Raw genomic sequence first — 115,423 nt, forward strand, 5'->3', positions numbered from 1 at the left:
GCCAAAAGTGAAAGGCTTCTTGGCCTTAGCCATACGGCTAGCCACTAAGTATGACACTCTCAGTGTAGCCACGTTTGTTGATGCGGTGGCTTTCAAGACTTGCTTCTGTCCTTCTGTTTCACGTTTTCTTCGCTCAAAGAATTCAACAGGTTTGTCTTTAAGTGCAGAGTGCTTGGATTCGATGTGCCGAAGCAGTTTTGAGGGATTCGTTGTCTCGTTAGATAGCCTATCTCCACATTCTACGCACAGGGGGCTTGGAACATGTGAGTCACCTGTCGCAATAAAGCCATATTTTAGATAGGACTCATCATATTTTCTATTGAATGAGGCTTTCAGTTTTTTTGTAGTCTCGGACTCTGCTGTCTCTGCATTATCGACATCGTCATTGGGCCTTTTATCTCCCTTACTCCTTCTGAAGAAGCTCTCCGGCGACGTTTGTTTGTTTTTATTCATGTCAGCTAACATAGCTAGCTAGTACAAAGTTGGCGGGCAACACAACTCAGGCAGACCGTGATGAACTCGCATTATTAGTTCAAAATCTGTAAACTGTTGTGGGTGTGACAGAGATGTTAGAGTGGTGAGAAAAGGACCAACAGACTGCACCAAGTTCAATGTAATTACTGCACAAATAGCCTATAATTGTATATAATTATTATTTTATTTTACAAATAAAAAATGGTTAAAACATTTTTTAAATCCTTTCTGTGTGGCCCGGAAGCGAATTTGCTGCGGCCAAGTGGTTAGGAACCGCAGGTCTAAGGCACTGCATCTCAATGCAAGAGGTCGTTACTGCAGTCCCTGGTTCAAATCCAGGCTGCATCACATTCAGCCATGATTGGGAGTCCCATAGGGTGGTGTACAATTGGCCCAGTGTCGTCTGGGTTTTGCCGGGGTAGGCCGTCACTGTAATTAAGAATTTGTTCTTTACTGACTTGCCTAGTTAAATAAAGGTTAAATAAAAAATATAAACAATTACACTAAAATGGCATTATTATAATTTTCACCATTTCAGTATTATTCTAACCTCACAGTGTGGAAATCCATATAACACACAGGTAAATCACGCTTTTGACTGCACTGGGCCTTTTTGACTGCACATATGACATACATTTAGCCATTTTGGTGTAATAAAGCTGTAACTGTTGAATAACCTGCCTACAAACACATTGATACTGTACTGTAACTCCCAAACAACCCAAATAGCATGTTCTCTGCTGCTGTTACGGACAGGTGAAATGTTTGCTGTGGGAAAGTGCTTGTTTTGCATCTGTTAAATTCCCTATAATGCTTATAATCACATCGATTGATAAACTGATTGATAACTAGCCTACAATAATAAAATAATTGCATACACTATGTTGAACCTATGGTTCAATCTACTCCAGACAACACAGGCTTTAAATAAAGGCATGTAATGTAATTTAACTTAATCCTTATCCATGTTGGCAGTTATCCTATGTGATTAAGTGGAACAAGAAACTTAACTCAATCCCCAGGTGTGCCAGAAACAAGTTCAAGTTTAAGATCCCATTCACACTGAAATTTATTTTTTCAATTTACTTTACTTTTTAAAAGTATTTTGAGGAATCAAGAGAGGCAAGACATTCGTGAGACAAGCATGTGGATAGCTCGTCACATCCCTGTCTTAAAATACATGCAACTACCGATTTAAAATAGGTTTACGACCAAATGTTGCAGGTCATCCTACCTCCTTAGGCATGCGTACAATGCGGACTCCACCCTGTCGAGCTATTCCATCCACTCCTGTCAATGTGCGAATCCTTTTCGATTTTTCAATGCAGGTTAGCGTATTTCGTCATGAATCTTGTTCTGGAAGCTGCTCTGCAGAGTGGTCATTAGCTCTCAAAGCCACAAAGTCATAAAAGCCTTAACCTAATGCCGAACCCTAACCTTAAAATAAGAAAAAAAAGCTATTTTTTTCATGAATCTTTACAAACTACACCATTTTGACATTGCAGACGGCATATCTCGCTCAGTTCTGCCTCCAGGACAAGAATTAGCATCAACCTGCTTTTTGAACACCCCCACAGCTTTGATGTGGTGGTACGAACGAACTCATGTAACAGCCTAGTAATTTATTTTTTATTTTTGCAGAGTTTTAAACTCTCTTAGGCTATTAAGAATAGCCTAGTATAGAGTATTCCCTACTTATTTCCCAAGAAGGCAAGCTGTATTCATGTCATTTATTCTGTATAGGTTTGAGCATAGTGTGAGCTGAATCTTCTGTAATGCCGGCCCTTACAAAAAAAAGATTGCGTTTTGAAACTGCAGTAAAATTGCAGTAACTGCAGTCGACTGTGGTATTTTGGAGCAGTAATTTCAGAATATACTACACTCTAACTGCAGTTACAATGCCAAATTACTGCAGCAAAAAAAAAAAATTGGTGTTATTTTGGAAGCAGTATTTGCAGCATACTGCAGTTTATACTGCACTCTGACTGCAATCTTTTTTTTGTAAGGGAGCTGCCACTGGGGTAGCTACGGAGAATAAATGTGTGGGGGTTTTCTCACCAAATTTGTAAAGTTAAGAAATGAAGGTGGATATTACTTTTACATTCTTTTTGTGGTTTTTGTTTTTAGTCTTTAGTCTTTGTAAAGCTATACATATTATATACAGAAAAAATATCCCACAATTTCTCTCATTATCAAGTAGGCTAGGCCTCTGGTGTTATATTTAGAAAGAACTGGGCTATATAGCCAGTAGCCTAATTCTGCTAAATGTGTAAAAATAATAAATAAATAGAGTTGCCTGGAAATACTCTTATAACGTCAATCCACCTTGCTACAGTATGTGAAGTAGCTTTCTTTCTTTCAAGTGGATTGGCTACAACCCCATCGGATTACTCTGATTGGAGCGGTCTCTTGTCAACCAACGCATGAGCTCCAGCTCCATGCTCTACGATCACGTTTCCTTGAGACAAATAGGCATCGCTTTAGGATGCTGAACAAGGTACTGCTGTCGCATCAGGACCAGAAGTCTGAATGGGATGGGGACGATAAAAGAGGTAAGCTCAGCTTGCTTGTTTCTGCCGTCTGTTATATTGTTTTCGAGGCTTTTTAATCAGCTGTTTACTAGCCTATCCCGGGGATTTCACTCTCCCGTTTATTATGACATGTTAATGAGTTTACCATAACCTAATGTTTAGGGTACACGACTGCGTTCACAATCCCAACCACCTCACAGGCTACTGTTCAAATAGTTTTTATTCGGTCTCGAGGTATTTCGTTCATTGACTCATTAAATTCACCGTGTAGCTTTAGGATCCGCGTGTTCCTGTGTCCTACGATGGATGCGAGCCCATCAATAGGATTTCTGCGCAGCTGTGCAGCACTGGGCACATCTCTTATTATATTATGGGGGATATTTTGATAATGATAATGGACTAGCCTGCTTCAAAATGAACTGTCCATGGTAACAAAAAAAAAACAGCCTAACAATTTTTGGATGATTTTTATTGCCGCAAATGTCCCCTCATACTACACTCCGTTTGGCTAGTCTAGACTAGAAAGTTGGTATGAAGAAGCATTTAACTTTATTTAGCAATAGCCGAAATACTGAAATGAGCTTGAGTTGACAAAATCCACCATACTTACAGGAACACTTTAAGATGTTGGGACACATTTGAACATGGTAGTCGTGACCTTGACACACGGGCTTTCATTTTGTATTCCACGTATTTTTTTCCTTGATAGTAGCCTAACAAAGGTCTGTTGCCTCGGATGTTAAGGTCAAGATGTAGGAGGGGACTTTGGTACACTCATGCCTCCAGTGAAAAAGCATTACAAACATCATTATCTCGTTACAAAAATGGAATCTGATAGTCTTTCTGGTCCTGTCTGCCACATGGCATGTTTAATTGAAGTATTGTCTAGGTATTATTATCTGTCTATCTATGTGCTGTGTACAGGGCGGGCCCTGGCCTTTTGGGGATCCTAAGCAAGTTAATAACTCATTTCATGCATTTCTACAAGTTTTGCCATGTGGCGGAGATTTTTTTTTGCAGTTTTGAAGCTCATTTCCTGCAATTCTGGGCACATGCACAGCTGGCTAGACTATTTTATCAATCAAAACGTTTTTAGCTGACATGGGCTAATTGAGTGACTGTCATAAGGAGAGAAAAACTGCTGATGAACAACCATGTTTTTATTATTCTTTTTGGTTGGGGGCCACCTAGCAGTTGCTTATTTCTCTTTATTCTGACTGCTCAATAACTACTGGAGCTCTAGAACTCCTGCTTTACTCCTGGTTATACAGAGGCATTTTCATCTCATACCGTCATGTCTCTTATATCTCCCTCCCTATGTACAACATATACAAAGATAAAACGACTGAAAGAAAGGAATGCCTATGGCCCTCATTTTAGGTATTAAGTTATTGCAATGTTCGCCTATACACAGGTATTGGAGCAACTTCATGTAAAGTGTTACCATAATGTTAGAGACAGTTTGAAATTTACTATGGTGGGGGAGGTGGTCCAAAATAGAGAAGGGTTTGTATACCTTTTTTTTGTTTTGGGGAGGGTTTTGTGTTTTTTTATTGGGCACAGGGGAGGTTTTGTGTCTTTTTCCCCCGGTTTACATTTGCTCTTTTGCAGGTTGTACTATATAATTTATTCCATCCTAGCCAAATGTCCTCATATGCTTGCACGCACCTCCCCTATATCAAGTTGTTTTGGTACTTCCCTTTTGCACTATGCTTTTCTGTGTGCAAAATTTTACTATAACACAGGGTGTACACTGAGTGTACAAAACATTAAGGACAACCGGCTCTTTCCATAACATAGACTGACCAAGTGAATCCAAGTGAAAACGATGATACCTTATGAATGTCACGTGTTAAATCAACTTCAGTCAGTGTAGATGAAGGGGAGAAGACAGGTTAAATAAGGATTTTTATGCATTGAGACCATTTGAGACACGGATTGTGTATGTGTGCCATTCAGATGGTGAATGGGCAAGACAAAAGATTCAAGTGCCTTTGAATAGGGTATGATAGTAGAAGCCAGGCGCAATGATTTATGTCAAGAACTACAATGCTGCTGTGTTTTTCACGTTCAACAATTTCCTGTGTGTATCCAGAATGGTCCACCAACCAAAGGACATCCAGCGAACTTGACTGTGGGAAGCATTGGAGTCAACATAGTCCAGCATCCTTGTGGAACGGTTTCGACACCTTGTAGAGGCCATGCCCAGACAAATTGTGGCTGTTCTGAGGGCAAAAGGGGGGGTGCAACTCATTATTATTAATGTTTTGAACACTCAGTGTCTATGCAGTGTATATGTATATCAGTCTAGATGTATTATAGTCAACGTAAATCCGGGAGACTCAAATTAATATGATATGTTACATTTGGTATGGTTATAGAAGGCATATGTTTAATTGGCAATCATACAACACATACAAGCATTCAAACCTGCATACATTTTCAATATGAAGCCACAAGAACAAATAGGAATAGCTCATAGGCAGCGGAGAGGCCATATGCAACATTGTAATAACAGTGAAGATATGAGACACACAGCTCAAAAAGCTCCCCTATTGATCTTGTTTCGGGACAATACAATTATCCTAGACTAGCCTACAACACCACAATGCAATGAATAATTGCATTATTGTTTTCAAGTGAGTAAAAAATTCTATTCTAGGCGCAGTGAAAATGTCATTTGAATACCGGCGCATTTGAAGCCCTGTGAATTGAATGTTTAATTCCATTTGGATCAATTGTGGGTGTACTCTTGACAATTTATAAGGTCTAGAAAGGCACAGTACCAGGCCAGTCTGGCTGTATTTTTACTTCTGATACTGAGATGCGCCGTCTGTTGAAGATGCTCATTCTCCAAAGTCGTCCTATAATAATGTGACCACGTATGCTATGGGCAGGCCCAGTAAAGTTTAACGCTCTGCCTCCTTTCCAATCATCGCCCACCTAGAACCTAACGCTTCAATATATATATATATTATAATCTAAATATACTGAACAAAAATATAAATGCAACATGCAACAATTTCAAAGATTTGATTGATTCTGGTTCGTATAAAACAAAACCAGTACATTGAAATAAATGAATTAGGCCCTAATCTATGGATTTCAAATGACTGGGCAGGGGCTCCGTCAATCAGAATTAGTTTTTCCCCACAAAAGGGCTTTATTAGACAGAAATACTCCTCAGTTTCATCAGCTGTCCAGGTGGCTGTCCAGGTGGCTGTTGCAGACGATCCCACAGGTAAAAAGCCAAATGTGGAGGTCCTAGGCTGGCATGGTTACATGTGGTCTACGGTTGTGAGGCCGGTTGGACATACTGCCAAATTCTCTAAAGCGATGTTTGGCTTATTGTAGAGAATTGTCTGGCAACAGCTCTGGTCAACGTTCCTGCAGTCAGCGTGCCAATTCCATGCTCCCTCAAAACTTGTGACATCTGTGGCATTGTGTTGTGTGATAGAACTGCACATTTAGATTGGCCTGTTATTGTCCCCAGCACAAAGTGCACCTGTGTATTGATCATGCTGTTTAATCAGCTTCTTAATATGCCACACCTTTCAGGTGGATGTATTATCTTGGCAAAGGAGAAATGCTCACTAACAGGGATGTAAACAAATTTGTGCACAAAATATGACAGAAACAAGCATTTTGTATGTATGGAAAATTTCTGGGATCTTTAATTTCAGCTCATGAAACATGGGACCAACACTTTACATGTTGCATTTATATTTTTAGCAGTATATTTGTCATTTAACTTTTAAAATGTATTACCTTTTAATTGTAGCATAACCAAACCAGTCACAAAGACTTCTTCAAAAGTCTCGTCCGTCCAAAATCTAATTCCAGCATCCTAAAAATGGCTTTACATCCAACCTTTTTATGGGAGTAATGTACATGTTGTATAAAAAATGTCACAACATCATGGGAAAGCGTGCAGTTTGTTAGGCTAGATGACATAAGTTATGATGAACTTCACAGGGTGGTGAAAGTGCAAGGTGATGAGCTTGATGCTCCTTTTATAAATATTGAGGGTCTTATTCTGGTGACATGATGATTGATGCTTGGCTGCCATTTGACAAATCAAAATAATCTTGCACTTTTGTCCATAATAATCTCATCATGTAGGCTTTACCCACATTGTATCTGCGAGCTGCTGGCTGAGAGCACACGTGCCAATACCAGAGTGGGCACATTGGCTATACCTGCACAACATTTTTTGCACAAAATCATCAGTAGGTTTAGAGTTGAAAATGAGATGAAAACCCATTTAACTTGTATTTTCTATTCGGTACATGGGCATTTAACTGCAAAAGTCATTTTTATGTGCACTAGTCAATTTGTTGGAAATCAAACTCTGATGGGAAAATGGGCATATTGTTTTTATGCAGATTTTTTTTATAATCTGTCGCCAATTGGATGGAAGCCTAGCTATAGACACCCTAAAGACCCTAGCAAATGCACTAGTCCAGTGTCAGTTTGATTATGCCTGCACATCATGGTTCACCAGCAGGCCCAAATTGTACTTAAACTCCCCCCTCATACTCATCTGGAGGTCGAGCTTTTTAGGCTGCTACGCTGGCTATCTGTGGAAAAAAAGAGTAGTATTACTTCAACTTGTTCTGGTCCACAGAATGATCATGGACTCAGCCCCCAGGTACCTATTCAGCAATTTTTCATTTGTTAGAGATGTCCACCAGCGTAATAACAGAGCCAGAGACTCTCATATTCACTGTTTTAAATATTAAAGTCTATCTGGTAAGAACACATTTTTGTACACCGGCGCTGTTGAGTGGAATAAACTACCACAACAAACCATGATATTGAAGTGCCAAAGTCATATGCTTTGTTTATTAGTTGTGTGGTGGAACATTTGTTGATTATATTTTATATAATTATAAATATGGTACAAAATGGTGAAAATCTTATTTCCCCCTAGCTGATCATTGTCTGCAGCCGGCTCTGATCGTAGTGCAGGCCTAATGAAACAGGCAGGGAGAGTGGGCTCGTCCGTGGTGGTCGGCAAACCCTCATCCTTATGGCCCCTAGCCCTGCATGGCATCGACTGTGCTACAAAAGCGTGCTGAAGTGGCAGTCGATATCCACATTTTCGAACTGTCCCTTACATACTCTGTGGCTGTGTTCATCATGGCAATTTGGCAAAATTCTATTACGTTGCAGTTGAGTAATTTTTATAGTGTGTTTATTAAACAAATCGTGCCCAGATGAATCCCATATGGCCATGCATATGATTATGCGTTTAGTAGAGACGTGCGACGTTCAGCCTGCTGCACAGTCACAATGGAAGGTCTAGTCTAGAGCGCTCGGTTAAATTGTGTTTAGGAGCAACTCTCTCCATGGTTAAATGAGCAAGATATAGATTTCATTGTTGTAAAAGTAAGGTGAGTGTGCTTCATGTACTATCATGTTAAATCTAAATATTAATTTATTTGGTATCAATTCATTTGAAGGTGTCCTTGTTACAGTGTAAAACATGTGCAATTACACTAACAAGTATTGTAGTTAATTGTAATAACTCATAGTTACACTGTAATAACAACATGTAACTGGTGGTAATTGCAGCATGTAATTACACAGGTGTAACAACAAATGCTTGTTACAAACGGGAAGGTTTCCACTAAATTCCCCAAATTAGTGTTTATTTTCTTCTCAGCTGCATCCGATTCAGTATAACTGTCACAAGGTTGTAATCTCTTGTTGGCAGATGCGCTGGGCGTCTGAGATTACAAAGGTTGGAGGCTCAATAGGCTCTAATTACCTACCCGTGACTGCGCAATCTTCAAAATCTCCACTCAAAAAGAGTACCATCTGGGTTAACTTGGTTGAGTTTACAAAAACAGATCAGATATAGATAGGTCAACCTCACTGACTGACCATACGTGTGTCACCTCAGATTATATATAAAACAGTACTTACAGTACCAGCGTTTCTTTATTTTTTTCTATTTTCTACATTGTAGATTAACTATGAAATGATACATATGTTACATATGATACATATGATACATCATGTAGTAACCAAAAAAGTGTTAAACAAATCAAAATATATTTTATATTTGAGATTCTTCAAAGTAGCCACCCTTTGCTTGATGACAGATTTGCACACTCTTGGCATTCTCTCAATCAGCTTCACCTGGAATGCTTTTCCAACAGTCTTGAAGGAGTTCCCACATAAGGTGAGCACTTGTTGGCTGTTTTTCATTCACTCTGCGGTCCAACTCATCCCAAACCTTCTCAAATGGGTTGAGGTCTGGTGATTGTGCAGGCCAGGTCATCTGATTCATCACTTTCCATCTTGGTCAAATAGCCCTTTCACAGCATGGAGGTGTGTTGGGTCATTGTCCTGTTGAAAAACAAATGATAGTCCCACTAAGTACAAACCAGATGGGATGGTGTATCGCTGCAGAATGCTGTGGTGGCCATGCTGGTTCTGTGTGCCTTGAATTCTCTAAATCACATACAGTGTCACCAGCAAAGCACCCACACACCATCCCACCTCCTCCTCCATGCTTCACAGTGGGAACCACACATGCAGAGATCATCCGTTCACCTACTCTGTGTCTCAAAAACACATGCCGGTTGGAACCAAAAATCTCACATTTGGATTGATGAGACTAAAGGACAGATTTCCATCGGTCCATTGCTTGTGTTTCTTGGCCCTAGCAAGTCTCTTCTTATTATTGGTGTCCTTTAGTAGTGGATTCTTTGCAGCAATTTGACCATGAAGGCCTGATTTACACAGTCTCCTCTGAAAAGTTGATGTTGAGATGTGTCTGTTTCTTGAACTCTGTGAAGCATTTATTTGGGCTGCAATTTCTGAGACTGGTAACTCTAATGAACGTATCCTCTGCAGCAGAGGTAACTCTGGTTCTTCCTTTCCTGTGGCAGTCCTCATGAGAGCTAGTTTCATCATAGTGCTTGATGGTTTTTGCGACTGCACTTGAAGAAACTTTAAAAGTTCTTGAAATTTTCCGTATTAACTGACCTTCATGTCTTAAAGTAATGATGGACTGTTGTTTGTCTTTGCTTATTTTAGCTGTTCTTGTCATAATATGGACTTACCAAATAGGGCTATCTTCTGTATACCACCCCTACCTTGTCACAACACAACTGATTGGCTAAAACACATTAAGGAAAGAAATTCCACAAATGAACTTTTAAGAAGGCACACTTGTTAATTGAAATGCATTCCAGGCGTCTACCTCATGAAGCTGGTTAAGAGAATGCCAAGAGTGTTGAAAGCTGTCATCAAGAGAAAAGGGTGCTCTCGATTGTGCAGCTGTAGAACCTTATGAGGATCTGAGGACCCATGCCAATTCTTTTCAGTCTCCTGAGGTGGAATAGGTTTTGTCATTCCCTCTCCACGACTGTCTTGGTGTGCTTGGACCATGTTAGTTTTTTGTTGATGTGGACACCAAGGAACTTGAAGCTCCCAACCTGCTCCAATGCAGCCCCGTCGATGAGAATGGGGGCGTGCTCGGTCCTCTTTTTCCTGTAGTCCACAATCATCTCCTTTGTCTTGATCACGTTGTTGTCCTGGCATCACACGGCCAGGTCTCTGACCTCCCTATAGGCTGTCTCGTCATTGTCGGTGATCAGGCCTACCACTGTTGTGTCATCTGCAAACTTAATGATGGTGTTGGAGTCGTGCCTGGCTGTGCAGTCATGAGTGAACAGGGAGTACAGGAGGGGACTGAACACACATCCCTGAGGCACTATGGTGGTCTGCTTAAACCATGTTGGTATTACAGACTAGGACAGGGAGAGGTTGAAAATATCAGTGAAGTCACTTGCCAGTTGGTCAGCGCATGCTCGCTGTACATGTCCTGGTAATCTGTCTGGCCCCGCTGCCTTGTGAATGTTGACCTGTTTAAAGGTCTTACTCACATCGACTGCGGAGAGTGTGATCATGCAGTCTTCCGGAACAGTTGGTGCGCTCGTGCATGTTTCAGTGTTTTTTGCCACGAAGCGAGCATAGAAGTAGTTTAGCTCGTCTGGAAGGCTCGTGTCACTGGATAGCTATCGGCTGTGCATCCCTTTGTAGTCTGTAATGGTTTGCAAGCCCTGCCACACCTGACAAGCGTCAGAGCCGGTGTAGTACGATTCGATCTTAGTCCTGTATTGATGCTTTGCCTGTTTGATGGTTCGTCGGAGGGCATAGCAGGATTTCTTATACGCTTCCGAGTTAAGAGTCCCGCTCCGGGCCTCCCGGGTGGCGCAGTGGTTAAGGGTGCTGTACTGCAGTGCCAGCTGTGCCAGCTGTGCCACCAGAGACTCTGGGTTCGCGCCCAGGCTCTGTCGTAAGCGACCGGGAGGTCCAATTGTTCTAGTGTTGTCCGGGTTAGGGAGGGTTTGGCCGGTAGGGGTATCCTTGTCTCATCGCGCACCAGTGACTCCTGTGGCGGGCCGGGCGCAGTGCACGCTAACCAAGGTTGCCAGGGTTGCCATGTGTTTCCTCCGACACATTGGTGCGGCTGGCTTCCGGGTTGTATGCGCGCTGTGTTAAGAAGCAGTGTGGCTTGGTTGGGTTGTGTATCGGAGGATGCATTACTTTTAACCTTCGTCTCTCCCGAGCCCGTACGGGAGTTGTAGCGATGAGACAAGATAGTAGCTACTAAAAATTGGATACCACGAAATTGGGGAGATAAAGGGGTAAAAAAAAATATTAAAAAAAATAAATTTAAAAAAAGAGTCCCGCTCCTTGAAAGCGATAGCTCTAGCCTTTAGTTCAGAGCATATGTTGCCTTTAATCCATGGCTTCTGGTTGGGGTATGACGTACGGTCACTGTGGGGACGACGTCATCGTTGCACTTATTGATGAAGCCATTGACTGATGTGGTGTACTCCTCAATACCATTGGAGGAATCCCGGAACATATTCCAGTCTGTGCTAGCAAAACTGTCCTGTAGCTTAGCATCTGCTTCATCTGACCACTTTTGTATTGATCTAGTCACTGGTGCTTCCAGCTTTAATTTTTGCTTGTAAGCAGGAATCAGGAGGATAGAATTGTGGTCAGATTTGCCAAATGGAGGGTGAGGGAGAGCTTTGTATGCGTGTCTGTGTGTGGAGTAAAGGTGGTCCAGAGTTTTTTTCCCTCTGGTTGCACTTTTAACATGCTGATAGAAATTTGGTAAATGGATTTAAGTTTCCCTGCATTAAAGTCCCAGGCTTCTAGGAGCGCTGCACTCTGGATGAAAATGTTCTTGTTTGCTTATGGCGGAATACAGCTCGTTCAATGTTGTCTTAGTACCAGCCTCAGTCTGTGTTGGTATGTAAACAGCTACGAAAAATACAGATGAAAACTCTCTAGGTAGCGATAGTGTGGTCTACAAGCTTATCATAACATACTCTACCTCAGGCGAGCAATAGCTCAAGACTTCCTTCTATATCGTGCACCAGCTGTTATTTACAAAAATACATAGTCCGCCAATCCTTGTCTTACCAAACGCTGCTGTTCTATCCTGCCGGTATAGCGTATAACCAGCCAGCTGTATGTTGATAGTGTCGTCGTTCAGCCACAACAGCCCGCCCTCTGGCCCCTTTTTCCTCTGCCTCCTCTTCATGCAAATCACAGGGATCTGGGCCTGTTCCCGAGAAAGTAATATATCATTCTCGTCGGCCTCGTCAGACTCGTTAAAGAAAAAAAAAGGATTCTGTCAGTCCGTGGTGAGTAATCGTCTGATCGTCCTGATGTTCAGAAGTTATTTTTGGTTATAAGAGACGATAGCAGCAACGTTACAAACAAAAACAAACAAAAGACACAATCCGTTGAGGACGCGTAAAACGTCAGCCTTCTTCTCCGGTGCCATTGTTAATATGTGGTAGAGACAAAGCATGTATAACAATCTAACATAGACACTTTACATTACCCCTAGCCCAATATTGGAATCAAGGAGCCTAAATGTTACTCCTTAGTCCAAGGAACTTACATGTCCTGTTTAAAGGGCGAATTGGCCCTGGATGCCAAAACAGCCAAATACTCTATCTAAACGTGAATTGCTTCTCAATTGCGATACGGTTCTAGAAACATAAATCCCTTTACTTTCACATGACATAAAAATCATTTCCAAAATGCAAAATATACACTTACTGTAAACTGTTTTTAACCAGTTTTGACACAGTTGCAGCCAACAGTATTTTTCAGTGTCAACACGTTTGAGGCGTCTGTCTTCCGTTTACACACAGGTGTTCGGAGACGCTAGCTAATTAGTCTTCTGTCTGTTTTCCGTAAACAAGCACTGTAACACAGAATTATTAGGGCCTTGTGGAACACCTAACCCTATAAAGGTGTGTATCAATTTAACCTTTGGTTTTGGAAAATTATTTCTCGCCGATATGAAGGACAATGTCCCTATTCGACCAAAACCGTACCGCAAGCGATGCTTGTTAATGTTCAGACCAGGGTTCATGGCTGTAAACAAAACTCCTCCCTACAGAAGAGGCCTTTGTCAAATGGAACTGAGAGTCATGATCAAGGGCTACATTACCCCTAGTTATCATCATTATAATTTCTATAGCTTAGGCATATAGCTAGCTAGGCCTAGCTAGCTACCTAGCTAGTTTCTGTCTTATCTAGCTAGCTATAATAGTACTTGCTAGTGTTTAGCTACATGATAAAGGAACTTGTGTTACTCAAAGTGTGTTGACGCAAGTAGCTAGCTAACGTTAACATGCTGGGTGTTTCTCATGTATTACCCTTGAGTAATGGATACCCTAAGAACACGGTTCAGGGAAGATAAGACCATTGAGCCCAGCCTATGTTAGCTAGCTAGTTAGTGAATAGCGACCATAGCATATTTGCCAGCTTTAGCTAGCTAGCTAGTCAAGGTTAGAAAACTAGCATGCTAGCTAGCATGTTAGCTAATCCAAAAAAACTAAACAGATTGCATGGAAAGTCTATTTTGTAGATGGTAACTAGCTAGCTAGGCTAGATAGGCTCAACAAAAGTTAGCTAGCTAACCAACACTGGGCTCGTTAGCTACCAAACAGTAGCGAACTACCTATGCTAAATCCTCCAGCAGAATTCATGAATCAAAAAAAGGTTAACAAATTGCATGGAAAACTCTCTCCTTTGTTGACCTACAACACATTGTTTCTTTCGCAGCAATCTTTCATGTCTGGATTTTGCACACTGACCTTCTCGACCCCATTCGTTGCATACTGTTACCTGTACATGACATCAGTGTCAACCAGTGGAGGCTGGTGGGAGGAGCTATAGGAGGACAGCCTAATTGTATTGGCTGGAATGGAATAAATGTAATGGAGTCAAACATGTGGTTTCCACTTGTTTGATGTGTTTGATATCGTTCCATTAATTACATTTGTACCTCAAATTGGTGGTTTAAAAATGAATATTCATCATGATCTTAAATTTGAAAATTTAAAATTGCTTGAAACAGATCAATATCTTTGGTTTAGTACCAGTGTTTTTGTCATTTACGCCTGTCTATAGTCGGGGATGTCTCAGGCCTCACATGAATTTGCAGATTCATTTTTATCTGTCGTAAACATTTTCTCACAGACGTGTGAGTTGTTAAATCGCTACTACAGGTTCTCATCAATTGACTGGTATACTGTATGTAGTATACCCAAGTTCATTTAGGTTTGTCTGTTAGAAGAGCACCAACGGTACTTGTCGCCCCAGTTAATGTCCCAGTTTCATTGATTTCAATACAAATATCGATGTGAGTGATTCATTAGCGTCCTATTGATTACAGGAGAACAAGCCAATCAATTCCAGTCTAGAGTGACCCCCTGGTAGTATTGGTGGGTGAGCAGTTTATAAGGTACTAATTCAGCAAAATACAAATGATCTGAACAGAGATGTGATGTGTGCAAGTATTTTTTATGTCTTCAAAATGTCACTACTTATTTCAGCATATTAATTGGACATTTAAACCAGTGTTTTGACACTCTGCTATAAATAAAATCTATGATTTTATTCTAGATTCCTGTTGACGTCTGCAACAGAGGGGGGATGCGTATTTCAAAAGATACATTTTCTCCCTTTGGCTTTTCATCCCTGTCAGTCATGTGCTGTATGGTATGCCTTAACCTTGATGTGTAGTGTGTGGTGTCCAATTCCCTCCAGGGAATGGATTGGTTTGATATCTAACCAATTCTACTGTGCACCTCATCCATCTTCCTTAGAGCGCCACTGTAATAATCGTTGTCATTGCCATTTGCGCTCAATTGAATGGATTACATCATCCCTTTAGCCATGACATCAATACAAGTCAAAACTCTTTGCTCATTCTTGCCACACATGCACGGACAAAACCTGCACATCTGTGGGACATATAGACACAGGTGTGTGAACAAATCCTTGTGTGCACACACACACTATCGTATTCCCATTTCTACCTTATGGAGTTTACACCTGTTTTAATTACAGCTTTGAATCCAGTTCCTTGACATTGATGCATTGATTGCAACTTCAGTAATAGTGGTAGTTAATTGATTCCTCTGGTTGCGTTGACATACCGTGGCATTTACTGCACCAGCAGGCTAAGCAGGGTACCGCACAACCTTTAATATGAATGAATGTGACTTGTGAAATGAATTCCAAGGAATGATTTCCAATGTTGGGTCTGGTTGGGTTCACTACTCCTGCAGAATTTCTAGTGGAAAATAAAATGCCAAGGAAATCATTTTAGTTTGTCAATATGAAAATCTGCAGCCCTATGAATTCAAAAACACATTTAGAACCTTGGTTTATCAGATTCAATATAGAGGAAGTAGGTTTGAGCAGGGTAATACTGTTGGATATTTGTTTAATCCTCCCTTGCCTTTTCATGATGTTCTTTTTCCCCAAACCAAGGCTAGTATTTGATTAAAGATAGGACGGGGTATTTCTGCAGAGCTTTTGCTGAACTTTAGGAGTCGCCTTCCCCTGTTCCTTTTGGGTGGTACAGTATATATTTAAAGCCCGTTCCTGTAGAGGCACTGGAGCTATAGTTGGCGTTTCTCTGTGGGGATTTGCTTGCTCTCTAACACACTGGCATGGTCATTGTGGAGTGTGGTGTTCCACAGCTCTTGGTCAAGTGGATCACAGACTCATTGTTATTAAAATTCCAGTCTCCTTTTAGGCATCTCAGCATGTTTCAAACTGGTTTGCTATGCTTGGACGTGACACACATCATTTGTGTCTTTACTGAGTACTGTTTCATAAAACACATCTTCAGTTCTTTCATGTTTTTGGTATCCAGACATAATTACACATTTTGGCAAATGTTTCTTTATATTGTCGTTTTGATTGTATCATTCACTAAAGTTGATGGCACTCATTTTCCCGATATTGTTGGTTTGAAAGTAATCACTCACTAAATTTGACGCCACTCATTTTCCTGATATTGTCGGTTTGAGTGTATCATTAACTAAATTTTATGGCACTCGTTGTGAACAAACTCTATGAGCTTATGTTCACTATACTTATTATTAGCTCTGGTCTCAAATATTGATTCCATAGTTGGCCCCAAAACTCGATTAGGAAGTATGCATCTTCTGATAACATAATCTGCTTCGTTTTTATCTTGTACGCAAGATAGTATTTTGCGTTCTCAGTGGTTCATCTATTTCAATCTAGAATTTTATGGTGATTTCATTTAAAGTTTAATCCCAGTTAAGCCTTGTGTGTTACTCTGAATCACTGCACTGTTAAGTTCTTTCTATTTCAAAAATGTTATTTTAATATTTTTTACTTTGCACACACGTTTAAAAAAAATGAAAATGGTGAAGTGCAATTATTGAGAGAAGATGCCTTATCTAGAATACGGTTAGAATGCATTTTAAAAGTTGTGCTGTAGCATCCATCACAGTGCTTGGATCATGTTCAAATAATATAAACATTTACTAAGCCATCCAAGGACATGGGACTTTAAGATTAGTCTAGGAATTCTGATTTTCATTATGCAGAGTATGCAGGTTTACAATGTTGAAACGTTCCATGCCTGGCTACTTACAGGCAATTTACAAACAGAAAAAAAGCTAAAGAAATGTGCTTGAATTTGTAGGTTTAGTGTCCTGTCTTTACTTTCTTTACTTACTGTATGTATCTCTTTAGCTGCCCCAATATCTCGTCACGAGGAGAGTGCAATAAATGCTCAGAGAGCTGCGTAGGGCTTAATAGATAGAAAACAAACCTTGTGCCAACTTCTGTTCCATCTCTGACACCTCCCTGCTACAATATTGGGCAACGCAATTTATTGGGAGGTGTGGTGGCAAGAGTGGTCTTAAAATCAAAGCAATAACTCTCTGTGCACAGCAGAAACGGGCTCAGAATACATCCCAGCCTCTAAACAACATCTCAGGCCCTCCCTCAGCTGTTGCATCCTGGGTTTTGTGCTCATCATCCCTGCACAGGTCTCATTACTTCTCTGAAGGAAACACACACCCCCGCAGCAGGTGTTCCTCTCAGTGCATACTGATGAGCTGCTAACTGACTGAAGCGCTGCGCTTGTGTACTGCTACTCAAAAGGCAATAGGCAAAGATACGGCATTGATTGTGGCTCAGTTGGTGCTTGCAATGCCAGGGTTGTGGGTTCGATTCCCAAACGTGTATGCACTTACTACTGTAAATTGCTCTGGATAAGAGCATCTGCTAAAGTGTAAATTAACTTTATGTTACTTCCGTGGAAACGTTTGGCTGGTTGTTTACATCAGCACTCGAAGTCGGTAAACATAGCTTGGAGCAGACGCTATTTGTCATCCAAGTTTAGATGTATCGTTAATATGTAATAGGAAGCCACAACATGCAGAACATAATCATTGAAATGTGTGTCCTCTCTGATAAAAATGTTATATTATGTAGAGAGGCTTAAATCATTGATCGTTATTTACCTTGCTTTGTTTTCCATTGATTTGATTGATTCACTGCACATTAGAATAACTTGCAAACCGTTTATTTAGTAATCACATTTTCCACAGAATTATGTATGTTCTCTGTCTCCATTCAGTAATAAATATGCAAATGTTCATAAGGAATGGAGGAAATGCTGAATTTGAAGGAAAACGATATGGGAATGGAGCACTTGCAGAATATTGGTCTGCCTCTCTCCCTGTCCCAGCTGCCTGGTAGGAGAAGAGTGGGTCTGAGGGCTTTTGATGATTGACTTGATTTCCCTTGTGACCAGGGCATGTTTTTAGGGATTTCACAAAGCTTTCCCTTTTATGTAGTCATCTGAACCCGTGACCTTGAGATGACGGGAAGTCTAAAAGCAGCCATGAAAAGACAAAGGGACTTCAGGTGTTGTCATTGTAATACACTAATAAACAAAGCAATGCAACAAAACGGCATTATTTTCCGTAAGAAAAGCACAGCAAGTGAACAGTTGTTATAGCCCTGTTTTAGGGGGTTGATGAGAGAAACGCAGATGTTGTTGTTGAGGCTCTGTTCTTTCTGTTGGCATTTTAGACATACTGCTAGAGCCCTGTGTGTGGAATAAGGGGCTGTGAAAGACGGGATTTGCTTTTTTTGCAGCGCTCTGCACACGTACAAGTATTCATGTGAATCTCTGTCCGACACTCACTCTCTGGCTGTTTAGGATTAAGCTGAGGTTTGTGACTTTTCAACTCTTCTGCTTTTAAGAACCAGGCTCCTAAGTTACCACATATTATGAATCATTACATTTTTCCCTTTGAACCCCCCCCCCCCCTGCCTTTTAATATTAAAGTCCTTATACTCTATCAAGGATCTTAGTCATATACCAAAATATGCCGATATAATTTGCTAAAACATTGCTAAAAAGTAATGGTTTCTCGATTCAGTTGGTATTCCTGTGTAGAATATAGAAAAGGTGAGCTTCTAATCGGTCTGTTTGTATACACATCTGAACGGAGCAGCCACATCATTAAGGATGGAGCCCAGAATGGAAGTGGCGTGTCACTAGAGGATCCCAGTGGGAAAGATAGGGCTGAAATGGAAATTATCAAAGGGAAAACTGACAAAAATATATACAAATCGTGTCACACTTTATTTGGATAGTCCAGATAGATAGATGCTCTACAGATGGTCATACTATCAACAAGCTATCTGTTGCTAAGGTTCCGTTTAGGGTTAGGGTCAGAATGAGGGTAAGGGTTAGGGTTAAGTTTAGTGTTACGATATGGGTTAAGGTTAGGGTTAGAGCTAGGGTTAGGGTTAGTAGATAGTTAGTGGAAATGTCGCTGATAGTCTGTAGATGAGTCTGCAGAGCGTCTACAGGTGGACTATCCAAATAATGTGTTACCAAAAATTGCATTTTGCAGTCTGTGTTTGATTGTCTAGGTGTTGATGACAATTTGATGAACTTCAGGGATGTGTGTCATGAAAAGAAGAGGTGTGAAAATGTTATGGTTTATACCACACGGTTCTCACAATAACATATGTGTTGAATTAAGACGCTTGACACTAGCTTTTTTAATTACTTTTGAGAATTGTAGATAATTTATTCAGTCATTCGATATAAAATAATTGGTGCCGTTTTAAGGTCTGATATTGGAAAACAATCAGTGAATTACTATTTTTCTTTGAGTAACAGCTGAGTAGGCCTTATCTTATGTGCATCCTGTGTTTCCATTGTAGGAGCTTGGACGAGAGCAACTTCAGCTATCAACTATCTTCACAATTCTTTACCACACTTGAAAAGAATGATAACAGTATTTCAGCAATTCATTTAAAGGTCAATGGTTTAATTATGCAATCATGTCGCTTTAATCTATGACTGATTGGCCAGGCGATGATGATGATGATCATTTTAATTTTAATATGCTACTGGCCTTGCTTTTAAGAATTTGCTGTGTATGGATGTTATTGATATAGCAATGCATTGTGCCTTTAGACTTACTGAGAATTGTCTAGAGAGTCTAGAGAGGTTGTAATCCTCTCTAGACTCAACTTTCTCTCGCTGACAATCTGTCTCAGTCAGACGGGCAACTTCCCAGCCCTCAGTGTCTGAAAGCTGAATTTAAATCTCCTCCCAGTGCTCCCATATTCAAATGCCTCAAAAGTCAATTCACCCAAACCTTACTAAGTCCAGGCATCTCAAGAGAATAAATATGCTCACTGAAAATTCTATTTAAAATATTATACTGTCAATTTGTTTAGTTCCCCTGTAAAAAAAATGTTTAAAACATATATGTGCATTCTCTACAGTTTAAAGAGATCGAATAACATTAATTTGGTTTTTAAATAATTGTCTAGTGTTATGCCAGTACACTGATGGTAATGGTTTACCATCTTCACTTCACAGGAGGTCAATGTCGGATCGAAAGAACACAAGCATCTCTATTGATAGCATTCTTCCGCTTATCCTGGTTTATGTTTTGTTTAATCATTAGTACAAAATGATGTTTGAGGCAGCCGTATGGAAACAACACCTCTGAATGAACAAAACAACACAGTTCATGTTGATCTTCCATTGCATAACTGTGCACAGGACGAACCTATCACCGCAGGGGACTGGGTTGGCGTTTTCAAAGTCCAACTGTACCCACATCTAGAAGTATAGCATTTTGGGGGGCAGAGATAGATCTTGTTTAGTTCCATTTATTAATCACATAAGTTATTGCTCATAGTCAGACTGGTATCGAGGCTATTCAACATTTTCTTGAACCCTTTTCCCCAGAATAATTTAACTATTCAACCGAAGAACCATACATACCTTCAGAAAGTATTCACACACCTTGACTTTTTCCACATTTTTGTTGTGGATTCAATTTAGATTTTTTTTGTCATTGGCCTAAACACAATAGCCCATAATGTCAAAGTGGAATTATGTTTTTCGAAATTACCCAATTATGGCAAGCCTAACAACGTCGTCTTGCTCACTACGGCCCTGTCCCGAATGTCAACGGGTCAGACGACCTTTTCCGAGGCCAAAGTCAAGTAGGTGTCACATCTGTCTGGCGCCGTACTCCACCTTACCCAGGCACTGGTTGTGTGTGTGGGATGAGTTATGGTCACCTCTGTAGTTGCACAGAGGCACCTTTGACTTTCTGTGACAGTCATAAAAGAGGTTGACAGAACACCCCTTTTGAATGCTCCCCTCTCAAATAATGGACTTTTTGGAGTCGCCGTTGTGGAGGCCATGGAGAGCTTCAAGGAAAAAAGAAGAGACAGTTGTGAAAGTGTGGGCCTGATCCGTAGTGTCAGCCCGTCACCGGGCCCGCCGGCAGGCAACCACTGACATCACACATGTGATGATCTCCACTCCCAGTCCGGCGGCACCCGCCACCCCGGCTGTTAGAGAAATGGTGGCAGAGCCACTGCCCGTTTCCATACCTCACTCTGCTTCTAGGATAAGTGCTGGAGCTGGTCCTCTCATACACACAGACGCAGGGGTAGAGCGCGTTCGCCCCTCATTCACCATGACCACCTTCGGTGTCTGCGTTACCACACAAGGCCTTCCCACAAGTGCCCTCTTGCCATATGTTCTTTGGCCCCCGTTGCAACCATTCCGAGTATTGGCATAGGGCCCACACACACTGTGTTTCTCGCTATCAGAGCATTATTGGGAGTGGCGTTGAAGCTGTACTCTGCCCACCTGGTTAGACCGGACGCTTAGGCGGGGTTGCACCATTTCATTTTGTTACCCACCTCATGAAAATGGTGATGTCATCACCAGAGAAGGATAAAATATCTGAACAAGGAAACAACGGGCTCTACTCGTCCTATTTTCTCATGCAAAAGAAGAAGGACGATTCTGGATTTGCGGGCTTTAAACAAGTCCAGAGCCAAACGACCTTTCCGCATGCTCATGACCATGAGCTTTAGCGTCACAGGAGGTTTCTACGCTTTGCTTTCCAAGGAGTGGCCTACGAGTACACGAAGGTGCCTTTTGGGTATGCTGTAGCTCCTCTCACCTTTTCCTAATGTGCGATCGCCAGGGAGTTGGGATTCTGGCATACTTGGACAACCTGCTGTTTCTCTCCCCACCAGTAGAGCTGGCGATCGCACACACGACCAGACTGGAGACTCTTCTAATGCGTCTGGGCTTTGCAGTGAACTGGGAAAAGAGCGTACCTTGTAAGAGATTCACGGATTTCGGATCCCTGGAAGTCCGCTATCTTGTCGGCCCTCAACCAGTTTCATCCATTGAGCACAGTGTCAGTACACAATGTCATCTCCCTTCTAGGTCTTATGTCAATGGCCCACATTGTGGTCCCTCTGGAACTTTTGTGCATGTGCCAGGTACAGCAGTGGTTTGCGCAGCTACGGCTAGATCTTGTGCATCATCGCCGTCCTATGTTGGTGGTTCTCCGCTCTCTCAGACAAATCTAGATCACTGGGAAAACCCACACGTTCTGACGCACCACATTCCCATGTGCAGAGTGTCCTCGCTCATCCCAGTCTTCACAGACGTATCCTTGATGGGATAGAGTGGGACATGTCAAGCTCCGTCAGTGGGAGGTGTGTGGCAATTATAGCAATTAAACACTGGAGTGATAGATGTGCAGAAGATGAATGTGCAAGTAGAGATACTGGGGTGCAACGGAGAAAGATAAATAAATAAATACAGTATGGGGATGAGGTAGTTGGATGGGCTATTTACAGATGGCCTATAGTGAAACACTGTTTGAACCTCTGGCCCAGAACTCTTTGAAGAATGCTGTCTTTTTACTTGGCCTGACCCCACTGTTTCGCCATCAATGATGATCTGAGCAGGGCAGTGTTGCGTCCTAATCCGGCGTTCATGCCTAAGATTATTAAGAGCTCTTTGATTGGACAGGTGATCTGTGAGCTGCTCTGACAGCTGGTGCTTAAAGTTAGTGAGGGAGATATGAGTCTCCAGCTTCAGTGATTTTTGCAGTTCGTTCCAGTCATTTGCAGCAGATAACTGGTAGGATAATCAGCCAAAGGAGGAATTGGCTTTGGGGATGACCAGTGAAATATACCTGCTAGAGTGTGTGCTATGGGCGGATGCTCCTATGGTGACCAGTGAGCTGAGATAAGGCAGGGCTTTACCTAGCAAAGACTTGTAGATGACCTGGAGCCAGTGGGTTTGGCGACGAGTATGATGCGAGGGCCAGCCAACGAGAGCTTACAGGTTGCTGTGGTGAGTAGTATATGGGGCTTTGGTGACAAAACGGATGGCACTGTGATAGACTAATCAACAAATTGGATGCAGAGTGTTGGAGGCTATTTTGTAAACGACATCACCGAAATCGAGGATCGGTAGGATGGTCAGTTTTACCAGGGTATGTTTGGCAGCATGAGTGAAGAATGCTTTGTTGCGAAATAGAAAGCTGATTCTATATTTAATTTTGGATTGGATATGCTTAATGTGAGTCTGGAAGGAGAGTTTACAGTCTAACCAGACACCTAGGTATTTGTAGTTGTCCACATATTCTAAGTCAGAACAGTCCAGAGTAGTGATGCTGGACAGGCATCGGATCAGAGAATCCCCAGCAGCAAGAGCGACATCATTGTTTGACATGCAACGTGCGCCGTCCACCATCAAGCTGTATGCCTTGGCTATCTCTGCGTGTCATGAGGGTTTTGTCATTGTGTCTGTTTTTAGCCACCCACTGGTGAAACACTTTCTGCTCCCATAGTGAAACACTGTGTGAACCTCTGGCCCAGAACTCCTTGAAGAATGCTGTCTTTTTACTTGGCCTGACCCCACTGTTTCGCCATCAATGATGATCTGAGCAGGGCAGTGTTGCGTCCTAGTCCGGCGTTCATGCCTGAGATTATTAAGAGCTCTTTGATTGGATAGATTTGTTAGAGACGACCCGATCGCTGATAAATTTGTATTGTACAACGCATCTAAATTTGACCTCACACAAACAACTTCTAGGATGGCAGATTCTATTTCCTGCCCCTTCTCTCTGACCTTATGACATCTGGGCTGAATTGATGTGTATGTTTATAAATGAAACATACATCATTAAGCTACCATTAGTTAAGAAGCAAAATCTCATCTAGTGCAGAAGAGCAATTTGTGAAGTCACCGAGTAAATTAGCTCTCTATCTGAGAGGAGGGGGCGGTCCCAGTGGAGTTTGGTCCCTTAATTTAAACTGCATGCCACTATAGTTCCAGCCGAGGAAAAACTCTGAGGACTTACACAGACCTTAGCAAAATATTTTATGCAGCATGCCTCAGCACGCACCAATGAGCTTCACTCATTAAACATCATCACATCAACCTGAGTATTTTGACTCAATACTGAAGCCGATTATATCATTGAAACATCCATAATGCAATTTTTACCTCTTTTGGACAGTTTTTCTTCTGCTCATCTCATGATGTTTTGTGCTGCTCTTCTCAATCCTTCTTTGTGAGGTTAGGCATCACTTAAATTCATAAGCTGTATTTGTTGTTGTTCTGGAGGCTCTGTGAGCCCTACTTTGGCAGCCTGCTCGCTGTTCCCAACAAGGGATAAGTGGTCTTGGTGAAGTTATGCAGTTGAACCCAGTTTGACATTGAACAGTTTGAACACAGTTTCTGATTGTATGTCTTTGTAGAAGTCAAATTGTGGTTGCAGCGGGTTGCAGTTGGGAAGTGTTGGGGTAACACAGCTAGTGATTCACAACAGATCAGTAAGCAGCTGCCAATTCCAGGTCCAGGACTCAGGAGAGATGAGACGAGAGGCACGACACACACACAAGAGATACGTCTCCAATCACAATGAGGAACAGGGGATCAGGACTGGTTCTCTCTATGACATTTGGAATCTCCGTCTCCTGCGTCCCTCCTTTTCTTGTCTTGTACTAAGCTAAAGTATGTTTTGACGACAAACTTATGTTTGGCTTGCCACATTTCTCTACCAACTACCAGCATTTGTATGACGCAGGCTTGAGACAGTTGGCTTTGTTTGAAACATTTGAAACAGACACGTAACCTCTACTTGGGTGCAAACAGCAGGCTTGAGGGTGCTACAAACCCTTTCAGTTTACCGGGCACTGTTTACACACCGCTTCAACAGAATACAAAATGAACAATTTTCCGAAAACGAAATTGGTCATCTGAAAATGGAGACACTCTGAGAATGTAATCACGTTGTCAAATAGCATTAAAGAGCACTCTATAATCACAGGTTCACTCATTGTTTGCTCTCTATTCCTATTGGTAAACTTCTTTGTTCCCTTTGTAGACCGTCAGACCATCAACACACTACTTCAACCAAGCTATTGCATTGGGCCATTTTCTTTTACTCTGAGATGAGGTCTAAAACACTGCCAATCTCCATCAGTTGATATATGACAGTGATCACACAGAGCACCTTCAGATTACACTGAGCCCACCTTTATCACTACTACAGCAGGCACAGATGAATGGCCTCTGAAGGTGACACTGTCAGCTACAGCGAGTTGCCGATACAGAGACTTGTGACTGACTTTGCAGAAAATCCACTGGGCATGGCTCAGAGGGGATGAAAGGGGTTTTGTTTGACTAACATATGATGTGCTTTAAGGCCAACATCAGTGGTTCAAGTGGTAACCTATACAGAATGTATTTCCTACAGCCTGGGAGCTGTCACAGTCAGCGTTGTTTGAAACTTATATTTTTTACATGTATATATATATATATTAAATGTAACCTTTATTTAACTAGGCAGTCAGTTAAGAACAAATTCTTATTTATAATAACGGCCTACCCAGGCCAAACCCGGACGACGCTGGGCCAATTGTGCGCCACCCTATGGGACTCCCAATCACTACTGGATGTGATACAACCTGGAATCAAACCATGGACTGTAGTGACGCCTCTTGCACTGAGATGCAGTGCGTTAGACCGCTGCGCCACCCGGGAGCCCTAAATACAGGCATGAGGGAGAGACTCATTGCTGCTATGAGAACCAGCGGGGGTGTTACTGAAGAAAAGATGTCCCTGAACCACATAATCACTCCTCTCCAGTGTTCGCCAATCATTTATTTTCCACTTGTCAACCGCGGCTGTGTCTTGACATGTTTTGTGAGGTGCCTAGTAAAAGCCATCCTCCAGTTGTTTATTTAAAGCCCCATAGTGGCATTGCAATTGTGCTGAATTTAAATGGAATGTTTATCATTTGTCCAATTTTACTTGAGCTTTTTACATTATTAGGAAACAGAATATGATTTATGTCCACGGAATATGTGTTGCAATATCTCTGCCTCACGGAGACAATTTCACACAGAAGAGAAGAAAAGCTCAACTCGTCAGCACCTTTTGCTTTGTGTTCATTGATGGGTGGCTGGCTAGACCACACAAAGACCTCTATCAGTCCTGTCAAGGTGCAAGAGTAAACGGCTCTCCGGTTAGACTAGTTTAATGAGAAAACGTGATTGGTATTAGCTGGGACCTGGAGTTGCTATTGATTTGTTTTGGTAGACTGTGGACTCGTAGTCGGACGAATGTAGTGGAGAGTAATGGTGTGTCGTTTCAGGTCTGGACACAGAATATCTTAAGTCACATGTGTGGCTGGAATTTTCTAATCTCAAACATGTGGAATGCAATCACTGCACAGTGTTAACCACACGAGAGCACAGCTACTCACCCAAAGATCAGAAAGCCATGTGTGCATGTGTAAACAGCGTGTGTACATTGTTTATCTGCCCCTGTGGTGTAATGCTTATCCCTCACCATAACACTTTCCTATTTTAGCTATTCTCTCAAGGTAGGCCAGTAATTGCATCAATTAGTGGTGATAACGAAACAAAGCACAGGCACAGCCCCTTAACAATAGATAATCGAGGCATTTTCAAAGACGGAGAAGGAGATAAATGCACTGGATCTTCCAGCTCCATTAGCCCCCATTTCAGGCCAAAATTAAAGAGCCTCTTGTGGAAGGTGGAAGGATGCCTGGACCAGGGCAATATTGGACAGGGGTGGGTGAAAGAATCAGAGGGAGAGAGAGAGACAGAGAAAGAGAGATGGAGGGTGAGGGAGAGACTCAGAGAGCAAGGCAGTCCTGCAGTGGTGGAAAGTGATGAAGATTGGGGCGAAGAGGCCGCACCACAGGGCAATCAAATTGTCAGTAGCCGAAAATAAATAACTTATTTTGGGAGATCAAATGAGTTTTCATCAAGGCAAAAATTGTACTTTCTTCTCTTAACTATGACAAAGTATGGCGCTAATGGAAGGGGAAGAAGGCCCCTGTAGAAACAGGCAATGGGAGAACGAGCAGGGTGTGAATCTATTGGAAACAAATGGAATATTTCTCCCTCTGGTGTCTGCCTGAGGTGTCATTAGTCAGAGCAATTCAATTCAGCCAATAGGCTTTTATTCGATGTATGCACGCTGGGTTCCAATTGGAAGAAAGACATATAGCAGCAATAATTTGTTTTTGCAGATTCTCTTTTTTTGTTCTGTTCAGATGAAAGTCAGATTTCCTCCTCGGGGTTTGGTGTTCTTCATAGAAGCTCCATGTGACTATGTCAATGGGTGATGCCTGTCTGGGTCCAACTGAGGCTGGGTGGGTACTCCAAATGGGTACGGAAGTGGGTGGTTTGATAGTTCTGTATGGCGCATAAGACTCACACGTTATGCCAACTGTAGGATAGATGAAATGCTTTTCGCAAAGAATAATATTTTCATCCCCTTTACTTGGTGTTGCATAGCACATTATACAGTATATGTTGCAGATATTACTCACAGGCAGAAACATTTGATCTTGAAACTTCAGAAATATGTCTTGAATCTAATCATACTCAGAGAGACTCCGCAGATTGTACTTTATATTTCAATAATCCCATTTGATTTGACAGCAGGCGGCTGTGAGCGGAGAGTAGCCCACGTGAATTGATTTGTAGCTCAGTGTTTCATGTGATCATTATACCCAATGGACGTTGCATTAAATGAGCACAAATGTACTGATACACACTCTTTGTGCTGTGGTCTGCCACTTAACATAGACTGTGCCTCGTGCATGTGCTTTATGTTTCTCTGTGTAATCCAAAGAGGTTAGAAAAATGATCTAGATCCTCTCTTAGGTTGTGCAGGGATCTATATTGTGGATTTAAGAGGAAATTGATTTCTAGCCCCTCTATATTATTGTTGGATCTGATCTTAATAGCTAACATTTCAATGGCCGTAATAAATAGATGTGCTAATAGTGAACAACCTTGTTTCGTCCTCTTGACAGTTTAATACTTTCTAAGAAGTAGCCACATTATTTACTATTTTACACCTAGGGTTACTATACATAACTTTAACCCATTGTATAAGAGATTCTCCAAAATTAAAATAGTCCAGGAATGTATCTATAAATTCTGCTATGAATACCACACCTGGTTTCCTAATGTTCCTAATGTTCCATAGTTTCAAATACTTGTCTTATATTATCTCTGTCATGCCCTGGCCTTAGTATTTTTGTGTTTTCTTTATTATTGTGGTTAGGCCAGGGTGTGACATGGGTGATTATGTGTTTGTCTTGTCTAGGGGTTTTTGTAGATTAATGGGGTTGTGTTTAGTATAGTATTCTAGGTAAGTCTATGGTTGCCTAGAGTGGTTCTCAATCAGGTGTTTATCGTTGTCTCTGATTGGGAACCATATTTAGGCAGCCATATTCTTTGAGTATTTCGTGGGTAATTGCTCCCGTCTCTGTGTTTTGCACCAGTTAGGACTGTTGTCGGTTTTCACGTTACGTTTCTTGTTTTGTAAATTGTTTGTATTTTTCATCTTTCATTAAAGATGTATAAAGATAACCACGCTGCATTTTGGTCCTCCTCTCTTTCAACAGAAGAAAACCGTAACAATCTCCAAAGTATTGTCCATGTAAAACATAAACGGTCTGATCAGGATGTATAATATCTAACAAAACATGTTTTATTAATTCCATGTGCTACGCATTTTGCTAGGATTTTTGTGTCACAACACTGAAGTGTAAGAGGCCTCCAGTTTTTTAGATAGACTGGATATTTGTACTTACCAGCTGGGTCATGTTTCAGCAATAGTAAAATCAAAACTTCTTGCTGAGTACCTGATCGTTTACTTGATTGGAGTGGTTAAAATATGCTAATAGAGGATCTTTGAGTTGATCAAAAAAGGTCTAATATACAGTACCAGTCAAAAGTTTGGAAACACCTACTCATTCAAGGTTTTTTCTTTATTTTTACGATTTTCTACATTGTACAATGATAGTGAAGACATCAAAACTATGAAATAACATATATGGAATCATGTAGCAACCCTTTGCCTTGACTCTTGGCATTCTCTCAATCAGCTTCATGAGGAATGCTTTTCCAACAGTCTTGAAGGAGTTCCCACATACACTGAGCACTTGTTGGCTGCTTTTCCTTCACTCTGCGGTTCACCTCATCCTTAACCATCTCAATTGTGTTGAGGTTGGGTGATTGTGGAGGCTAGGTCATCTGATGCAGCACTCTCTTTGGTCATATAGCCCTTACACAGCCTGGAGGTGGCATATCACTGCATAAAGCTGTGGTAGCCATGCTGATTAAGTGTGCCTTGAATCTTAAATAAATCACAGACATTGTCACCAGCAAAGCACCCCCCCACACCATCATAACTTCTCCTCCGTGCTTCACGGTGGGAATCACAATTGCTGAGATAATCCATTCACCTACTCTGCGTCTCACAAAGACAGTGGTTGGAACCAAAAATCTCTAATTGAGACTCATCAGCCGAAAGTACTGATTTCCACCAGTCTAATGTCCATTGCTCGTGTTTATTGGCCCAAGCAAGTCTCTTCTTCTTATTGGTGTCCTTTAATAGTGGTTTCTTTGCAGCAATTCGACCATGAAGTCCTTTATCACCAATACATCCATGATAATCGAAAACTTCAAGCATTTCTCAACGGCTGGACATGCCTTTCTCCTAGCTACTCTAACCTCGGCCAACAGCTCCGCCCCCCCCCCCCCCCCCCCCCCCCCCCGCAGCTACTGGACCAAGCCTCCCCAGCTTTCCTTTACCCAAATCCAGATACCAGATGTTCTCAAAGAACTGCAAAACCTGGACCCATACAAATCAGCTGGGCTTGACAATCTGGACCCTCTATTTCTGAAACTATCCGCCGCCATTGTCGCAACCCCTATTACCAGCCTGTTCAACCTCTCCTTCGTATCATCTGAGGATGACATCCCCAAGGATTGGAAAGCTGCCGCGGTCATCCCCCTCTTTAAAGGGGGAGACACCCTGGACCCAAACTGTTACAGACCTATATCCATCCTGCCCTGCCTATCTAAGGTCTTCGAAAGCCAAGTCAACAAACAGATCACTGACCATCTCGAATCCCACCGTACCTTCTCCGCTGTGCAATCTGGTTTCTGAGCCGGTCACGGGTGCACCTCAGCCACGCTCAAGGTAATGAACAATATCATAACCGCCATCGATAAAAGACAGTACTGTGCAGCCGTCTTCAACGACCTGGCCAAGGCTTTCGACTCTGTCAATCGTCATATTCTTATCGGCAGACTAGGTACCCTCGGTTTTTCTAATGACTGCCTTGCCTGGTTCACCAACTACTTTGCAGACAGAGTTCAGTGTGTAAAATCGGAGGGCATGTTGTCCGGTCCTCTGGCAGTCTCTATGGGGGTGCCACAGGGTTCAATTCTCGGGCCGACTCTTTTCTCTGTATATATCAATGATGTTGCTCTTGCTGCGGGCGATTCCCTGATCCACCTCTACGCAGACGACACCATTCTATATACTTCTGGCCCTTCCTTGGACACTGTGCTATCTAACCTCCAAACGAGCTTCAATGCCATACAACATCCCTTCCGTGGCCTCCAACTGCTCTTAAATGCTAGTAAAACCAAATGCATGCTTTTCAACCGTTCGCTGCCTGCACCCGCACGCCCGACTAGCATCTCCACCCTGGATGGTTCCGACCTAGAATACGTGGACATCTATAAGTACCTAGGTGTCTGGCTAGACTGTAAACTCTCCTTCCAGACTCATATCAAACATCTCCAATCTAAAATCAAATCTAGAGTCGGCTTTCTATTTCGCAACAAAGCCTCCTTCACTCACGCCGCCAAACTTACCCTAGTAAAACTGACTATCCTACTGATCCTTGACTTCGGCGATGTCATCTACAAAATAGCTTCCAATACTCTACTCAGCAAACTGGATGCAGTTTATCACAGTGCCATCCGTTTTGTTACTAAAGCACCTTATACCACCCACCACTGCGACCTGTATGCTCTAGTCGGCTGGCCCTCGCTACAAATTCGTTGCCAGACCCACTGGCTCCAGGTCATCTACAAGTCCATGCTAGGTAAAGCTCCGCCTTATCTCAGTTCACTGGTCACGATGGCAACACCCACCCGTAGCACGCGCTCCAGCAGGTGTATCTCACTGATCATCCCTAAAGCCAACACCTCATTTGGCCGCCTTTCCTTCCAGTTCTCTACTGCCTGTGACTGGAACGAATTGCAAAAATCGCTGAAGTTGGAGACTTTTATCTCCCTCACCAACTTTAAACATCTGCTCTCTGAGCAGCTAACCGATCGCTGCAGCTGTACACAGTCCATCGGTAAATAGCCCACCCAATTTACCTACCTCATCCCCATACTGTTTTTATTTATTTACTTTTCTGCTCTTTTGCACACCAGTATCTCTACCTGCACATGACCATCTGATCATGTATCACTCCAGTGTTAATCTGCTAAATTGTAAATATTCACCTACCTCCTCATGTCTTTTGCACACAATGTATATAGACTTTCTTTTTTTCTACTGTGTTATTGACTTGTTTATTGTTTACTCCATGTGTAACTCTGTGCTGTTGTCTGTTCACACTGCTATGCTGTTACGGTTTTCTTCCATCGAAGGAGAGGAGGACCAAAATGCAGCGTGGTTATTCATAAACATCTTTAATGAAAGATGAAACTACGAACAATATACAAAAATCAAGAGCCGTGAAAAACCGAAACAGCCCTATCTGGTGCAACAAACACAGAGACAGGAACAATCACCCACAAAACACTCAAAGAATATGGCTGCCTAAATATGGTTCCCAATCAGAGACAACGATAAACACCTGCCTCTGATTGAAAACCACTCTAGGCAACCATAGACTTACCTAGACTACTATACTAAACACAACCCCATCAATCTACAAAACCCCTAGACAAAACAAACCACATAAATCACCCATGTCACACCCTGGCCTGACCAAAATAATAAAGAAAACACAAAATACTAAGGCCAGGGCGTGACATATGTTTTATCTTGGCCAGGTCGCAGTTGTAAATGAGAACTTGTCTCAACTAGCCTACCTGGTTAAATAAAGGTGAAATAAAAATAAAATAAAATAAAATAAAAAATGTACGCAGTCTCCTCTGAACAGGTGATATTGAGATGTATCTGTTACTTGAACTCTCTTTACTTGGGCTGCTAACTCTAATGACATTTTCCCCATTGACTGATCTTCAAGTCTTGAAGGTAATGATGGACTGTCATATCCATTTGCAAATTTGAGCTGTTCTTGCCATAATATGGACTTGGTCTTTTACCAAATAGGGCTATCTTCTGTATACCGCCCCTACCTTGTCACAACACAACTGATTGGCTCAAACGCCTTAAGAAGGAAAGAAATTCCATAAGTTAACTTTTAACAAGGCACACTTGTTAATTGAAATGCATTCCAGGTGACTACCTCGTGAAGCTGGTTGAGAGAATGCCAAGCATGTGCAAAGCTGTCATCTAGGCAAAAGGTGGCTATTTGAAGTCTCAAATATGAAATATATTTAGATTAATTTAACACATTTTTGTTACTACATGATTCCATATGTGTTATTTCATAGTTTTGATGTCTTCAATATTATTCTACATTGTAGAAAATAGTACAAATAAAGAAAAACCCTGGAATGAGTTGGTGTGTCCAAACTTTTGACTGGTACTGTATTTAAAATATTAGGCTTTTCCAAGAGATCCCTTTTTGCACCAGGGTTGCTGTTCCAAAACTTGGTGTTTTACAAAACGTGGAAAAGGTGTGGAGAGAGAAATAAATAGCGTAGCCAAAATGAATAAGATCAAAATGTCCCGCCCCATGGGAAAGAATTGGTTTAGTATATACCTTCTTAAAACAGTTACTATTGGCTTTACCAATTTAATTTAGCATACCGTTAGTTTGTGTTAATTTACCATCCGAGAGCAGGCTGATTCAACCGAACCCTGGCGACCATAGGCCTAAACGATTGCTGATGTGCATCGGAGCAACTTTAAATCCTTTAAATTACATTTTTGTATATTATTATAACCTTGTAAAATTTGTCAAAAATCTCTATCAAAATTATTTGTTTCTGATTCACATCCGCTAGGAGAGTAGCCACAATATAACAAATGTTCAGACTTTTAATCTAACCCTTACATTCAGTTTAGATCAAAGACTAAGAAGAAACACCAAACCATTCACGGAACATTTTAGCACCTGTGCAATCCTGTAAATCAGTCTGCCTATCATCACACATTTTAATTTGCCTATTAATTCGAAACTTAAATCTACAGTCTTGGCCAAAAGTTTTGAGAATGACACAAATATAAATTTTCACAAAGTCTGCTGCCTCAGTGTCTTTAGATATTTTTGTCAGATGTTACTGTGGAATACTGAAGTATAATTACAAGCATTTCATAAGTGTCAAAGGCTTTTATTGACAATTACATGAAGTTGATGCAAAGAGTCAATATTTGCAGTGTTGACCCTTCTTTTTCAAGAAGGGCATGCTGTCAATTAACTTCTGGGCCACATCCTGACTGAAGGCACCCATTCTTGCATAATCAATGCTTGGAGTTTGTCAGAATTTGTGGGGTTTTGTTTGTTCCCCCGCCTCTTGAGGATTGTCCGCAAGTTCTCAATGGGATTACGGTCTGGGGTTCCCTGGCCATGGACCCAAAATATCGATGTTTCGTTCCCCGAGCCACTTAGTTATAATTTTTGCCTTATGGCAAGGTGCTCCATCATGCTGGAAAAGGCATTGTTCATCACCAAACTGTCCCTGGATGGTTGGGAGAAGTTGCTCTCGGAGGATGTGTTGGTACCATTCTTTATTCATGGCTGTGTTCTTAGGCAAAATTGTAAGTGAGCCCACTCCCTTGGCTGAGAAGCAACCTAACACATGAATGGTCTCAGGATGCTCTACTGTTGGCATGGCACAGGACTGATGGTATCGCTCACCTTGTCTTCTCCGGACAAGCTTTTTTCAAGATGCCCCAAGCAATCGGAAAGGGGATTCATGTAGATTGATGGGAAAAAATGATTTAATCCATTTTAGAATAAGACTAACGTAACAAAATGTGGGAAAGTGAAAGGTTGAATACTTTCTGAATGCACTGTACCCTCAAAACAACAGTTGATGACTTTTTTTCAATCCAATGTATTTTCCACGTAGATTCCACGTTACAATACGTGGACAAATGACGTTGAAGCAATCTTGATAAACCAGTTTGTGGCCAGTGGGATGGTGTTAGGGACCCAACACTATTGGTGTGTTAGGTCATCAACACTTTGAAAAGTGTTTGTTTAACACTTTGATATGGTCACATACAGTATAATCGCTAATTTGCTGTGTAGGTTAAAAATGCACTTTCAATCAAGGAACTTCTCTGGTGAGATATTATCCTGGTAGGGAAATACATCACCTGTATTTCACATACATCACAATTTAGGGTCACATCTCTAGCAAAAAAGGGGACCCTTTTTCATTTCATGGTTGATGTTGAGGTGTATCATGCCAAAACACGCTCCACGCTCACTGCAGGGAAGATTCAGAGGGGGAGTCACTCCAAATCAGAGGCGAACTGAAACTGGGTCCAGGGCATGGTCCATCCATCCATCTTCACATACTTGGAATATTCATAATAGTGTATGGAAGCATGTGTGCATATGGGCACGTCTGTGACGGGTAGAACTGGTGATGTGAGTTAACATCTAATGTTGAGTGAGGGTTAAGGTGTTTATCTCTGAGGGGATTTGCTATCTCCGCTGGGTTGTTTGACCACACTGGAGAAGGAAGACCATGCCAGGTTCCCTGAAGCTCTCTCTCTATCTGTCCAGGCTTAATGAGCACTCAGATATGACAGTCTGTGCAGGCCAGTCAGTGGTGGAGTGTGTGGCAACAATGCCCCAGTGCTTATGTACTACTGCAGGTCTCTTATTAGTGCAGGAAACTGGAGAGTCATTCATGCTCCTGAGACACCAGGTCATCCAGGGTCACTGGAGGTCAGGGGAGTCATTGGGTTAGGGGTGTGGCGTGCCGAGGACAGGTGATCTGATGGTGCTGATCAAACCCTGGCTATCAGCTTAGCCTAAGTGCAATTAAGAGTTTCCTGAATACCAAATCTAATTTAGTGTTCAGCAAATAATTGCTGGAACACTAAAGAGGAGCTGATTTGGACTTGAGTACCTAATTGGCTAAAGAACCCGTGGACTTATTTCCATTTAAGCCTTGTCCAGCAGTGTGTATAGGAAGGGAGAGTTCAGTGAATGAAGACTAGCCTCTTAGCAGAGAAATTAAAAGGTGTCAGGTTATTTGTAACATTGAACCCCACAAATACAAATGCAATGTTTAGTTAAACTGGGGGAAATGTACTGGTTAGCACTAAGCAGTAAGCACCACTGGAATTTAGTAATATGGATTTAGTTTCACAAATGGTCCAGGGTGTACACTTCTGAAAAGTGAGAGGTGATCACTGCGTGATTGGTCAATTTACCCCTGACCTGGGGCGTATGGTTCATTGAAGATATATACGACTATTAGCCAGCTGTCACATTTGCACTGAGGGTTTGAGTGTGATAGGCCACCTATGGCTATAGGCCTTAGATTGCTATTGGCCTTTTGGGGATTTGCAAATCAAACACCATCAGCTATTTTAACAATGCTAAAGGGGACTGTGTTTTGGCGGGGTTCAGACTGATTATGCTCTGCTGCTGCCTTGGAGTGTGAATAGAATAATTCCTCTCAGTTAACACAGACATTGTCCTCCTACACCTTTTCACCCACTGGTGACAGCCAGGGCTGCAATGACATAGCATCTCTCAGCTCTCTGGGCTCACCCAACAAACTGCTCACCAGGATTTCCAATGCTCTGCTCTCTCTTTTTCTTTTCGTCTCTCTCGCTCTCTCTCCCCTTCTGTTTGACAGGATGATTGTAGGGCTCTGTACCTGCTCTACGGCATTCTTGTGCTGCTGCTGTTTGGTCCCCAACAAGTCCTCTCCTCAACTCTGACAGGTCTTTGAGTAGGCTTTTGTGTAAACATCCACCCTGGTGAATGATCTAGCAGCTTGCTATTTACTTAGTGATGTGATGTTGAGAGAGAAACGGCACTGTTTTCTCATTGCCACCCTCTCTCAATCTAGATCTGGAGCTGAGAAAAATGCATTGCGTCTGAGAGCAATCCTGTTCTGTATCTGAGAGGTCTTAGAGCAAACCAGGCAGGAACCTGACATCAAAAGAATGCACACAAGGTACCAAATTATAATTTTTAAGAAAAGTGCCAACACTGTTAATTGTGTGTAATCTCCATTTGTGAATTCAATGGTTTACTGCTTCAAGGGAAATGTGCTTTTGCTTAATACCACAGAGCTGGTTGAATTTATTTATGGACTTCTGCAACCTCTTCTCTTGCACGTTCTCCAATCAGCGATTAGAGGAAGCTTACACTCAATTGGACTCATCACTGACACAAGTGTGGACAGTAAATATGAAGAATATCCCACTGTAATTAAACTGCAGTTCCATTTCAGTAGTCACTAACTATAAGCAGAATCTGCATATCTGCAGAATAAGTAATCATTTTGGCAAAGTTAAATACTGAAGTTGTTGGAGTTGTTGGATAACAACATCATTTACAGCTGATGTCTTACAACTAACAAAAACGATCAGTATTGTCTCATATGGTCAAAGCATGTATGTTCCTTTTATTTGTACAAACAGCTCAGTCTCATGGCAATCAGATGACATACTGTGCTTTCGGAAAGTATTCAGACCCCTTTACTTTTTCCACATTTTGTTACGTTACAGCCTTATTCTAAAATCAATTAAATATATATTTTTTCCCTCATCAATCTACACACAATACTCCATAATGAAAAAGCAAAAACTGTTTTTTTTACATTTTTGGAAATGTATAAAAAAAATTAACAGAAATACCTTATTTACTTAAGTATTCAGACCCTTTTCTATGAGACTCGAATTTGAGCTCAGGTGCATCCTGTTTCCATTGATCATCCTTGAGATGTTTCTTCAACTTGATTGGAGTCCACCTGTGGTAAATTCAATTGATTTGACATGATTTAGAAAGGCACACACCTGTCTATATGAAGTCCCACAGTTGACAGTACATGTCAGAGCAAAAAACCAAGCCATGAGGTCGAAGGAATTGCCCGTAGAGCTCAGGATTGTGTCGAGTCACAGATCTGGGGAAGGGTACCAAAACATGTCTGCAGCATTGAAGGTCCCTAAGAACACAGTGGCCTTCATCATTCTTAAATGGAAGAAGTTTAGAACCACCAAGACTCTTCCTACAGCTGGCCAAAATGTTTGTTGTTGTTGAACTCTGTCGTACGCCGAAACCTGGACTAAAGACCTCAGTTTAAAAGCTGACAGTGTTTTTATGTGACAGTATTTTTATATACTTTTATTTTATTTTGAATCCTGCGGCTCTGTTGAGCTAAATTACTGTGAGCGTTGCTATCTGTGGAATGTGCTGACTTTCAATGTAGCAACTGCTTGCTTGCAGAGGACTACAGGAGAGAAGTAGCTACTCTCAGCAAGCAAGTAGCAAACCTACATAAGCTACGGGTGAACCCACGTCCACCTACTTTTTCTTCCACCCCAGTAGTCAGATGCCGCTCTAGTCTGGTGGATGTTTCGCCGCCGTGTCGGCTCTCCACAGCCGACTTGCCCGGTGCTGGGCAGGGTTCTATCCCCGAAGGGGTCTCACCCTTCCCTGGAGAACGGAGCTGTTTTCGACCCAACCAATCAGCCATGGAGGTACATCACTCACCGTGGAAGTCGAAGGAGGCGTCCTCTGGCAACAAGGGTCTCCATGGAGATGTTGAACCCGGAACTGACACAGACCAGAAACAGCTTTGCCGCCCTGGATCCAGATTTGCCGGCACCTTCGTCCTTGCTGGCTTCCCAATCAATATTGGATCCGGAGGTACCTGCATCTTCGTCCTCGGCTCTGTCTCCCTCTCCGGAGGGTTCTACCTCTGGTTCAGAGGGGCTGCCTGAGAGACCGGCCCATTCAGCATCACCAGCTGTCATCATAGGCAGCTCTATGGTGAGAAACATCTCGGTCCCCAAGGCAATAACCCTGTGTTACCCAGGAGCACGAGTACAGGACATAACAAGACTGTTCTACAACAGATGCCGGGAGCTGACACTGTTGTAGTCCATGTGGGGTTAAACAACATCAGGAGGGCTAGCTTGAAACATTTGAAAATCGATTTTAAAAAACTGATTTTAGCATTTTAAAGACTCCAAAAAACTGCCAATAATTTCAGGTCCAGTAGCATCGTTGGGCCGCGGGTGTGAAAGATCCAGCAGACTACCGGCATAACACATCTGGCTAAAAGACTACTGTAGCTCTGCTTGAGTCACTTTTATTGATAACTTTGACACATTCTGGAAACAGAAGATACTCTACAGGAATGATGAGTCCATCCATGAGTCCATCTAAATCATCATGCTTCCTGATCTCTGTCCACGCATTTCAAGGCTGCGTTGAAACAAAGACTGGTAAATGATCCAAGACCAGCTCAGTTAATCCTTACCATTGTGACAATGAGTCGTCATAATGCTGCAACAAATGTACATGATCTTAGGGGCAAACACAATGTAAATAATTTAAGTGAAAAACAGGCTACCTAAGTATGGCTCTCAGAGACAACGATAGACAGCTGTCTCTGATTGAGAGCCATACTTAGGTAGCCTGTTTTCCCATTTTGAGGTGTGGGTGATTATTTTCTGTTTAGTGTGTTGTTTCACCTGACAGGACTGTTTCGATACTTTCATTCACTTTGTTATTTTGTTTTGTGTGTTCAGTTCTAATAAATTTACATAGACACTTACCACGCTGCATATTGGTCCGATCTTGACTACTCTTCCTCAGACGAAGAAGAGATTCGTTACAGTAAAGCATTAAAAACAATGTGCTAAAAAATAGCCCATATTAACATGTAGCCTAAGAAACAAGGTCCATGAAGTCAATAACTTGCTTGTAACAGATGACATTCATATTCTGACTATCTGTAACGGTTTTCTTTAGGTGAAGGAGAGTCGGACCAAAATGCAGCGTTGTGATGATTCATGTTTGTTTAATACAGGAAAACTATACATGAATAAACTACAAAATAATGAACCGTGAAAACCTAGACAGGAACAATCATCCACAAAACCCAACACCAAACAGGCTACCTAAATATGGTTCCCAATCAGAGACAATGACTAACACCTGCCTCTGATTGAGAACCATATCAGGCCAAACATAGAAATAGACAAACCAGACACACAACATAGAATGCCCACCCAGCTCACGTCCTGACCAACACTAAAACAAGGAAAACACACACAAACGATGGTCAGAACGTGACACTATCTCTGAAACTCACTTAGATAATACCTTTGATGATACAGTAGTAGCAATACCTGGTTATAACATCTACCGAAAAGACAGAAATGCCAACGGAGGCGGTGTTGCGGTCTATATTCAGAACCACATTCCTGTAAAGCTTAGAGACGATCTAATGTTAAATACTGTTGAAGTAATATGGCAACAGGTTCAGGAAAAACGGGCCCTTGGATTGATGAGGAATTGAAAAAATTGTCAGCCCAACTGATTGGCAAACGTACTGCAAATTAAAAAATCATGTGACTAAACTAAATAAAAAAGAAACTACACTATGAAACAAAGATAAATGATATAAAGAATGACAGTAAAAAGCTTAAATTACATGTTGGTAAAGAAAGCCAACTCGGCTCCTTCATTTATTGAATCAGATGGCTCATTCATCACAAAGCCCACTGATATTGCAAACTACTTTAATGACTTTTTCATTGGCAAGATAAGCAAACTTAGGGATGACATGACAGCAACAAACACTGACACTACATGTCACACCCTGACCTTAGAGAGCCTTTTTATTCTCTATTTGGTTACGTCAGGGTGTGACTTGGGTGGGCAAATCTATGTGTTCTATTTCTTTGTTGGCCGGGTATGGTTCCCAATCAGAGGCAGCTGTCTATCGTTGTCTCTGATTGGGGATCATACTTAGGCAGCCTGTTTTCCACCTGAGTTTGTGGGATCTTGTTTTTGCACAGTAACTAGGTAGCCTGCAGAATGTTACGATCATGTATTCTTTTGTTGGTGTTCATCTTAATAAAGGACGATGTACGCTTACCTCAATGCGCCTTGGTCTCCTTCTAACGACGGACGTAACACTACACATCCAAGTATATCGGACCAAATTATGAAAGGCAAGAATTGTACTTTTGAGTTCTGTAAAGTCAGTGTGGAAGAGGTGAAAAACGTAATGTTGTCAGCAGTGACAAGCCACCAAGGTCTGACAATCTGGATGGAAAATTACTGAGGATAATAGCAGACGATATTGCCACTTCTATTTGCCACATCTTCAATTTAAGCCTACTAGAATGTGTGTGCCCTCAGGCCTGGAGGGAAGCTAAAGTCATTCCACTACCCAAGAACAGTAAAGCCCCCTTTTACTGGTTCAAATAGCCAACCAATCAGCCTGTTGCCAACCCTTAGTAAACTTCTGGAAAAAATTGTGTTTGACCAGATACAATGCTATTTCACAGTAAACCAATTGACAACCGAATTCCAGCATGCTTATAGGGAACGACACTCAACAAGCACAGCACTTACACAACTGACTGATGATTGGCTGAGAGAAATTGATGATAAAATCATTGTGGGGGCTGTCTTCTTAGACTTCAGTGCAGCTTTTGACATTATCGATTATAGTCTGCTGCTGGAAACACTTATGTGTTATGGCTTTACACCCCCCTGCTATAATTTGGATAAAAAGTTACTTGTCTAACAGAACACAGAGGGTGTTCTTTAATCAAAGCCTATCCAATATAATACAGTTAGAATCAGGAATTCCCCAGGGTAGCTGTTTAGGCCCCTTACTTTTTTCTATTTTTACTAACGACATGCCACTAACTTTGAGTAAAGCCAGAGTGTCTATGTATGCGGATGACTCAACACTATACATGTCAGCTACTACTGTGACTGAAATGACTGCAACACTCAACAAAGAGCTGCAGTTAGTTTCAGAGTGGTTGGCAAGGAATAAGTTAGCCCTAAATATTTCTACAACTAAAAGCATTGTATTTGGAACAAAACACTCGCTAAACCCTAAACCTCAACTAAATCTTGTAATAAATAATGTGGAAATTGAGAAAGTTGAGATGACTAAACAGCTTGGAGTAACCCTAGATTGTAAACTGTCATGGTCAAAACATATTGATGCAGTAGAAGCTAAAATGGGGAGAAGTCTGTCTATAATAAAGCGATGCTCTGCCTTCTTAACAACACTATCAACAAGACAGGTCCTACAGGCCCTAGTTTTGTCGCACCTTGACTACTGTTCAGTCGTGTGGTCAGGTGCCACAAAAAAAGGACTTAGGAAAATTGCAATTGGCTCAGAACAGGGCGGCACGGCTGGCCCTTGGATGTACACCGAGAGCTAATATTGATAATATGCATGTCAATCTCTCCTGGCTTAAAGTGGAGGAGAGATGGACTTCATCTCTACTTTTATTTATGAGAGGTATTGACATGTTGAATGCACCAAGCTGTCTGTCTAAACTACTGGCACACAGCTCGGACACCCATGCATACCCCACAAGACATGCCACAAGAAGATGATTCTCTGGTCTGATGAAACCATGTTTGAACTTTTTTGTTCTGAATGCCAAGCGTCACGTCTGGAGGAAACCTGGCACCATCCCTAAGGTGAAGCATGGTGTTGGCAACATCATACTGTGGGGATGTTTTTCAGCGGCAGAGACTGGGAGATTATTCAGGATCGAGGGAAAGATAAACGAGAAGTACAGAGAGATGCTTGATGAAAACCTGCTCCAGAGTGCTCAGGACCTCAGACTGGGGCGAAGGTTCACCTTCCAACAGGACAACAAAATAGCTGTGCAAACCTGACAGAGCTTGAGAGGATCTGCAGAGAATAATGGGAGAAACTCCCCAAGTACAGGTGCGCCAAGCCTTTAGCATCGTAGCCAAAAAGACTCAAAGCTGTAATTGCTGCCAAAGGTGCTTCAACAAAGTACTGAGTAAAGAGTCTAAACGTACGTATGTAAATGTAATATTTATATTTTTAAATGTTGTAATTTGCCAAAACCTTTACAAAAACTGTTTTTGCTTTGTCATTATGGGGTATTGTGTGTCGATTGATGACGGGAAAAAACTATTGAAGCCATTTTAGAATAAGGCTGTAACGTAACTAAATAAGGAAAAAGTCAAGGGGTCTGAATACTTTCCCGAATGCACTGTATGTTGAAATGCACAACATCACAGGAACTCTTGATGATTATATTTGTTATGTGGGAGGACAGATTGATAACAGGCCTCATGAGGACATCAGTAAACACATGACCTTCGACAGATCCATCTTAAATCATTAGAATTCTCTTGAGCTGGATTGTCAAACCCATTGATAAGTGAATAAATATAAACACTGATGAGTGGATTTGATGTACATACAGTTGAAGTCGGAAGTTTACATACAACTTAGCCAAATACATTTAAACTCAGTTTTTCACAATTCCTGACATTTAATCAGAGCAAAAAATCCCTGTCAGTTAGGATCACCACTTTATTTTAAGAATGTGAAATGTCAGAATAATAGTAGAGTGATTTATTTCAGCTTTTATTTCTTTCATCACATTCCCAGTGGGTCAGAAGTTTACATACACTCAATTAGTATTTGGTAGCATTGCCTTTAAAGGATTGAACTGGGGTCACAAAACCTGACTCAGTCTTCCCACAATAAGTTGGGTGAATTTGGCCATTCCTCCTGACAGAGCTGGTGTAACTGAGTCAGGTTTGTAGACCTCCTTGCTCTTTTTCAGTTCTGCCCACAAATGTTCTATAGGATTGAGGTCAGGGTGTTGTGATGGCCACTCCAATACCTTGACTTTGTTGTCCTTAAGCCATTTAGCCACAACTTTGGAAGTATGCTTGGGGTCATTGTCCATTTGGAAGACCCATTTGCAACCCAGCTTTAACTTCCTGACTGATGTCTTGAGATGTTGCTTCAATATATCCACATAATTTCCCTCTCCTCATGCTGCCATCTATTTTGTGAAGTGCACCAGTCCCTCCTGCAGCAAAGCACCCCCACAACATGATGCTGCCACCCCCGTGCTTCACGGTTGGGATGGTGTTTTTTGGCTTGCAAGCGTCACCCTTTTTGCTCCAAACATAACGACAGTCATTATGGCCAAACAGTTCTATTTTTGTTTCATCAGACCACAGGACATTCCTCCAAAAAGTACGATCTTTGTCCCCATGTGCATTTGCAAACCGTAGTCTGGCTTTTTTATGGCGGTTCTTATGGCAGTGGCTTCTTCCTTTCTGAGCGCCCTTTCAGGTTATGTCAATATAGGACTTGTTTTACTGTGGATATAGATACTTTTGTACCGGTTTCCTCCAGCATCTTCACAAGGTCCTTTGCTGTTGTTCTGGGATTGATTTGCACTTTTCGCACCAAAGTACAGTCATCTCTAGGAGACAGAACGTGTCTCCTTCCTGAGCGGTATGGCGGCTGCGTGGTCCCATGGTGTTTATACTTGCGTACTATTGTTTGTACAGATGAACGTGGTACCTTCAGGCATTTGGAAATTGCTCCCAAGGATGAACCAGACTTGTGGAGGTCTAAAAAAATTTGGAGGTCTTGGCTGATTTCTTTTGATTTTCCAATGATGTCAAGCAAAGAGGCACTGAGTTTGAAGGTAGGCCTTTAAATACATCCACAGGAACACCTCCAATTGACTCAAATGATGTCAATTAGCCTATCAGAAGCTTCTAAAGCCATGACATAATTTCTGGAATTTTCCAAGCTTTTTGAAGGCACAGTCAACTTAGTGTATGTAAACTTCCGACTTCAACTGTATCTGTCAATGCTGTTGTGCATTGCATGTCAATGCTGTCAACCATGAAAACATCTTAATCAGGTCAGAAACACTGTTTCGTTACAGAATATTCCATGTGTTCTTTTCTCCTACATATAAGGGGTTTAGAATACTAATATCCCATAGAGACGCATGCATCAATACGTTGAGATTTTACATTGGGTAAAAGACAAGTGAGATGCTGCCATTGGTTGGAAATGAAACTATGTATAGCAATTACAGAGCATGTCTGTAATCAGTATCAATTAAAGATTTGGATGTAAGGACAATATCGGCTGTATCTATTCTTAATTATTCATAAGTCAAACTTAGACTTTGGGTTATCTACCTTCTAATTTGATTTAGTATCGCCTGATGATGAACAGTGTATAGTATACAGTGTATAGTATGGGACAAGAACAGATGCTTATGCAGAGTTGACCTTCAAATCGTGACACTATTGCACCCATGCAACAGAGTGGAAAGGTTTCTCGTAATGCTGGCATCAGTGTAAATTCAAGATGCATTATTCCCCTTCACTTGGTAGTGCAATGCAATTACCACTAGGCATTGACCAGACCTGCTCCCATTGCACACAGTTATACCACCTTGAAACATTTAATCCATATTATTGAGTTAAAGGCTATTTGGTGAGCATTTAGTACTAGGGGTCTTTGAAATTCCTTCAAATGTGCATTGGTCTTTAATTAACTGAGTTAATTGCTGAGTTAATGTAGTTAGTCCTAGTGTCAATAATAATAAATTACATTGCTAATTCATATACCAATGGTCTGCCTAAGCCTTAAGGTCTTTGACAATTAATTTGTGACCGTTTAGCTATTAAGTGATAGCACATTCATTATTTGTATTGGGGATAGAAGAAACACATAATCATGCTCAGTGTTTGTGTTGAAGAGTCTGACTAATTAGTCTGTGATGAATTAGCCCTGGTCTGATAATTCTCTCAAGAATGAATAAAAATTCTGCCTGAGGATCATGTTGGAGTTTGTTCAAATGACAAACTATTAGCATTAATAACAACATCAAATACTTTTTAGCTTGTGATCTATACTACCTACAATGAGCTCTGATTTTCCAGTTTCTGCAAGTAGCTCTTTAGTCCACTGGAAAAGGAATAATTGATTTACATTCATTTTCAGCGAAATACTGTGAATCTCCTGGAACAAATCATAATCAAATCATAATCTTTGTTTGACCCCTTCACTGACCGCTTGTTTTTTTTTTCAAAGACTACAGATTAGGTTTTATATTTATGTGTGGTAACTTTTCAAAATGATATACTGTAGTCCTACTAATATAAATAATAAAAAATTGATACCACTTTATATTTAGTTTCTCCCTGAAGCCTGTTTGTAAGGCTCAGTACAAATCAACCCCAGTGCCTCACTTAGTGTGTCACTCAAGCCTAGCAATGACACTTTGATGAATAACTTTGACCTTTAAGGAATGAATATTTTAATTCAGTGTAATCAATTCATCCTAGAGAGGATGATAAAAGGTCACCACATTCAATATTTGCAAAGGGATTTTGAAGAACATTCAAAGCAATATTCAAATTCCACGGGCAATTACAGCGTCTAATTATTGTCATTAATGGAATATTTCCTCAGAAGAAATTTTGATTATCCACAATGTGTTTAGTTACGAGTTGAATCCTAGTGACTAATGTTGCTTGGAAATCTCCTACCAGTGCATGATTTACATCTGTTGTTCAAGTCAATTTAGGATGAGCCCTACAGTATACAAATGACCATATTCCCTCTGTGTCTATTGTCTGGACAATGGTGCCAAGACAACTGAAAGGTGGCCCAATGAGCAAGGGGTGGGTTTTGTGTGGCAGTGGTTCTCCTCAAGCCCCAGTAAAGCTCAGCTAATGAAGCTATTGGAGTTGCTAAATTAATGATATTTTTACCATAGCCCTCCTCATTTTAATTAATGAATCAATATCACCAGTCAATCGGGTCTGAATTATAGTGGGTAATTAAGAAGATGCACCATTAACACAGGCCTCATAGACTCCTTGTAGCTAGAGGGTGGATAAAGCTTGGTTTCCCACAAATGTGTCCTTTAGTCTAAGCCTTCAAGAATGACTCTAGTTCAAGGGTGGGATGTGGATTACTGATTTGATTTGTTAGGATCCCCATTAGCCGACACATAACAAAATTACAGACAAAAGACTACAATTTACATACATTTAAAAACATTAACATGCAGTGTAACTATCATTTACACATACATGTCAGTACAGACACACAACAAGTAGGTCACATGGGGGAGAGGCATTGTGGCGTGAGCTGTTGCTTTATTTGTTGTTTTAAACCAGGTTTGCTGTTCACTTGTGCTATATAAGATGGGAGTTCCATGCACTCATGGCTCTGTATAATACTGTACATTTCCTTGAATTTGTTCTAGGGACTGTGAAAAGACCCCTGGTGGCATGTCTGGTGTGTTAAGTGTGCGTGTGTCAGTGTGTGTAAGTTGACTATGCAAACAAGTTGGAATTTGCAACACATTAATGTTTCTTTTAAAAACAAGAAGTGACGCAGTCAGTCTTTCCTCAAATCTCAGCTAAGAGAGACTGGTGTCATGACGCTGGCCTGGGGGTAGGTTTATGACAGTCATAAATACCTCTCTCCCCCTTTTCCTCTCTCTACCCTACTGATGGGACTATTGAAATTTAAAAATTGATGGGACTATAAAAATTTGAGATTTTAGGTTCCAACCGCTGTGTCTTTGTGAGACACGGTGTTGGTGAACGGATGATCTCTGCATGTGTGGTTCCCACCGTGAAGCATGGAGGAGGAGGTGTTATGGTGTGGGGGTGCTTTGCTGGGGACACTGCCTGTGATTTCTTTTAGAATTCAAGCACACTTAACCAGTATGGCTACCACAGCATTCTGCAGCGATACGCCATCCCATCTGGTTTGCGCTTAGTGGGACAATCATTTGTTTTTCAACAGGACAATGACCCAACACACCTTCAGGCTGCGTAAGGGCTATTTGACCAAGAAGGAGAGTGATGGAGTGCTGCATCAGATGATCTGGCCTCTACAATCACCCGACCTGAACCCAATTGAGGTGGTTTGGGATGAGTTGGACCGCAGGAAAAGCAGCCAAGAAGTGCTCAGCATATGTGGGAACTCCTTCAAAACTGTTGGAAATGCATTCCAGGTGAAGCTGGTAGAGAGAATGTCAAGACTGTACAAATCTATCATCAAGGCAAATCGTGGCTACTTTGAAGACTCTAAAGTCTAAAATAGATTTTGATTTATTTAATAATTTTTTGGTTACTACATGATTCCATATGTGTTATTTCATAGTTTTGATGTCTACACTATTATTCTAAAATGTAGAAAATAGTAAAAATAAAGAAAAACCCTTGAATGAGTTGGTGTGTCCAAACTTTTGACTGATACTGTACAGTATCTATTAGCTATTGACCAAAGCTGATATGAGTCTGGTGCTGCTGTCCTTGTTTTGCAGAGTCACTGTCCTTGAAGTATGATTTCATTAAACAGGTTCTGAAAAACTACAGACGGCAGCATTTTATAAATAATCATCAGTTGAATGCATGATAAATTATTCACCATATGCAAGTTCTCAGAGGCACAGTGTCTCCAGAGTGTCTTAAATTCTCTCAGTCTCTGTACCTCTCGGAAGTGACTGGCTGGGCAAGCTGTGGCTCTGCAGTGAAGATACCCATGTAAAACACATTCCTGTTTCTAACCCTCTACGACAGTGGTCACCAACCTTTTCTGAGTCAAGATCACTTTCACAGTCAAAAAGCAAGCCGAGATCTACCGCTCAGATTAGTTTAAAAACATTACTTAATATATATATTTTTTACATTAACCTAATACAGCAGTTCTGTAGAAATGAGGTAGGCCTAATACAGTAGTAATACAGATCAACAGGATCACAACATATTGGCTACAGTATGTGCCTGATCTGACAATATTGTTCTTCTCAGAACATATTATATTTCAAAACTCAAGCTTTGATAAAAAAAAAAAAAATTCAGTTGGTGAGGCACAGCTGAGCATACATTTTAATAATTTGCAAATAATTTGCTTTTTTAATTTACTGGACTGATGGTACCTGTATCTGATGGTCATGGTGCTTTCAAGACAACTGAGAACTATGGGAAAAAAACAAAGTCAAATCATAATGTCAGTAATCTTCAGGTTGGAATGTTGGAGCTCAAGAAAGATGCTAGAGTTTCCGACATGGAATTCTGAGTTAAATTGACCGTTCAAATGGATTTTTCCCTGACGATTTTTCCTAGTTGTCTTGAAGTTGGAAATTTCCAAGTTCCCAGTTGTTTTGAACACGGCATTAGTCTCAGTGGCTGGAGGAAGAGAGCAGCAGAGGGTCCCCCTCTCACGGTCCCTGCTCTCTCCTTCCATTCCTCCAGTGAGAATAACCAGAGAGAGGGACATTGTCTTCAAACTGATGGTGAAACTCGAGTAGTATCCCACCTGCCACATGCACAAATTAATGTTGTTCCTATGACCAGAGAAAGTCAAATATTCCTCAATATTAAAATAGACACGACAAGCTGCTACTAATAATAAAAACGCATGGCTATCGATACACTTGGCTGCTCATTCATTGCAGCGCGAGTGTAAGTAGGGAAAAATGCATTTTATGTTTTGTAATAGTGTTGAATAAAAACAGTGATGAAAGTGCTGAATAAAAACTTAGACATGAACTCACTCATAAAAACAGCAGCTATTTGCTGTGTTTTAAAAGTTCTGAAATCTCACTTAAGCTAGTTTAAAACTTTGCTGGTCCTGGGGTCATGGAAGCTGTAGGCACAGTGATTTGACCTATCCAATTGACCAGTGCAGTAAGCACACTAGAGCCACAGATCTCTCGGTCGGCTAGATAGGCAGAGTTTCTCTTTTCAGACAAATGAAATGGTTCAAAATGGGAACACTTTGCCTAACCAAAAACAAATCAAAAACAAAAAAGGAGTGCAAGCCTTTATGCCTTTTGAACACACCTACAGCGTCATCTGGATATGTGTGCAACAGAAGTTCAACCTTCACCTCTGCTACCATTTCTGTCAAGCCTTCTACGCATACAATTTGATGAAAATGTTTGATTTGTCCAACGTATGCACCACAGAGAACGCAATAAAACTGCCTCTGCAACGCAATGCTGCCAGGCAAACACAGCGTTCCAGTTGAAATTAATGTACTTCTGGTGTACCGAAAGCAATGACGCTGTAGGTGTGTTAGGTGATCGACTAGGAATGTATTTAAGATTGACCGGTTGGTGACGACTGCTCTACTACTATGTGAAAAATATCTCTCTACTTCTCTCTACTCTAAGCAAAATCAAACATCTGTCTTATATTCCTATGAGAAGTCAATGTTTTTTATGAGGCACTGGCAGCCAGACATTTTGTGATTGACAGACTCATATGTTTATTGGAGCTCATTCATTTTGGCAGTAGCTAAAGGCTCTTCATGTAGATGTGAGAGAGAAATCATTTTTCACTCGGCTACTGTATGATGCTGCTTTTGCATTTACTGTGCCAAGTACAATGCCAACATGCACAGTCTCTTAAAATCACTGAGGTGTAATTGTGTAGAAAAACCTTAACGAAGCAAATTTGGAGCATTAAATGAATTCTAAATATTATGGGTAGTTGTTTATTAGCAAGAACATTGTGCTAGTAGCACATGTTGTATGTTAACTTTACAAATCAATACCAAATGGGGCTAAAAATCGATTCATTTATTTGCAAAAGACTGCTGTGATAATGAATGGAGATTAATCCTGACATCGCAAGCATAATTCATACCTAGTACACATTTTTATTACAGGTTTCTATCACCATTATAGGCAGTAGTGTTAAATGGTAGTAACTGCAATAAGGTCAACTAAGGGTCAAGCCCATTGCTGAGGTTAATAGTTCAAAAGAAAATCAATAAAAAAGCAATAACAGCTACGATGTCTCACATGATGTAATGCTTATAGTAAAAGGGGATTGCTGCTGGCTCAGAGCAGTGCGGTTGGTATTTTTCAGATTGTTTATAGGAAATGGCTGGGGTTTGATGTGTACCATATCCTTACTGCTGGAGTTGCTTGTGTTACATTAAAGATAATTATCATCGACAGCATCTGCTACTTTCTTCGTTTTTTTAGTGTCTCACAGCCGAGGGCAATACTGAAGAGGAGCAGCACAAAGACTATAAACCACGACTAGATGAATAGTCTAAAACTTAAGTGAAAGAATAAACAAACAAAGATATGTTACATCGCCAACATCTATTCAAGTCTGTTGAACACCTCAGGCACTGCATTTTCCATTTTGTTCCTGAAGGAATGCTAGGGTTATACTTTGATACCTCATCCAAGAGAAGATTGAGTGAAACACATGGATTATGGACGCAGCATTTACCGTGTCCTCCTTCACTTCCCTTTCCATTCATCACGTGAGAATGTGAGTCCATTGAACTGAGAATGAGGGCTGAACAAAGCTTGAGAAGTCATGTGATGCGGTGAACACAAGTCACTTTGTTGTCGTACCGCCGAGAATAAAGATAATATTGATTTTACAGTAAACATTTTTAGCTAGCAGTGTTTCTCTCCATGAATGGAGTGAATAGCTTTCAAATGATCTCTGGAAAAATATTAAAGTCAGGCTGTTTTCAAGGCCATGCACTGTTTAAAGGGATTATGTATGCCTGTGGCGCTAAAGTAGTTGGACTGTTGGAGGGACAATATTCTTTCCCATCCCTGGGGCACATGCCTCACATCAAATCAAATGGCCCAAATGCTCCAGCCCATCTCTATATCTCCATGGTAGGAATTTGAGCTATTGCAGCTCTGCCATGGTTGCTGGGGCCATCTGCTCATAAAGAGTGGCCATACCAATCAAGACCAGTGCAAAAACATGATTAGCATTCTTCATGTATTTCGTACTGTACCTTGCCATTATTGGCTGTGTACAGTGTATTGGGGAAATACCATATTTGCATGTATGTGTTCATTAACCTATATTGTACAACCACTTGCATAATTATGTAACTGATTGTGAACCTTGAAACTCTGGCTAAAAACGTCCAACTTTTCACCTCTAAGCAAACTTTAGGCCCCATTTCCTGTCCCCTAATTCACATATTATGTCACGGTACAGTGATTGGGCTGTAAGTGAAGTTTCACCAAGAGTGCATTGAATTTAAGCAGGGCTACATTTCAGCCTGCATCACCTCATTTTACCCTGTAAGGCTTTTGGATCTGGCTCCTTACATCATCCCACTGCAGCCCAAACTTAGTTGGAGCTCCGGTACCTCTAGAGAGAGACTTGTCCTCTGTCCTGCGATGTGACCTCTGTCCTGCGATGTGACAGTGAGGAACGGCCACTGAGCTGCAGACTCACCATCCTCTTCCCTGCGTCCCCTCTGGCTCCTGAAATGCCTCTGCTGAGGCCTCTGAGCTCTCACTGCTGATCTATCACCTCTCTGCCACCACACACACACACACACCATACACACACACAGACAAAGTTATAAGAGGGCAAATTGAGCATTTGAAAATGTGTTGGCTAAAACAGAGACAAGAAAATGTGTCATACTCTCTCATTGGCAGCCTCCAACATTCTATGATAATGCCCTTCAATTATCTCTAATGATAAATCAAATCAAATGTTATTGGTCACACACACACGTGGTTAGCGGATGTGTATTGGTCAGTGTAGCAAAATTATCGTCAGTCCAATATTGTAAGGAAATATTGTAAGGAAGTACAACATGAATATTTTTTCATCCAAAAACATACCATAGCAGAGCGAGGCTGGAATGAGAGGTGTTGATTTGAGAGAGGAGGGGAATGGACAGGGGAGGTAAAGGGAAGTGGCGAAGCCATCTAACAGTAAAAGTGTTCCATCTTTATAGGCTGGTGACTAATGGAGACAAAAGGTCTGAGCAAGTGACCGACTGTAATTGTGTTTGCTTCACAGCTGTGTCTGGAATCATAAATTATAGATGGAATGCTGTTTGCATGAAAATGTTCAAGGAAAATAAAGCAGGTTTTATCACATGCGAGTGGCAGAGGGAAAAGGCCTTCTTCTGCCGTTCTGTTTTTGATCCCTAGCTCTTACTACATATTGAATCCGAATGCATATTTCAACACAGCGTTTGGGAGAGAGTGAGAAATTAAAAGGCCAAGGAGAGAAGCACTTCCAGAAAGGCTACAGGAAAACACAAGTGTGTAGAAACAGGACAGTGCAGTCATGTGATTGGTCAATTTTTTTTTTATCTCTGTGTCCTGTAGCATATACAGTACACTCTCAGAAAAAAGGTTTAGAATTGTACTTAAAGGGTTAAAAACACTTTTCACTGAAGTGGTACACAGTAAATCAAGGATAGTTGAAATCACAGTGTTAAAAAGTTAGGGTTAAATTGACTCTACTGGGAGTTATTTTAACCCTCAAGAGAGTTAGTGTTAATAGCTGGAGTTCATTGGCAACGGAGTACTTTTAACACCATTAAGAGTAAACAGAGACAGGGTGTTAAATCTATGGCATTATGATGCCTCATTGTCATATTTTCTGGCATCCTCTGTTGCAGGTTATTTTAAAAATCTGTGTTTTTGCATGCACATTGATTGTTTTTGATCTTATGCTACACAACATCTTTTCAAACAAATCCAATCTGCAAGTGGTTGGATTTATAGCAACCGTTGGTGAGATAGTTGTTCCAGTTGTTCCAGCTTCCCTACTCTGACAGGCATTCTAAATGCAGGTTGTGAGTGATGTAAAAATCCTGAATATCTTCCTGCAAATTGGCTTCCTACAGAGATTAGATAACACATGAAGAACTATTCAAGTAAGGCCCCTTATAACTCAAAGGAAGTGAACTGAAAGAGAAAAGTACTCTGCTGTAGATGGTTGTTAATTCAAAACAACACAGAATTGTTTTTTAATGCTAATTGAGATGATCAAAAATTACACTGAAAATAGTAAAATGTCAATTGGATATACATTTAAGTAACTTTCTGAGAGTTAGATATTTACTCCATTTAGTGGTCATTTAAGGTCAAGACCATATAAACCCCCAAATAGTGTTAGATTTTACTCCATAGGATTTTAATTAACTCTTGCGATTTTACTGTGTACCCATTTAGTTATAGGTACATAATTGTACCCCTGCAGTTCGTACCTTAAAAGAGCCAATAGTGTAACTTAAGGGATGAAAAGTACCTTTCTTACAGTGTGTCTTCTCTTTGGCTATGCCGGATTAAGTGATATGACATGCTATTCTATAAAATAATTTCTCTGTAATTAATATGACCTGATTAAGCTAATCAGGTAAATGTAATTAACTAGAAAGTCGGGGCACCAGGAAAGAATGTTTATAGAGCTGTTTTCTTCCGAATAAACTCTTTAAGACCTAGTAATCTTTTACATCAGTAGCAGTCAATAATTAATCCTAAATTAATACTAAATACCTAAATAATCACAGAGAATAACTTCTACGCAGAATGGGTCATACATTGATTATAAATTATGTCATACAGTAAAACATCCCTAGTGGGCGGAACAGATATGACGGCTGGTTACACAAAGAAAGGGGGTTGGGTTTTGAATGAAAGAGCGGGATAGCTATGCTATCGTAAATACAGAATCTTATGCATTATAAACAACCGTCCATTTGGACAAATAAATATTTACTCTGAGCTGTGCTTCAATAGGTTGGTCGTAGATGGAAGGCCAGGTTGCCTCTGAAAAATGTTGGATACGTTGTAGTATTTGTTGTGTGTGTTAGACTGGATACGTCGTCTGTCCTTTCCTAGCCCACGTTTACAGCGGCTGCTGCTAACTCAAAGGCTAGGAGGTATCACTTCTGGAGTGAATAAGAGTTCAAAGTTCATACCAAGTTGCCATACTTTTTTTTTGTTGAATTTTACCCCTTTTTCTCCCCAATTTCGTGGTATCCAATTGTTGTAGTAGCTACTATCTTGTCTCATCGCTACAACTCCCGTACGGGCTCGAGAGAGACGAAGGTTGAAAGTCATGCGTCCTCCGATACACAACCCAACCAAGCCGCACGCATCCAACCCGGAAGCCAGCCGCAATGCGCCGGAGGAAACACTGTGCACCTGGCCACCTTGGTTAGCGCACACTGCGCCCAGCCCGCCACAGGAGTCGCTGGTGCACGATGAGACCAAGCCCTCCCTAACCCGGGCGACGCTAGGGCCAATTGTGCGTCGCCCCACGGACCTCCCGGTCGCGGCCGGTTACGACAGAGCCTGGGCGTGAACCCAGGGACTCTGATGGCACAGCTGGCGCTGCAGTACAGCGCCCTTAACCACTGCGCCACCCGGGAGGCCCCTAAATTGCCATACTTTTAAGCTTGTGCTATATTCTGGCTGATATAGTCAAAATTCATCCTTTCGGCATGTCGATCGTCACCTTCACATTGAAAACGATGCTAATTTCGTTAGGTTATTATCTGAGCCCTTTTAACGTAGGACCATCATTCTCACGTCCTCGGAACAGTAAGTTGAATTTTCGTCAACAAGTTTATATAGTGGTGAAAGAAGGGCGCGTTTCATAGTTAACAACCAAAGTCTGTTCACTTGGGCGGGGCCTCTGAGTGAGCAGAGTTTCTCTATGACAAACCGTTCTCTCATTTAAGAAGCTAAAATAACATTTAATCTTTTCACAAATAGTTTCATATATAAACGTTTAAATTGCACAACAGTTCCATGTGAATCTGATAACTAGAATGTGTCGACTTTCCAAGATACAGTTTATGTCATCTTGTCATTAGTAGTAATGTCTCAGACAACAACTGATCTGAGATCATATTCATTAAGTACCAACGCATATTTTCAACTGGTTGGATTACCGAAATATGGTTCCGTTTCCCACCTTTCGATGTTACCAGACTCTCTATGTTACAAAGTCTTTACAAGAATCAACTCTATAAAGTAGAGAGAGAAAAAAAGGAAAAGGTATTTATGGGGGTCATAAACCTCCCCCAACAGGCCAACGGCATGACAAGTGCCTTTAGAAAGTATTCATACCCCTTGACTTATTCCACATTTCGATTTGTTAGAGCCTTGTTTCAAAATCTGCACACAGTACCCTATAATCACAAAGTAAAAACATGTTTTTAGAAATGTTTTCAAATGTATTGAACATATCTCATTTACATAAGAATTCAGGCCCCTGAATCAATATATGTTCGAATTATCTTTGGCAGCAAATACAGCTCTGAGTCTGTCTGGGTAAGTCTCTAAGAGCTTTGCACACCTGAATTGTACAATATGTGCACATTGTTCTTTAAAAGATTCTGTCAAGTTGATTGTTGACCATTGCTAGACAGCCATTTTCAAGTATTGCCATAGATTTTAAGCCAATTTAAGTCAAAACTGTAAGTAAGCCACTCAGGAAGATTTAATGGCATCTTGGTAAGCAACTCCAGTGTATATTTGGGCTTGTGTTTTAGGTTATTGTCCGGCTGAAAGGTGAATTTTTCTGTTGGAAAGCAGACTGAACCAGGTTTCCTCTAGGATTTTGCCTGTGCTTAGCTCTATTACATTTATTTTTATCCTAAAAAACTCCTTAGTCCTTGCCGATGACAAGCATACCCATAACATGATGCAGTCACCACAATGCTTGAAAATTTGAAGAGTCGTACTCAGTGATATGTTGCATTGTATTCAGGATATAAAGTTAATTTCTTTGCCACATTTTGTGCAGTTTTACTTTAGTGCCTTATTGAAAACTGGATGCATGTTTTGGAATATTTTTATTCTGTACAGGCTTCCTTCTCTTTGCTCTGTCATTTAGGTTAGTATTGTCGAGTAACTACAATGTTGTTGATCCATCCTCAGTTTTCTCATATCACAGCCATTAATCTCTGTAACTGTTTTAAAGTCACCATTGGTCTCATGGGGAAATCCCTGAGTGGTTTCCTTCCTCTCCGGCAACTGAGTTAGGAAGTATCTTTGTAGTGACTGGGTGTATTGATACACCATCCAAAGTGTAATGAACAACTTCACCATACTAAAAGGGATATTCAATGTCTGCTTTTTTTTTACCCATCTACCAATAGGTGCCCTTCTTAGCAAGGCATTGGAAAACCTCCAAGGTCTTTATGGTTGAATCTGAGTTTGAAATTCACTGCGTGACTGAGGGACCTTAAAGATAATTGTATGTGTGGGGTACAGAGATGAGGTAGTCATTCAACAATCTGTTAAACACTATTACTGTGCATAGAGTGAGTCCATGCAACTTATTTATGCTTGCCATAACAAAGGGGTTGAATACTTATTGACTCAAGACATTTCAGCTTTTCATTTTTTTTAAATGTGTAAAAATATCTAACAACATAATTCCACTTTGATATTATGAGTAACTGTGTGTACGCCGGTGACACAAATCTGAATTGAAATCTGGAAAAAGTCAAGGGGTGTGAACACCCTCTGAAGGCAATGTATATGTAGTCCACAGATACAAAGCAAACCTTTAGATTGGGTGTTGTTTTAACACTATAGGGGGTAAAGACTTATTTGCATATTCCCCAGGGTGCCTTTCAAGTTCATTTTACAGTTACCAGTACCACCAATGACAGAGACATGGTTGTTGCATTCAATGGCTTCCAGTCCTGTAGCCTTCTCCAAGTGAGTGTCTAATATGGTTCAATACTGGGAAATGGGTTACTGAGATTTCCCAAGATTTCCGGACCAAACCCACTCCCCTTTCCCGAGACAAATAACTACTAGAAACTGGTATATTATTCTAAATGATTTCTATCAACAGCATGACGTGAAATGGAACTGTTAAATTATATGTGATGTCTAAATCTGGCTTCTCTATGGCCTCCTCGCTGCTATCTGCATGATCAATCATCAACACTCAGGGTTGGGATTGACAGCGCATCTCAGTATGGAGCACAGTTCACAATGCATATATCATCTCATCATGGTACCTTTTTTTCTTTTGACAGGTAGGCATACATTATCTGCAGCATAGCCTATGCTTCACTAATATAAGGACTGAATGCGCATCTAATTTACACATCTCCATCTGGCTTTCAGGGGTCACCTTATGTTTTTATTGTAAAGATGATTTTTTATGTCCTAGCCTACCTCCTTCAGGTAATTAATTCAATACAGTATTAGCCGTAGCCTGTATTTATTTAGCTAATTAATTAAGGGTTATGCATAAGCTTCTAACTTATGGTCTCTGGTCTCTCCTTAAAAAACGAGTCCCAAGAAAAGCTAGACGAGAAAATCTTTTTTTGCATTTCTTGTACCGATAGACTTTTCGAAGAGGGATGCAGGCTCTTGTTAGCTGAATGTTAAATACAGCAGCCAATTGAAGTGATAACCATTCAATCTTTGTGAAGACAAGGGAAAGCCGTCTACATCTTATTCTAGTCCTATAGTATTCAAGCATGTCGCTACAGTGATGAAGATAAGGACAACATTTATTTAATTTAACTGTTGAAATTGTAACAGTATAGCTTCCGTCCCTCTCCTCACCCCTACCTGGACTTGAACCAGGGACCCTCTGCACACATCGACAATAGCCACCCTCAAAACATCGTTACCCATCGCTCCACAGAAGCCGCGGCCCTTGCAGAGCAAGGGGAACAACTACTTCAAGGTCTCAGAGCGAGTGACGTCACCGATTGAAACGCTATTAGCGCGCACCCCGCTAACCATTTCACATCAGTTACACTCACCCCCCTTTTGACCTCCTCCTTTTCCACAGCAACCAGTGATCCGGGTCACGGCACCAATGTAACAGTATAGCTTCCGTCCCTCTCCTCGCCCCTACCTGGGCTCAAACCAGGGACCCTCTGCACACGCCGACAACAGCCACCCTCGAAGCATCGTTACTAATCGCTCCACAAAAGCAACGGCCCTTGCAAACAAGGGGAACAACTACTTCAAGGTCTCAGAGCAAGTGACATCACGGATTGAAACGCTATTAGCGCGCACCCCGCTAACTATCTAGCCATTTCACATCGGTTACAAAAGTAAGGAAGAAATGAAGCAACAATAGAGAGCGAAAGAGAAGGTAGGCTAATACGCATGTCGTACAACATTAGGGGAAATATTATGAAAGGTATCCTGAAAGGTATTTTCTACATTGTAGAATAATAGTGAAGACATCAAAACTATGAAATAACACATATGGAATGATGTAGTAACCAAAAAAATATCATAGTGCAAAGCTGCCATCAAGGTAAAGGGTGGCTACTTTGAAGAGTCTCAAATACAAAAATATATTTTGATTTGTTAACACTTTTTTGGTTACTACATGATTCCATATGTGTTTTTTTCATAGTTCTGATGTCTTCCCTATTATTCTACAATGTAGAAAATTGTAAAAAAATAAAGAATAACCTTTCAATGAGTAGGTGTGTTCAAACTTTTGACTGGTATTGTATGTGTCAGCCTACTAATTATAACAATTTAAAAAGGCCCCAAATCACATTTGCTAGCCTATAATTGTAACTTTGTAGGACACATGTCCTGCACCAGCATTCCATGTTCTCTCCCAGCTTCAGGGTTTCAATGAGGTGCGTAACTCAAATCATAAAATACATTACAATTAAATACAGTACAGTAATACAGTCCACACTCAAAAAGATCAGCCTACTGGATCTTGTTTTGACTATTTACCCAAGAGAGCATACTGTAGCTACATATATGGGCTTTAATGTTTTTCTGTTATTTGTAACGTGTAGTAGCATATACAGTATAATATATATGCTGTAATGGATAATGGCACAATCATTTAATGTATGGCTCATCAGGCTCATGTAGCATTAGGCTTGAATTTTCATGTTGATTAAAGTTCTAATCAAATCCAGACATATGTACAGTGCATTTGGAAAGTATTCACTGTACATATTCACTTGACTTTTTCCACATTTTGTTATGTTACAGCCATATTCTAAAATTGATTCAATTGTTTTTTCTCCCCTCATTAATCTACACACAAAACACGAAAATGACAAAGTGCAAACAGGGTTTTAAAATTGTATGCACATTTATAAAAAATGGAAATTTCACATTTACGTAAGAATTCACACCCTTTACACAGTACTTTGTTGAAGCACCTTTGGCAGCGATTACAGATGGAGTCTTCTTGGGTATGACACCACAAGCTTGGCATACCTGTATTTTTGGGAGTTTCTCCCATTCTTCTCTGAACAGCTATTCAGGTCTCTCCAGAGATGTTCGATGAGGTTCAAGTCCGGGCTCTGGCTGGGTCACTCAAGGACATTCAGAGACTTGTCTCGAAGCCACCCCTGCATTGTCTTGGTTGTGTGCTCAGGGTTGGAAGGTGAACCTTTGCCACAGTCTGAGGTCCTGAGTGCACTGGAGCAGGATTTCATCAAGGATCTCTCTGTTCATCTTTCCCTCAATCCTGACTACTCTCCCAGTCCCTGCCGCTGAAAAACATCCCCACAACATGATGTTGCGTCACCGTAGGGATGGTGCCAGGTTTCCTCCAGATTTCCTCTGCCAGGTTTCCTCCTTGGCATTCAGGCGAGTCTTGGTTTCATCAGACCAGAGAATCTTGTTTCTCATGGTCTGAGAGTCTTTTGGTGCCTTTTGGCAAACTTCAATCGGGCTGTCATGTGCTTTTTACTGAGGAGTGGCTTCCGTCTGGCCACTACCATAAAGGCCTATTGGTGAAGTGCTACAGAGATGGTTGTCCTTCTGGAAGGTTCTCCAATCTCCACAGAGGAACTCTAGAGCTCTGTCAGAGTGACCGTTGGGTTCTTGGTCACCTCCCTGACCAAGCCCTTTCTCCTCTGATTGCTCAGTTTGGCCGGGCGGCCAGCTCTAGGAAGAGTCTTGGTGGTTCCAAACTTCTTCCATTTAAGAATGATGGAGGCCACTCTGTTCTTGGGGACCTTCAATGCTGCAGAAATGTTTTGGTGCCCTTCAACAGATCTGTGCCTCGACACAATCCTGTCTCGGAGCTCTGTGGACAATTCCTTCATGTTCATGGCTTGGTTTTTGCTCTGACATGCACTGTCAACTGTGGGACCTTAAATAGACACGTATGGTATGTACCTTTCCAAATAATGTCCAATCAATTGAATTTACCACAGGTGGATCAAATTATAGAAACATCTCAAGGATCATCAATGGAAACAGGATGCACCTGAGCATAATTTTGAGACTCATAGCAGAAGGTATGAATAGTTATGTAAATATGTCTGAATTTTTTCCAAACCTACTGTATATGCTTTATATGCCTTAAAATGACACTTACGGTTTTGCCGGGAAATACCTGGATACCCGGGAGAAAAGTGATTTATTGTCGGGATACATTTTTTGTAAAATACCGGGAAAATATACAACCATAGTGTGTAAGTTATTATTTTATCATTGAAATTAAACTCTTTATGACAATACATTACATGTATCATAAGACCATACTTTGACAGCCTAGTTTTACCCCATCACAATGGTCTGAAACTCCTGGTTTGCAGGCCAAATCAGGCAAGTCACATTATGCTGGTTTGCAAAGTGATATGTAATTACTATTAGAATCCAGCCAGATTTAGGATATCATTTAAAAAACAACTTTTAATCAGCCGCAACCTGCATTTAGAATGAGAAAATGCACAAGTGAGACAGCCTAAAACATCTAAACAGGAACAACCATCTCAGTAAGGGGTGCAATAAATCCAACTACTAATAGATTGAATTAGTTTAGAAAACATGTGTTTGTGTAAAATAAGATCAGTCAGTCAATCAATGTGCATACAAAAACACACATATTGAAACATACAATTCCAAAAATCTACCTGCAATAGAGCATTCTGGGAAAAATGATCATGAAAGGCATGGTTTATGAGAGTGTGTGATGATTGTGCCTTTATATTCAAAATATTGAGTATAAAAATATACCATACTAGATTATCCACACAAACAGTACCATGTGAAATGATATGTGCACCTCTGAAGGTACATTATGTGTGTTTTTATCTTTTTGAACACCTGGGAACAATACTGTACCCTAACCGTACACTTTCTTTCTGATACTCTATTTGTCTAAGAAAAGTGTATTAATCACACCTGTTGATTTATGATCTCAGTTACCGAAGACTTACCTACTTTAATTACATGTCAAGTGTAACAGTTGCACACCAATAGGAATGATGCCGCGTTCACATGCTAGTTGGAACTCTGAAATGTCCCACTTGCTTACTGGTTGAACACAGCATGTAACTACAACCAGTTAGCAAGTTGGAAATGTCTGGGTTTCCTAGTCCTGACAAGCACGTGGAATGTGGCAGTTGTGCTTGCGAGTTGGAGAGTTTAATAGATTAGGCTATATAGCTTTATGTGAGTCAAACCTTTATTGAATGTGAACAGGGTAATTTAGTGCCTGTATTCTTTTCAACTTTGTTTTGTAATGCAACTCTAATTATTGTTGCCCATTAAGTGCTGCCACGTACTTTATATGTCTACTGCTTGTTGTCGCATGCTAGCTACTGTTCGGTATAATATCCCTCTGCCATAAACAAAAGGTTCTGTAATGGAATATTCTTTGTGAACGGCAGCTATTACCCCATTCCCATGGGAACTGTATCTTAACAGATAAACATTGATTGAATAATATATATAAATTCTGAAAAAAATATAATCCTTTTCATTCTAAAAATCATTCTAATCTAGAGTAAACTTAACTGTAAACTGAATGAGCTTCAACATGCAACATGCAAAACAACAATCGGTATCTATGACAGAAACATTTTAAGAAGTGCAGAATGCTATGTTTTTGAGACATATGGACCCTTCACTTCACACATAATCAATGTGTTTTGTGTATGGAAATGAAGGGGAAATCACATTGTCGTGGTAATATGGATTTCACACATGTATTACAGTACACTACAATTTGATCAATATTGAATAAATGTTTCTTAAAGGCATTTCAACCCATTATTAGGTGCTATTTCATGTTTTCAAACATGAGTCAGGTATAATTCGTTTTGATATGGAACGTTCATTTCATAACGTCATGGGCATAATACAGTTCAAAAGTGTCACTTGCACCTTATACAGCTTAATCCTCAAGCATATAGGCCTGTCTCATGCCTGTTCAGTGTTTGCTGTTGAACGATACCAAAGTGGAATGAAATGTCTTGTGCCGTCAGGCTGAAGAAGAGGGATTAATCTCACGGTGACAGAGGTTCTCCAAGGTTGACAGGGGAACTGCAAACTGTCAGATAATGAGATGAAAACTGTGGAATCTCCTGCAAAATAATATGTCAATTAATGGTGATCCTATCCCGATGGGGACGGATCTGACAGCAGAGCAGAGCCATGCCTGACTGTTTGCATTGACTGAGGTCATGCATTTAGAGGATACAAGGGGAGACGTTGTAAGCCTTTAACAGTGTGCAGAGATAAGGACATTTGGATAATGGAACCTTAATTACCTCCCCTTCTCCCATCTTTTATTGTGTCTATCTATCAATGCATCACTGCCTGGATTCATCACAACTACATTTGCTGACTCCTATTAACCTGTCTATGAGCAGCCCTTTAAGCCATTGATTAACTAAGATTGCCCAATCACATCAATAGATATGCTTTGATTTCTGCATTTGTCCGACTTTTAAATGGATTAAGCTGATAGTCTAGTGTTCAGATGTGATCATCTGTTCTCTGTTTGTCTGCATGTGATCTGCTTTACCCTGCCCTTGTGAGTTTTTGTGTGTACTTTTCTGTGATCATCAATTGGAGTTGATGTTATAATCATGGCTAATATTGCTTTAAGGCAATATGGTCGCTGGATTAACAACACGCTGTGGCTTTGGTGCCACGTTTTAATCACACAGTCTTTTTTGCAGAGGACGTTGTGTCATACTGATATTCACTTTGATGAGACGGTAATGGCTACATCTTGTCATACCTATCATCTTCTGGTTTTATTGTGTTCTCCCCCTCTCAAATATTCCCTTTGATGATTCTAATGGGAGAACCAGAGTCAAGACAAGTGCACAATTCCACAATTTCAACGCTTTGTCTGACATTCTGCCTATCTAGCTAATGACAATGTAGCGGTCTTTACATGTCTCACAGAACCGCCGAGAAATGAAGAGCGACACCACAGCTATCTTTCAGGGCTTTTATGTAGATCTGCAATGATATTATGAAAAAGACAGGTCAGGAACACGTGTCTTCAATGCACCGTCGGACAAGTTGTCCTTCCTCTCTCATTGTTTTCACGGACTCACACTATCACATTCATACATAAAGCCATTAGGTGTGGAATAAAATAATAAACAATCTTCAGTACAAAGACCGTAAGGTGGTAATTCTTAGACAATAAAACCACACCTGCAATGAAATGATGAAAAGACAGGACAGGAACACGTCAGTCTTCAATGCACCATCTGACAAGTTGTTCTATAGAGGAGCATGAAAAAAGGCATACATATCCTGCCTCACATCTCTAATACATTGCTAGGTGCTTTCAGTGTTGACAGTATTCAAATAAAACAACTAATGTACAAAAACATTGTATTTACAAGCAAGCTACAATGTGAAATTGCATTTATTCAGATTTTAGAGTGCAAAATCTCCCATCATGCAGCGCTGGCATACGTTGGCGGCACATTAGCCATCGGCAGCACAGAAAGACATGCTAGCTGTCCGATACCTGATATTTTCCTTGCCAGAAAAAACGATACCGATAACCGATATTTACAATTTTAACGGCTTTTTAAGCGTTGTAGTACAGTTAAATAGTTAACACACACATATTTCGACGCAGCTGTCTAAGGCACCGTGTCACGTCTCAAATTTGCAAGCCCACACATAATATGCAGGGAATTGTTGATTTTACAAAAACCTTTGCGAATCATGGAGGGACTGATTTTGGTTTTCAAGATACAGTTAATGCTGTTACGTAGTTTTTAATGGGGCAGAAAATCAAGAGGGATGTTTAAGAAATCTTTGGTTAAGACATGTCTTAAGTAATGTTATTTAAAAGTCACACTATCATAGTCACAGTACAATTAAAGGGCTCTGTATACGAGAACATTAACTGTGAGTTTTCCGAAAATAATTGATGGAGCTTAAAGTCACTGCCCAGTTAAAATCTCACTTTTAAATGTTAATATTCTGTTAACTCATATCCAAATAATGTTGTTGACTCATCCTTTTATGTTTGGCCAGAGCATAAATTGCAGGAAAAAGACTTAAATAAACCCACCTCAAACTTGTATGTCAAACAGGCAGTTTTTCAAACTGCTTCCTATTTCTTCATAGAACATGATGTCATCTCCCTGAGGAGGATGAATTGGCCAATCAGTGAATTATTTGGCCAATTCACCTGCATGAATATTTTTAATGACCGGTATACGCCCACACCATTCCAACACAGAAAAGCAGATTTTGACATACTTAATAAATTAAAAAAATTACCATATTTCACTCATACTGTAAGTAATTATATGTCATACAGTATTTCAGTATCATACAGTATATACAGTAAGCCAGCAGCATACCACTGCATCCCATTGCTTCTGAAGCTAAGCAGGGTTGGTCCTGGTCAGTCCCTAGATAGGAGACCAGATGCTGCTGGAAGTGGTGTTGGAGGCACTCTTTCCTCAGGTCTAAAAAAAATATCCCAATACCCCAGGGCAGGGATTGGGGACACTGCTCTGTGCAGGGTGCTGTCTTTCGGATGGGACGTTAAATGGGTGTCCTGACTCTCTGTAGTCACTAAAGATCCCATGGCACTTATCGTAAGAGTAGGGGTGTTAACCCCCAAGCTGTCCCTCATACCATCACGGTCACCTAACCATCCCCAGCTTACAATTGGCTCATTCATCCCCCTCCTCTACCCTGTAACTATTCCCCAGGTTGTTGCTGTAAATGAGAATGTGTTCTCAGTCAACTTACCTGATAAAATAATGGCAAAATTCAATTAAAAATACATTTAAAAAATTAATAGAAACTTGGAAATGTCATGTTGGTATTGATGATTTTATTAAGCCCCAAATTACAGTGTGCCGTGTAAAGTCACGGGAACGAAGACCAAACAAACACGTAACAAAACACAGGGTAGAATCCCAAAACAAAAGAGCGAGGAGTACCTCGAGTAAATAACACACACGCACAATGATTAACACACGGGACGAGACCTGTCATCATCTGCGCAATCCACAAAAGCCCAATACACACAGCACAGGTACTCACACACACCAAAGGACATTGTAACAATAATCAACACTACCATGGTGAACAAAGGGCACATATACTGTATGAGGAAATACAATCATTGGGAATAGGGGCCAGGTATGCACAATGAAAGTTCCAGAGGGATCCGTGACAGGAAACACCAGGCAGTTATTTTAATGTAGAAAGAAGAAGAACAAATGCAACTATATATACTATATATATATATATATATATATATATATATATATATATATATATATATATATTCAGCTGAAATTGTCCTTCATCAGGGTTCAAATATGTGCCCCCTAAGGTTAACGTGGAAATTAGCAAAATAATTTGACTCTTCTGTAGATTTTCTATGAAAGTATCATTAATTATTCCAAGATTATGGATTAAAGCCATTGTAATCAGCTCAAAAAGGAGTGATTAAGTAAAACCATTGTTTTCACACAAGCCAGCAGTGTGCAGCGAACCGTTCCTGACTTGCTCTTTTCATTTTTTTTTTTACATGATCTTGCCTCAAGGTAACAATGTCCATGAAATGCATTAGAGGTTTTTGACTCATTGATTAAAGCTGTTATGATTGTAAGGAGCTGAGGGAATTGAGTGTGACCTCGCTGTAAGCAAAGTGCCCTCACATAACCTATTATCCCAGTCTCAAATTATAGCCCTATCAGAAATCATCTGTTTTTCCCATGTTATTTGTCACATGCGACCAATACAACAGGTGTAGACTTTACCGTGAAATGCTTACTTACGAGCCATTTCCCAACAAGGCAGAAGAAACAAGTACAAAATGTGCACAAAATTACAAATAAGGGAATAGTAACATAATAAAATAACAATATACACAGGGGTCCACTACCGAGTCAATGTGCTGGGGCACAAGTTAGTTGAGGGGATTGAGGTACTATGTACATGTAGGTAAGGGTAAAAGTGACTAGGCAATCATGATAGATAATAAACAGAGTAGCAGCAGGTGTGAAGAGTGTGAAAGAGTATGAAAGTGTGTCTGTGTGTGTGTGTGGGAGTGAGTGAGTGAATGTGGCGTCAATATACATGTGTGCGTGTGTTTGTTTTGTATGTGTGAGTGTATGTAGCGAGTGTGTGTGTGTGTGTGTGTGTGTGTGTGTGTGTGTGTGTGTGTGTGTGTGTGTGTGTGTGTGTGTGTGTGTGTGTGTGTGTGTGTGAAGTGTCAATGTAGTATGTGTGAGTGTGTGGGTAGAGTCCAGTGAGTGTGCATAGAGCTAGTGCTTGAAAGTCTGTCTCCAAAAAAAGGAAGTCAATGCAAATAGTCCAGATCAAATCAAATCAAATTTATTTATATAGCCCAGTTTACATCAGCTGATATCTCAAAGTGCTGTACAGAAACCCTGCCATAACAGGAAGCCAGTGTAGGGGGGCTAGCACTGGTGTAATATGATCCATTCTTTTGGTTCTAGTCAGGATTCTAGCACCCGTATTTAGCACTAACTGAAGTTTATTTAGTGCTTTATCCGGGTAGCCGGAAAGTAGAGCATTGCAGTAGTCTAACCTAGAAGTAACAAAAGCATGGATTAATTTTCCTGCATCATTTTTGGACAGAAAGTTTCTGATTTTTGCAATGTTACATAGATGGAAAAAAGCTGTCCTTGAAACAGTCTTGAAATATTCGTCAAAAGAGAGATCAGTGTCCAGAGTAACGCCGAGGTCCTTCACAGTTTTATTTGAGACAACTGTACAACCATCAAGATTAATTGTCAGATTTAACAGAATATCTCTTTGTTTCTTGGGACCTAGATCAAGCATCTCTGTTTTGTCCGAGTTTAAAAGTAGAAAGTAGCCATCAGTTTCCTTATGTCTGAAAGACAGGCTTCTAGCGAGGGCAATTTTGGGGCAATTTTGGGACCATGTTTCATTGAAATGTACAGCTGTGGGTCATCCGCATAGCAGTGAAAGTTAACATTATGTTTTCGAATGACAACCCTCATGAGGTAAAATATATAGTGAAAACAATAGTGGTCCTAAAACGGAACCTTGAGGAATACCGAAATTTACAGTTGATTTGTCAGAGGACAAACCATTCACAGAGACAAACTGATATCTTTGCGACAGATAAGATCTTAACCAGGCCAGAACTTGTCCATGTAGATCAATTTGGGTTTCCAATCTCTCCAAAAGAATGTGGTGATCGATGGTATCAAAAGCAGCACTAAGGTCTAGGAGCACGAGGGCAGATGCAGCGCCTCGGTCTGACGCCATTAAAAGATAATTTACCACCTTCACAAGTGCAGTCTCAGTGCTATGATGGGGTCTAAAACCAGACAGAAGCATTTCGTATACATTGTTTGTCTTCAGGAATGCAGTGAGTTGCCACGCAACAGCTTTTTCTAACATTTTTGAGAGGAATGGAAGATTCGATATATGCCGATGGTTTTTTATATTTTCTGGGTCAAGGTTTGGCTTTTTCAAAAGAGGCTTTATTACTGCCACTTTTAGTGAGTTTGGTACACATCCGGTGGATAGAGAGCCGTTTATTATGTTCAACATAGGAGTGCCAAGCACAGGAAGCAGCTCTTTCAGTAGTTTAGTTGGAATAGGGTCCAGTATGCAGCTTGAAGGTTTAGAGGCCATGATTATTTTCATCATTGTGTCAAGAGATATCCTCTTACTTCTACCCCTTCCTTTTTCGAAAATTCTGTTAAAAATCGCGCAACTTTTCAGCGTCCTGCTACTCATGCCAGGAATATAGTATATGCATATGATTAGTATGTGTGGATAGAAAACACTCTGAAGTTTATAAAACTGGTTAAATCACGGCTGTGACTATAACAGATCGTGTGTTTCATTGAAAAACGCAAGAAAAACTGCTCTCTGAAAGCTAAAAATAATTTCCATAAGTCACTTCCACCAGTTATTAAAAGAGAACAGAATTTAATGGCGATCTGCCTGAAATTCATACAAATTCCGCACGATGGCGCCATTGTCCTAATTTTCAATTGAATTAATTGTTGGAAAATCCTTCTATCTGACCTCCAGTTTCCCAGTCTTCACCCGGATGCAGTTGAGGGAGATATTAGAAGCCATTGTTTTTGCAAGTGAAGACCTATTGAAAAGACATCGCCCTGTAATCATTTTGATAGATTATAAACGTTTACTAATACCTAAAGTTGGATTACAAAAGGATTTCGAAGTGTTTTGTGAAAGTTTATCGTCGACTTTTTTAATTTTAAAAAATTACGCAGCGTTTAAAAACGATGATTTTTTTCTGAATTACACAGCTTCCATAGAAAGCTATTTTGGGTATATATGGACCGATTTAAACGAAAAAAAGACCCAATAGTGATGTTTATGGGGCATATAGGAGTGCCAAGAAAGAAGCTCGTCAAAGGTAATGAATGTTTTATATTTTATTTCTGCGTTTTGGGTAGCGCCGGCTACCGCAAAATCTGTTGTTTACGTGTCGTGCTGGCATTTTGGGGGGTGCATGCTATCAGATAATAGCTTCTCATGCTTTCGCCGAAAAGCATTTTAAAAATCTGACTTGCTGGCTAGGTTCACAACGAGTGTAGCTTTAATTCAATACCCTGCTTGTGAATTTTTATCAAAGATTGAGTTGTAACGAGTACATTTAGCATTTAGCGTAGCGCATTTGCATTTCCAGGGGCATACTTGGGACGTCTGCGTGTCAAGTATGCTCAAGAAGTTAAAGTACTAAAACACTTGAGTGTCTCTCTTGATCCTAGGTCCTGGCAGAGTTGTGCAGACTCAGGACAACTGAGCTTTGGAGGAATACGCAGATTTAAAGAGGAGTCCGTAATTTGCTTTCTAATGATCATGATCTTTTCCTCAAAGAAGTTCATGAATTTATTGCTGCTGAAGTGAAAGCCCTCTCTTGGGGAATGCTGCTTTTTAGTTAGCTTTGTGACAGTATCAAAAATACATTTCGGCTTGTTCTTATTTTCCTCAATTAAGTTGAAAAAATAGGATGATCGAGCAGCAGTGAGGGCTCTTCGATACTGCATGGTACTGTCTTTCCAAGCTAGTCGGAAGACTTCCAGTTTGGTGTGGCGCCATTTCCGTTCCAATTTTCTGGAAGCTTGCTTCAGAGCTCGGGTATTTTCTGTATACCAGGGAGCTAGTTTCTTATGACAAATGTTTTTAGTTTTTAGGGGTGCAACTGCATCTAGGGTATTGCACAAGGTTAAATTGAGTTCCTCAGTTAGGTGGTTAACTGATTTTTTGGTCTGAGTGGATTATTTGTTGCGATTGCAAACGTAATAAAATGGTGGTCCGATAGTCCAGATCCACAACATTTATTCCATGGGACAAAACTAGGTCCAGAGAATGACTGTGACAGTGAGTAGCTCCAGAGACATGTTGGACAAAACCCACTGAGTCGTTGATGGCTCAGAAAGCCTTTTGGAGTGGGTCTGTGGACTTTTCCATGTGAATATTAAAATCATCAAAAATTACAGTATTATCTGCTATGACTACAAGGTCCGATAGGAATTCAGGGAACTCAGTGAGGAACGCTGTATATGGCCCAGGAGGCCTGTAAACAGTAGCTATAAAAAGTGATTGAGTAGGCTGCATAGATTTCATGACTAGAAGCTCAAAAAAAAATGTAAATTGAAATTTGCTATCGTAAATGTTAGCAACACCTCCGCCTTTGCGGGATGCACGGGGGATATGGTCACTAGTGTAACCAGGAGGTGAGGCCTCATTTAACACAGTAAATTCATCAGGCTTAAGCCATGTTTCAGTCAGGCCAATCACATCAAGATTATGATCAGTGATTAGTTAATTAACTATAACTGCCTTTGAAGTGAGGGATCTAACGTTAAGTAGCCCTATTTTGAGATGTGAGGTATCACGATCTCTTTCAATAATGGCAGGAATGGAGGAGGTCTTTATCTTAGTGAGATTGCTAAGGCGAACACCGCCATGTTTAGTTTTGCCCAACCTAGGTCGAGGCACAGACACGGTCTCAATGGGGATAGCTGAGCTGACTACACTGACTGTGCTAGTGGCAGACTCCACTAAGCTGGCAGGCTGGCTAACGGCCTGCTGCCTGGCCTGCACCCTATTTCATTGTGGAGCTAGAGGAGTTAGAGCCCTGTCTATGTTGGTAGATAAGATGAGAGCACCCCTCCAGCTAGGATGGAGTCCGTCACTCCTCAGCAGGCCAGGCTTGGCCCTGTTTGTGGGTGAGTCCCAGAAAGAGGGCCAATTATCTACAAATTCTATCTTTTGGGAGGGGCAGAAAACAGTTTTCAACCAGCGATTGAGTTGTGAGACTCTGCTGTAGAGCTCATCACTCCCCCTAACTGGGAGGGGGCCAGAGAAAATTACTCGATGCCGACACATCTTTCTAGCTGATTTACACGCTGAAGCTATGTTGCGCTTGGTGACCTCTGACTGTTTCATCCTAACATCGTTGGTGCAGACGTGTATAACAATATCTCTATACTCGCCAGTTTTATCTTTAGCCATCACCATCTTCAGATTAGCCTTAACTTCGGTAGCCCTGCCCCCTGATAAACAGTGTATGATCGCTGGATGATTCGTTTTAAGTCTAATACTGCGGGTAATGGAGTCGCCAATGACTAGGGTTTTCAATTTGTCAGAGCTAATGGTGGGAAGCTTCGGCGTCTCAGACCCCGTAACGGGAGGAGTAGAGACAAGAGAAGGCTCGTCCTCAGACTCTGACTCGCTGCTTAATGGGGAAAACCGGTTTAAAGTTTCTGTCGGCTGAATGAGCGACACCGGTTGAGCACTCCTACAGCATTTCCCTCCAGAAGCCATGAGAAAGTTGTCCGGCTGTGGGGCCCGTCCAAGGGGATTTATACTAACGTTACTATCTGTACCCCTCAAAGCCTGGTTCCTCTCTAGGTTCCTTCCTAGGTTTTGGCCTTTCTATGGAGTTTTTCCTAGCCACCGTGCTCCTACACCTGCATTGCTTGCTGTTTGGGGTTTTAGGCTGGGTTTCTGTACAGCACTTTGAGATATCAGCTGATGTACGAAGGGCTATATAAATACATTTGATTTGATTTGATTTACTTACTGGTGGCACAGACGCTGTTTCATCCTTTCCTACACTGAAATTACCCTTGCCTAACGATTGCGTCTGAAGCTGGGCTTGCAGCACAGCTAACCTCGCCGTAAGGCGACCGTTCTCCTGTATATTATGAGTACAGCGACTGCAATTAGAAGGCATCATGTTAATGTTACTACTTAACTTCGGCTGTTGGAGGTCCTGACGAACCATGTCCAGATAAAGCGTCCGGAGTGAAAAAGTTGAATGAAAATAAAAAGTTGAGTGAGGGAAAAACAAAAAACATAAACGGTAATTAAAAAGTAAAAACCGTAAAGTTGTCAGGTAGCAAAGTAAGGTTGGCAACAAAACGCACAGCAACACGTAAACAAGTCTGCGAGTTGTGACCGGAAATTACGAATGACGAATTTGGTTGCAGAAATAGATAGCCTATTTGATTAACTGTCTTATGGCTTGGGGGCAGAAGCTTTTCAGGAGCCTTTAGATACCAGACATGGTGCTTCGGTACTGCTTGCCATGCGGTAGCAGAGAGAACAGTCTATGACTCGGGTGGCTGGCGCCTTTGACAATTTTTAGGACCTTCCTCTGACACCACCTGGTATAGAGGTCCTGAATGGCAGGGAGCTCTGTAGCGCCTTGCGATCGGATGCCAGGCAGTTGCCATACCAAGTGGTGATGCAGCCAGTCAAGATGCTCTCAATGTTGCAGCTGTAGAATTTATGGATGTGATGGCCCATGCCAAATCTTTTCAGCCTCCTGAAGGGGGAAGAGGCATTGTTCTGCCCTCTTCATGACTGTGTTTGGACCATGGTAGGTCCTTAGTGATGTGGACACTGAGGAACTTGAAGCTCACAATCTCCACTACAGCCCTGTTGATGTGAATGGGGGCGTGCTCGGCCCTCCATTTACTGTAGTCCACGATCAGCTCCTTTGTCTTGCTGACATTGAGGGAGAGGTTGTTGTCCTGGCACCACACCGCCAGGTCTCTAACCTCCTCCCTGTAGGCAGTCTTGTCGTCGTCAGTGATCAGGCCTACCACCGTCGTGTTGGTGCAGTAATTCCTCTCAGTGCTCTTTCTCAGAGAACTAATCATAAATCAAGCCTAATTGGAGGCAGAATGGAGATATTAATGTCATTTTAATACAGAGTAATGCTTTCTATGTTAGAGTAGGAAAAAATGAAAGTAGCACCACCATTGTTGCACTGCTTAGATGTTAGCAGTAGCGGCTAACATCTCAATGTTCATCTCAATTCAGGACTAGTGCCTTTAAAGGGCCAGTACATGTTTTTTTATTGAAAATAACAAGTAATTTCTTTGAATGAAAAGGTTGCTCTGATAAGCTGTACATGGATGGACCGGCGCATTTTAAGAATATTGCATTTATTAATGGCAAGCAGTATAAATGCATTTACATAAAAGAGATGTCCTTTCAGGATGTGTTCTTGCTTTCATAATTATGTAACAACATCATTGAACATTTTAGATAATTCCGATAGTTGTTTTGGCCAATTGCTGAGAAGATCATTGCATGCTGTGGAAGCCCTTAGGCCTCCCTCTGCTCTGCTTTCTGGTGGAAGACATTATGAATGAATGCAGGGCGTGATAACCTTACTGTGAAAATGTAATCAATTTGGCACAGAGGGACTCTCTGTCCATACACGTTGAAGTCAAGTTATTGATGAGATAACAGGGATAGTAGGGAGATAACAGAGATAGTAGGGAGAAGCTAACGTTTTCTCAAATGTTCACTCATACGATTTCCCCCACTTTTGATCTATTGCTACACATCTTCTCAGTTTGATTGATGGATTTAATGATTGATTGCGTGGTAGTGTTGCGCAAGCACAATGAAGCCTCTAGAGCTGTTTCTATGTTACAGTAGATTACAGTAGTCCACACACCCTTTCACTTGATTGGAGTGTGCATGCCTCTTATCTGCGTCAGAGCTCCAGCACTGTATGTGATGAGGAAAGAAAAACCAGCATGGAGACCAACCAGCAGAAGCACCCCATCTGCCACATTAGTGACTACCTACCTGCTCAGTGCTCTGGCATCTTTGGTTGGAGAGATCTCTTCTGCAACAAACATCCCCCTCATTACATGTGCTCAGGCTCACGTAGGAATCTCAACCTGCTGCTAGGTGTGAGGAGCAGATGATTAGGGCTGTCTGGTTTAAAATACCCACAGAAACACGGCTTCAACAGCACCTGCCTCACTGAACTCGTTGACCTCTCACTGAAGAGACAAGGTGGTTTTACTTTGCACCGTGTTTATAGTGTGCAGGAGTATGCAAATCTTTCCATCATTGCTATGTTTTGTGATAATGGCTAATTGTTTTAACTGTCAAACACTTAAATGGATTTCCAATTGAAGGCAAACATTTGACTATTTTTAAGTACATAAAATAAGTATGTTTTTGTGTTTTTTTGCCCTGAAGTCAAGGCTTGCATACTAAAATCTGGATTTTTTTGATTTTTGCATGATTTCTTCAGAATCGGTTGTAATATCACCCAGAGCAGAGTGTGTTTGCTTGGCATTTCAGGACTGATTCTCGTTGACATTTCCACAAAGATGAATATTTGCATAATATCTTGATAGTGCACATTTGTCAACAACATTCCAGCTGTGATGTGTTATTGCACAGAAAATAGTATGGCCAAGATGTACATTTCACTGCTCACATATTAGCCATGATGATTTAGACAAACATCCAAGCTCATGATATTTTGACTTGGGTCCGTGGGTAGGATAATCCAAATGAGGGAAATTGAGCTTGAAAAAGACAATGAACAAAGGGTTCTACAAAATGCCACTCGTGAATCCCAATGACACACCACAAACCTGGAGAGTAAATGGAAAGTACTGTATTTCTATAAACCTCCTGTCTTATGTGTCTAGAATAGGTTGTGTTCACTTCCCTGCATTCAGACAGCAGAAGCATGTAGTGTCCAATGCCCTTTAAGATGTCCTGTCCCTGCTTTTACTCATGTCAAACATCTCATCTTCTCCCCTAGTGAGCCAGCCATCTTTAATAGAATACCAATAATGAATTTAGTTTCACTTTGGCAGCACTGTCCCTGTGGCTAACAGAGCAATCAGTGTGCTGGAAGAGAGAGAACCAGGGATTCCGTTCTCTCCTCATCCGAAAGCTGTCAGCTTCTGGCAGATGTCTTTTACGCCAATTACATTTCAAAAGAGAATTTATTGCGCTCATTTGCAACGGCATCTGTATTTGTTTGTTTACAGTGGGATGTATTTCCCCTCCCCCAGAATAGGGTCGTTTTTCATGAACCATCACCGTTCTCAGACGCGGTTCATCAGCATTTACCACAGCAGCTTCCGTCTCCCAGACACCAGGGTCAATAAATTCCTGTCATGGTATGTTCACTCCAGAAGTTTGACTGGATTAGCATAGTTTGATGGAGTTCTGAAACCAGCGTTTGTCTCATATGATTTTCCATATTTTAGATAACAAGTAATGCAAGTTTGGCCGGCGTCACCTGGGATGACACATCAGAGCCAATTAACTTGGCGTGGCATAACTGTGTTTAAGGAATCATTTGCGAAGCTGGTGGCTGCGCTTGCAGAAAACTCCCCTATCTTTATTTAAATTTGATCCGTTCCCTCTTTTCAGAAATAGCAATTATGGGGACAGCCGGAGAACCTGAGAGCAGATTCACTGAAAGCAGAATGGAAAGTCTCTATTAAGCTGGTTCATAAGGAACTACACAGTCTTCTTTGTAAAACTAACACCTCCTAACCATTGATTACCATTTTATCAGCATGGCTCAGATTTGAAAGACTTGGCTAGAGAGATGTGAATAACTTTGCTTCCACCACAAAGAAGATGTCAGCCTTGCCTCATTTAGACATCCATCATGCGTGTATATACCTTCCATTTCCCAAATTGGATACTTTTTCTATAGAGGTATTGGTTTCACCATGGGGCTAGAGGCAGGGTGTCAGAGGATGGTGAAGTAAATTGTTCCATAACGTGAAATGTAAAGTTTCTGTTGAAAGTACAACTGTAGTAGCCCTAGTAGGTGCTGGGCTCGGAAAAGATTGCTCTTTAAAAGTCATATCAATTCATTCATGTTGATATGACTTTAGAATACTTTTTCAAGAGCAGTTGACATATTGCTTATCTTAGCCATCTAATTTAGATTTGTGATTTATTATTTATATTAATATATTCAAGAAAGTGCTTTAAATAGCACAATGTCTTCATATACACTACCGGTCAAAAGTTGTATTCCTACTCATTCAAGGGGTTTTCTTTATTTTTACTATTTTACTATTTCTTTATTTTTACTATTTTCTACATTGTAAAATAATAGTGAAGACATCACATCTATGAAATAACACATATGGAATCATGTAGTAACCCAAAAAGTGTTGAACAAATCAAAATATTGTTTATATTTGAGATTCTTCAAATAGCCACCCTTTGCCTTGAGGACAGCGTTGCACACTTTTGCCATTCTCTCAACCAGCTTCACCTGGAATCCTTTTTCAACAGTCTTGAAGGAGTTTCCACATATGCTGAGCACTTGTTGGCTGCTTTTCCTTCACTCTAAGGTCCAACTCATCCCAAACCATCTCAATTTGGTTGAGGTCGGGGGATTGTGGAGGCCAGGTCATCTGATACAGCACTCCATCACTCCAATTCTTGGTAAAATAGCCCTTTCACAGCCTGGAGGTGTATTTGGGTCATTGTCCCAAACCAGATGGGATGTCGTATTGCTGCAGAATGCTGTGGTAGCCATGCTGGTTAAGTGTGGCTTGAATTCTAAATAAATCACAGACAGTGTCACCAGCAAATCACCCCCACACCATAACACCTCCTCCTCCATGCTTTACGGTGGGAAATACACATGCGGAGATCTTCCCTTCACCCACACCACGTCTCACAAAGACACAGCGGTTGGAACCAAAAATCTCAAATTTGGACTCCAGACCTAAGGACAAATTTCCAACAATCTAATGTCCACTGCTCATTTTTCTTGGCCCAAGGAAGTCTCTTATTATTATTGGTGTCCTTTTAGTAGTGGTTTCTTTGCAGCAATTTGAAAATGAAGGCCTGATTCACACAGTCTCCTCTGAACAGCTGACATGTGTCTGTTACTTGAACTCTGCAGTATTTATTTGGGCTCCAATTTCTGAGGCTGGTAACTCTAAGGAACTTATCCTCTGCAGCAGAGGTAATTCTGGGTCTTCCGTTCCTGTGGCGATCCTCATGAGAGCCAGTTTCATCATAGCGCTTGATGGTTTTTGCTTGAAGAAACGTTCAAAGTTTTACCAAATAGGGCTATCTTCTGTGTACCACCCCTACCTTGTCACAACACAACTGATTGGCTCAAACACATAAAGAAGGAAAGAAATTCCACAAATTAACTTTTAATAAGAAGGCACACCTGTAAATTGAAATTCATTCCAGGTGACTACCACGTGAAGCTGGTTGAGAGAATGCCAAGAGTGTGCAAAGCTGTCATCAAGGCAAAGGGTGGCTATTTGAAGAATCTCAAATATATATTTTTTGGGTTACTACATGATTCCATAGTGGTATTTCATAGTTTTGATGTCTTCACTATTATTCTACATTGTAAAAATTTTTAAAAATAAATAAAAACTTTGAACGATTAGGTGTTCTAAAACTTTTGACCGGTATTGTACACTACATACACTGCTCATCGAATATCTCGTTCAAAATCATGGGCATTAATATGGAGTTGGCCCCCCCATTTGCTGGTATAACAGCCTCCACTCTTCTGGAAAGGCTTTCCACTAGATGTTGGAACATTGCTGCAGAGACTTGCTTACATTCAGCCACAAGAGCATTAGTGAGGTCGGGCACTGATGTTGAGAGATTAGGCCTGGCTAGCAGTCGCCGTTCCAATTCATGCCAAAGGTGTTTGATGGGGTAGAGGTCAGGGCTCCGTGCAGGCCAGTCTAGTTCTTCCACACCAATCTCGACAAAACATTTCTGTATGGACCTTGCTTCGTGCATGGGGCATTGTCATGCTGAAACAGGAAAGGGCCTTCCCCAAACTGTTGCCACAAAGTTGGAAGCACAGAATTGTCTAGAATGTAATTGTATGCTGTAGCATTAAGATTTCCCTTCACTGGAACTAAGGGGTCTAGCCCGAACCATGAAAAACAGCCCCAGACCATTATTCCTCCCATGGACTGCCAGATGGTGAAGCATGATTCTTCACTCCAAAGAACGCGTTTCCACTGCTCCAGAGTTCAATGAAGGCGAGCTTTACACCACTCCAGCCGACGCTTGGCATTGCAGATGGTGATCATAGGCTTGTGTGCGGCTACTCGGACATGGAAACCCATTTCATGAAGCTCCCGACAAACAGTTCAGGCTGACATTGTTTCCAGAGGCAGTTTGGAACTCGGTAGTGAGTGTTACAATCGAGGACAGACAATTTTTACACGCTAAGCGCGTCAGCATTTGGGGGTCCCGTTCTGTGAGCTTGTTTGGCCTACCACTGTGCGGCTAAGCTGTTGTTGCCCCTAGACTTTTCCACTTCACAATAACAGCATTTACAGTTGACCGGGGAAGCTGTAGCAGAACAGAACTGACTTGTTGGAAAGGTGGCATCCTATGATGGTGCCACTTTTAAATTCACTGAGCTCTTCAGTAAGGCCATTCTACTGGCAATGTTTGTCTATGGGGATTGCATGGCTGTGGGCTTGATTTTATACACCTGTCAGCAACGGGTGTGGCTGAAATAGCCGAATCCACTAATTTGATAGGTTGTTCACATACTTTTGGCCATGTAGTGCATAACCATCTGATATCGTCCTGTTGTGATGATAAAAATGTAGGTATTACGGTGTCTACGTGTCTCTTCATTAGGTTGAGCAGTGCATGGTGGGTAATTGCACAGGGCACTAGTAATGATGTAAAAGTTAGCGCTTAATTTCCTCTGCAGTAATGTGTCATAGCTCCCTGCAGTGGTCTGGGCTCCCTCTTTTCAGACCAGCGGTGAATAACACTGACACATTACTGTATATTGGCCTACACAGCTACACACAGTCTTCACTTGAAGTCAAAATACAGTAATATTTTTGCCACAAAACTGTTCCCTTGTTGTGACCATTCAGAAGAGAGAGGGAATGAGTGAAGAGTGGAGACGTTTTTTGTAAGAAAACGGCACACTGTACTGTCAAGGTGTGCTCTACTTTTGATAAATAGGAAGTCCATGACATGTCCTTCTTTGGTTTGGTGCATTTTTGGACACTGTATGGCAGGCCCTGGGGAAGAGAGCAAAGATCAGTGGGCAGCATCATCTGTGCAGAGTGCTGTTGGCCTCAACCCAGTAGGGATCCAGCTCTGTGTTTGAGAGCAGCTCTGCACAGAGCAGCTCAATACTGGTGGAGATACAGTACGTCTCAAGCATCTGTTACCAGAGGTTTAGGGGGTTGATAAGGGGTTGATAGGTTCCCCGCAGGACTGGGAGTTAGGATCTTTGACTCATCTCTCCAGACAGATAGACCCCCCCCCCCCCCTCTCCCCCCTCTCTCCTGTCCTCATCATTACTCCCCCAGCCCACAGCTCGACACCACCTGCCGTCTAACAGTGCAGCCTGAGAGATGAGCCTTATTGTTTCAGACATGCCTAATGATTTATTTACAGCCTCTGCTGTGTCATGCTTAAAATTAGCAACAACAGCTTTCCCACCAAGTGGGTCTATGTAGGATCTCATAGAAAGCTGCATTTTCTGCCTGGCATCTGGGATAAATCAGTGATTCTACTGGGGAGGTAATGTAATTGCCGTCCTCATTCATCTTAAAGAGGATTCTATCTGTTGGTCCTTTGTAGTTGTTTGTAGAGGCTTATGTAAGACGATTAAGATTTATTTCCAGTGTGGCATCAAAGAACGAACTGACTAGCTTTGTGAATTAAGCCAAGCCATGCCCCTGCTCTGTGTGTACTTTGGTATACATTAATAAATATGGCAAGTATGAATAAGGACAATTGAATTCGGAAGTTTACATACACTTAAATTGGAGTCATTAAAACTCGTTTTTCAACCACTCCACAAATTTCTTGTTAACAAACTATAGTTTTGGCAAGTCGGTTAGGACATCTACTATGTGCATGCAACAAATATTTTTTCCAACAATTGTTTACAGACATATTATTTCACTTATAATTCACTGTATCAAAATTCCAGTGGGTCAGAAGATTACATACACTAAGTTGACTGTGCCTTTAAACCGCTTGGAAAATTCCAGAAAATGATGTCATGGCTTTAGAAGCTTCTGATAGGCTAATTGACATGATTTGAGTCAATTAGAGGTGTACCTGTGGATGTATTTCAAGACCTACCCCCAAACTCAGTGCATCTTAGCTTGACATCATGGGAAAATCAAAAGAAATCAGCCAAGACCTCAGGAAAACAATTGTAGACCTCCACAACCACTAGGCTACCCTGGGGCGGCAGAGCGTTAGACTAGTAACCGGAAGGTTGCAAGTTCAAACCCCCGAGCTGACAAGCTGCAAATCTGTCGTTCTGCCCCTGAACAGGTAGTGAACCCACTGTTCCTAGGCCGTCATTGAAAATAAGAATTTGTTCTTAACTGACTTGCCTGGTTAAATAAAGGTTTAAAAAAAAGTCTGGTTCATCCTTGGGAGTCATTTCCAAATGCCTGAAGGTACCACGTTCATCTGTACAAACAATAGTACGCAAGTATAAACACCATGGGACCACGCAGCCGCCATACCGCTCAGGAAGGAGACGCATTCTGTCTCCAAGAGATTAACGTACTTTGGTACGAAAAGTGCAAATCAATCCCAGAACAACAGCAAAGGACCTTGTTAAGATGCTGGAGGAAGCAGGTACAAAAGTATCTATATCCACAGTAAAACGAGTCCTATATCGACATAACCTGAAAGGCTGCTAAACAAGGAAGAAGCCACTGCTCCAAAACCGCCATAAAAAAGCCAGACTACGGTTTGCAACTGCACATGGGGACAAAGATCGTACTTTTGAAACAAAAATAGAACTGTTTTGCCATAATGTTTGGAGGAAAAAGGGGGATGCTTGCAAGCCGAAGAATACCATCCCAACCGTGAAGCACGGGGGTGGCAGCATCATTTTGTGGGGGTGCTTTGCTGCAGTAGGGACTGGTGCACTTCACAAAATAGATGGCATCATGAGGCAGGGAATGTATGTGGATATATTGAAGCAACATCTCAAGACATCAGTCAAGAAGTTAAAACTTGGTTGCAAATGGGTCTTCCAAATGGACAATGACCCCAAGCATACTTCCAAAGTTGTGGCAAAATGGCTTAAGGACAACAAAGTCAAGGTATTGGAGTGGCCATCACAAAGCCCTGACGTCAATCCTTTAGAAAATGTGTGGGCAGAACTGAAAAGGTGTGTGTGAGAAAGGAGGCCGACAAACCTGACTCAGCTACACCAGCTCTGTCAGGAGGAATGGGACAAAATTCACCCAACTTATTGTGGGAAGCTTGTGGAAGGCTACCCAAAACGTTTGACCCAAGTAAAACATTTTAAAGGCAATGCTACCAAATACTAATTGATTGTAAACTTCTGACCCACTTGGAATGTGATGAAAGAAATAAAAGCTGACATAAATAATTCTCTCTACTATTATTCTGACATTTCACATTCTAAAAATAAAGTGGTGATCCTAACTGACCTAAAACAGGGAAATTTGACTCAAATTAAATGTCAGGAATTGTGAAAAACGGAGTTTAAATGTATTTGGCTAAGGTGTATGTAAACTTCCGACTTCAACTGTACATATGATATGAGTAATATAAGATATGTAAACATTATTAAAGTGACATTATTTCAAGTGCCGTTGTTTAAACCTCTTATGGCTGAGATCCCGCTAACGGGATCGATATGACAACAGCCAGTGAAAGGGCGCCAAATTCAAACAACAGAGATATCATAATTAAAATTCCTCAAGCATACAACTATTTCACACCATTTTAAAGATACACTGCTTGTTAATCCCACCACAGTGTCCAATTTCAAATAGGCTTTACAGCGAAAGCACCACAAACGATTATGTTAGGTCAGAGCCAAGTCACAGAAAAACACAGCCATTTTTCCAGCCAAAGAGTGGAGTCACAAAAATCAGAAATAGAGATGGAATTAATCACTAACCTTTGATGATCTTCATCAGATGACACTCATAGGACTTCATGTTACACAATACATGTATGTTTTGTTCGATAAAGTTCATATTTATATCGAAAAATCTCAGTATACATTGCAGCGTTATGTTCAGTAGTTCCAAAAACATCCGGTGATTTTGCAGTAAGCCACAACAATTTACAGAAATACTCATAATAAATGTTGATGAAAATACAAGTGTTATACATGGAACTTTAGATACACTTCTCCTTAATGCAACTGCTGTGCCAGATTTAAAAAAAACTTTACAGAAAAAGCAAACCATGCAATAATCTGAGTACGGCGCTCAGAGACCAAAACAACCCAAGCAGATATCCGCCATGTTGGAGTCAACAGAAGTCAGAAATAACATTATAAATATTAACTTACCTTTGATTATCTTCATCAGAATGCACTCCCAGGAATCCCAGTTCCACAATAAATGTTTGTTTTGTTCGATAATGTCCATCATTTATGTCCAAATAGCTCATTTTGTTAGCGCGTTCAGTTCACAAATCAAAATTCATGACGCGCGTTCACTAGGAGCAGACGAAAAGTCAAAAAGTTCTGTTACAGTCCGTAGAAACATGTCAAACAAAGTATAGAATCAATCTTTGTTCCAACCGGAGAATTCCTTTGTCTGTAGAAATGCAATGGAACAGAGCTCGCTCTCACGTGAACAAGCATCACCAGCTCGTGGCTCTCTGGCAGATCTCTGACTCATTCCCCTCTCATTCGGCCCCCCTTCACAGTAGAAGCATCAAACAAGGTTCTGTTGACTGTTGACATCTAGTGGAAGCCTTAGGAAGTGCAACATGACCAATATCCCACTGTATCTTCAATAGGGAATGAGTTGAAAAACGACCAACCTCAGATTTCCCACTTCCTGGTTAGATTTTTTCTCAGGTTTTTGCCTGCCATATGAGTTCTGTTATACTCACAGACGTCAAATATATATATATGCAAATATTAGCTTCTGGGACCAGGTAGCAGGCAGTTTACTCTGGGCACCTCTGGACACCTTATTCATCCAAGCTACTCAATACTGCCCCCAGCCATAAGAAGTTAAAGTTACTAGTGATCCATTTGTTAAAGTGGCCAGTGATTGGATCTCCATGTAGGCAGCAGCCTCTCTGAGTTAGTGATTGTTGTTTAGCAGTTTGATGGCCTTGAGATGGAGGCTGTTCTTCAGTCTCTCGGTCCCAGCTTTGATGCACCTGTACTGATCTCGCCTGCACCTGTACTGACTTCGCAAGGTGCTTCTAAAGAAAAGCCCCTCTGATAGGTGTGGTTGTGGGCATGGTCAGCTAATTAAATCCTCTCCAGATGTTACGTCCAACTATTGTATTGGTTAGGCTGTGAATTGGCTGCTGTACAGGGCTCTCAAGTGGACATATGGTATTCCTTTGTGTGGGTGGGCTCAGCCTCAGGTTGCTTGGCAGCTTGTGTAGAGGTGGTTCTGTGTAAGTATTCTGAGACCTGAAGATCAGTAACCTTGCCTGCGACATAGGCTTTAGCTCAGTGGGATAACCTGGCCTTGAGTTATTGCAGACTGTTAGGTTGGTGTGTATCAGCAGCTGGGGTATCTGCAGGGGGAGAAGGTTCCCTGACAGGTGTGGAAAAGTTGTGGAGATATTTGAAACCAGGACATTTCCACACATAGTTTCCTTTTCCATTCAGAGGTTCTAACAAGGTTAACCTTCCACTTGTTGTACTTACGTTATACAGAAACTTACTATAGTGGCTCTAATATTTTCACTTTTTATAGAATGCTGGATCTAAAATAGGAACACAGGCCTGGATGGGTACAATCACAGTGAGTACTGATACCGTTTCCAGTCTGCTTCAATCACTGCTTACAAGTCCCATTAAGCATTTTTTTGGACAGTGTATACCATGTGTATCCTGTACGTACATACGACTAATAAAACTTGAAATTTGAAAAATGACAAGCATGTTGATATGTTTCCTGTTAGTTCAGACTCATATCCCTTGTTATGACAGGCCTTTTAGCATGAATATTGCACCATAAAGATTCTGGCAAGGGTTGGAACCGGTTCAGGGTAAATAATCTAAAACCGGAAAATAACGAAAACATTTTAGGAACAGAATCAGAACCGGGAACGCAAGTGAATTGTTATTTTCAAAGCATGGGAACCGGTTAATAACATTGTTTTACGTTCCGGGCATGTCCAGTCCCCCCCAAAAAAACTCAACAAAGAGCCTATACAAAGCCTTCACTCTGTCACTAAGAAAATCTTATTTTTTTTGTCAGTGTGTGTAGGCTACCTGCCCCTCTCACGCTAAAGCACCGGCTGCTGACATTACAAGCGTGATTCAGAAACAAGGGAAACATTTGAGAAGAATGGATGAACTTTTTCAGTGCTAATTCAGGATACTATAGTTGTCATGTTTCACATCGAATTTATTAACTACAAAAAGGTAACACGTGTTTTTATTTCAAGCGTGTTAGCTAGCTATCTAGCTAGCTTTGGTCCAACGTTAAGGTCAAAGACATTCAAAGTTCCTTCATAGAAGCTGCTCCTTCTTAGTTATAATTGTGTGGGCCTAATTCAGATAATGCATGTCATAACAACATGCCCAGCACTTAAAGCCAAGCCTCCCAGCTTCCACCTTCTCTCGCTCTCTCCCCTCCCACAAAACTGCCCTACACTTTTCTGACTTCGGTCCAATGCATGTGTAAACAACTATTGCTTGCCTGCTCCATAGCAAGCTGCTCTATCCACACTGATTGGTGAAGTCTAATATCGCTCTGAATGTAAAAAAGTAATTGATTTCAGAGGTTTAAAAAGGAGTAGAAAGGAGTTATATAAACTATTACTTTATTTTGCTGGTCAGAACTGTGGAACGGAACAGAAAAAATTATGGAAATAATTTAGGTTCCAACTAGAAACAGAAAGTCTAGCAGCCTCAACTGAAACAATGCTGACTAATTTACCTCAGGGCTTTAGGTGTGATAGAGATGCATTCTCACTACTTGACTTTTCCATATTTTGAGTTATAGCCTGAATTTAAAATGGATTACATTTTGATTTACAGTACCCCATTATGACAAAGTGGAATTAAGTTATTAGAAATATTTACAAATTAAAAAAAAATGAAAAGCTGACATTTTCTTGAGTCAATAAGTATTCAACCCCTTTGTTATGGCAAGCCTAAATAAATTCAGGAGTAAACATTTTCTTAACGTGTCACATAATAAGTTGTGTGGACTCACTCTGTGTGCAATAATAGTGTTTAACACGATTTTTGAATAACTACCTAGTCTATGTACACCACACATACAATTATCTGTAAGGTCCCTCAGTTGAGCAGTGAATTTAAAACACAGATTCAACCACAAAGACCACAGAGGTTTTCCAATGCTTCGCAAAGAGGGGCACCTATTGGTAGTTTGGTAAAAATACAAAAAAAGATGAAATTGAATATCCCTTTGAGTATGGTGAAAATATTAATCACACTTTGGATGGTGTATCAATACACCCAGTCACTACAAAGATACAAGCGTCCTTCCTACCTCAGTTGCTAGAGAGGAAGGAAACCAATCAGGGATTTCACCATGAGCTCAATGGTGACTTTAAAACTGAGGATGGATCAACAACATTGTGTGAAAGGAAGAAAGCCTATACAGAATAAAACTATTCCAAAACATACATTCTGTTTGCTAAAAATGGCACTAAAGTAATATTGCAAAAAATATAGCAAAGCAATTAACTTTTTGTCCTGAATAAAACGTGTTATGTTTGGGGCAAATCCAATACAACACATTACTGAATACCACTCTCCATATTTTCAAGCATAGTAGTGGCTGCATCATGCTATGGGTATGCTTGTAATCATTAAGTTACTCTTGATAAAAAATAAATGGAATGGAGCTCAGCACAGACAACATTCAAAAGGAAAACCTGGTTCAGTCTGCTTTCCACCAGACACTGGGACATCTATTCACCTTTCAGCAGGACAATAACCTAAAACACAAGGCCAAATCAACACTGGAGTTGCTTACAAAGAATACAGTGAAGACAGAGTGGCCGAGTTACAGTTTTGACTTAAATCTGCTTGAAAATCTATGGCAATACTTGAAAATGGTTGTCCAACAATTATCAACAACCAATTTGACAGAGCTTGAAGAATATTTAAAAGAATAATGGGAGAATATTGTATAATCCAGTTGTGCAAGGCTCTTGGAGGCTTACCCAGAAAGACTCACTGCTGTAATCACTGCCAAAGGTGGTTCTAAAATGTATTGACTCAGGGGTGTGAATACTGATGTAAATAAGATATTCTGTATTTCATTTTTTGTAGATAGGTGAGACAAAACATATATTGAATGCATTTAGAATTCAGACTGTAACACATCAAAATGTGGAGTAAGTCAAGAGGTATGAATACTTTCTGAAGGCACTGTGCATGTAATATAATATTGCCTCTGAGACTTGAACTCTCTATGTATGGAATAATGTAACAGTGATGCCAATTTTATGAGCTTGTTTGTCTTTTTCAGTCTTTTCTTACGTTTTCATTCAGCTTAATGTGGCTTCGCTCATTTAACTGTCTAATAGATTTTCCATCTCGTTTCCCTTGCTTTGGTAGTGAAACAAAATGTAAATCAACCTCCTCAACATGTAAATGCCAACATTTCTCTAATGTTTCAGTGATCGAGCAACAAATGAGATAGGAGGGTTCATTTTTGGAAGGCAGTGATATTGATTCCTTGATTCACACAATATCTGCATGTCATTACTCTCTTCCTCTGAGTGCACGCGGGGGTTAAACAGAGAGATAATGTTACCCAGAGGTGTAGTGGAATATGAATCAGTGGAATATGGAGCTAGATGTAATTTATTATGCATGTTTTCTTTTCCATGTACACTCAAGAAAACATTAACCAATACATGCTCTATTGATCCCCTTAATACACTTCACATTTCAGAAGTGTTATGATGACAGAATTATAACGATCCAGTCCATTGTCAGAACGTACGGTAAACCGGCAGATAGACAAAGATAAAGCTACAATACTGTCGTCGTTTCAAGGCTCTGCTCAAATTCAAATTGCAGCTCAAAGCACCACAAATAGCTTACCAGCACTGTCAGCTATGTCACTTTCCTCCTCACTGACATTGCCAAAACTCCAAAGCCATTTATCTCACCGGGAACAATAGATTACACAAGGTCTGTCTATATTGATGAAACGGGCAGTGGAATTAGTTTTCAATGACAGTTGCATGAAAACTTGGTTTTTGCCTGTAAACTGGGGATAGTCTTCAATGGTAGAATCTTGACTAAGATAACAAATGACTGCACCATTATGGGGGAAAGCACACTGAAAACCAGTTAAATGTTACTCAGTGTGATCGAAAGTCTAATCTACGTAATCCCCAAAAGTAATTATTTATCATGTGAAGGCCAAAAACAATAACATGTAATGCTGCATACTTCTATAAAGGTTCAAATCTCACCTTTCTGGCAAAATGTTTTTATAGCTGAGGTGTCGTCACTTTTGAGGACACAAGCTGAGGTACGCAGTACAAATGTGACATATTTGATATGATGTATATCCTATTCAACAAAACTGTATGAATAAGGCTTGAAATGACTGATATGCTTTCTAAATATACACTGAACAAACATGTAAACGCAACATGCAACATTTTCAAAAGATACAGTTAATATAAGGAAATCAGCCAATTTAAATAAATAAATTAGGCCCTGATCTATGGTTTTCACATGCCTGAGAATACAGATATGCATCTGTTGGTCACAGATGCCTTCAGAAAAAAGGTAGGGGCATGTATCAGAAAACCAGTCAGTATCTGGTCTGACTACCATTTTTGCCTCATCCAGCATGACACATGATTGAATTTGAGTGAATTTATTAGACCATTTTCTAAATACATACATAAGGTTGCTCCAGCCAGTGATGCCTCCACATGCAATTTAAGAAAATCATCAAGGACAACACAATAAAACTTAAACGCTTATTTCTATTGTGTTCCTTTTTTAGGGGGAAGGGGGGATGCAGCAAGGTTAGGCGACAATTGTAGTGCCAACAAACAATGACAGACAAAATTGTTGTTTGATTCATAAAATTATCTAATTAGTACAGTTCCATTTCCTAATAAACAACTATGGACAGGCACATCTCCCTTGTCTCACATACCCTTACTATATAACACAATCAATTCCTAATAAATACAAGACAATCACAATATTATACGCAATAGACACCAAAAGGTAGACCGTATGTTATCCCGGGAATTTTCTTCTCAGCCACGTACTACAATCTTACGACTCACTTTTGAGACATGCTACTATTTAGCCATTTTTTCAATGAGAACTTAAAATTCTTTGTAAGTACAAAATAGTTTTTTTTCCCCATAACGCTTTTAAATCTAAAAGGAACAACATCAGTTTCACTCCTTCTAGTGGAATAGTTATGGTTATCCCTTACTAAGTTAAAGTAGTTACATAGGTACCTTGGGACCATACTGTGGACAATCTTATGTACAAGAGACAATTTCGTCTGAGAGACTCTCTCCTCCACTTTGAGCCATCTGAGGCTTTCAAAATGGAATGGTCAAGATGAGTATGTGCTGGAAGTTTAAGAATAATCATTTGTTCTGCGATGTCTGCAATTTAGTTTTTATTATCTTAGTGGCATTATTGTACCAGGAAGAGCATGCATAGTAAAAGTGGCACTGAACAAGAGCCCCTGCCAATGACAACATTGCATTCTTATCCATATATTTGGCAGAAATCTAATATTTGCCAGAAATCTAATTTTATAGTTCACTTTAGAGATAACTTTTTGTGCCATGCCCCTTTAAAAACCTCCCCTGTCAGATGGTTATCTAGCACACATCCAAGATAATTAACAGAGTAGTTTTTTGCTGTGACTACTGTCACCTACTACCACCTTAAAATCAGGGGATTTCCTCAATTCCACTTTGGACCCGAACAAGATGGATTCTGTTTTTCCAAGGTGAAGTGACAGTTTATTGTCAAATAGTAATTTACTGACATTCAGAAGTTCAGCACTGAGGGCTTTCTCAACCACATTTTTGTCTTTGTGGGAAACCAACAGTGCAGAATCATCTGCATAGAGTAAAAGGTCACATGTACAGGCAGATTTCAGATCATTTATATACAACAGAAAGAAAAGTGGACCCAGCACACTCCCTTGGGGTACCACTTTTTCAAATTAAAAAGTATCTACTTGAATCCCCTCCTGTGAGTAAAACTGCTTGACTTGACTCTCCCCATAGCAACCTGATTGACAAGGTAACTTACTAACTAATGTATTAGCTATAGTTGTAAAATAGATATTCAGACTGTCTGCAACCATGGTCTTGTCTGATGTAACCATTCCTCTAATGTACAAAAGCTTTGGTCTTCAGAAACTTCCATAATTTTTCACTTAGATTGTTCCTATTCTCAACTATTTTGTCATAAAAAAGTATATTTTTTGGCCTTCTCTATCATCCTGTTTACCTAATTTCTTATAGTCTATAAAAACATAATCTGCCCTGGATTTCCTGAACTCCAGAAAGTGTTAATTTCCATAGTTCTGTTCTTTGCTTAATTCTACTCTTGTCTACAGCATCTAAAAACAGTGTTTTAAAATGGCTCAAAGCATTTCCCACCTCATTGCATTTCAATACAGCAGACCAGTCCAATTTGCTCAAACAATTAACAAATATATCTGCACTAGAGTTCTTCATTTCTAATGAGTTATGACACTTAAACCTTCATACTACAGACACTGATAGAATGATAGAAGACACCTCTGCTGTCTTGAACCAGGATCTCAGCGATCACTGCCTCATTGCCTGCGTCCATAATGGGTCTGCGGTCAAGCGACCACCCCTTATCACTGTCAAACGCTCCCTAAAACACTTCAGTGAGCAGGCCTTTCTAATCGACCTGGCCCAGGTATCCTGGAAGGATATTGGCCTCATTCCGTCAGTAGAGGATGCCTTGATATTCCTTAAAAGTTCTTTCCTCACCATCTTAAATAAGCATGCCCCATTCAAAAAATGTAGAACCAGGAACAGATATAGCCCTTGGTTCACTCCAGACGTGACTGCCCTTGACCAGCACAAAAACATGCTGTGGCATATTGCATTAGCATCGAATAGCCCCCGCGATATACAACTTTTCAGGGAAGTTAGGAACAAATATACACAAGCAAAGGCTAGCTTTTTCAAACAGAAATGTGCATCCTGTAGCACTAACTCCAAAACGTTATGGGACACTGTAAAGTCCATGGAGAATAAGATTACCCCCTCCCAGCTGCCCACTGCACTGAGGCTAGGAAACACTGTCTCCACCGATAAATCTGTGATAATTGAGAATTTCAATAAGCATTTTTTACGGCTGGCCATGCTTTCCGCCTGGCTACCCCTAACCCGGTCAACAGCCCTGCACACCTCACTGCAACTTGCCCAAGCCTCCCCATTTCTCCTTTCCCCAAATCCAGATAGCTGATGTTCTGAAAGAGATGCAAAATCTGGACCCCTACAAATAAGCAGGGCTAGACAATCTGGACCCTCTCTTCCTAAAATTATCCGCCGAAATTGTTGCAACCCCTATTACTAGCTTGTTCAACATCTGTTTCGTAATCATCTGAGATCCCCAAAGATTGGAAAGCTGCCGCGGTCATCCCCCTCTTCAAAGGGGGAGACACTCTAGACTCAAACTGCTACAGACCTGTATCTATCATACCCTGCCTTTCTAAGGTCTTCTAAAGCCAAGTTAACAAACAGATCACCGACCATTTAAAATCCCACCGTACCTTCTCCGCTTTGCAATCTGGTTTCCGAGCTGGTCATGGGTTCACCTCAGCCACGCTCAAGGTCATAAACGATACCATAACCGCCATCGATAAGAGACAATACTTTGCAGGTGTATTCATCGACCTGGCAAAGGTTTTCGACTCTGCCAATTACCACATTCTTATCGGCAGACTCAACAGCCTTGGTTTCTCAAGTGACTGCCTCGCCTGGTTCACCAACTACTTCTCAGACAGAGTTCAGTGTGTCAAATCGGAAGGCCTGTTGTCCGTATCTCTGGCCGTCTCTATGGGGGTGCCACAGGGTTCAATCCTTGAGCCGACTCTTTTCTCTGTATACATCAATGATGTCGCTCTTGCTGCTGGTGATTCTCTGATCCACTGTAAACTCTCCTTCCAGACTCACATTAAGCATCTCCAATCCAAAATTAAATCTAGAATCGGCTTCCTATTCGCAACAAAGCATCCTTCACTCATGCTGTCAAACATACCCTCGTAAAACTGACTATCCTACCGATCATTGACTTCAGCGATGTCATTTACAAAATAGCCTCCAACACTCTACTCAGCAAATTGGATGCAGTCTATCACAGTGCCATCCGTTTTGTCACCAAAGCCCCATATACTACCCACCGCTGTGCCCTGTATGCTCTCGTTGGCTGGCCCTCGCTTCATATCCGTTGCCAAACCCACTGGCTCCAGGTCATCTATAAGTCGTTGCTAGGTAAAGCCCCCTATCTCAGCTCACTGGTCACCATAGCAGCACCCACCCGTAGCACGCGCTCTAGCAGGTATATTTCACTGGTCACCCCCAAATCCAATTGCTCCTTTGGCCGCCTTTCCTTCCAGTTCTCCGCTTTAAGCACCTGCTGTTAGAGCAACTCACTGATCACTGCACCTGTACATACCAATCTGTAAATAGCCCATCCAACTACCTCATAACCATATTGTTTTATTATTTTGCTCCTTTGCACCCCAGTATCGCTACTTGCACACTCATCTTCTGCACACCTATCACCCCAAGGTTTAATTTGCGATACTGTAATTATTTCGCCACTATGGCCTATTTATTCCCTCACCCCCCTTATTCTACCTCATTTGCAGACACTGTATTTAGACTTTCTCTATTGTATTATTGACTGTATGTTTGTTTATTCCATGTGTGTCTCTGTGGTGTTGTCTGTGTCGCACTGCTTTGCTTTATCTTGGCCAGGTCGCAGTTGTAAATGAGAACTTGTTCTCAACTAGCCTACCTGGTTAAATAAAGATGAAATAAATACATTTAAAAATGCCATAGTTTACAACCCCATTGTTTGACATCCTTGATCTATCTGATACCAACACAAGGTCAATGATGGTTTGGGTAGAAGGACAGACCCTGGTGGGCTCAATCAGCAGGTGTAAGGAAAACAGATTGCAGAAATTCTTAAGAGCTTTAAAAGTAGCATGATCCTTTTTGAGAATGATTTACCAAACTCTTTACAGTTGGAGCACGTCTCCTCCAACAATTCATAACACTTGTACTGGTCTGGTGGTCTGTAACAGTTTCCGACTATAATGGGTTTGCATTTTGGTAATAGAATGTCCAACCACACAGCTTTAATCTCGTCATGGCGTAAATTTGATCTACAGTTGGACCCAATATCTGATCTTACATGAATACAAACTTCCCTGCCTTTGCGATTGTGGTCTCTTCTAAATTACTGCATAATTTTCCACTTTAATCTCGGTAAAGCAAAGCACTGCCACCTTACAGTTACTGGAGAGTAGGCACATTTCTTGGGAAGAAGGCTTCTAACGTTGAGATGAAGGATGTGCAGTCATCTCGTAGAAAACACTTCTCATCTGTTGGAAATTGTTGACTTGAGATGAGTGTTGACTCCCTGCAAGAATGTTGTCCCACTCGTCTTCAATGGCTGTGCGAACTTGCTGGATATTGGCGGGAACTGAAACACGCTGTCGTACACGTTGATCAAGAGCACCCTAAACTTACTCAATGGATGGTGTGTATGCAGGCAATGGAAGATCTTGGACATTTTCAGCTTCCAGGAATTGTGTACAGATTCTTGTGACCTGGCGCCATGCATTATCATGCTGAAACATGAGAACATGAGGTGATGACGGTGAATGAATGGCCCGACAATGGGCCTCAGGATCTCGTCATGGTATCTCTGTGCATTCAAATTGCCATCGATAAAATGCTATTGTGTTCGTTGCCCATAGCTTATGCCTGCCCATACCATAACGGGGCACTCTGTTCACAATGTTTACATCAGCAAACTTCTCGACCATACCACGCCATACACTCTGTCAGCCATCTGCCAGGGTACAGTTGAAATTGGTATTCATCCGTGAAGAGCGTGCCAGTGGCCATCGAAAGTGAGCATTTGTCCACTGAAGTCAGGTCAAGACCCTGGTGAGGACTACGAGTATGCAGATGAGCTTCCCTGAGATGGTTTCTGAAAGTTTGTGCAGAAATTCTTTGGTTGTGCAAACCCACAGTTTCATCAGCTGTCCGGGTGGCTGGGCTCAGACGATTCCGCAGGTAAAAAGCTGGCTGTGGAGATTCTGGGCTGTTGTGGTTACACATGTTCTGTGGTTGAGAGCCCGGTTGGACGTACTGCCACATTCTCTAATACGAATTTGGAGGTGGCTCATGGTAGAAAAATGAACATTCAATTCTCTGGCAGCATCTCTAAAGGGCATTCCTGCAGTCAGCATGCCAATTGCATGCTCCCATTTCACATTATATGTCACACAGGCTCTGAAAATATACTGCTGTGTCTGTGGGAACCAAGGCTATCGCTCAATGCAAGCCATTTCAATCTATGGTGTCCACAGATCGATTTATAAGTAAAAATGTCAGTCTGAACCAGTACCAGAACCACGCAGGTCACCTAAACGGGGGACTTTAAATCTAAGTTTAAACACACCACACCATTCTGCACTGCATCCTGTCAACTTCCATATTATTTTTCACACATCTCTTCTCTGCCAGGCTGTCTTGCCATCAGCATTTCATTCCAGTAATCATTCAATTATGTGATATCATGAGAAAACCCAGAGCCATGCCAGTAGTCTTATCAACAAAATGTATATTAGAAATTCTGAAGAAAATAAGTAGGAATCTAACCTTGAGAAAGACCATGCACCATTGCCTCACCCCATGTTCAAGAATGTCCTTTTCCCCTTTATTTAGATTACAACCTCTCACTTGTGGTTCTTTGAAAATGAAATCATATCCAAAATATCGCTATTTTTAAAACAAGCCATAGAAAGTTGGTTGCAATTTCAGTTTAATCCACCAGAAAAGACAGGACAAATATTACAGCAAGTATTATGGTTAAACCATGCACCAAAGTCAAGGGCAGGACAGAAACAAGTTCTCCAAATATAGATTCCCTTGCTCTTGTGTGGTTCGGACGGACCAGTTCATCACTGGGGTCGAGTTCCCAGTCATCAGCACTATCTGCAGTTCCTCTATTCAAATGTCTCTCTCCTAACACACATACGTTGCTGCCACTACTATTATTTTGTATCCGGCTGCTCAGCCACTTTTACCCCTGATTGTATGCATATAACTACCTCATCCATCGCTGAAATCTTTATTGATATTGTTCTTGTACATACTGTATATTGTTTTCTTTATATTGACACTTATCTATTTTCGATATTGCTACTATGCAAGTAACTATTTCGCTGTACCGTTTACACTTTCTGTAGACACCCATCCACTTAGCGAGATGTGGCTGGGGGTTATCGCGTGTCTTTCACATGACACATCAATTTAGACAAGTGTGTCTGGGTAAGCATCATCTAATATTTATACAATATTTTTAACTGGACACTTTCTGTTTACCTGGATTTTTTCCTTGTTGTAGGCTACTACTTTTACCACTTTTAGTCTTAATCTTTACTACACTACTCACAGTGTAGCACATAGCCTCGCTATGTGAATCCTTAAAGAGATGGGTGGGGCTGGCTTAAGAGGATGTGAACCATGCTGAATGGGTGTAGACAAAGAAGAGCTCTCCAGTAGGTGTACCAAATTATTCAAGTGACATTTTCTCAAAAGTGAGTTTACAAGTTTATCAACTTTCAGAGAATTACTTTCCCATTGTTCCTCAAATGCAATGTATGATATACTATTTTGTAGCTCTGTGTTTCTGCTTTTAATCAATGAAAAAAACACAATTCCCAATTTTGCTGCATAACACCAAACCAAAGCGGTCGGTCACATATACTAATTGATTAAAAAAAAAAAAAAAAATGTAATTTTTTAAAGTATAATCTTTGTAAATTATATCATAAATAGGGCCAGAAGAGTTATTTCACACATGCAGCTAACAAAAATGTATGGAAATGTCTGCTCTAACTCAAAATTACAACCAACTAATTGCAGCATTACCGCAAAAATGAAAGAGGCAAATGGAAGGGGGGAAAAGTAAGGAACTTGTCTGTTGGCCCTGCATTAAAGACCAACATTGCCGAAAGAAAATTGTGAAAAATAACATTCCTGGCACATGGTTTATGAACTGATACACAAAACAAAAATGTATTCAAAACAGAGTTTTTCCATTTAAATTATTATACAAAATTCTTGCAACCATTATAACTTTATATATACAGTGCCTTGCGAAATTATTCGGCCCCCTTGAACTTTGCAACCTTTTGCCACATTTCAGGCTTCAAACATAAAGATATAAAACTGTATTTTTTTGTGAAGAATCAACAACAAGTGGGACACAATCATGAAGTGGAACGACATTTATTGGATATTTCAAACTTTTTCAACAAATCAAAAACTGAAAAATTGGGCGTGCAAAATTATTCAGCCCCTTTACTTTCAGTGCAGCAAACTCTCTCCAGAAGTTCAGTGAGGATCTCTGAATGATCCAATGTTGACCTAAATGACTAATGATGATAAATACAATCCCCCTGTGTGTAATCAAGTCTCTGTATAAATGCACCTGCACTGTGATAGTCTCAGAGGTCCGTCAAAAGCGCAGAGAGCATCATGAAGGAACACACCAGGCAGGTCCGAGATACTGTTGTGAAGAAGTTTAAAGCCGGATTTGGATACAAAAAGATTTCCCAAGCTGTAAACATCCCAAGGAGCACTGTGCAAGCGATAATATTGAAATGGAAGGAGTATCAGACCACTGCTAATCTACCAAGACCTGGCCGTCCTTCTAAACTTTCAGCTCATACAAGGAGAAGACTGATCAGAGATGCAGCCAAGAGGCCCATGATCACTCTGGATGAACTGCAGAGATCTACAGCTGAGGTGGGAGACTCTGTCCATAGGACAACAATCAGTCGTATATTGCACAAATCTGGCCTTTATGGAAGAGTGGCAAGAAGAAAGCCATTTCTTAAAGATATCCATAAAAAGTGTTGTTTAAAGTTTGCCACAAGCCACCTGGGAGACACACCAAACATGTGGAAGAAGGTGCTCTGGTCAGATGAAACCAAAATTGAACTTTTTGGCAACAATGCATAACGTTATGTTTGGCGTAAAAGCAACACAGCTGAACACACCATCCCCACTGTCAAACATGGTGGTGGCAGCATCATGGTTTGGGCCTGCTTTTCTTCAGCAGGGACAGGGAAGATGGTTAAAATTGATGGGAAGATGGATGGAGCCAAATACAGGACCATTCTGGAAGAAAACCTGATGGAGTCTGCAAAAGACCTGAGACTGGGACGGAGATTTGTTTTCCAACAAGACAATGATCCAAAACATAAAGCAAAATCTACAATGGAATGGTTCAAAAATAAACATATCCAGGTGTTCGAATGGCCAAGTCAAAGTCCAGACCTGAATCCAATCGAGAATCTGTGGAAAGAACGGAAAACTGCTGTTCACAAATGCTCTCCATCCAACCTCACTGAGCTCGAGCTGTTTTGCAAGGAGGAATGGGGAAAAATGTCATTCTCTCGATGTGCAAAACTGATAGAGACATACCCCAAGCGACTTACAGCTGTAATCGCAGCAAAAGGTGGCGCTACAAAGTATTAACTTAAGGGGGCTGAATAATTTTGCACGCCCAATTTTTCAGTTTTTGATTTGTTAAAAAAGTTTGAAATATCCAATAAATGTCGTTCCACTTCATGATTGTGTCCCACTTGTTGTTGATTCTTCACAAAAAAATACAGTTTTATATCTTTATGTTTGAAGCCTGAAATGTGGCAAAAGGTCGCAAAGTTCAAGGGGGCCGAATACTTTCGCAAGGCACTGTATATACAGTTGAAGTCGGAAGTATACATATACTTAGGTTGGAGTCATTAAAACTCGTTTTTCAACCACTCCACAAATTTCTTAACAAACTATAGTTTTGGCAAGTCGATTAGGACATCTACTTTGTGCATGACACAAGTCATTTTTCCAACAATTGTTGACAGACAGATTATTTCCCTTATAATTCACTGTATCACAATTCCAGTGGGTCAGAAGTTTAAATACACTAAGTTGACTGTGCCTTTAAACAGCTTGGAAATTCCAGAAAATGATGTAATGGCTTTGGAAGCTTCTGATAGGCTAATTGACATGATTTGAGTCAATTGGAGGTGTACCTGTGGATGCATTTCACTGCCTACCTTCAAACTCAGTGCCTCTTTGCTTTACATCATGGGAAAATAAAAATAGACCTCAGAAAAAAAATTGTAGACCTCCACAAGTCTGGTTCATCCTCGGGAGTAATTTCCAAATGCCTGAAGGTACCACGTTCATCTGTACAAACAATAGTATGCAAGTATAACCACCATGGGACCACGCAGCCGTCATACCACTCAGTAAGGAAACACGTTCTGTCTCCTAGAGATGAATGTACATTGGTGCAAAACGTGAAAATCAATCCCAGAACAACAGCAAAGGACCTTGTGAAGATGCTGGAGGAAACAGGTACAAACGTATCTCTATCCACAGTAAAACGAGTCCTATATCGACATAACCTGATAGGCTCTACAGTAAGGAAGAAGCCACTGCTCCAAAACCACCATTAAAAAAAGCCAGACTACGGTTTGCAACTGCACATGGCGACAAAGATCGTACTTTTTGGAGAAACGTCCTCTGGTCTGATGAAACAAAAATAAAACTGTTTTGCCATATTGACCATTGTTATGTTTGGAGGAAAAAGGGGGAGGCTTGCAAGCCAAAGAACACCATCCCAACCATGAAGCATGGGGGTGGCAGCATCATGTTGTGGGGGTGCTTTGCTGCAGAGGGGACTGGTGCACTTTACAAAATAGATGGCATCGGGAGGAGGGAAATTATGTGGAGACATTGTAGCAACATCTCAAGACATCAGTCAGGAAGTTAAAGCTTGGTCGCAAATGGGTCTTCCAAATGGACAATGACCCCAAGCATACTTCCAAAGTTGTGGCAAAATGGCTTTTAGGACAACAAAGTCAAGTTATTGGAGTGGCCATCACAAAGCCCTGACCTCAATCCAATAGAAATTTTGTGGGCAGAACTGAAAAAGCATGTGTGAGCAAGGAGGCCTTCAAATCTGGCTCAGTTACACCAGCTCTGTCAGGAGGAATGGGCCAAAATTCACCCAACTTATTGTGGGAAGCTTGTGGAAGGCTACTTGAAACGTTTGACCCAAGTTAAACAATTTAAACGCAATGCTACCAATTACTAATGTATGTAAGTAATGTATGTATGTATGTAAACTTTTGACCCACTGGGAATGTGATGAAAGTTTGTTTCACATTGTTAAAATAAAGTGGTGTCCTAACTGACCTAAGACAGGGAATTTTTACTAGGATTAAATGTCAGGAATTGTGAAAAACTGAGTTTAAATGTATTTGGCTAAGGTGCATGTAAACTTCTGACTTCAACTGTATACAGTGGGGCAAAAATTATTTAGTCAGCCACCAATTGTGCAACTTCTGTAGTGTAGTGCCTTGCTGTCAGATGCCGAGCAGTTGCCATACCAGGCGGTGATGTAACCAGTGCTCTCGATGGTACAGCTGTATAACTTTTTGAGGATCTGAGGACCCATGCCAAATATTTTCAATCTCCTGAGGGGAAATAGGCATTGTCGTGCCCTCTTCACGACTATCATGGTGTGTTTGGATCATGATAGTTCGTTGGTGATGTGGACACCAAGGAACTTGAAGCTCTCAACCTGCTCCACTACAGCCTCATCGATGAGATTTGGGGCGTGCTCTGTCCTCCTTTTCCTGTAGTCCACAATCATCTCATTTGTCTTGAATCATGTTGAGGGAGAGGGTGTTATGCTTGCACCTATTGGCCAACCACTGTTGTGTCGTCTGCAAACTTAATTATGGTATTTGAGTCATGCTTGGCCATGCTGTCATGGGTGAACAGGGAGTACAGGAGGGGACTCAGCACGCACCCCTGAGGGCCCCCCGTGTTGAGGATCAGCATGGAAGATGTGTTGTTACCTACCCTTCCACCTGTGGGTGGCCCGTCAACACACCTCCAGGCTGTGTAAGGGCTATTTGACCCAGAAGGAGAGTGATGGAGCGCTGCATCAGATGACCTGGCCTCCACAATCACCCGACCTCAACCCAATTAGGATGGTTTGGAAGGAGTTGGACCGCAGAGTGAAGGAAAAGCAGCCAACAATTGCTCATCATATGATGGAACTCCATCAAGAGTGTTGGAAAAGCATTCCAAATGAAGCTGGTTGAGAGAATGCCAAGAGTGTGCAAAGCTGCCATCAAGGCAAAGGGTGGCTACTTTGAAGAATCTCAAATATAAAATATATTTTGATTTGTTCAACACTTTTGGGTCCTACATGATTCCATATGTGTTATTTCATAGTGTTGATGTCTTCACTATTATTCTACAATGTAGAAAATAGTTTTAAAAAAATAAAGAAAACCTTTCAATGAGTAGGTGGCTCCAAACTTTTGACTGGTACTGTATATTTAGAAAAAAATATATGGGGGATTGGAAATTATGTGGACATTTACATTGATGGAAGCCACAATATATCTGCAATATTAAAGCTGACCCCCAAAAGACCATACCACACTGAACATCAGGGGAAATGTATAATGTTTTGAAAATGTAAGGCAACATCCATGCTCACGGAGAATTATTAAACACAATATTAGAATGGGGAATAGCTGAATGGCTGAAAAAAACACTTATGAAAACAGGTCCTTTACATAATTGACAGTCTTGTTCAATCGACTAAGTACTTGGACTGGTCTTTCAGGTGAAGGAAAAATTGTTTCTGTAGGTCCATTGACAAAAAGTGATTGTGAAAAGAAAGGTAGGATGGGTGCAACCTTTCCCTGTAATGTGTGGATCTGTTAATAGAACCTGGCACCTATTAGACGTGGTTATTGGAAAAACATTTGAAAGGTGTGTCCATAGATCGGCATGGGGCTATAAATCAAGTCGTTTCTTGTTGTGTGGAGAGGACTGTATAACAGCCTTTTTTTTACAAGCCAGTGTTCAAACCGCTCCACTTTCAGCCAGGGAGAAAGGCATGTCACTTTGTGATGAATGTTTGTCTTTGTATTGCGCTCCTAACACGGGTTTGCCCCTTGCCATACAATCCATCATGACAAATTGGGTCTCTTTTTGTTGCTTTGAATAATTATTTGACCATTTCTCGACAGTCCCCAAGGTTTGTTGGGTTGCTTTCCCTCAGTTTTTATACAAGGCTGTGAGATGAAGCCTACCATGTGCATTTCAAACCAAAGTTCAGTTCATATGATTAAAGCACCTGCAGCAATGTGTGTGTCTGAGTCTAAACAGGAGAGAGATAAGGTCAGTGGTCTTTTTGTTATAGTGTCCTCTCTTGACAGACAGCCAGCAGCCTGGTCCAGTCATATAGCAGACATTATGATTGGCTCTCTGCATGACATCCAACAATAGCCCTGCAAAGGTCTGGCTGGCTGCCCAGGGGGCTGCAACACGCTACAGCAATCTAAACAGAGGCTTATACACCGACACAGACCTTACATACAGCAGCAGAAAACATACACATGCATACAAACAGGAAAATATACAACGCCAGATAATCTGCTATACAATATACTACACTCCCTGCACAGTCGTATTGATACCTTTAATGGTGATGGAAGTCAAATTGTCCAGGCTTTATTGGATGACTTGAAATGCTATGATGAAAAAAACCCTGTTAAAAATCTAGAATGAGATGACACATACTCCGATCCACCAGTAGATCTGTCTGGTCCAGGTTTGGTTGAAAAACTAATATTGCCAAAGGAATTGGCATGAGTCTTGCTATGTTTTCCCAGTACAGTAAGTTCTTCCACGGTCAATTCCAAAAATACTGTTAAATCGAAGTAACATAATAAGAAAAGTCCCCATCACAATCCGTAAATTGAAGCTAGAGATATCTGTTTTGCATTGAACTGCGTCTCAATCCAGAGTATCCGCCGTTGTCGCACTTCCACATTTGCGGTGAAATGTGGCAGAGCTAGAGCAGTTTTTGTTAGACCGCAAGACATCCCGATAATCGGTCTTCTCACAAAAACGTCTGTAGCGTCCGAATGTTTTGACCTGGAAACTATTATGACCACTCTATGGAAAGGGGAGACTCTCACGTTTTGCCCATCGTTAAGTTTGCAGACGACACAACAGTGCCTGTTCACAGACAACGATGAGACAGCCTATAGGGAGGAGGTCAGAGACCTGGCCGTGTGGTGCCAGAATAATAACCTATCCCTCAACGTAACCAAGACTAAGGAGATGATTGTGGACTACAGGAAAAGGGGGACCGAGCACGCCCCCATTCTCATCGACGGGGCTGTAGTGGAGCAGGTTGAGCGCTTCAAGTTCCTTGGTGTCCACATCAACAAAAAACTAGAATGGTCTAAACACACCAAGACAGTCATGAAGAGGGCACGACAAAGCCTATTCCCCCTCAGGACACTAAAAATATTTGGCATGGGTCCTGAGATCCTTAAAAGGTTCTACAGCTGCAACATCGAGAGCATCCTGGCTGGTTGCATCACTGCCTGGTACGGCAATTGCTCAGCCTCCGACCGCAAGGCACTACAGAGGGTAGTGCATACAGCCCAGTACATCACTGGGGCTAAGCTGCCTGGCATCCAGGACCTCTACACCAGGCGGTGTCAGAGGAAGGCCCTAAAAATTGTCAAAGACCCCAGCCACCCCAATCATAGACTGTTCTCTCTACTACCACATGGCAAGCGGTACCGGAGTGCCAAGTCTAGGACAAAAAGGCTTCTCAACAGTTTTTACACCCAAGCCATAAGACTCCTGAACAGGTAATTAAATGGCTACCCAAACTATTTGCATTGTGTGCCCCCCCTCCAAACCCTCTTTTTATGCTACTGCTACTCTCTGTTTATCATATATGCATAGTCACTTTATTAACTATACATGCATGTACATACTACCTCAATTGGGCCGACCAACCAGTGCTCCCGGACATTGGCTAACCGGGCTATCTGCATTGTGTCCCGCCACCCACAACCCGCCAACCCCTCTTTTACGCTACTGCTACGCTCTGTTCATCATATATGCATAGTCACTTTAACCATATCTGCATGTACATACTACCTTAATCAGCCTGACTAACCGGTGTCTGTATGTAGCCTCACTACATTTATAGCCTCGCTACTGTATATAGCCTGTCTTTTTACTGTTGTTTTATTTCTTTACTTACCTATTGTTCACCTAACACCTTTTTTGCACTATTGGATAGAGCCTGTAAGTAAGCATTTCACTGTAAGGTCTACACCTGTTGTATTCGGCGCACGTGACAAATAAACTTTGATTTGATTTAAACCCCACAAGTGTCAGGGGACTCGTCTGAAGTCAATACCATCGATGTGCCAACTTCTGTTTGTAATGTCCAAACCGTTTGGGCTACAAACTAATGTGACCCTGTGGAAAGGGGAGATTCTCACAAACATGGTGGTGTTCTCTGTTTTGCTCTACAACCCCGACAAGTGTCACCGGTTTTAGAAAATGAAGTACAGTATGAAGATAGTTTTGTGCCTAACCAAAAAAGGGGTTAAATATGTGTAAAAAAAATATATATATATATTTCCTGAGCTTTTTAATATCTCATAGATATAGGACAAACACTTCAAAACCTTGTTTCGAAATTATTTATTTTTTGACTGTATTTTTTGCCATTATGAATGTGTTATTCAATGTGTTTCTCTTGGCTATAGTAGTAAAAGTCCAAATCAATATTTTATCCAAAACAAAATGTTATATATTTTTTTATACCTAAAGGGATCCTAAAATTCTAAATCAAATAGCTAAATGATCCATAGTATTAACCAACATAAAACAATTCTAATTCCAACGGCTTACACACTTAAGAATTAAGGCACATTCTGTTCTTTGTTCCATTATGGCCCCCAGTCTCCAAACACTTAGACGAGTCAATCACTTAGCTATGAATTTAAAAGAGTAACCTTTTATTGCCATTTTACTTAATCAACTTAAAATTGCAATGTGTCACCTGTAGGCATTGCTTAGTGAAATTCAGTGGCACTGGAACACATAATTACACTGTAGGACTGTTAAAGTGAGTCTATAAGAGCTGTTCAGACCATACTTCCTGACTGCTGCTGTGTACTCTCTCTCTCTCTCTCTCTCTCTGTTTCTCTCGCTCTCTCCATCTCTGTTTTTCTCTCTCAGCTTCATGCTCCCTAGCTCACCCCACTTTTTGCTGTTGACTTCAGCCCGCTTCCATGGCAACTAAAAGCCCCTGTCTCTCAATCAAGTTGGATTTGATTTTGGACATTTTTAGATGCCTTCAATTGCAGCAATTATGTTTGTATTCAAAAAACACTATAATGAGAAATATTATTAACACAATGTCATTTGGCTGTTGAGTCACCTGCATGTTGCTTGGAATTTGGCTGTAGTTTTGGTTGTAGTCACTCAGGCTCGCTACATCTGCTGGCAATGAACTCTTTCATGGCTGGACTACTAATGCTACTCTGTACAGTTAAGGCTTAGATGCATTGGATATTATTCTCATTGAATTAGGTCTAGCACTGCACATTGTAGAAAAAAATAGGGCACATTTTCTGTGACTGCCTGCAGAATCAGGGACAAATGTAATGTAAGATTTGAATGCATTGGGGCATAATGTAGCTGAGAATTCATGAGACATGAGCTTAGAAATGGTTCAGTCTAAATAGCCACTAGAGGACTTTATGTTTTACAAATTGCCAGCTGAATGTGATGTCACATAATAACGTCCTCCCAAATAAAATTTGTGCTGAAGTCAGGAAAGAAATGGATTGGAAAGTGACAAACCGCATGGTATTTTTCACTAATCAGTGTCTGTATCTGTGTGTGGTGGCATTGCTGGCAGACCTTGTGCTACTGTGATGTATTTGTCCTCCACCACTGAAAGAAAGCCCCTCTTTAGTGTTAACTTTTCAAGTTAAAGAGAGATGAGGTGTACTTGTCCTATGTCTCATACAAGAAAGAATAGGCTTTCCAGGTTGACTTGTGGGGTTTTGAGTGGAAAGTTACAACAGAGAGCAATAATAACCTTTTGTCTCAAATACATTCTTAGGTCAGTTTATTCAATAGAGGAGATACTGTATATGGAATGCAAACAGGCTGTGACTGGAATATAGTGTGCCTCCACAGAGAAATAAGACATTTACAGTTGAAGTCGGACGTTTACATACACTTAGGTTGGAGTCATTAAAACTTGTTTTTCAACCACTCCACAAATGTCTTGTTAACAATCTATAGTTTGGGCAAGTCGGTTAGGACATCTACTTTGTGCATGACACAAGTCATTTTTCCAACAATTGTTTACAGACAGATTATTTCACTTATAATTCACTGTATCACAATTCCAGGGGGTCAGAAGTTTACATACATTAAGTTGACTGTGCCTTTAAACAGCTTGGAAAATTCCAGAAAATTATCTCATGGCTTTGGAAGCTTCTGATATGCTAATTGACATCATTTGAGTCAAATGGAGGTGTACCTGTGGATGTATTTCAAGGCCTACCTTCAAACTCAGTGCCTCTTTGCTTGATATCATGGGAAAATCAAATGAAATCAGCCAAGACCTCCACAAGTCTGGTTCATCCTTGGGAGTAATTTCCAAATGCCTGAAGGTACCACGTTCATCTGTACAAACAATAGTACGCAAGTATAAACACCATGGGACCACGCAGCCGTCATACCGTTTAGGTGGGAGACGCGTTCTTTCTCCTAGAAATAAACGTGCTTTGGTGCAAATCAATCCCAGAACAACAGCAAAGGACCTTGTGAAGATGCTGGAGGAAACATGTACAAAAGTATCTATATCCACAGTAAAACGTGTTCTATATCGACATAACCTGAAAGGCCACTCAGCAAGGAAGAAGCCACTACTCCAAAACCACTATAAGATCTACGGTTTGCAACTGCACATGGCAACAAAGATCGTACTTTTTGGAGAAATGTCCTCTGGTCTGATGAAACAAAAATAGAACTGTTTGGCCATAATGACCATTGTTATGTTTTGAGGAAAAAGGGGGATGCTTGCAAGACGAAGAACACCATCCCAACTGTGAAGCACGGGGGTGGCAGCATCATGTTGTGGGGGTGCTTTGCTGCAAGAGGGACTGGTGCACTTAAAAAAAATAGATGGCATCAGGAGGAAGGAAGATTATGCGAATATATTGAAGCAACATCTCAAGACATCAGTCAGGAAGTTAAAGCTTGGTCGCAAATGGGTCTTCCAAATGGATAATGACCACCAGCATACTTCCAAAGTTGTGGCAAAATGGCTTAAGGACAACAAAGTCAAGGTATTGGAGTGGCCATCACAAAGCCTTGACCTCAATCCAATATAAATTTTGTGGGCAGAACTGAAAAAGCGTGTGAGAGCAAGGAGGCCTACAAACCTGACTCAGTTACACCAGATCTGTCAGGAGGAATGGGCCAAAATTCCCCCAACTTATTGTGGGAAGCTTGTGGTAGGCTACCTGAAACGTTTGACCCAAGTAAAACAATTTAAAGGCATTGCTACTAAATAATAATTGAGTGTATGTAAACTTCTGACCCACTGGGAATGTGATAAAATAAATAAAAGCTGAAATAAATCATTCTCTCTGCTATTATTCTGACATTTCACATTGTTAAAATAAAGTGGTGATCCTGACTGACTTAAAACAGAGAATTTTTACTAGGATTAAATGTCAGGAATTGTGAAATACTGAGTTTAAATGTATTTGGCTAAGGTGTATGTAAACTTCCGACTTCAACTGTACAACATTCTGAGAGCGTCTTAGATTGATGCTTTGATATTGCTAGCGTTCTCAATGTCAAGAATATCGTGACGAAAGACATCTAGAAAATAGGAAAACGGGGCCAGAGGGAGAGCAGACTGTTTCTATTTTTAGTTTGGTCAGGGTGTGATGTGGGTGGGTGTTCTATGTTTTGTTCTATGTTTGTATTTCTATGTGTTTGGCCTGGTATGGGTCCCAATCAGAGGCAGCTGTCAATCGTTGTCTCTGATTGAGAACCATACTTAGGCAGCCTGGTTTCCCCCTTGAGTTGTGGGTAGTTGTTTTCTGTGTATCACAGAACTGTTTCGTTCTCGTTATTCCTTGTTGTTATTTTGTTTAGTGTTCAGTTTTGATTAAATTTACAACACGAACACTTACCACGCTGCGTTTTGGTCTACTCTTTCCTCCACCAACGACAACCATTACAGAAAGGAGAGAATAAGGGAAGGATTTAGGGGGAGAATGGAATTACAATAATCACTGTCTGATGAAGGGAGAGTGAGGATAAGGCAGGTATAGAATAGAAAGATTGAGAGCGGTTTCTGATGGTAATCACTGCCAAAAAGGAACAATATAAACTGTCTGAGATTCTAGCAGATTAAAAACAATTTGTCTTTTAAACAGACATGGGGGACAGGTACTGTAGGATATTGAAGAGTTCAGCATGAACAGGACTCTATCTACTGATATGAATCTGTGTAATTTTTACAGGGCGCAGAAGTTTAGCATCATTTTGATGCTATTTCTAAAATAAGTGATCATTATGTAAAACAAAAGTTGTTCTAAACTTTTTGTACTTTCTACATGGAATCGGTTCTCTTACAGTTGAAGCCAGTTTCAAACAGTTTTTGAATCCCAGACTAGCTTTAATAGAAAACATGTTTTTCACTGTGTGATAAGCTGTTGATTCCAGTGCCTACGCTAATACACACCACAATCTCACCATATTCCACTTATGGTTTTAGCTATATATCATGAGGCCTACAGACTGATTTTATCCAGGTGATATCTGAGACCTTCATTTAGTCAGGTTAATGTGTCTGGTGGCAAGACTCTGTCAGTGTGTTTAAAGGCAGAGATATATGTTGAGAATTGATCCGAATACAGGTTTTCACCCATCACCCGTACTTGCCAGAATGAAACCAACCTGTGACCAAACCAGATTTGTAAAGCATTGATTATGCCTTGATACTGTATACTATCACGTCATGTGTGGGCGGGTAAATATATCACAAATGTAAGAGCAATGATAACCTAAGAAAATCCCTTATACAGTGCCTTGCAAAAGTATTCATCCCCCTTGCCGTTTTCCCTATTTTGTTGCATTACAACCTGTAATTTAAATGGATTTTTATTTGGATTTCATGTTAAAAAAAAATCTAAAAAACTTTGAAGTGGTGCATGCATATGTTATCATCCCCATTGCTATGATGCCCCTAAATAAGATCTGGTGCAACTAATTACCTTCAGAAGTCACATAATTAGTTAAATAACGTCCACCTGTGTGCAATCTAAGTGTCACATGATCTCAGTATATATACAGCTGTTCTGAAAGGCCCCCGATTCTGCAACACCACTAAGCAAGGGGCACCACCAAGCAAGCGGCACCATGAAGACCAAGGAGCTCTCCAAACAGGTCAGGGACAAAGATGTGGAGTACAGATCAAGGTTGGGTTATAAAAAAAATATCTGAAACTTTGAACATCCCACGGAGCACCATTAAAGCCATTATTAAAAAATTGAAAGAATATGGCACCATAACAAACCTGCCGAGAGGGCCGCCCACCAAAACTCACGGACCAGGCAAGGAGGGGATTCATCAGAGAGGCGACAAAGAGACAAAAGATAACCATGAAGGAGCTCCACAGCGGAGATTGGAATTAGTAGTCCATAGGACCACTTTAAGCCGTACACTCCACAGAGCTGGGCTTTACGGAAGAGTGGCCAGAAAAAAGACATTGCTTAAAGAAAGAAATAACCAAACACGTTTGTTGTTCTCCAAAAGGCATGTGGGAGACTCCCCAAACATATGGAAGAAGGTACTCTGATCAGATTAGACTAAAATTGAGCTTTTGGCCATCAAGGAAAACACTATGTCTGTCGCAAACCCACCACCTCTCATCACCCCAAGAACAACATCCCCACAGTGAAGCATGGTGGTGGCAGCATCATGCTGTGGGGATGTTTTTCATCGGCAGGGACTAGGAACCTGGTCAGAATTGAAGGAATGATGGATGGCGCTAAATACAGGGAAATTCTTGAGGGAAACCTGTTTCAGTTTTCCAGAGATGTGAGACTGGGACGAAGGTTCACCCGAGGTACACTCGAGTGGTTTAAGGGGAAACATTTAAATGTCTTGGAATGGCCTAGTCAAAGCCCAGACCTCAATCCAATTGAAAATCTTTCATATGACTTAAAGATTGCTGTACACCAGCGGAACCCATCCAACTTGAAGGAGCTGGAGCAATTTTGCATTGAAGAAAGGGCAAAAATCCCAATGGCTAGATGTGCCAAGCTTATAGAGACATACCCCAAGAGACTTGCAGCTGTAATTGCTGCAAAAGTTGGCTCTACAAAAGTATTGACTTTGTGGGGGTGAATAGTTATGCACGCTCAAGTTTTTTGTTTTTTTTGTCTTATTTCTTGTTTGTTTCACAATAAAAAAATATTTAGCATCTTCAAAGTGTTTTTTATGTTGTGTAAATCAAATGATACAAACCCCCCAAAAACTATTTTAATTCCAGGTTCTAAGGCAACAAAATAGGAAAAATGCCAAGGCGGTGAATACTTTCGCAAGCCACTGTACACTTCAGTACCAACCACCTTTTCTAATGTATAGACGCAAACGGACACCACAGTCTAGTACCTCCATAATGTCTGAAATCTTTGAATGGCTGAAAAATATGAGGATGTTATACAGTATATGAGTGTGAGATTTCAGTTGACTCAGTAATAGCACCATGACAGCAGTTCATTATTTTCCCCATAGATGCTACCATTTTCACTCCAGAGAGCTATGTTCCCTTCACCAGCATATCACTCTGTCATAGAGAGCAGGCGGACAGAGCATTGCCAAAGCCAGAGCTGCCCTGGGCCAGGGAGACACACACCATCTCACACCATCACTACCTCTATTCTACTATTAACGTGATTTTGTCCTGTTTTAGCTTTAAAGGGACATTTGTCCATGCAAGTTTAATGCTGAGGATAATACATAACTGCAAACACATGAGTCGACTGAGAGAAATCTGTTCTTAAACCTAAAATATAGGCTAGACATCTAAGTGGATTCTTATTTGCATACAGCGGGAGACACCAAATGGCACCCTATTCCCTGTTTCGTGCACTACTTTTAACCAGAGGCACTCTATATAGTGCACTACTTTTGACCAGAGTCCTATGGGCCCTGTTTAAAATCAGTGTGCTATATAGAGAATATGGTGCCCTTTGAGTTGCACACATATTATACTGTTGACTTACACTGTAGTCATTTAATCAGTTTGATACCAAGGGGGCTCTTTAACCACATGATTTGTTTCCACGGAGAATAGCCCAAGATGCAAATCACCAGGGGCTCATTCTGGAGCATTTGCTCTCATAAATAGCATGCAGGGATGTGTCCTCAGCTCACTGCAGTGTCATTAAACAGGTGCTTGCCAAGGTCGCTTGTCATGTGCAGGAGCATAACAAAGAGCCTGTAATGTCTCTGTCTGAGGCAAAGATTTAAAGCAAGAATTAAACAGACAAGCATTTTGAAGTGAACACCTTTCTTAAACTGCCTCAGTGCAGCTCTGTATTAATGACAAGTCAGAATATATTTGTCCTGGTTCTTTTCTCTCTCTCTATCTCTCCCTCTCTCTCCTCTCTCTCTCTCTCTCTCTCTCTGTCTCTCTCTCTCTCTCTCTCTCTCTCTCTGATAGATTAAAAGTCAATCGTTTAAAATATATGCCTACTGGATTGGAAAAATGTTGCTTGTAAAATGCTTTTTAGTGACGGATGGACAAAAAGATCAAGTCAGGTCAATCATGTTTATTTTGTGTTCTCTTTTGTTGCCTGCGCGCTCTCAGTATAGTGCAGTGTTCTAATAATGATATGGGTTTCATATGGTGGGAATCTGAAAGTCCTTTGATGTGCCACTTACAATGTCACTACTTTAATACGCTTTTGTGCTACAGATTTCATGTCAAAATGAGCATCTCAGTGATATATTGAACATGCAGTATTTTTATGTGGCCTTGTTTAATAAATGAGGTCCATTCTGTTAATAAGCCTTACGAAAAAAGATTGCAGCCAGAGTGCAGTATAACGGCAGTGCACTGCAGTATAACTACAGTCAGAGTGCAGCATAACTGCAGTATGCTACAAATACTGCGTCCATAATAACACTGTTCTTTTTTACTGCAGTTTAACAGTCGACTGCAGTTAATGCACTTTAATGCACAGTTAATGCACTTTTACTGCCGTTTCAAAACGGCTATCTTTTTTTGTAAGGGCACGGTTGAAGTTGGAAATGTGTGCAGCAGAGTCTTATAACCATTTACTACCTCTGACCCATCATTAAAGTGTTTTGTAAAGCATAAGGGCATGCCTATAAAGTGGGTAGTTCTATGCCAAGTATCCTGAGTGTAGCCGAAGCACTAGCAACATGCACTTTGTTTTAGTCTGTTGTGGCTAAGACAGTAATTGCCCAATTATGCCAACTGCAGACATTTCTAAACTCTAAACCATCACAACCACTTATTAATAAGAATGTAAGCTATATGACTGCACCAAATCAATGTGTAGTGTCAGTTGATCTGTGTTTAGTGAAGATATTACAGGTTTGGTGTCAGAGTTCTCTAAATACACTGAATGGGGATGCACTCTTTCTAGGACCTCAGGAGGAGTATGACACTTTGCAGTTGGCAGCATTTAACCATTTCCTTAATGCATTAGTGTAAGGCCTTGTGTGAGAGATAGTGATTCAATAAGACTTCATTCTTTCAAACCTCAGAGTAGATTCTCTCTCAGGACTTCTGATACAGGTACTTCATTCTATAAACTGAAATGTATAGACTTCAATTCAATTAGCCATCCAAAAGATCAATAGACTTGTTCAATGTCGCCAAGTTGTTTTTTGAGCAGCTTAGAACTCATAGAATTCTGTTTAAGCATTTTCTTTTAAAGTACACACTCCTGCGTTAAAGCAAAATTTAGTCTAGATGCAGTACAAAGGCATAACTCTAATCAAATGCTGTTGGTTATAACTGCTGAGTACTGATTTTAGAGAAACTCTTAACACGGCCTTTTGATAAAACTTTGACTTATTTTATTTCTCAGAAGGGTGTACTCTCTGATTCTATTAAGACCTATCTGTTTGTTCTGGCGTTAAGATATTCCTCTGTCTCTGTTTTTCAGATGTAAATGGAGAAGCAGAAGTGTCAAGAAGAAAAACAGGACATCTGCACGGCTGCAAACCGGATTTGCGTTAAAAGGCAAACAACAACATCCCACCACTTTCCTCTAATGCAATCCATAACTGACAATTAATGTCAAGCAGCACATCGGTGCAGCATTATGCTGCCTTGCTGGAAGGAACACTGCTAATGGAAAGAAAACCTTATAAGATTCAATGCATTAAATACATATAAATGCAGCAGAATGCCTTCAAAAGTCTCATGCTTGTACGTGTTGACAGTCGTTTGCTGGGCAAGTGCTCTTTGGTACTTGGGTATATCCCGCCCGACATCCTCCTATGTCAGTGGGCAGATGTCTTTGCCGATCCGGAAGACTGTGAAAACCCTTAAGAACACTACGTTCAGCAACATCCGGACGCGAACGCTGAACCCACACGCCTTCGACTTTGTCATCAACGAGCCTAAGAAATGTGAGACCAACACGCCCTTCCTGGTCATCCTGATCAGCACCACACACAAAGACTTTGATGCTCGTCAGGCCATCCGGGAGACCTGGGGCGATGAGAGCACCTACAGCGACATCCGCATCATCACCCTCTTCCTGCTGGGCCGCAACACGGACGCCGTCCTCAACCAGATGGTGGAACAGGAGAGCCAGATCTTCCACGACATTGTGGTGGAGGACTTCATAGACTCGTACCACAACCTCACCCTCAAGACCCTGATGGGCATGCGCTGGGTGGCCACCTTCTGCTCCCAGGCCCAGTACGTCATGAAGACGGACAGTGACATCTTCGTCAACATGGACAATCTGGTCTACAAGCTTCTGAAGCCCACCACCAAGCCCAAGAGGAGGTACTTCACGGGCTACGTCATCAACGGCGGTCCCATCAGAGACATGCGCAGTAAGTGGTACATGCCCAGAGACCTGTACCCCGAGGCTAAGTACCCCCCGTTCTGCTCGGGCACGGGGTACGTGTTCTCAGTGGACGTGGCTGAGCTGATCTATAAGACCTCTCTGCACACCAGACTGCTCCACCTGGAGGATGTGTACGTGGGACTGTGTCTGAGGAAGCTGGGCATTCACCCCTATCAGAACAGTGGCTTCAATCACTGGAAAATGGCCTACAGCCTGTGCAGGTACCGTCGTGTTATCACTGTCCATCAGATCTCACCGGAAGAAATGCACCGAATCTGGAATGACATGTCTAGCAAGAAACACCTCAGATGCTAGTGGCACCTGAGGACAACTCAACTTGGACTCTTCTTCATTTTCTGACAGCATTATGTTCTCTGTGGGCTACTAGCATACTACTGGATCCACTCTGTAGCTGTTGGGTGCATGAAGCTTGTAAAGCGCATGTTCTCATTCAAACACACACTAAAATCGTCTTGTTGCTAGTCATTTTGTAATCTGTCTAGAATTCCAACTATAGACTTCACAAACTCATTTTGATGAACATTTACTCTCTAATGTACATTTTTTAAAGTAACATTTACAGGTGAAACCAGAGAGTTATTATTGAAAGAAAAAAACTATTTATTTGTCAGTGTAAATCTATATACTTTATGTCAAGTTCTCATGCTGTTTTGGGGGATGCCGGTATTTCCTTACAGCGGGACAAAGCCTCACCCACATCATGTCTCATCCCTCCTACCAATCTTATGGCTGGTCAACTACTGTACACACAATAATACATACAATTTGAAATGGCAAATAACGCTGCAACAATGACAACAAACATAGACCAAGTGTGAATGTTGTTGGTTGTTTTCATATTGTTGCCATTTATTAAGAAATTAAGACATCTCTGCTGGATGGTATTCAACACTGTCGGTAGTGATGTTCACTACTGCAGTGTTCAAAACTACATGTGTGGGTAAAACAGATGCTATACATTTTTATTTTCCTGGGTATTTCTTGTTTAAATATCGGTGTAAATGTAGGCTAACTGCCACTTCTTCGGGAAAGAAACATTTCGATGTAATTTATATCTTTTTTTACTCTATTATTTTTCTTACGGTGTACTTTAAGTAATTAATGGTGTCATGCTACAGGCTTCTGATAAAACTGGCTTCTATTACTTTATACTGTACGTAGAGAGCTGATTCATTAACAATTCATTACCGCTACCAAGTCTCAACAGGCATAAATATCATCTTGTGCAAGTGACAATTTACATAGCAACAACTATCTACATTCACAAATGAATGTAATATCATGTCTATTTGGCATATCTTTACTGAAGCACTGCTTTTGAAGTAATGTGAAATAATTATATTTTCTAGAACTTGGATGGCTGTTATGGTCCAAATGTAATTCAAGTATTTTTTTTAAAGTCTAGTATTATACTGAACAAAAATATAAATGCAACATGCAACAATTTCCCAGATTTTACTGAGTAACAGTTCATATAAGGAAATCAGTCAATTTAAATAAATTCATTAGGCCCTAATCTACGGATTTCACGACTGGGAAAACAGATAAAAAAAAGGTAGGGGTGTTGATCAGAAAACCAGTCAGTATCTGGTGTGACCACCATTTGCCTCATGCAGCGCGACACATCTCCTTTGCATAGAGTTGATCAGGCTGTTGACTGTGGTCTGTGGAATGTTGTCCCAATCCTCTTCAATGGCTGTGCAAAGTTGCTGGATATTGGTGGGAACTGGAACACACGGTCGTACAAGTCGATTCAGAGCATCCCAAACATGCTCAATGAGTGACATGTCTGGTGAGTACAGTATGCAGTCCATGTGGAAGAACTGGACATTTTCAGCTTCCAGGACTTGTGTACAGATCCTTGCGACAGGGGGCTGTGCATTATCATACTGAAACATATGGGGATGGCGGTGGATGAATGGCACAACAATGGACCTCAGGATCATTTAATGGTATTTCTGTGCATTCAAATTGCCATCGATAAAATGTGATTGTGTTCGTTGTCCGTAGCTTATGCCTGCCCATACCATAACCCCACGCCACCATGGGGTACTCTGTTCACAAAGCTGACATCGGCACACGCTTGCCCACACAACGCCATACACATGGCCTGCGGGTGTGAGGCCATTTGAACATCCTGACAAATTCTCTAAAACAAAGTTTGAGGCGGCTTATGGTAGAGAAATGAACATTAAATTATATTTGTATTGTCCCCAGCACAAGGTGCACATGTGTAACAGCAATTTATTGATATCCCACACCTGTCAGGTGGATGGATTATCTTGGCAAAGGAGAAATTCTCACTAATAGGGATGTAAACCAATTTGTGCAAAATCATTTTGAGTTATACGCTTTTTTGTGCGTATGGAAACATGGGACCAACACCTTTTGCGTTTATGTTTTTGTTCAGTGTATAAGCTATTGTGACATTTGACTGTGAAAGTTTAAAGATCCATCCTGAAGGGGTTGTTGTGACATACAGTGTGTTTTATTTACATAAAAAAATATATACATACTTGAAAATAATAAATCCTATTCAATGCCTTGTATACTTGTTGACCCTAATGATGCATTCATGTCGATGACATTTGTTTTATGGGGTTTAGATTTGTTGAATTACAGCTACTTGTATGGATTTTCATGTTCATCAAATGTGTATTTGTCAACCAACTCGAGTACCATCCACAAATTACTCCCAGCAACAAATATTTTTCTTTATATTTCCATGTAAATGTGTGCATTTGTAACATTTTTCATTTTCAGTGGATCTAGCCAGTTCAACTCCCCTTGAGGATCTGCCAAACATCCACATGCCACATAGTGTCACTTGGCAGACTGTTCCCGACAGCAGTGTATCTGCCAGATGGAGACATTGCCAAATTCTGTAACTTGTTTATAATAAATGGAGGAACTATTTGGGTGAAAGGATTCCTCACCATTTCATTGCCTCTTCCGTATGTACTTGGGATGTGGGAGGAGTGTCCTTCATAAAGTTGTCCAAACTGTTCTAATTCATTTCCATTAGGACAGGTATTCCCATTAGGACAGGTAATCCCAGGGGTACCCGCAATGCCGTCGGGGGTACGCCAAATAAAAATGTTTTTTAAATAAATACAATTAAAACCATCTAGTGTTCAGCGAAATAAACAACACAATGTCAAATACAGGTAGCCTAGTCAAATAATTAACATCCAATCACATTAACCGTTACTCTCTCGGTTCGTATGTAGCCAAACGTAGCTGCTGCTCATGCTGGTATCTGTACTGATGGCGGAAAAGCCATGACAGGGAGACATAGTGGAGTGCTAACACGCGTGCAAGCAGTTGTTCCCGGCGCCACTTGGGTACAGTGCAGCATCCACCAAGAGGCTCTTGCTGCTAAAATAATGCCTGACAGCTTGAAAGACGTTTTGGACACTACAGTGAAAATGGTTAACTTTGATAAAGCAAGACCCCTGAACTCTCGTGTATTTTCTGCACTATGCAATGATATGGGCAGCAACCATGTAGCACTTTTACAACATACAGAAGTGCGCTGGTTAACAAGGGGTAAAGTATTGACA

The 115,423-nt window shown here is 41.0% G+C and overlaps 1 protein-coding gene across 1 annotated transcript; it reads left to right on the top strand.

The window, feature by feature from the left end:
* The first annotated feature begins 2,952 nt into the window (after window positions 1-2,952).
* LOC139406017 (beta-1,3-galactosyltransferase 1-like) lies at window positions 2,953-114,349 on the top strand. The gene is made up of 2 exons (XM_071148479.1): window positions 2,953-3,026; window positions 110,922-114,349. The coding sequence occupies exon 2, from the start codon at window positions 111,165-111,167 to the stop codon at window positions 112,152-112,154; it is 990 nt and encodes a 329-aa protein (XP_071004580.1). The 5' UTR covers window positions 2,953-3,026; window positions 110,922-111,164; the 3' UTR covers window positions 112,155-114,349.
* The last annotated feature ends 1,074 nt before the right edge of the window (window positions 114,350-115,423 follow it).

The sequence above is a fragment of the Oncorhynchus clarkii genome, chromosome 3 (genome assembly GCF_045791955.1).
Source record: "Oncorhynchus clarkii lewisi isolate Uvic-CL-2024 chromosome 3, UVic_Ocla_1.0, whole genome shotgun sequence".
In the NCBI taxonomy this organism is placed as follows: domain Eukaryota; kingdom Metazoa; phylum Chordata; class Actinopteri; order Salmoniformes; family Salmonidae; genus Oncorhynchus; species Oncorhynchus clarkii.

Excerpts from the sequence above, each read along its gene's own strand:
- LOC139406017 (XM_071148479.1), top strand. The coding sequence starts at position 111,165 with ATGCCTTCAAAAGTCTCATGCTTGTACGTGTTGACAGTCGTTTGCTGG.